The sequence below is a fragment of the Tetrao urogallus genome (assembly GCF_951394365.1).
Source record: "Tetrao urogallus genome assembly, chromosome: 3".
NCBI lineage: Eukaryota > Metazoa > Chordata > Aves > Galliformes > Phasianidae > Tetrao > Tetrao urogallus.
The window spans coordinates 67,705,563-67,849,741 of record NC_136815.1 but is presented as its reverse complement, the minus strand read 5'-3'; the positions used below and the strand labels follow the sequence as shown (position 1 = coordinate 67,849,741).

General features: G+C 39.9%; 3 protein-coding genes across 3 annotated transcripts; 1 reads left to right on the top strand and 2 right to left on the bottom strand.

Moving 5' to 3' along the window:
• Positions 1-34,870: 34,870 nt before the first annotated feature.
• TENT4A (terminal nucleotidyltransferase 4A) lies at positions 34,871-87,568 on the bottom strand (the record flags this gene model as incomplete). Its single annotated transcript, XM_079533728.1, has 12 exons — positions 34,871-35,047; positions 47,438-47,596; positions 55,593-55,765; positions 56,051-56,151; positions 61,155-61,281; positions 68,002-68,215; positions 69,168-69,296; positions 70,146-70,253; positions 71,776-71,896; positions 72,769-72,815; positions 74,202-74,325; positions 86,742-87,568. The coding sequence occupies 12 exons, from the start codon at positions 87,566-87,568 to the stop codon at positions 34,871-34,873; spliced, it is 2,307 nt and encodes a 768-aa protein (XP_079389854.1).
• A 25,279-nt stretch (positions 87,569-112,847) lies between these two features.
• SRD5A1 (steroid 5 alpha-reductase 1) lies at positions 112,848-127,596 on the bottom strand (the record flags this gene model as incomplete). The annotated part of the gene is given in 9 exon segments (XM_079533096.1): positions 112,848-112,914; positions 115,214-115,364; positions 116,892-116,993; positions 124,793-124,959; positions 126,867-127,240; positions 127,244-127,354; positions 127,356-127,400; positions 127,403-127,476; positions 127,479-127,596. Coding segments are annotated over 9 exon segments (1,209 nt in total), but the record flags the coding sequence as incomplete, so codon positions are not given.
• Positions 127,565-143,686, top strand: NSUN2 (NOP2/Sun RNA methyltransferase 2; the record flags this gene model as incomplete). Its single annotated transcript, XM_079533095.1, has 19 exons — positions 127,565-127,687; positions 127,759-127,916; positions 127,987-128,091; positions 128,194-128,299; positions 129,246-129,317; positions 129,712-129,796; positions 130,562-130,754; positions 131,057-131,131; positions 132,255-132,385; positions 134,732-134,805; positions 136,736-136,866; positions 137,473-137,569; positions 138,511-138,683; positions 139,196-139,288; positions 139,711-139,846; positions 140,985-141,065; positions 141,294-141,432; positions 142,414-142,453; positions 143,281-143,686. The coding sequence occupies exons 1-19, from the start codon at positions 127,604-127,606 to the stop codon at positions 143,684-143,686; spliced, it is 2,379 nt and encodes a 792-aa protein (XP_079389221.1). The 5' UTR covers positions 127,565-127,603.
• Positions 143,687-144,179: the final 493 nt, after the last annotated feature.

The window sequence follows — 144,179 nt, the reverse complement described above, 5'->3', positions numbered from 1 at the left end:
GCTGTGACAGATATGCTTCCCAAGTCCTTCCACCTGGATCAGAAGAACTGAGAATGGTGCTGCCTGAGAACATATTGCCAGCACTCTTGACCCAGGGTCATCTTTGACCAGCTCCTGTCCTCTGATAGTGTGATTGGTGCCCATATGCTTTAGCAACATGGGATTATAGGTTCTTCCTAATCTTCCAAAAAGATTAAGAAACTGTAAAATTTGAAAAGACAGAGAGGTCATCTTGCTTTTCTAGCAAATATTTGCTAAACCATGGCAAAATCCACAGCATTTGCAAAGATATCTATTAAAACACCAGTTTCTTTCACTTTATGAACACAGTAAAACATACTGCTTTAACATAGGTCTGTACTGAAAGTAGTCTCCTACTTGTTTCCATGGAAACCACAACAGTTACAAGGAGAACAATAGCACTATTTGATAGAGCAAAACCTCAGCTACAAAGTGTTATTTCCAATGTAGTTGTCACCATTAGCTATAGCTATGCATTTTCACCAGGAATGAACAAAAGCCTGCATACCACGCTCATAAAAATCTGCATCAGTGGTGGTGACCCACTGTCACTGTCATCACTGCTGAAATGCACCACCTCACCGTGCTCACATCCACTGTTTGGCCTCCATAACCATTCAGCAAGCATCAATAAATGTCTAGTGGGTGCAATTATTTCTGCTTTAATTCAGTTGCACTCCTTTGGTTCATCCACACTTCCAAGCCAAATGCCACTTTGTCAGACTTACCCTCTGCTGCCATCTGTTACATGTCAACAAAATGGAATGGAATACTGATGGGAAGGTTCAGTTTCTGCTCCCATACTACATCCACCTGTGAGGTCATGGGAAAAAATGAAATAGGAAGCATTATTTTCGGAGTAGCCCTTATACTTAGAAGTATTATTTCAGCTCTAAGAGGAGACAGTCTTGCAGTTTGGGTCAGGGGCATGGTTGAGAAGCAAGATGTCAAAAGAGGATGTGCAATTCAGGAACACCAGCCACTTCATACCAGTTTCCACACATGCTTACTAAGATACGTAATCAAATATTTCTGTTTACCTCAGCCCTTGATAAAGGTGGTGCATGTTATGTATCTCATCAACACACAGCCCAGTAGAGATACACAGATCATAGCACTTTGCCTGTTATAGGCCTACACAAAGCACCTCTGCTGTGTTACTGGCAGAAAAGGACAAATTTTCTCCCTTTTATCTAATAACTAAGGCACTGACATCTAGATTTAGGCCTGTCTCATTCAGCCCCACTGTGACTTTCTAATGACTCCTGAGTGCTTTCTGAGATCATCCTGATGAAATACATTTTTCCCGAATGCCTTCTTACTCTGTTCATAAGTCATTCTCTCTTCCTAAAGTCTACATGCCCTAGCTCTCGCTCTTTTTGTGAAATGGACATTCTTAATAGTTACCACAACTTCCCATACATTCCTCTATTCATTTTTTATTAATTCATTTTTCATTTTCCAGCTGCTTTAGCAGTGCTTTATAATGCTATTACTTATGATCCTCTCCTTTACAGATATTTTAATTAATATTTTAGACTTAGAAGAATATAGTTGATGGGAACAAGTGAAAGATTTCCAGTCTTCCTCTGGCCAACAGCAAAACTGCAGACATAACATGATTTGTGCCTTGGATTCAAGCTAGAGCAGATTGCTTGCTGAACTTCATTTTAATAGGTTATATGGAACTTCAGAACTATAAGGATTTGTAATGGGATCAACTCATAATAAAATGAATTTGAACAAAAATCCCAAAATTGTAACAATAGCTTTTCTACTACTGTGACTACATCACAAAATACATGTTAACTGGGTGCTCATGAAAGATTACAAAATAAGCTATCAGAAAGGCCACTTCCTCCAGGTGGAAGAAGTACATTGCCAGGAATCAGTACACCTTTTCACTATTCCAGTGCAGATTTTGACAAACTATTCAGAGCAAGAAAGTGAAGTAACATCCATTTACAGATACATTGAATCCATTGCCCTTTTACTAAATTGTGTTCACTAAAAAGCAGATACATAACTGCAGCAATGCCCCCTCACTCTTGATCTTAACTGCATTTAATATTGCAGCTGGCAGGTGAAAAATACGAACCTCATTTTTCATTTGAAAAATTGTATTTTTCAGTCAGAAGTTATTTTCATCATTCTGGAGCGACATAGATTATGTCAGCCAGAAAATTTAAGAGAGAATGAAACACTTTGCTCTGCTGGACGTAACAGTCCAAAATGCACCTAAATTTTAGAAATGTTTTTGCCACAGTAATTGCAAAGATTATTTTAATCAGAAATGGTCTCACTAAACAAATGTGGTCTGGAGGTGTGTTAATTATGCAAACTAAAAATCACAGCTACTCAGAAAACGACTAGTCTTTTTAAAGATCTATTTGTATTAGTTCTATACTAGCACTGAATTGATATTAAAATTATGAAATCAAAACACAGCACACAAACTTTCGGTTGGCTCCACTTCTTTTTTTGCCATACTTTAAAGCATTTGCTGAGCCAAAAATAGGATTTAAGTGTTTCAGTATCCAGGATGTTAAGCTGCTGACTTGGGAGAAGGAATGGAAAAACAGAAGTATGGTTTTAAATTATCAGATAGCACTGCATAAGAAGAGCACTCCAATGAGGTATGGTATAAATTCAGTTGCAGTGTCAATTATGTGAAGTCCTCAGAATGACTGGTGGTGACATTGGTGGAATCTGAAAACAAGCAAGAGGTTGGATTTCAATTTAATTCAAAATTTAATTTCCCTCTGTACACATTCATTCTCTGTTCTGGTATGTAACTTGGGAATGCCTCACTTTTCTTCTCCAAAATTAGCACCTGACTTCCTCATGAATCAGCATTAGCTGTCAATGCTGCATGCAAACTCTGCTGATCCTGTAGAAGTATACTGTCAGCTACAGAAGGAAGAAAACATCCCTAACAACCAGCAGAGAGAAGAAAAGTCCACCTTACTGCACCTGCTATTTTGCTTCAGCTTCAAGAAATGGGAGAAGCTGTTATCTTCCCATCATATATTATATGTACTTTTATATAAGATATCTAGTAGAAAAAGATGACAAAGGGACATACTGGAGAGATTTCATTGGCTCTGGAGTCAGAGAAACCTGGCCACCAACAATTATCTCCTCCCCCAGTCAGTATAACTTTTCAGTGCATCACTTGGTAAACATGTTACAGCTTCTGTTTGAAGACTTCCATCATCCTCCAGGGAGGATGTAGAGTTATCACCCGTTTGAAGTAGCTATGAAGCAAATTCCCTCTCTGAATAGAAGCCAAGTGGCAACACGGCTTGCAAACCAAGATGCCTAAAGCTTAGGAAAGACAGCAAGAAAGCAGTGCAAAAGGAAAGAGGCGATTGGGGCAGAGGTGAAAGGACAAAGACAGTCACAACTGATGGATGTGCAACAGTTTTCCAAACAAAATGGCTGTGGTAAGTAGAGCTTTGTGGTGGTGGATGGATTACTGAAGCATGCCTGGGCTGCTGGTCTAAAACAGAAAATGGATTCTGAAATAGTTGGGGGGGTTATGACTCTTTTTTATCAGCTGCATATAACCTCAGAAATGACTGCTCAAGGTAAAGATTTTTTTAAAGCAGCCTTTAAAAAAGCTTTTACAGCTGTATAATAATGCTACTACTAATAAAGAACATTTTAGCAGGACACTCAAAACCAAGATGTAGAGATATTTTATAGCACACAATGCTTTTTGCTACACTGATATATTCTCACCATTTATAAAGAGTTATAACTCTTCCACAGAACTACCACAGCCACAGAGCCTGCGGAAGTAAAACCTTTAAAATCTATGGGGGAATAAATTAAAATTTACAGTTGAAGTTTTAAATTTAATTTAAATGAAAGAATCTGCATCTTTCCTCAAAGAGAGGCCACAGTCTGCATGAAAAGAAAGATTCCAGAAAGGTCATAAGCTTTCATAGATTAAATTTTAATTGTAGCTAAAACCATGAGAAAGGAGATACCTGCATGCTACTCAATAGACCATAGTCACAAAAGAATCAAAGGTACCTCTGAAAGTGAATCTAGATAAGGACAGACTACAAAATTCAAAATTATTACTACAAAACGGACAGGAAGGAAGAAGCAGGTGCTAGTGTTACTGTGTGACTCACTCCAAATATTTTACAGCTGCATAGAAACCTTCCCATACCAGGATATCCAATGATCGAGTTGAAGTGATGAAAAAAGAAAGACGATGTCCTGTGGTTTCTACCCCTCAGTACTCAGCAACACCAGTGCCAGAATTTTCCCACGGAACAGTCATAGACTTCACAAATGACAAGATCCTTGGAACTCATTCAAGCAGGAGGTGAGCCTAAAGGAAAAACTGTGCCTACAGTAGGAATAACATTAGTGAAAACATGTTCAGAATAGCACTGCTGGGGAGTACACATGGCAGTGTATTTTGCAAGAGGATAATCTATTTTGGTGATATGTGCACCATCCTATGAACCCTCACAACAGATCTTCAGCCTTCATCTCTCCAGACACAGGCCTGCTCTGCAATCCTGTCATAAGGAGATCAAGCTTAAAACAGATTACAATTTTTGCACTTTTTATGAATCTAGGATTCTAGTCAAATCTGGGGAGGGCTTTAACTAGGGGCTGCTGCCAAAGAAAATGCGCTTTTTGGCAAATATCACTGGTTTATCTTGGTTTACATCTACATGCGTTGGCTTGCTGGGAACTTTATGGTTGCATGATCCAACCAGCAGTAGTAACAATGAGATCATTTCTGCAAAGCATAGGAAGCTGATCTGTGTACCTGTAAATTGCATACACGCTGACATGGTTGAAATAAAGACCAACTTTGCTTTGGAAAGGCAATTTAAGTATCAGCAGCAGCCCTGCCAGATCACGATCAATTAAAATCAACAATGTGGCAGAAGTAAATTGTTAGTGGAACTCAGCCTTACAAATGAATCATGCAGTCCAAGTTAGCAATAACCTCCTGGGTTTTCAAGTCATTCCACTGACATACAGGACAGCCCGTACCCTCTGTGCATGCAAGAGGAACATTACTTATACTTTAACTGCATACAGGTCATACCACTTTCAAAATAGGAGCTGGAAATTTTTAAGCCAAGCGCTGAAAACGTCACTCAAGACACAGAAAAAAAAAAAAGTAGTATTTGGATACATTTCTATCTCTATGTTGGTAACACTTGAAAACGATGAATAAAAAAAGGAGTAAGACTGACCTGTCCACAGAGATGGCCCGTGCCAGTATTTCAAATGCAAAAGAAGAGGAAGAACTAGACAGCCATCTGGCTGAGAAAAAGAGAAGGAAACTAGTTCAGGCAGCACTCAAATCTGACAGCCCAGAATGGGAAGACTGAATGCCTGGGACCACTTCACCACTCCATTATTTCAAGACAAGCTTTTCTTGGATAGTGCAGATGTAACAATTAAGCTGATGCATAGCAAACTGCGTTTGTTTGATGGGCTCCCTGGCAACAGGCAATAACTGGCTTGCAGGCCCCTATGTCTTGCTGCGTTTGAAGAGAGTATGGTTGGCACTCTAGCTGCATTTGGGACAGAATAGGCCTTTGTATGTGACAGTGCTTAATACCTGGTTGACCAGGAGGTCATAGAACCATTCAACACGCTAGCAAGCAGCCATGTCAGCAACCAGGAAAATGTGTTTCTGGGACAGCTGCCCAAGCTTTGTGTTATTGCATTTGTAGATAATGATGCTTTTAGAGGCAGTTATGCTTAGAAGCCTTTCAACTTCAAACACATGATAAACATTTTGAGGATCTATACATGGATGATGATCGAACCCTAGCAAAACCACTGCAGCTTGATTTTTAATATTGGCTGCTATATAAAAAGATACCTACAGCTCATTCAGAGGATCAGCAGCCATGTCAAAGATCATGTACTCTAACAACCAAAGGGAAGAAGTCACCCACAGCTTTACCCAGTTTGCCTTTGGCCCATCTCTAGATCAATAACTATTAATTCAATATAAGTAGGAAACATGAGAACAGAGAAACACTAAAATCTTCAGCTAAGTCTTCCACAAATTTGATTAAAAAAAAAAAAAAAAAAACATCCACAGTAGGCTCTGATGCAACAATTACCAACACCATTAAGTGAGCATGGTACTCCTGGGGATAGCAGAAAGCAAGCAGTTGGCATTCTCCAACACACTAAGTGATTTGCCAGAATAACAGAAAAGGGATATTCCTAACAATAACTACCCAACTAATGATACAAAACTAGCTGATAATATTTTTAGTCAGTACTCTTCTGTCATAGAGCAGCTCTGCATTGTCTGGAGATGCCTTGTTTTCATCTTGCACTTCTCCTTGATCCTGACAACACACCACTGCTCTGTCATGATTCTTTTGGATATGTAACTGCCTAGATTTATGCTGTAATCAGAACTTATGTTCACTCTTTGTTGCGGTTGAAGTGTTGACTTCAACTGCAGACAGTCATAAGATTTGGGTCCTGACAATGCAAATTTGGTAAGTATTTACTAGTCAGGTTGCCTGACTAGTCACTGAGCAGGGACTGCTCTAGTCTTCTGAACAACTCATGAAATCTGATTGTTTTGTGATAAAGCTAATGGTGTTACAGGGTACCTAAGACTTAAGTAAACATAATGCAGTGTGAAGCAAACTGTGCAAGGATAGGGCCACGTTCCAGCATCACATTTTTGTTGGATGTGCTTCCTTGAGATGGTGGCCACATCCTCACTGACAAAAAAAAAAAAAGAAAAAAAAAAACAACAACAGAGAGATGTACCATAAATGAGAAAACAGTGGTAGCCCTACAACTCCTCTGGCTCTCTCACATGAGTACTGCTGGGTAGCATTATTTTGACCAGGCCCAGCTGAGTCAGGATGTCAGAGTTTCCAGCTTTGGGATGACCAAGATGATATAGTTTTGTTGTTGAAGTGATAACAATTAGTAAAATCATAGTTGCACATCATTTCATCAGGACTTGCTCTGTAACACAGACAAAAGGCATTTCATGGAATTGCTCAGGCTGGAAAAGACTTTAAATATCATCAAGTCCAACTGCAACCTACCTATACTACTCTAACCCTCCTCTAAATCATGTCCCTGAGAACCACATCCAAATCATTTTTGAACACATTCAGGGAAGGTGACTCAAGCCTACTCCAGTGCTTAACAACCCTTTCTGTAAAACAGTTTTTCCTGATATCCAACCTAAACCTCCCCTAGCAAGGAAGGGAGCATTTGTCCTGCTGCCCATGAATACATCCCTGGTAATCAGCAGATTTGCTCCTGGCTAAAAGCTCCCCTCTGTTTTTGTCACAACAGCCCATACAGATGCAACACATAAGCTGTCTCTCCTCAGGTGGCCTCCCTCTTGGTACATAACACAAATACCTGCAGGTGGCCCCCACCAGGTTTCAGTTATTTCCTTGGTAGCATGGACACAGCTGTGGGAAAAGCACCCATGAAATTCAGAAGCTGTTAGCACCCTACTGTTGACTGCATAGCCATCCAAGAAGTTAGGCTCCCACTTCACATTTTCTGCTTCATAATGCATGACAGATTTTAGTATTTTGGCTATGTACATAAATCTGAACACAAAGAGTTGTGTATTTTTCCTTGGATAGATCTCCAGATAGGAGTGTGTTACTTTCTTACATTTGAGGAACATAATCCTTGCACATGTATCACATACCAATGTGGCATTCATACTTCTAAAAACTAAGAAAACTTACTAATAATCCTACTTAGAATAATATGCTGTAATTGATCAAAATGGTAAGGTAAAAGTGTTCCTTTCAGTTTGCACATGCTGAAATAAATAGACAATTTTCATTACAATTTATATAACTTCCATTATGCTTTATACTGTGAGGGTGACATTGCCCTGAAACAGGCAGGCCAGAGATGCTGTGGAGTCTCCTTCTCTGGAGATATTCAAGACCCACCTGGACATTTCACCATGTAACCCACCATAGGGAACCTTCATTGGGACTCCCAACTTCATTGGGAGGATAGACAGACAAAACAATCCCCAGATGTGCCTCCCAACACCTACCACTCTGTGATCCCTCTGGCCTGCTGAATACCAAGAATTTATTAGATATCTGAGGCCACTAACAGGCCATAATCACCCCTAACAGTCTCACCTGGAACATGCTCCTTCCCCCATAGCCCAGAGCCCCCATGTAATCTCACAGCTGGAAGTTCAGTCTTTTGATGAGTTATGCAGTGGACTTGCCTGGTCCAAGCCCTGTTCCTGGGCTGTTGTTGAGCTATTCTAGCTTGATCTTGAACTTGTCTTGTTACCTTGCCTATGCCTGTTGGTCACAGAACAAATTATGCCTGCTTAAAACAACTGTTTTGTGGATTACTAACTTCTTCATGAATAAAAGTCCTCTGGTTAGGTCCATCACAGTTACTTTAAACTCTATGCAAAGCACAGAAGTGAAATAAAAAGTGTTAAGATTCATTACTTAATAAAACAAAGCTCCACCTTTTACCCTGCCTGTATATATGATGGTTATCATCTGCAGGTGAAGTTGTTTAAAAACAGCAAGGCAAAAGAGAGAATGTATTTTTAGCCACTCTGCAATGAAATGGAGCAAGTTTAAGGCTCTGGCAGTGCTATGTTCTCAGGGGGTTTCCATTAAAATCAAATCAAGATAGGATTTCACATACCAGCCTACAGCAGTATCAATACCTTATTTATTAGAGAAAAAAAAAAGAAAAAAAAAAAAAAAAAAAAACTCTAAGTGCAGAAATTGCCATAACTTGCATTTAGTGAATTTAGAGAAGTAGTTTAGGAAAAGATTGTGGGAATACAGGAGCCTGCTAAGACTTTAAATCATATTGAGTACAATAACAGCTAACATGATGTTCAAGGTTTACATGAAACTAAGTTTATTTTTTGTACAGGCCCCTTAGTAGCTAGCAATAAACAAATTCAAGAGTCACTCACATTGTGAGGGGCCACATGCATAATTAATGAATATATGGATGTTATAATTAAGAAATATACAGGAAAGTTAGGCTAAACTAAAAAAGAACGCATGGAAAGCTTACCCTCATCCTCGGCTCACCAAGAAGACTCTAAGAGAAACAATCTCCAAAAGAGATCCTTCCCCAATGGTAGTCAGCTCTTAAATGGGGTCTAGGAGAGGTGGAGCCAGGTTCTACCCCTTCCAGTAGCACAGGGGAATTGTCTTCACCTGTGCTCCCAGGGCTGACACATTGCTTGCCTCAGGTGGTCAATCAGAGGATCAGGCCATGATTCAGCAGTTCCCATACACTGCAATATCCTCACTGACTATTTTTCTTCTCAAATTTTATTTAGAATTCTCATAATACACTCTAAGCCCTTCTGAAGTCTCAGACTTGAGAAACACAAACTGGAATGTGAGCATACAATGCCCAGCATCACAACCTGAAAAATGAATTGTACTACAATGAACCGTACCACAGTGTACATTTTCATCACCAGATTTCATAGCACAGGAGATGGTCATCACCATATTCTCACACCTGTAGCCTACAAAGATTTTCACATTTTTTTTGGCAATCACTCAGTTCCTCTTGCAGGTCAGCAATTTTCTCCTTGGTTGATTTGTGCCACTCCAAGAACTGCTTTTTTCCTCTCAGGCAAGGATCAGTGGGCTTTTACCTTACCCTGATGTGGTGAGGCTGGAGAGCCTGTGTCTAAGAGAGGAGCTGGAAAACATCATGCCTACAGCATAGCTCAGGCAAGGATTAAAGTCCCAAGGTTGAACTCTTGGCCTGTTGACGGAAGGATAGGTGGAGTCCTCAGGTGAGGATGGTGAGGAATGTTAAGACTTATTGGTGCACTCATAGCTCTGACTATCCAAGAAGTCATTTCTTGTAGATGGAAAACACCATCTCCTTTCCAGTTTAGGTAACCTTTTCAGCTAAAACCATTCTATCCATTTTTTCTATTTTGTTTACATCTCTAAGATAGGTATGGTTTAGCAAGTAAGCTACTTAAGATCATCAGATCAGTTCCACCCTAAATACAGACATAGCCTTTCAATGATGCTAGTCAACACAAAAATTACAAAATTAACTTAATTCAATTGAGTTTTGACAACTATTTAGAAGCTGAAAGATACCAGTGAGTGCTTCCCCTTTCTCTGTATTTCAAGCTTTCCTCTTTTTCAGAACTGGTTGTATGTACTTGTTTGTGAAGTCTTTTCAATGAGAATCCAAGTTGGAGATCATTTTCTGCAGTTCAGTCCCAACTGCTTGAAAAGTGAAGTATTAATTTTCCATTCTCTAGAGCTGCACAGACAGCAGCTGGATCATGAAAAAACTACTATTGTTTCTGACTTAATTTTCCAGGCATACATATCACCCACAAGGAAGCTTGGGGCTAAGTGCATTGAGACTAAGTTATTTGTCTTCCTTCAGGGACATATAAACAAATCCACTATGATTTATTACTACCGACAAACTAAATGAAATAGATAGGGAATTTCCATCCATGAGTTACTAAAAATTGCAGAACAATGTACCAAAATGTGAATAATAAAAATGATCTATCAAGATAGACTGTATGATATTGACAATTTCGCTCAGTACAGTTTAAAAACTGTGAATGTTTTCTTTGACTGTTTTTCAGATTATTTTGCAGAGTAAAATCCTCAAAAAGCAACCAAAAATGGTCTTTGACTTCATTATTATCACTTTTTTTTTTTTAAAATTCTGTTCTGCTGAACAATGCCATTCCAAGCACAAAATAAGGTTTACTTTCTCAAAATGGACAGCTAGCAAGATGGCAACTTCTCTCCTAGTTTATCACTATCAGTATACTGTGAGTATTTCCTCTCATGTCTGAGGAAATTTTCCTTCCATGTCTGTTCTTATTTTTCATCTCTGATATTGCCTTCTCCTATATGCAGATGCTTTGAATAATCTTCAAGCCTTGGACTATAATGTCAGTTTAGGTGTCTATCATAACAAAATTGGATGACAAGATAACAAAAATTGGATGTGCTTCACACGATGGCTCATAGAGCTAACTGGGCTTGGCTATCATTGATTTGTTATCTTTAATCCCTTTTATTTCTTTCTCCACCAATGTTATATCTGCTTTCTAAAACCAGACTGCATCTTTCCAAACTATCTGAGCCTGTCCCCAATGCTTAAATTTTAGTCTGACTGCACCCTTGTTATGAATGACAAGAGAAAAGATTTCCAGGGGGCATAACTCAGACATCCAGACTAGGAACAATGGACTGCAGTGAAAAGCCTGAAAATCAAGACACTCTTGCAAAACCTAGGCATTGAACTACAAAATGCCTAATTAAGTTTTCATTTCTTTTCAGATCCTCCTGTACCTGAAACAATGTGGGTTTTTTGCTTAATTTGTAAAGCTCTTGACATTATTAAGGACATCAGATGCTTGAAACGCAAAGTCCTAAATCTCAAAATATATAATTGGCTAGCTGGATTTTGCTGTAGCAATTCTCTTATTCCCCCAGTTAAAGGACAAGAGAGTTCTCTCTCCAGTCTGAAGAGGGAAAGCATCACTTCCATTCATCTCAGTCACGAGTACTAATAAATTCACTTTTAATGACTATATATTGGAAACCAGAGTGGATGCAGCCCTGACTCCCAATGGAGGTGCTGCACAGCACTTACTCATAATGCATTATCTTAACTAACATCCATGCATAGCTGGAGCCCCAGGCACTACAGACACTGCTGTTGATGAGGAAGAGGAGCAGATTGGAGCATCCTGAGGGCTCCAGATAAATAGGCATCCTCTGAGTAAGGTTTTGGTCTGCAAGGGAACTGTTTGTGACAGGCCTTATTTAATTTCAGTTGTACCTCAGATCAGGGCTTTTTTATACAATGTGAGAGTTTTGAGTTTGAGCCTTTTGGGCTGTGAGCTGATATGAGACGTTATACTGAGAGCTAAGGACCTTATGATGAAAATCCCACTCTCTTGGCTAGGTAGAGAGGCTCTCAAAAGAGCTTCTCTAGGTTTTCTGTTTGGGGACAAGAATTTCTTTAGTAGACCGTATGTATCACAGATTCCTCTTTAGAGATGAAGTGTAGTAACATCCAGAATGCAGATAGCTAAAGTGGTCTAGGAGCAGTGCAAACTAAGATGGAACTTGTCAGAATCAACCTGAGATAGTTACCTAATGTCAGGACTATTTAGGCTGTTGTTGCACATACCTCTGAACTAGAAGAGGGACTTTGATAGGATTTCTTTATTCCATGTCAGATGTGCAGTATAAAGATGCACATACACTATATTTTGAATCCTTAGTGAAAGAAGTGAGTGTTTGTGTGGCAAATTAAATGTGGCTGGTGCCACCGTGATGGTCTTAGGATTTTCTACATACTCGCTGCTGGCTTCCCCAAATTATTATTTCCCCATTTGCTCTCTCCATGAGGTTTCTTCAGTTTTGCCACAGGTGTTTGTCACTACAGGAGCCCAGATGATGGAATTCAGCTCCCATGTATTGCAGCTTTTCTTGTTATTTATTTTTAAGGATGATACCTCCTCAGTAATTGAACTCAGCCTTTCTTATTACTTGTCCCTCTTACAAGAAACACTAGAATTTTACCACTTGTTAGCTCCTCATAGTTCACTGCCAGATTTTCTTCCTTATTTCCCCCCTAAGGAAGGTGCAGTTACTGTAGTGACTTGAGGACAGAGTGTTTTAAAGGAACTGACTTCAGTGCTAAGAACTGTCATGCTTGATTCAGGCAACACCTGACATTCCTGCATGCAATAAATCTAGAATTCAAGAGTAGGACACTTAACTCTGGCTTGCCAGAAGAAATGTTCAGGATGCATTATCAGTAAAGCCCTGCATAAACAGCAAAAACCCCAAGTTTTACATGTAGCCAGTTCTATAGCTTTTTGTTATTTATAATGATTTCTTATCAGAATGCATATATAAACAAAAAATCGCAGTATAAAATTAAAATCTCTCATTATCTTGGTAATAAATAAGCACATACATGTAAGCTTAACTCTGATTAACAGCAGTTTTCAGCTTGTTGTGACAAATGGCTTGCCTGTAGTCATAGAAGTTGAAAATTAGTTGTGGGTACATGAATGCCTGGCATGTATGCTGGTGAGCAACAGAAGTGAACGAATGCTTCTTCTCTGTTTTGCTCCTAGTCATATTTCCTCACTGAAGAGTGAAAATGACAGGCTGTGGTCTTTAAATATGGAACATTTTGTTTTAAAATAGAATGATAGTTTTTCATTATCCTGCTATTTTGAATGTTTATTGCTGCACAGTTTTTCATTTCCCTCTGAATTAAAAAGCAATCTCTCAACTGACCATTAAAATCTTATTTTCTTGCCAGCTTATTATATATAATCTCTTCCATCTCTGTCATCATCATAACTAATAGCATACATTTGGAATCCCTAAGGACATTTAAGGAGAAAGTGTCAGAGCAAACACTGTTAAACATCATCCTAGAAATGAACTATAGCTTTTTCATCAGACACAAGGAATAATTTATCCCTTGTGTATAAATAATAAAGACAGATAGGATAAATCAATTTCTGAGCATTTTCTCATTTTGAACAGAACAGTTGGACCACTTCAGCCTAATAAAGTCAAACTTGTCGTCATAACTGATTTGAGAAATGCACACAACAGCAAATGGAACAGCAAAGAAAAAATACTCTGAATTTGAACTCTCCACTTTGAATTCTCCCGAACTGTCAATAAACATGCAATAAGTTCATTTCTGTTTTATATTCACATAAAACTTTAAGTTTAATCTGGGAACAGGTTGCAATTCACTACAGATATTTTTATCAGCATTGCAGTCTTTCTGCAGACAATTCACAGATAAATAACAATCTTGTAATTTCCTTTTCTTATTTCCCTAAATACAACTGCATATTCTCCATATATATATATTGAATTTTAGGAGGAAAAAAAAGTGATCTTTTTGCTTTCTGAGGTCACCTGCATGATGGCAAATACAATTTGGATCTATTTTAGTGTAGCTATCAGGACTGAAGATTTCTCCTTTTGGCCTCTGTAGGGCCAGCATTTCACGAATCATCATTATCTAATCATGATTTATAAGCTGATTATTCTAGATAGAAAAACATATGTTAATAGTTAATACTGATGCATATACAAACTATTATTGGAGTCTCTTTGCTGCACATTTTGTCCTGCTCTGGAATCCTCTTTTAATTTCAGTCTATTGCTGTTTGTTACGCATTAGTGATACCCAGAGGTCTCTTTTGATACCACATTTTTGTTATGCAAGACACTGCATATATGTAGGAAGATATTGTCTCTGCCTCAATATCCACTCCATGGTCTATTCTGCACTGAAAACGTGGAGGTTGGCATGAACAGACTTCTCTAACAGGCCTCACTCCACCCACACACCACACTTCTTTTCTACCTGCTGCTTGGAGCTCATACCTTTGGCATCACCATATGGAAACACTGTTCTGTCGAGCTCTGTGGTAACAGTATTGTTATTCAAAGGAATTATGAGTTGGTCCTTATTACTGTGTGCATGAAGCTAACCCAAGCATTAGCAGTAAGAGAGGAAGGAAAGAGCTTTGTAATTCCAAATTGTGTTTGGCTATGTAGGAGGTGCTGGCTATATGCACTGAAGGGAACAGCAGTTTCAGATGGATATCAGCATGTGTGCAGACAAAAGAAACATATCATTCAGATGGACATCAGCAGAGACAGATCATAAATCTGGAGCTCTTTTTCCTACCCCTTCTCCTCCCTAGTAAACACTAGAAAATTCCCAGTTGCTTTACAGTAACATCTCAGCCTGTGGGCAGGTTAATTAGAGAGTGACAGTAGCTGCATGGAAGTGGAAAAAGGAAACCATTGGGATTAATTTGGGATGAGATGGACACTGCTCACCTCTTCATATATATAGGAAAAGGCTGGAATTGCCACAGCATCTGCTCTCCTGCTTACTACAGGTAATCATTGTGGTATCTCTCTTCTCCCCCCAGGGAAGAGATCACTCACACCAGCATTTTGTAGGCCCCTTGGTCTGGAATTCCTATTCAAGCAGTCCTCCTGGGACATACTAAAGACTCATACAAAATAAAAACAGAAAGCTGGACCTTAGCAGGTGCACCAAAGTCTGTTCGTCCTAGGGCAATATTTTCCATCTCAGGGATACAGAAATTACACCCTGACTGAAGGGCAGCTGGTTGGTTTAGAAGTCTGCTGTACCCTGCAAGGTGATTAGGATTGTTGTGCAGGCTACAATTGCAGTAGTTAAGACTGAGACCTCAGCTATTATTTAAGAGACAAAAGAATTTGTGCTCAAGCATTTCCTTTTTTTGCAGTACCAAAGACTCACTAATTAGGTGCAGAAATAACTAAAATGTCAGCAAAGCTTCAGTTTTTATCTAGAGCAACAAGCAGGGCAAGAACCAGGTGTGAACAAGCAATGAAGAAAAACAGCAGCAAAACAAAAAGAGCAGAAGCTGCACAATGGAAGCTCTACAGCAAATCGTGACTATCCACTTGAAATTGCTGCAAAAAGAACAACCTGCTTTTTATTTTGAACTGAACTCCTACTAGCTGTAGCAGTTCAAGTCTGCAGTTTCTGTTTTGTATAGCAGTGATCAGTCAGTCTCTCTGCATTTTTCCCTGCGGTACTTATGGATTTGTAGACTCCTGTCATATTGTTCCAGTTTGCATCATTGGTGAATGCATTTATGAAATGAAACAACTTATTTTTTTCTTAAAAATGCACATTAATAATGCTTTTTGGACTGAGTACTGAATTACTGTCTTCATGCATATTAGCCATAATATTTCACATCCCTAGATTAAGTTCTTCCATTTTTTTTTTTTTGTAAGAATTAGTAAATTGCTGTCTGACTGATGTTAATTGCCTGTAGGAGTAAATTAGGTATTTATTATTTAGAAGTATACTGTGAGAAGCAGTGAGAAGCAATGAGCAGCAGTATACAAAGTGATCTCCCTTTAGGGATGTGAAAATACAAAATGCAGTATGGTGGGTGGGTATCCTTCAGATTCTCCGTCTACAGGCAGGAATTTCATCACTGGGACCAATTTAGACCTCTTAAATCACTGTAGTATAGCAAGGACCTCGGCACAACTGTTTTGAGCATACTAGTGCAAAAATCTGTTCATATTGGTCTGTGTGACTTGCTAAACATAGACGAGACCAAGATTTCTTAGCTATATCACAATTCTCCAATAAATTGAAAAATAAAAATAATTAAACCAATAGAGTGAAAGATAATTGATTAAGAGATATTCCTAGTCAAGGTATATCCTTTGCTCAGAAGTTAAGCTGAATTAAAATGACAGACAAGTTACAGGAATGACTACTTTCAAAAGTTAGCTTATCCAATAAAGTATCATTGATAAAATGCAGTTGCTCTGAGCAGTCATTAATTGTTCAAAGACTGGCAAAACTGCTTACTTTAAATTATATATGTGCATGTATATAATTCACAAGTTTACTGAACTCTTGCAGTCTAGTTGGATGATTCGAAATGTTTGCCAACAAGCCTCTGTCCTTTGATTCTCTTGCTGTTCTGTTCTGTTTTTGAAGCTTCTCTTCTAGTACAATTTATACTTATACAGGTTGTATGTATGTATGTGCAGAACATTGAGAGAAGAATCTCTCTCTTGAAAAAGACACAATTTCATTTCCCAGAACACCAAAACGAAGGAGTAGAAGTAACAAATATATCAAAAAAGATAAGCAATACATTCTGCTAAACACCTGACATACTTATTTCTGTTGCTTTTATTTCTTTCTAGGCAATAACACAGACATTTGCTCATGCTGTTGTCATTTACTTGAGGTGATAATACTTTTAATATTTGCACAAAGAGATACTGTGAATTGCTTGAGCATTTAAAAATGTTTGCCTTAAAATTCTGTTCCAATATCATTTTTTATATCTGTCTATGTTTCAGAAGACAGAACAATTTCCCTCCCACTTTTTCCTTTCAATAATACATAGGATTCTGGAGGATTTCTTGGGGAATAATTAGTATTTGTTAAAATGCACAAGGTAGGTTTCATAGTTCTGCAAGTGTCCATTTTAAACCTCTGTCACTGTTTCTTTTACAGAATTTGTAAACCAATGCTGTAGATAGTTTTCATGGAAATAGGTCATCCAGAGAAGCTGTGGTGCCCCATCCCTGGAGGCTCTCAAGGCCAGGTAGGATGGGGCTCCGGGCAGCCTGGCAGCATATATATATTTTTTTTAATCCATCACAAAGCTTCATACTTTCTTCTATACAGTTTTCACACCTATAGGATCTGTCAAGAACCACAATATCATCTAAAGATTACTGATTATAATGCAGGAAAACTTAGAAACAGACAGATTCTTGTCAGGTATGACTAAATCTAGCAAACCTAAAACAATAATTTGTTATATCGTCTAAATCCAACTGCCTCAAAGTTCCCAGATTTTGGAGTTTAGAGCTGTCACAATTGCAACAGTGAAGAATGTGACAGAATAACCAGAAGACAGAAACTTTTCTTTGCAAGGAATTACCCATATCCTCACAATTTGTAATTGGGGAAACAAAAAAAAAAAACAAAACAAAAGAAAACAAAACAAAACAAAAAAAAAAAAACAAAAAAAAAGGGTCTCTTGAAGAAAAAGCAATGCATTACAATAAACTGGTTTACCAGTGCAACTCTAATCATGTAGTTGTTCTAAATAAGAGTTTGGAAGCACGTTTTCTCTAACTTGCATTTTGCATTGCAAGTCTACCTTCCTGCAGTGTAGCAACACACTGTATGCAGTGGAAAATGGCTGACAGATGCTGCATAGAAACAGACCAACCAACATTTAAAATAGATCCTTGAGAACATATGAAGATAGAAATACCATATTGCCACAAATACTCAATCAAGAATCTCCTCACATTCAGAAATGTAAAATAAGTTTCAGAAACCTGACCTTCGTTCTCAACATATTAGTGCAAGAGAAGATATATAGCATTGCTAGCAAGATGCTTTAAGTAAGATTTTTCATTTCTCTTTCCATTTCTTTTGAAAGGCTGAAGGAGATTTTGGAAGAACTTTGTTGTCACTACCAATGCTGTGAAGAAGCAGCAAGTAAAGCTTTGCCTTCATCAACATGATCAGTGCATATCACAATACATGAAGTCAGGCAGAATTAGAACTGTTCTGGTTTTATAACCAGAGAGCCAAAGTCATGTTGAATTTTCTTTCTACAGACAGTGCTGGGAATTGTGACGCTTGCTTAGCTATGCCTGCATAAACTGCTGGTGTGATACAGTATTAAAATAAATAAATAAATAAAGTCAAAACGTCAGTAGAGATATTTCTGGTCGATGGCAAATTGCTCTGATGATCATCTTAGTTGTGAATCCAAGTTTTACAACCTGCATTCCAGAAAGAAGATTCTTACAATGTATATGGAGTATGCCTGCCTGAGAGATGACAGAGTGGGAAGCCTGTTCTAAGAGAAATTATGGGGAAACACTTGCTATTTGTTTCCAAGCAGTCCTCCTCTACAAGAGAAAGATTATTCTATGTGTGTATACCTACACACGTAATAGCAGATATGTGAGTTAACATCAGGGAAAAAAATGATGATTATGCATGAGAACAAATGACTATTAATAAGCCATGAATAAATATCCATTTGAAATGAGGATATCTAGGCCATTAAAGCAATCAAGTTCTGAGATTGTCTTCTGAGAAGAGCAGGATCAAAATTCTACTTAGTCAGTTCATGCTTGTTATACATCTGAACAAAATTGGCCACCCAGGGCTTGTTCCTAAGTTCCACTGAACAGTGGCATTCCCCTTTGGACAGCACCTAAAGCATAGTATGTGCGCTTTTTTCCTATCTACAAGTCACTGTAAGCTGAAAATGAAAGGATTTAAACCCACAAGATTGGCCTTTGTGACTCAGGGAATGAAAGAGCCCTACTAAAAAAGAAATTTAAAAATGCAGTCTTCTATTTGTATTAAAAAAAAAAAAAAAAAAAAAAAAAAAAGCTACGCATTTAACTATCACTGTTATTTAACTAATTTAACTATTGTATTATCCGAAGTTTTCATTTTATTTATAGGCATCTGTAGCTATGTTTGTATTAATTGTATCTTAAACAATTACTAGGGATAGTTTTGTATCCCTAGCCAGCCTCATCCCTGCTCTTAATTTATTATTCAGATTTTTATTCAGATCCACAACTAGGTGCAGCAGGCAGTCTCAGGCCTTCCCAGCAGAGCCTCTTGAAGGTTAAGTGTGTAATAACAATAGACTGACATCTTACTGAAATATTCAAAGCCTACTGAAGTGTACCCATGTGTAGCAGAAGCACTAAGTCACAGCCTGAACCACTGATTGAGAACCTGGTGAGAAGGCAGGGCCAACCCAGGGGAGGTCAGCTGTATGCAATGTGCCTGAGTGACCGGAAAGGATGAGCCAGGATCAACGGCTTTCCAAACCTCATGTAAGGGTTGGCAGTGGAGGTGAGAGTATCTTACTGGAGATCCTTGTCTATTGGAGGCCTTCCAAGGTAAGCAGCTCTTCTCCTTTGTTTCTGTGTTCTATGGCTGCTGCATTTGGGCTTGTTCTCATTTGTTGCAGCTAAAGACTTTTCTGTTATTACTGCAATACTGTCCATCACGTTCTAGCATTACACTGTGAGAATAATTCTGTAGATGAAATGAAGGGTAAATGAGCAGAGGCTGAAGAGCACATTTAAGGCAACAGAAGTATAAACATTATAAATAGATATTGTGGTTTTACCTAGCTGCAGCCAAGCACCATGCCATCACTTTCCCACAGTGAGATAGAGGAGAAGATCTGTGGAAAAAAAGGTGAAACTGTGGGTTGAGAAAAGGTCAGTTTAATAGGACTGAAAAAGATAGGGAAGTAGTAATGGTATGGAATGTCCCTTTAGCCAGTTTAGGTCAGCTGTCCTGGTTATGCCCCCTCCTAGCTCCCTGTGTAACTTCCATTCCCCTTCCTACTAGGGCAATAATCAGGAATGTCTTTGATTTAGTATGAGCACTGCTCAGCAATAACTAAACATCTGTCTTATCAACTTTGTTCTCATCCTAAATCTGAAAAAGCATCATACCACATACTAAGAAGAAAACTAACTAGCCCAAAGCAGGACAAAGCTCAGATAAAATTGCTTTAACCTGTTGCACAAAAAGGGCAAAACGACAAGAGAGCACATGTCGTTTAAATGTAATGACACTACTAGCACTATAAAGCTGTGGTCTCAAAAGCAGTGAGGCCAGAAGCTTCCCTCAATAGACAGATATGTGACAGATTCTTCATCCTACACTGAAGAAGAGGTTCAAGTAAAAGCACTTCAAGCTGATAATGCGTTCTAAGCACAGGAAGTGCTACTGAAACACAAGGACTACATTTGCTTCCTAAGGAGCCTGTGTAATGTATAGCATTTCTTGGAGCCATGAACAGCTGTTATTGCATGAAGCCCACCCAACTCTGTGCTGTGGGCAGGGCTGCCCCCCACCAGCTCGGGCTGCTCAGGGCCCCATCCAACCTGGGCTTGAGTGCCTCCAGGACTGGGGAACCACACCTTCTATTGGCAGCTGTGCCAGTGCCTCATTGCCCTCTGAGTAAAGAATTTCCTCCTAACTTTCAAACTTAAGTCTTCTCTCCAGTATGATAGGAGACAGCAGTGTCACCTCTATCTGCATCAGCCCTATCCAGTGGCGCCGGACTCTCCCTGCAGCTCTGGACCTGGGTGGTTGCAGCCTCCTGTGGAGCTATTGATGCACCTGAGCAGAGACCACAGCGCTCCTAGAGCAGCTGCTTTGGTCAGTGCTGGGAGGGACAGTGGGTGAAGCTGCTGTTTTGTATGCTGTCTTATTCTGGAGTAAGCAAAACCGCCCCACATAAAGAATGTGTATCAGCTATAATTCTAGGGAAGAGGCATAAATGATAAATTTATCATCCTAACCTAATAACTAAAAGCAATTTATGAAACAAAAATCTTTCCTGTTGGCATTAGCAGAAGCAATTACCACAGTGTCATTTCTCTCCTTTCATGTTGGTTCTGAATGGGACAGATATTAATTAGTTTTTTGTTTGTCAATTATTGTTCCTCTTAAGAAGAAAATGTGTTTTCCAGCCATTTGATACATCCTCTGTCTATACTGGCTAGTCAAATACGTAACAAACACTTAAAGCTGATATTTCAGTATATTCTCTCAGCAAAGTCAAATTTAAAATATATTTTCCACTTCTAAGGATATCTTATGTCTAGCCTAAACTTCAAAAATACAGTGGACAGTTTCCTGCCCATCCATCCCTCCCCTCCCCCTCCCCCCCAGCTTCTTTTCTCTGAAATTCTTTTGGTGCCTACATATTGTCTAAACAAATAATCTTCCTTATTTGCTGTGTTTCTTTCAGTCTTATCTAACGCTGCAGTAGAGGTCCTATCAATAATAGAGAGCCAGTTGTTCTCTGAACCTGTAATGGCTCTTTTCTTCATAGCATGGCTCAAGGGAAGACAATTCCACCCATAAATGGTGCAAAAGAAATATTTTAATCATATCACAGATGTAACAAGCTGTTTTCAGAAACCATCTGGATTTATATATATAAAAAAATAATCTGTCAACAGTTTTCTATACAAAATAGCCATATCAGGATATAAAAAATAATTTAAAAAAAATCACAGTAATGCAGAGAAATGGGATACAATTGTAGCTACATGTCAGAATGCTTCAGATAGATATAGCAGATTGATATACAAAAAGATATTCTCAAGTAGAAATCCAAGCCTTTCTCCCAGGCTTTTTTGTCATTAAGTGAAGCACGTTTGCAAGTAACATGGGAATTATTTCTGATTATTTAGGCTGATTCTTTCCTTCCCCAGTCTGGGGAGCCTTTTCAACAGTGGATGTAAAAGAGGCTATTTAAGATGTTAGTCTACAAGATACTAAACAGTTGTACTAAAATAATTAATTATAAGAGAATCAAACTTTAACAGCTATTTTATAAAAACATATTAAAAACCTAATGATGAATTCTCTTAATAAATATCAAATCAATAAATATCAAACTAAGTCTCTTGAAAGTGAAACTGAAAACCAGAGCATAAATTCCTTTCTTCATCTTGCACACTGGTCCTGTTCTAACAGGAGGGTTTTCCTCACTTCCCTGTATCTCTTATGGGTATAAGATGGTGTGTAGAAACACCTTCACCCTGCAAATATTGCTAGGTTGTCACAGTAGAGAGAAACAAAACTTGTAACTATATTTATCATTTTAAAAATGAAGCATTTTTGAAGGAAACAGGAGGAATAAAAATGTGACAAAATTCTAGCTTATGCAATCCCCTTTCTAATATTTCATGAACCTATCTCATGAGATCAGACAAATTGGATAGAAAAGCAGAATCATAGGAGAGCTCAAACTGGGAGGGAAATCAGAAGGTCGTCTAACACAATCTCCAGCTCAGAGCAGCGTCAGCTCGATGGTAAAACCACATTACTTCAGGATATATCTGTCCTGACCTTGAGAACTTCAAGTGATGGAAACTATACAGCCTCTTTGGGCACCCTGATCTGTTCAGCTGTCTCAGTGGTTAATAGCTTCTCCTTACATCAAGCAGGAACCTCTCACATTTCAAGTTATACCCATTGGGAAGAGCCTGATTTTTACCTTGATAGCCAGCAACTGCCATGATGTGGTCATACCAGAGGAGATGCACAAGGAGCTCAGATGAAGGGTAGGGGATAGAAACAGTAAAACCAGGAGCATTTATTCTGCTTATCATGAACCAGGATGCTTCTATTGGGTTTTTCCTCAGATATGAAATTCAAACTCATTATGTAAGACCTGTATTTGCACTAAACCTTTGAGCATATTGCTTCTGCATAGTTATGATTAGATCTATTCACTGTCCTCTACTTAAAAGTTAAAAATGAAGCATGAAGCAAACAGACTGACTTGAACAATTTTATTCTGTGCTGTTCAGTTCACTCCAAATCATTAATATGACTTTATCTGAATGATAACTTTTTCAGTTTGAGAATAGAAGTAACTTTTGCAAACTGAGAAGAATAAAAACAAAGTGAAAATAGCTTCAATTGTTGCCTCTGAATGGATATACAGTAGTTATTCCTGGTAAATTACAGTCCTGTGCATGGACACTTTTACTTTCTGGGACTCCCTTTGGTGAGATGTATTTTTTTTTTTTTTTTAAGGCTATCTTCTCCAAGAGTGAACAACTTAATTAGCAGCAAGATTTATGTTTCAAGAATACACAGAATGTACCTTCAGCAACAAAGGAGACAAATATAATCAAAACATTTTGTGCTTCCAAATCTTGATATCTGTTACACTTAAAGAAACCACAGTTCAGTGGGATGCAAGATTGATGAGTGGGTCTGAAGACTATATTTTTACCTGGATTTCCTAAGAAAGTAAGTCTTAGGCAATTTTTTTTATTTTTTTTTTAAACATCTATTCATATGCCTTCTATTACAAGATCTAACTCTTTTCGTCAGCTCTAATCAAGCTTGAAAGAGACAAATATCACAAAGCTGTCTGTGTTACCTGAATATTAGCAGCTTGACGGAGGACAGTGAATCACAACAGCGTACTGAAGGGGAAGATGCAGAATCACAGATTTACAGGGATTGTAAAGGAACCTCTGGAGGTCATCCAGCCCAAACCTCTCCTTCTGAAGTGAGTTCCCTACAGTGGGTTACACAGGCAAGTTTTGAATATCTCTAGTGGGGACTCCACAACCTCTCTAAGTAGGTTGTTTCAAGGCTCTGTTAACCCTCGCAGCGAAGCAGTTCTTCCTCATGTTTGTTTGGAATTTCCTGTGTCCTGGTTTGTGCCCATTGCCCCTTGTTCTGTCTCTGGGCACTGCTGACAAAAGCCTGGCCGCACCCACTCAACTACTGTCCATTACATATTTATAAGCATTGATAAGATCCACTCTCAGCCTTCTCTTCTTCAGGCTGAACAGTCCCAGCTCTCTCATCTAGAGGAGATGCTCCATGTCCCTCCCCATCCTTGTAGCACTCTGCTGCAACTCTCTCTAGAAGTTCCTCTTGAGCTGAGGAGCCCAGAATAGGACATAGTACTCCAGATGTGGCCTCACCAGGGCAGAGAAGAGGGGAAGGATCATCTCCCTTGACCCGTTTTTCTTTCTTAACGCACACCAGGATCCTATTGCCTTGTTGGTCACAAGGGCACACTGCTGGTTCACACCAAGCCCACTGCCCACCAGTACACCCAGCTTCATCTCTGCAGAGCTTCTTTCCAGCAGGTCAGTCCCTAATCTGTACTGATCCATGTAGTTATTCTTCCTCAGGTGTAGGACTCTACATCTGCTGTTGCTGAACCACATGGGGTTCCTCTCTGCCCTACCCTCCAGCCTGTTTGGGTTTGACTGGCCTACGTTTTCCCAGAAGCTCCTTCATATCCTTTTTGAAAATTAGAGTGACACTGGCTATCTTCCATTCTTCAGCACCTCTCGTTCTCTGTGACATTTCATAAATGATAGTGTAGTTTGGCTGTCACTTCTGACAGTTCCCTCAGCACTCCTGGGTGCATCCCATTGGGACCCATGGATTTGTGTGCGCTGATTTTGCATAGACACTCTCTGACCAGATCCTCCTCAACCAAGGGGAAATCTTTTTCCCAGGATCTCTCTCTTATCTCCAGGGTATGGGATTCCCAGAGGGCTGTCTTAGCAGTGAAGACTGAATAATAAAAAAAAAAAAAGTCAGCAATTCTGCCTTATCAGTGTCCTGTATTACCAGAGCACCTAGTGCATTCAGCAATGGGCCTATATTTTCTGTTCTCCCTTTTCCTATTGATATACTTAAAGAAGCCCTTGTTGTTATTGACCTCCCTAGACAGATTTCATTCCAGGTGAGCTCTAGCCTTCCTTGTTGCATCCTGTCATGCCCTGACCATGATACTCTATTCCTCCCACGGGGCCACATTCTCTTTCCACACTCTGTAAATATATATGTATACAATGGGAGAAGAATTCCTTGAGAGCAGGCCTACTGAGAAAGACCTAGCGATCCTGGCTGACGAAAAACTTAACATGAGCCAGCATTGTGTGCTTACAGCCTGGAAGGCTAATGGTATGGTGGGCTTCATCAGAAGAGTGGCCAGCACAGAGAAGGAGGTGATCGTCTCTCTCTTTCTTCTGCCCTTGTGAAGCCCCCTCTGGAGAAATGCATCCATGCCCAGCGTCCTCAGCACAAGGAAAATATGAAGCTTTTGGAGATAGTCAAATGGCTAGAGCAACTTTCCTATGAAGACAAACTGAAGGAGCTTCAGGCTGGAGGAGAGGAAACTGCAGGGAGATCTCATTGCAGTCTTCCACTACTTAAAGGAACATAATAAGCAGTAGGGAAATCAACTTTTTATAGGGGTAGACAATGATAGGACAAGTGGGAATGGTTTTAAACTAAAGGAATGAAAATTTAGACTGGATGTCAGGTGAAGTTTTCATTGAGAGAGTGGTGAAGTGCTCTGTGAACAGGTTGTCCAGAGAGGTTGTGGATGACCTATTTCTGGAGGGTCATCAAGGCCAGATTGGATGGGGCTCTGTGCAGCCTAATCTAGTGCTTGACCTAGTGGTTGACAACCACCTGCAGCAGGGGGAGCAGGATCTGATGATCCTTGAGGTCTCTTCCACCCCAAGCCATTCTATGGCTCCATGATCTGTCTATACTTTGAATAGATGGCTCTGAATCAAAGTATGGAGGTAATGACTGGCAGATATACAGAAGCAACTTCTGTGAAGGGAAAAAAAGATACATGGGTGGATTTACATTGCTGAAAGCTTTTTTTTTTTTTTTTTTTTAAATGTATGTTGTTTTCCTGTTAAGAAATACAATACTAAATCAGACATCAAAAATATTCAGCAGCACTCTAGCAAAAAGTTTTGGAATAACACAAAAGTTTAATGCACACTAGGAACAAATCATAAATTTTACTGATGGAACACTGATACAGTCTAGGAAATGGCTGAAGAGAGAAATAGGCTCTATGAAAGACCTCCTTGAAGAAAATTCAAATGCTTATTTCTGAGGGTACAAGACTATCTGTAAAACCACAGAATTCTCAGAGTATCATTTTAAATAGAAGACATTAAAAGCTCTAGATGCTCTCACTGTTAGTCTAAGTAGGATGCAGTACCCCAGCTACAAGTACAAGATGAGAAGCATACTAGTAACATTATCTCCAGTAACTTCCAAGAACAGGAAAGGAGACAGATGACAAAAATGACCAAGAAAAGTAAAAGTTTGGGGTGGGAGAGAAAATGGGAATAACTGTTCTTGGAACAGGAAAAGAAAACCTGATGAACAGTATAGTTGTGTTTGGAAGATCCTTAATTGAATGTAAGATCCTATTTAGATAGAAGGCCAACTGATACAGTCTGTTCTACTTGTGATCAGCTGTGCTACCATCACCTTAAGACTCCCCAAATACAGCATGGACTGCAGAGAAGAACTGAATTTCATCTTGCAGGGGCCTTTGCTCTGTGTTAGAAGTCCTATTAACTCCTCCCATGAACATTTAATGAACACAAACTCATTTGTCATGAAGACTGCTGATGTTACACTACTGATACAGATTTCTCTCTCTAACTTTTAGAAAATAAATTTAACAGCAAGCTGAACACTGAACCAAAAGCTGCATAACAGAAGAAACATTAGTACCTGTTTATAGAAAGCAGAGAATCCCCAGTCTGCATGGTGCCTGAAGCTATTTCCAAGTTCAGCTTTTGCTTCCATACTGAGTACATTCTATTTTCAGCTGATGCCTTAAGCATGAAGAAATGAAATAGAAGATGATGGCAACTTCTGGGAAGCTAGACAAAAGCTGCCAGTCTCATGTTTCCATTCCCGTGAGCACTTTAGAATAAGAAATAACCTCCTCTGCATGATAAAACAATTAGGAATCGTGCACCTCAGCTGGATTTGCGTAGTTAGGGGACCTAGAGATCCCTCAGAAGGAAACAACATTTTATCATCTGGAAGGATGAAATGTTGTATTAGCAGTGTAACAGCACTTTGCAAATCAGATGCATCATTTCCCACGCACATTTTTCATGGAGAAACCATCACCTTGAAAAGACGACTGAAGGGGGGAATCTGATATACGTTTATAAATCTCTGAAGGGAGGAGGGAGGCAAATGGGTGAGGCCAGGCTCTTGGTGGTGTGTAACAGTAGGTCAAGGAGTAATGGCCTAAATCTTGAATGTAGAAAGTTCCATACAAACATGCAGAAGAGCTTTACAGTAAGGGTGGTGGAGCACAGGAACAGGTTGCCCAGATTGGTTGTGGAGTCTCCTATGGAGATATGCAAGACCAGGGTGTCTACCTACGTGACTTGTTGTAGGGTATCTGCTTTAGCAGGGAGTTTGGTCTTGATCTCTAGAAATCCCTTCCACCCCCTGCGATTCTGTAAACCATTACTTGTTACAAATAAAATGTTTCAAGTACGATTTGATTTCATCCTATAGATTATGTTTAAAGCTACTCTGTACCTCAGGGAAGGTTCCAGCTCTAAGCTAGGAACGGGTAAACGCTTGCTTCACGATGGGCCCCAAGAACGGTGCAAGAGCGCACCCTCTCTGCAGCCGAAGCAAATTGAATTTAGCAAACTGCATTTAACTCATTAACAGCAGGAAATGTTGTCAAGTTCAGTAAGGAGGCAATATAACTAAAAATAATCCCACACTTGAGTCAATTCGAAGCCTTATTGCTGGATGAGCAACATGCAACAATTTCAGCACTGTGGGGACTTCCACTTATAATTTCTCAAAAGTTCTGCAAAATGCACATGAAAACAGTTCTCTCTCTTGCATTTAATACTCAGCTAAAAGGAAATGAGGACAAGCAAATTGTGAAGTAGCTAGTGCAGCAAACTACTTAAGCAGTTCCTAAGGAAAAAAAAAAAAATCAATTCACATTCATTGCAATCCTTTCCATAAAACATCTTTGGAGAAATTCTCATGAGCTCTTCTAACTTCTGCTTTAGAAGGGTCTCAAATTGAAACACATAATAAATTGTGCATTTTGCTCTTGTGATTTAAATAGGATTTCCGCCTTCAAGATTACAGTCCTCATAGCCTCAGATGCTTCCCAATCTGAGGCTTACGCAAGCCAGGAAGATTTTTAGATCCTACAGAAGAGCAATAGTAGAAAGAATATATTTTTGGGATGAACGAACAAATGAATTGTTGGGAGAAGTATTTATCAGCCTTTCCTTTCCTTGAGGTTTGGTTGGCACAATTGCTTTTGCCCTCAGATATTTTGAGCAGCATCATGCACCTCAGTATCTGTATGGGCATTTCTGTGTCCTCCAGAAAACAGCAGTCTTAGCACTCTCAGAAATACATTTAGACTGAGACACAGTCCCACAAACAGTAAAACATTAGAGCTGATACATCTAAGTGAACTCCAGAAAAAAATCCTCTGGCCTGGAAATATGTAGTCTAAGAAAAAATCCTAACCCAAAACGTACTTTAGAGAAAACTGTATCAGACATTTGAAAGGGTCAATAGTAGGAAACTGACAAGGATAAGGGTTCAACAGTCAGAAATGAATCCTTACTTGTTCCAGAAGATGAGAAAAACCTCACAAAATTCTGTTGTATAAACCACAAGAGTATACAATAGCTAAGGGCACGCTCACAACAGATCTTTAAGCATTGAATTTAGAGCTATGGGCAGAATATAAAGGGAAGAAAAAAAAACACTGCCTCCTGCATAAATCCAAGAACATTAGCATTAAAAATATTGTAGAGAAATTGTTAGCTTAACAGAAATCTTTCTCCTCTCTGCAACAGTATTGATCACAGTTGTTTCTGAGTGATGGGTGTGTGCCTGAGGCTGGGCCAGGCCAGAGACAAGAGTTGTGTAGCAGATCTCTCCTTCGCGTGCAAGGACCCTTCCTCCTGGAAAAGAATTTACTCTTTCAAGACATCACAGCCAGTCAGGAACAGCACTGAAGTTTAGATCATCCTATAATAGCAGATTAGTGAACAGAAATGGAAAGCAGAAGACATCAAGGACAAAGTTAGGTCTTGGATGCCAGGCTAGGTCAAAGGATGCCATAGAAGCCCCATCATATTTTATTCACTGACAGGCCTAGGAGTCAGTGAGGAGACAATTAGAGGAGTCTGAGATGTTGCACACCTTTTTCTTCCAAGTATCAAAAAAACACCTGTCAGGAAACAATATGCATTTCTCCACCAAAACTGGAAAAGGAAGGCTGGCTATCAATCATTTCCACATTCCCCAGGACATCCAAGTCAGATCACGTTCTTGTAATCTACAGATCTGAAATGACAGCCAGCTAGCATGCTCTGCATCCCCAGGAAGTCAGTCCTGCATCAAAGCCAAAGATCAGAAGTTTGTCAATACAAGAATCACACAAACAGATGCAAAACACTGGGTGTCATCCCTTGTATTTCATATCATTTTGACATGATACCATAAGTGCCCAGATGAGCTCCGATTAATTTCCAGAAGTAGATCTTCATGTGTCAGTAGATTCAATAAATCTGTTTCCATCTGTAGCTGCTGCCATAACTGAACAGAGAAACAAGACGACTACACTTTCCTTTTTGTCTCTCTAAAGTGAGGAAAGCCACAGGGAATTTAACCAGTAAAACTGTAGACTCGTAATAAGAGTTGCTGATTATACTGGAAACAGTTCATCTGATGTGTCTTTAGTTCACATTTGTCTTATCTATGAGATGGACTGGTGAGTTCTGTCATAACATCAACTAATATTTTCCATGTGTTTCTCTTCTATTATTTCTAACACAAGCCTTCACTGCTTCAAAATAGCCATAAATACTACAGAAAAACCTAATGCTGTATATTGGCCACACCGCACAAATTTGTTACATCAGTGCATGGTAATTCTTACGTTATGATCATTAGCAAACAGTCAAAATAATTTGGCCTCACAATTCATCTGCAACTGACTGCACCAAGTCCAAAAATTCGTACTCAGCGCCATCTATTGATTCCTTCTGGTTAAGCAGAAGGCAACACACTGGCTCATTCACTGCAATACAGGACCATGTTTTGCTGAACAATCTATTTTTAACACCAACATTGTTAGGTGTTACAAAACATTTGATAAATGAATGTTACATTTTGATGCAGGTTCTAACTAATCCTATTCTGTTTTCCCATAGAACCAGTTATAAAGATGAAATACTGTATGAGTCAAGTCATCCAGCTTAGCAATACTCATATCTCAGATACACTAGAGTTTTCCTCCATAGATCATGCTAGCACTACGGATTCCTCTTGGTGGTGGCTTTGCATACTTAGTAGTAGACAAACAGCTTGCCTTGTAATAATTTACATTATACTGGAATGGTTATTTTACATTTCAAGCTAAAATTGCTGAGCTCTTAACATTTTACTTCCTTTTTCTTGTTGCAATTTTCTTTTCTGTGTACATACTCCTGACAAGAATTGTCCTCATTCCCATGTTAAAAAACAAAAGATCTGACCTAGACAGTCATGATCTAGAATTATTCAGGTAAAACATGGAATAAGCACAGCTTCCATGGCTCACCTTTAAAGGGCCTTTTCATGATGCTTTTACCACCCTTCAAGCATGCAGCAGTATTACTGTAATTATGCAACTCCTACACTACAGAATCAAGTCAAACTAGCAGCTTTTCATTCTCAAAAGTCTCCAGGCTTAACCTATCAATAGTAATCTATGGAAGCCGCACTGGGAATGAGACAAACCATGTATTTCACACATGTGCGTTGTGTTAACATTCCAAGTGCAAACTGACAGATCTGAAGCAGCAAAATATCAAGAAAAAAGATCAATTTAGTCAAGGAGCTTTATTGATTTACTTCTTGATCAATGTCTGTGACTGAAAACTATGCATTTCCAGGGATCACTGATTCCAGAATGTGGTACATACTTACCTGTTTTAACTTACTGGACCTAGAATTTCCAGAGGTGTTTTGTAAAGTGCAGGACAAACAAAAAAACCTTATTTTTGTCTGACTTCTGCCCCCATCAAAACACTTCATAAACTGAATACAGATGATGTTACATCAAAAAAAAGTTATCCTTTCTTTTGTAATATTGCAAATTCAGATTAGGAGGAACTGTTCAGGGTGTCCCAGCCTCCTGATCCAGCACTGCTAACTTTTAAGTTACATTAGGTTGTTTGGAGCCTTATCCAAGCCTTATCCTTATCCATGGAGCATCTGCGTTCAGTGCTTGACTGCTTATGATTTCTAACATTCACAACCACACAACCTTCCATTTCTCAGCAACTCTTTGTTAACAAGGAAGCGGGGACAAAATGGTAAGTCAACTGGTTCGACTACTGAAACAAGAGTTGTTGCATGGACTTGCTCTTCATCAGAAGCAGTAGATTTTTTGTAAACCAAACAGATCTGCTGGAATTCCCCTGCTCTCCTCCCCATGTCCCCACAGGAACGTCAGAACAAATCATGCATTTGCAGTTGAAAACTGAACTCTGTTCAACAACATAAAACTGCACGTATAACAGCAGATCAGCCTTAAACTTTGTTCGTTGGTCTCCAAAGAAATTTCCCAAGAGAACAGAGTTGTTTGGATGATCTCTTACATGATTATGAGAAAGGGTACCATCTTTCATCACACGTCAAGACTTGCTTGTCCAGGAGTTTCACCTATTCATCTTGGCACCAAAATTAGCTAGATGGATTCAACACTACTACTGAAGGGGTGAAGGCAGTTCATCAGAACATTCAGCTTTTCCTGTCTGGAAAGCCTCTGGAAAGGAGAAGCAGGAAGAAGGGAATCTTCTTACAAAGATTTTCGCAGGAGGACATCCCCAAGTGGACAATTACAAATGTTTTTAGTGCCAAGAAGTGGTTATTCTGACAGAGTTTACAGGCTTTCAGTTTCAACACAGCTGTTAGCCTCACATAGAAAGTCCCATAACATGTGCCTGTTTCAGGCTTAAAAAATGGCAAGTGAAGCATTTGTTTGGAATGTGGTTTGTAGTGAGGCTGAGTAACTTACTGTTCAACTCTCATAAGCTACCTGAGCAGTAAATGACTTGCTGCACAGTAAAGAATTCACAGCAGGAGAACATGTCACATCAGTGAGTAGGGGGAAAAGTAGATAGAATGAGATTTCCTTTGTGCACGTAATCCTAACGTGAGATGCAGTGGGACAAAGGCCATTAACAAGATCACACCAGAAAAATTTCCAGATCTCAAGCAGAAAGACATTTATATTCACAGTTTGAGAAGGCATATAAGGTAATCCCTGAAGAAAAAATCCCTCCGATCATGATTTCTATGATCTTGCAAACAAAAAAAAACCTGAGATACATCCAATATTTAAGGATGTTAAAATGGATACATTTTGAAAGCAGGTTGAAATTACAGGGAGGAATTTAAAAATCCTATAGAAAACTAAGATTTTCTCAGGGGATTTGTTGTTCTATCCCTTGCTAAGAATATTGTCAGGAACTACCTCTCACTCCTTTGCACTCTCATTATCAAGGAACCAAAACTACAACTATGAAACCAACAGCTGTATTGGTTGTTCCCTTCCTAAATACAAAGAACAGCATGCAGATGGCACCCATCCATTCAACGTCCCAATTCATTCTGAAGATGTCTGGCACACACATTGAAATTGCTCCTCAAATTACCCGTCAAACAATGGGATAAGGTCAAATATTACTTGATTACGTTCCCCATAAAAATATACATAAGAGTGACTGGTCTCCAAAGTTTATTAAAAATCAAAGAATAGAAAACTTTACATAAAAATATGTCAATTTTAGCTTCCACATAGTTGTCCACACAAAAAATTTAAACATGATTTGTTTTTTTTTTTCAAACCTGTAGCACATAACCACAGTGATAGCCAGGCCAATTTATTTGGTTCACCATGACTGAAGTGTTACATGATACCACTTTTAAATGAATTTCACTTTAAAATGGACGCTAGAATAAGACACCAACTAAAGCCTTTGAAGGCTCTTTAATGTAGTTATGCTCAATATTGCTAGTGTGTGAAGACTAAGCAGTACAGGCTCCTGTAACAGCCCTTAGATATTATTTATGAATCAGCTCACAATTTTTTTTTTTTGTTTAAAATTGTGACGAACCTGGAGCATTAAGACAAACTTTTTGCAAACATATGCACTACTCTACTTTGGAATGTTGCCCTCTCTCCCCTCAAAGACCTGTTTGACAGATTCAGTAATAACATGAACTACTTCTGCTTCAAAGGCATACAGCATATTAAAAAGCTTCATGCTTGACACCTCATTTTAACACTCGGATATCAGTTTTAAAACCTTCTCTATCTGTATACAGTATAGTCCTGTTAACAGGATTCTTCAGCTTTCTCTGCTAATGGATTTATATAACTGATCTGTAGTTTTCTGTATAGTTTAAGAACTCTCGCTAAAAAAACAGGAAGTCAGAGGGCATGAGACGTGACCTACTCCCAGGACAACTGTGGTGCTTTAAAAACTCAGGGTTAGGCAGGATGTACATTTTTTCAAAAAGTTAAAGACAGTGTTTGTCATGGCAATACACACTTGCATAGTATACCTGTATGCATCTGTAAATTAAGTGCCAGCCACTCATACTGCGTACAACACTGGGCTGTGCTCTCCTGCAATACATTAAAAGATACTTCTCATAATGCTTAGAGCAGCTGAAGTACTTTTTATATATTTGCTCTTAACAGAACTAATGCATACTGCTATACAGATTCCTTAATGGAATCAACATATTTCCTTTCTCCACATTCCTTAAGCCGGGTACCTCCATTTAATAATGTTGTTTGAACCCAAACATTAACAGGTTACATTACTAAAATGCATCAAAGCATGTAGTTCACCGCTTTTTAATTTCACATCGGGACTTGAACCAACCTTCTCCCCTCCCTCAAAAGTTTTACTTCTGGTACTAAGAATGCTGGATTTGTCGTCTATTAAAAGGAATAAAATTAAAACTCATTGGTCAGAGCAAGAAGACTGTAGAGGCCAGACAATGAGCTAAAAAAACATAGGGTCGAAATGCTTTGGAGCTTAATACCTTCTTAAAACTGTAAGCCAAATCGCTCTTCCACTGTGAATCAAGAAGCCTCAAATATTACCAAATGTCATGTTTGTAACACTGCTCAGACAACCTGCCAAAACTATGAACCCAACTTAGATAATGCAACCTGGGAAAGGATCTGTAAATTAAAAAACCTCTTCCCCTTAAATATAACTTATGTGACAATATGAAATTAAATTAAAATTCCTAGTTATTGCACAAATTATATCTCCAATATTTACAGAGCAAAAAATCCTGAACTTTGAAACAAACAGGACTGCAGCAAATTTATTTTTTTGAATTCCCAACTCGATTTGCTGCAAAGAAAAAAAAAAAAAAAAAAAAAAAAAAAATCGAAGGGGCTGAAGTTTCCTTCACTTCCAAAATAAAAGAAAACAGAACCCACATAGGAACAGATGTAGCCACAGCAAAAAAAGCCACAGCATTTGTAAATGTCCTTGCAGTTCCACTGTCAGAGCTGCTTCGGCACCGTATGAACCATTGTGGGAAGGCAGAAAAACAAAACTTCCACATTTAATAAGGCTTCACAGATAAGCACAACTACTTCTTGAAGATGGACTGAACCACCACACAAAGAAACATGCAAAGAAGTCAGCTGCAGATATTTGGCAACACCAATAAAACGATGTGCTGGACGCTGGTCTCCATCCCCTAAGTCGAGTGGCACTCGCTCAGTTTGTCTGAACAGGGAAGGTCATTTTGCCATCTGCCATTATCTGCTCAGACTAATAGGTAAACTGTCTCTGTGTTTTTTTCTTCTCCATATATTACGATTGTACTGGTGGTGTCCTCTGTTACCAACTGGTTGCCTCATGCCTCCACTGTTGACAGGACTGTAGCTGTTGCCTTGGTTATGAGTTCCTTTCATGGAAAACTTCATCCCAGTGTGCTGTTAAAAAACACAAGACATGCACTCAGTTTAGGCATACAAACAACTGAAACAAAGTACGTATTACCAGTGGTATTTCCTCAACATACAAGTCATTCCCACAGAATACTGCTTGAAGCAACTGATCTTTCCATGCTTGTCTGATTTTAGCTGCACAAATCCAAAGGCACTAACAGCTTGTTTTCTGAAGCAAATGTCCTGCAAATGAAATGGTGTAGATTTAAAAGCATCCTTAAAAACCTTTGATCTGAGTATTAAATATGCTCACCATGCATCACCACTATAAAAACAGACCTTCCACATTAAACATTAATTGTAACAGACATGTCTCTAGAAGATTCTTGGAAAGAATATAACCGAGTGAAATATCCAGCAAGACTTCCAGAAATATAATTATTAAGGAACACAGGAGCATCACTACATGAGCTAATGCAAAGGACTAGCCTGCTCTACTTACAATTTCACTTAACTAAATCAGTAAACTAGCCATGACTTTGGAAGGAGCTGGGCCTAATCTGATAAATCTTATTTGCCTGCTACATACCACGCATCCAGACCAAGGCAAAATAACCATCAGGAGTGTAACATGACACTTTCTTTGGGAGAATCTCTAATAATTTGGAACAGCAGCTGCTGAAAAGGCTTAATAACAACCGAGTTCAGTTTTTTCCCTACCATTTAATACCACCTTGAGTTGTGTTATCATTTCCCTACATGCTGAGACTCTAAAAATACCTGCAGCTTAAACACAAGCAACTTTTTTTTTCCTGAGGAGTGAAAGAAATTATTGTGAGAACACAGACTGCCTTTAAAAAAAAAAAAAGCGTTCTGTCTAACTTAAGTGATTTAGTAGAAATACCACAAAGTTAACATAGGGCAGCTGTTTAGAACATGAAATAACTGCAGATAGCTTATTAATCTGTATTTCCAAATAAGCGTGGTGTCAAAATAAATGTGAGAACAAACTATCATTGAAATTATTTAAGGAATAATGCTATACAAAGCTTTTTGCTATTAAATTATAATTAGGAGAGATGCTGAACATCTCGGCTGAACATGAGCCAACAGTGTGCCCAAGTGGCCAAGAAGGCCAATGGCATCCTGGCTTGCATCAGAAACAGTGTTGCAAGCAGGAGCAGAGAGGTGATTGTTCCCCTATATTCAGCACTGGTGAGGCCGCACCTCGAGTACTGTGTCCAGTTTTGGGCCCCTCACTGCAAGAAAGATATTGAGGCCCTGGAACGTGTTCAAAGGAGGGCAACAAAGCTGGTGAGGGGTCTGGAGCACAGGCCATATGAGGAGAGGCTGAAGGAGCTGGGAATGTTCAGCCTGGAGAAGAGGAGGCTCAGGGGAGACCTCATTGCTCTCTATAACTTCCTGAAGGGAGGTTGTAGTGAGCTGGGGGTCGGCCTCTTCTCTCGTGTCATTAGTGATAGGACCAGGGGGAATGGCTTCAAGCTACGGCAGGGGAGATTCAGGCTGGACATTAGGAAGTATTACTTTTCAGAAAGGGTGGTCAGGGACTGGAATGGACTGCCCAGGGAGGTGGTGGAGTCACCGAGCCTGGGGGTGTTCAAGGAAAGACTGGATGTTGTGTTGAGGGACATGGTTTAGTGGGAGCTATTGGGAATAGGTGAACGGTTGGACTGGATGATCTCTTAGGTCTTTTCAAACCTTGGTGATTCTATGATTCTATGAACATCTACAGAAAGACCTGGGGAAGAACAGTATTGAAAAGAAAAGTTAACTGTACAATAGTAAAAAAAAAAAAAAAAAAAAAACAACACAACCTTTTTTCATATGTAAGGAATGCCCTACAGTGACCTAAACATCCTTGAATATTCAATTTTTAAACTCCCAGGACAGACATGTTAAGTGTTGTCAGAATAGCAATGGCAAAATAACCAAGGACAAAGACAAAAAGAGAATGAAAGAGAAAGAATCCTTCATCTTAAGAGGTGAAACTCAAAACTTGTCTACTGAAGTATGTTGTAAAGCACCTATCAAGAGCTATTCATTAAAATCAACAAAATAAGCTGAAAAAATAAAAACATTCTATTTTGGCAAGTCGCCTTTCAAACAAACACCACCTTTACACATTCTTCTGAGGCAAAGTGTTGAAGTTCAATACATGTATATCTGACTCTCGAATCCATAAGCAAAGCTCTACAGACATGTATCAACTAATTTGCTTAAATAAAGCCAAAACATTTCAAGTGATCGGTCATTCAATAGTCAAAACAATGAGGACAGTTCTATTCCTTAGTTACACTTCACTATGTTAAAAAAAAAAAAAAAAGAGATAACTCTAGTTTTGCTACTGTAAAATCAGAACAAAGCTCTGACCACAGAATCTACTCAAGCCTATTATCTTCAGCTGTAAATACAAAGAACCTGGCAACTTAATCCTTAATTTGAGTGTTCAGAAAAAAATAATGGCACACTAGCAGGCCGTGCTTCACTCAAATCAGGTCAGCCAAACCCCATTGAAAACAGGGTAATTAAGCCTATCTGTATCCTCAAAGTAATTGTACCACTAGTTTGTTCAAGATGTAATCAAATTTTCAAAAGATTGCTACATACTTATTTCACTGCTTATTTATAAGGTAAAGGAAGTTTGCTGATATCTTTTTGAAATTCCCAGAAGACTATTAACTCCATCTAGTCCACACCATTCTTGATGTCCACATGCTCCCCCCCAGTCACTGAGAGATGGCATGTCTACCCAGACAGTGGCTGAAGAGGGATCAGAAAAGCAAAAAAGCAAGCCCTCTAACTGCAATACGCAGACATCTTCAGTTTAAATGTTCTGATAATTTCCCTTACCAAGGAGTAATTTTTTCTACCAACATATGGCTGCTCATTCAACAATTAAGACACAGAAGTGATTGGGGGGGGTGTCTGAATTTGATCTTCCACGAGTAGAAGCTGCTATATGTGTAGAGAAATCTCAGAAACTTGCAACTAAAACAAGATGGGGAAAAACTTTATAACACATACCAGGCTCAAAAAATTCCCAGATGTTTTAACAGAAATTTAAGAAAAGGTTGCTCTCAGCTTTTGTCCCAGACAACAAGTCTGGTAGAAATTCAAATATTGAGTAATGTGCTGAAGAAAACAAACTTTTCATCTTAAATTTGCCACCCAATCAGGAAGACTGAGTGCACAAGGCCCTCTATAAATAGATAAGAGCAGCTTCATACTCACAAAACATGGTCCTCCTGGAGAACCTTCAACCACCCCAGTATCTCTTAGATGGACAACACAGCAGGGCACCAGCAATCAAAGAGGTTCCTGGAATGTGACAATAATTTCTTCCAAGTAGTACAGGAACCCATGAGAAAAGGAGCTATGCTCGACCTTGTCCTCATCAATGAGAAGGGTGAGTAATATGAAGCTCAGTGGCACCCCTGGCTGTAGCAACCACAAAAAAATGCAGAGTTCAAAATCCTTAGGGTGTCAGAGTGTGTGCAGCAAGCTTGCTACTCTGGACTTCAGAAGAGCAGATTTTGAACTCTTCAGGGAACTGCCTGGCAGGGTAGCATGGGAGAAAGCTCAGGGGCACAAGAAAGCTGGTCAGTATTCAAGGACCATCTCCTCCAAGCACAAAGCAGTGCATCCTGAGAAAAAGGAAGACAGGCAAGAATGCCAGGAAGCCTCCATGGATCAACAAGGAGCTCCTGGACTTGCTTATGCTCAAAGAAAGTCAAGAGGGAGTGGAAGCAGGAACGGGTTACCTAGGAAGACTACAAAGAAGTTGTCTGAGCAGCCAGGGATCAGGTTAGGAAAGCTAAAACCCAGAAAGAATTAAATCTAGTCATGAGACATGAAGGGGAACAAGTCGAAATTCCACAGATATATCAGTGATAAAAAGAAGGTCAGGGAGGACATGGCCCTGGAGGCCCTCTCCAGAGAGGAGAAATTCCCCAGAAGGGAAGTGGAGACCTGATCACAAGGGATACGAAGAAGGCTGAAGTTTTCAGTAACTTCTTTGCCTCAGTCTTCATTTGGAAAGAGCTTGAGACACACTGGTCAAGTTGCAGAAAGCAGTGGTAAAAACCTGGAGAAGGTAGATCTGCCCTGCTGTAAGTAAAGATCAGGTTTAAGACAATCTAAAGAACGTAAAGATGCTCAAGTCCATGGGACTCAACAAGATCCATCCACAGGTTCTGAGGGAACTGGCAGATCAAGTTGCCAAGCCACTATTCGTCATATTTGAAAGGTCATGGCAATCTGGTGAAGTTCCCACTGGCTGAAAAAAGGGAAAAAACTCTCATTTTCAAAAAGGCAAAAAAGAGGATCCGGGAACTACAGGCCAGTCAGTCTCACCTCTGTGTCTGGCAAGACCACGGAGCAGATCCTCCTGAAGGCCTTACTAAGGCACATGGAAAATAAAGATGAGGTGACTGGTGGTAACCAACGTGACTTCACCAAGGGCAAGTCATGCCTGACAAACTTGGTGGCCTTTTATGAAGGTGTAGCATTAGTGGATGAAGGGAAGAGCAACTGACAATATCTGCCTGGACTTGTGCAAAGCACTTGACACTGTCCCACATGACTTCCTGGTCACCAAATTGGCAAAAAATGGATTTGATGGATGGACCATTCGCTGGATAAGGAATTGAACTGGATGGCCACGCTCAGAGTTGTGATCAACAGCTCAATGCCCAAGTGGAGACCAGCGTCAAGCAGCGTTCCTCAGAGATCAGTACTGGGACCAGTGTTATTTAACATCTTTGCAGGTGACAAGGACAGTGGGATCGAGTGCACACTCGGCAAGCCTGCAGGTGACATCAAGCTGAGTGGTGCAGCTGACACACTAGAGGGAAGGGATGCCATCCAGAGGGACATGGACAGGCTTGGGAGGTAGGCCCACGCCAACCTCATGATGTTCAACAAGGCCAAGTGCAAGTTCCTGCACTTAGGTCAAGGCAAATCCAGGCACAGACACAGGTAGGGCAGAGAATGGCTTAAGAGAAGCCCTGAGGAGAAGGATTTGCGGCTATCAGTTGACAAAAGTCTCAAAATGAGCTGGCAATGTGCACTTGCAGCCCAGAAGGCCAACTGAATCCTGGGTTACATCAAGAGAAACATGACCAGCAGGTCAAGGGAGGCGATTCTGTCCTTCTCTGCTCTTCTGAGATCCCCATCTGGAGTACTGCATCCAGGTCTGGAGACCCAGACAAGGACACAAAGATGATCAGAGGTTCTGGAATATCTCATCTCTCCTATGAGAACAGACTGAGAAAGCTGCACCTCTTTCTTCAGCCTAAAGAGAAGGCTCTGCGGGGACCTTACAACTGCCATCCAGTAACTGAAGGGGGCTACAGAAAAGCTGGAGTGGAACTTTTTGTCAGGGCATGTAGTGACAGAACAAAAGAAGATGACTTTAAATTGGAAGAGGGTAGATTTAAACTAGATATCAGGAAGAAATTCTTTACTGTGAAGGTAGTGAGTCACTGGAACAGGTTGCCCAAAGAAGTTGTGGATGCCCCTCCCTGGAAGCGGCTTTGAGCACTCTCGACTAGAGGGAGGCGTTTCTGCCTATAGCAGGGGGTTGGAACTATGTGATCTTAAAGGTCCCTTCCAACCCAAACCACACTACGATTCTATGACATATATAAGCAATTTTACCATACAAAACTGCTGACAAAGACAGTCAGTTTTAAGCCAAAAATAAATCACTTCAACATCAAAAATAACATAAACTACATAAGTAACAAAGCTACAGCCCAAACAGTTTCTGAACCTTTGACCATTAGCTCCTCCAAAATAGGGAGAAAAAAGGAAAGCTATGAAAATGAAGTGTCAGAACTGTTAAGTTTAAAAAAAATCCGCCTATACATACAGCACTCGATATGTACATAAGGATCTACAAAGGTAGCCAGTTTAGGAAACCTATTATTACATTATTAATACTACTGGATTAACAGTCACAACTGAATCCATTCTTCAGTTGATAGGAATTGTCATCATTGAAGCTTGTATATTTCAGCCTTATTACAGGTAAAGTATTAGTGTAGTATTTTGCAGAATTTTACTGTACTATTTAGCATTAATACCTTAACAAACAGCCTCAAAATCTTCCCAAGTTCTTTTCAATTTTTCCACCTTATTTCCAAACAAGCAATGGTTCATTAGCCTCATTATTTTTAAGCTAACATGATTATATATAATATTTATATTAGCTACCTGGCCATACTTTGAATCTGTTAAAATTTAGATCTGGTCTATATTTAAGATGCGCTTAAATATTTAAGATGTAGTAAAAGTTCTTATTCAAGTTGTTTAAATCTGGGAAAAACAAGCCTAAAGCACTACAAATATCGAGAGATCCTTCTCCCTTTTGAACCCTTTGTTTGGGCTTACTAGCTGAAGTCAGCTAGTTTTCAACTGACAGCATAATGATAAGTCTGTATTTATGCATTCACAAGCCAAATCTCATTTCTTGTCCAACAAAAGAAAACAGCATTTATACAACAGAAAAAAACTTGTACAGAGTACAGAAAGAGCACAAGTTCCATCACTTCTTACCTGCTAACACTACAGAATCAGAAGACTCAAAGTCATGAGGGAACAGCTGAGTCAAAACAAACGATGAGAAGACAGAACTCATACTGCAACTTTGCTACTATCTTGAGATGGCCATTGTTCTTTTATCCAAACACCTTTTATTAAGTATCTCAGGAGATAAATTTTCTGACTTAACTCTATTTTAGAGCTTAAGACAGATTTCTTATCGAGATTTCTCAGCTTTTACTTGGAGAAAAATTTCAGGACACAGGCCCACCAGCACTCTCCAAACAATGAGTTCACATCAATATGGTCAGTGTGAGAAAACAAGTAGATGAAATGCATATGCATGTATTTAAACCAATCTGAGATAGAGAGGAGCATTCTGACAGTGACATTGGAAGACAAAGTTATGCTAAGCAAACTGATCAGATATTACCTCCACATTTTCTTCACTTGTTTTTTTTTTTTTTTATTATTACTTATGATGAAGTCCTGTTCATCCTGTTTTTAGAAACTGCTCTTTAGAGTTTCAGCCAGCCTTTTCTTCAACTGAAAAAGTACTTTGGAAGCAGACACTTGGAAAATCTTGTTTCCAATGCCACTACATTTTGAGACACTATTAGATGCTAACAGCATCAGAATTGTCACTGGGACAAAGCAACATCTCCCACAATTGTTCTAGGTGAGAGCAAACTCTGAAGAAAAGTATTTTAGCAAGTGAAGCATAAAAGGTTAGATTATGTCATTTTAGCACTAGCATTAAAGTTTCATTTTCCTAGTTGTCTTCTTCCTTCCGAAGTCAGTAGTGAATGCTGCTATGAAATTCTTAATGACCACATTAGCAACTAGGTATCATTCATTTGAATGTCCTCGGTGGAGCTTTTCTTGAACAGAACAGACACTCTGGAAGCTAGTCCAGCAGGACCAGTACTTGCTATCTTGAATCCTTTTGAATCAAATAAGCACTCTTAGGATAAAAAAATGCAACATTAAAAAAATTGGACCTAAAAAACTTGTAGTTTGTTCTGCCTTCATCCGTGACTTCTCAAAGTAGCCACCATCAACTCAAGAAATTGAACAGAACTTAACCCATTTGTAAATACAAGAAAACTGTCCTTCTCCTAGTGGAAAGTCACCAGGTATTTTTTCTCCCTTCCATTCCCCTGGACATGTATACCAGTATTGTTTTTCTACTCACTCCAATGGAGAGCACTGGTTCATAAATTGTTTTGTTCTCCCAAAAGAAATTTCAAACTGCTTTGTCAGCAAAGTAGAATGATTACCAAGGAAAAACACTAATAATACTGAAAAGAACATCAAGAAGATCTTTATAAGGAGCTTAATTAGTCCCTGAACTACCTGGAATTTCTCCAATTAATTATGCAGTGTATAAAAAGAACTGTTAATTGCTCCAATACTTTTTCAAACAAGAAAGTATTAGGAAGATCTAACAGCAGAGAATTTGTCTAGAAGGCTGCTACTGGTTCAAAGTTCTTGCACTGGCACTTCTTGCTTCTACAGCAAGTACCGAAGACCTAGGTATAGCTTCCTGCGAATAACGTAAGGTCTTCAAAGACAACAAGCTGAACTGAGGGAAAAATAATTGCCAGGGTAGATGCTGAAGACAAATGGACAATGGAATGCCTTTCAAACACTTTTCGGATAGAGGAAAATACCTGCTGTTAAGGAGGCCTATCAATTCAAGACTATCAGAATAGAAACCCTTCCAGCTATTAATACGTGCATATTAAACCTTATAAATGAAGACTTGCTAGTTTGAGTAAAGTTAAAGCTAATCCAGTTCATTCATTCTCCAAAATGTTGCAAATGAAAAGCACACATTTACCACATTCTGAGTAGTGTGATTTCAATTCCCACTTGGACTTGGTTGGTTGCAATCTTCATCTAAAAGAAGAGTTTACTCCACAACACAAACTCTCACTAAATTTACTGTAGAAAAACAATTGCTTCTGCAGGTAGCAAGAAATTCTTCCGAGTTAACATGATCCTAAAGTGCAGATCCTTATCTTTCAAAAGCCAGAGATAAACTCCAGTTTTAAACATCTATGTATTGTACAAACTATTGAAGAAAAGCCAAGTAATGCTGCAAAGCACTTTTCTTCAATGATACAAAATTGCAGCTAAGGTCACTCAACATCCACTCAACAAATTGCCTCTTCACAACCTAGTCAACTCCAAATCCTAACTTGTTTTGCACCAATAACTGCAACTCGATTCTGTTTTCACACAATTTTGACAAAGTTAAGCTACAGGACACCTCTTCATTGAAAAGAGTTGCTAAAGGAAAGAACAAAACAGACTAAGATTACACTTTACATGAGTTTAACATGAAACTGGAATTAAGAAAACTGAATGAATCATTCAGGAGATTAAAACAAAAATCATACTTTGAGATACAAGTAGGGACTTGCTGTAGGACCGTGGATTGCAGAGGAAATAGATGGGGAAAGCATGTGATGGAACAATTTCCAAAGATTAAAGGTATTGAGCATCTACAAGGAAATAGTGGAATACCAACAGTATGTAGAGCAACAGTAATCCGATCTAAACAAAAGGAAATGGGTCTTGAAAAACACTTCTGTCAAGTCCTTTAAATATGTGTGTAGCAACTAGGAAGACTTTCCTATCAAGCTATAATATGCCGTAACTCAAGGCTAGTATTACTGAACATGAAAAAACTGTTCAGATAGAACTTCTTATACAGCTGAAAGTTCAAACCAAGCACTGATTTTTTTTTCATTCTATAGTAAGTGGTAGGTGCCATCTCTAGACAAACTCACAAGCTGAATGAAAAATATACCCTTATATACCAGGCTTAAAGTGTTTTGATCAGCACCACAAAGTCCAGCTAGAGGTCAGCAACCAGTGGTCCATTTCTGCAGTTGATGCCAGGCCAATACTAACATCTTAATTAGTGACTTGGATGACAGGATAGTAACCCTCAGAAACTGAAAGGAGAGCTAATAAACACGACAACTGTGCTGCCAAACCTTGTCAAATGAGTGGACAAATGAGTTGATAGGTACTTCATAAACTTCAAATTTAACACTGCCCATAAGAAGGAATAATCTCATACATCGATACGTGTGAGGCATTGACCAGGTGGAAAACAGCTTTAGTGTAACACAACCACAGACAATAGACAAGTTGAACTTGAGTCAGCAACATGCCCTCATATCAAGAAAGGTCAACAACATCCCAAGCTGCATTACATTAAGAAGAGTATCACTACAAGGTAAGAAGTGATCCTTCCCTTCTACTCAGCACTAGAGAGGCCACATCTGGAGGGCTATGTAAAAGTCCAGGCTTCCCGGTACAAGAGATGTAGGCATACTGAAGTGAGTCCAATGAAAGTCTGTGAGAATAAGACACTGAAATGTTTATCATAAATGATAAAGATGTCAGAGCTCTATTGTTACCCCCAAAAGGAGAACTCTGAGGGGTAGGGATCATACTGATGGATCTCAATACCTAATGAGAGGATTTAAAGTAAATGGAGGAAGGCTGTTCTCAGTAAGAGTAGAATGCTTAGTAAAAGAACAAGGAAAAATGGACATAAGTGTGAAAAGTATTTTAAGACTAAATTCAAGACTAAACTTTTATTTAAAAGTGGGGTCAAATACTGGAAGAGTGTTTGCCTGACCAGTCAGTCTAGTGACCTTCTATGATAGTGTAACTGCATCAATGGACAAGAGCCACTGATGTCATTTGAATTTCAGCAAGGCTTTTGACATGGCTAACCCACCCATTCTCCTCAGAACTGGAAAGAAATGGATTTGACAGGTGGACTGTTGAGTGAAGGAGGAACTAGTTAAAAAATCATACTCAAGAGTGGTGATCAATGGCTGGGTGAAGATCAGCAACAAGTGACGTCCCTCAGGGGTCAGTAATGGGACCAATGCTCTTCAATATCTTCATCAGTAGTGCAATCAAGTGCACCTTCAGAAAGTTTGTAGATGATATCAACCTGTTTGTTGCAGTCAACACGCCTGAGGGATGGGATGCTATCCAGACAGACCTAGACAGGCTGAAGCAGTGGGTTCAGGAGAACCTCATGAGGTTCAATAAATCAAGTGCAAAGCCTTGCACCTGGGTAATGGCAGCCCTCACTATCAATACAAGCTAAAGGATGAAAGTACTGAGCACAGCTCTGTCTAAAAGACATTAGGGGTCCTGGTGGATGGCGAGCTAGACATCAATGAGTAATGTGCCCTGATAGCTCAGAAGGCCGACTGCATCCTGGGCTGCATCAAAAGAAGCATAGTCAGCAGGGCAAGGGAGGTGATCCTGACCCCATACTCTGTGATGGTGCGACCTCTTCTGGAGGTACTGCATTCAGGTATGGAGTCCTCAGTACAAGAAAGTCATGGATCTGCAAAAGCACGTCCAGAGCAGGGCCATAAAAGTGATCCAAGGGATGAAACACTTCCTCTCCAAGGACAGGCTGAGAAAGATAAGGCTGTTCAGCCTAGAAAAAAAGGCTTTGGGGAGACCCAATAGCAGTCATTCACTATCTAAAGGAGTACTTAAAGAAAGAAAACTCCTTATCAGAGTCTACTGTGATAGCACATGGGGAAACAGTTTCAAACTGAAAGAGGGGGGGGATTTAGATTGAAGAGGTGAAAGTTGTATTTCTTGTTTTTTGTTTTTTTTTTTTTTTTTTAAATAAATAAGGGCAGTGAAACATAGGAACACACTGGTTGCCCAGAGACGTGGTGGATACTCCATCCCTGGAGAGCTCACTTTATGATTTTTGGGGCAGGGTTCCCTTCTTTTTGTCAGGCTGGATAGAACTCTGAGCAACGTGATCTTAGCTGTAGATGCCCCTGTTCATTGCAGGGAGTTGGACTAGATTACCCTTGAAGGTCCCTTTGAACAGACATAATTCTATGATTCTAACACATTGCCCAGAGAGGAGGTTAGGAGGGGATTCTCATTCTTGGAGTTACTCAGAAAACATGAGCAATTTGCCCTCTGATGAGGACTGGACTAAATGAGTTCAAAGTCCCTTCCAACCAAATACTCAGACTCAGTTTAAACACTTCACAAATCTCAAAGCAGAAACTGAAGCAAACATCCTGTGTCATAATCCCACCCTGGAAGTGTTCAGTGGAGCTGGCCTAGATGATAACTTTCACTATAGCTCATACAGTTTCAATAATCAAGATTGAGGAGCATCTTGCTATAGACAGATGCACCAAGGCTGTAAGGAAAAGCTGAAGATCTTCCTTCTCTTCGTACATTAATAGATGTTAGCTAAAGTAATACTGCAGGCTAATTAGGTAACATACCGTCTGTCTCCCTGCACATTTAACATTTGGGTATATTTCTTGGAAATATGCCCAGATTTTTTCCTCCATCTTTAAAATTATTACAGAAGGTTACAAGTGGAGACAAGTTTGTTCTAGCAATTCAGAAATCAAGGCCACTAAACACACTCAGACAAGGCAGTAGTATTTCTTCACATCCAAACACTAGCTTAACAGATATATCACTTGTGAGAAGTTTCTGCTTTAAGAAAACAAAATTAAACAGCCTAGAGATCTGCAAATATCCCAGCAGTTTGGGTACTGGAATTCTCAAATATAGATCAGTCAGATGTCTGACATTGCCTATCAGGTTATTCCTAGGGGTGAGTGAGCTGTGGAAGAGCTCCAAACATCTCAAACATTTCCCACCCTTTCTTCTTCCTGTGCTTCGCACACGGCAGTTAAGTAGCTTAATGGTTATATGAAAATCAGCACATACTACATCAAGTATATTTCTAGAGGTTTTTAGCACAGCGCAAATGATCTATGATGCTGATTAGATCACTTTCTCATAAAAAGGTAGCTCCATTCAGTTGGCTCATACCTGATTACTGGCGGCCATTATCAAGGTTCTCGTAGGCGCAGATTGGGGTTTACCACTGGGCATAGGCAATGCTGGTGGTAAACTGGCCATAAGTTGAGTCGGTGCTTGCAGACTGAACTGGTAAACATTAGGAGCTGTGCAAGGTGGTGTATCAGAATCCTTTTGGCAGAGAAAAAGGGGAAAAGAAAAGCAACTTTACAGAAAATACAGCATATACAGTCTATGAATGTGAAAATGCATCCAAATATAATCTCTCATGAACACTGTAAAGATTCTTTCAGTGGTAAGAAAAAAGAATATAAACTAGCACTATGTTTATTTCACACATCTAGCAGTTTAGACTAAGTTAAACTGAATCTGCATTACAAAGACAAAGTCAGCAGGTCCATGGTGATAACAAATCAGTTCTGGTCAGCTCATCTAAGGCCAAATAAAGCTCTCTTCTACCTAATTAGAATTAAAAGGTAGAAACTACATCTGGAAAAAAACAGCGCAAGAATAGTGACAGTGAAATGAGGACTACAATTGCAGGTGTCATGATAGAATCAGTCCTCAGAACAGTGTTATGCACTGTACTTAACTGTATGGAAAAGTTACTCAAACTCTTACAGTCTCCTCTCATTCAACCCACTAAAGTTAGAGCTCCACCTACCAAGAAACAAGGAGATGGCCAATCAGACAAGACTAACATATAAGCACTAGTTACCTGCTTCAATACTAGTTAGGAGTTCTCATCACTTTCCATTGGAGGTACACACAGTTCTTCAGAGGAAAGCAAAATGGATGCAAGACAACAGAAATACTGTAATGGAGCTCACTACTATATTTCTTACCCTTCCTTCTTCCAGCCTGACCAACAGCAATTGCACATGCATCATAAGCAGAGTTAACACTGCACATCTGGGGCACTCAAGGGAAGAGGCAAACACGGATCCAGAAGTTTACAAATACTCTTGACACTTCAGATCCATGTCTGAAAGACGAGCTCTGGCCCTCACCAGTATAAGGGCTACAGAGATTACACTGTCAAAAGACAAATACAGGAATAAGCTCCCCCTAATGCTTTTAGCTAATTATGCAGGGATGAAGCTACAGTAACTGCAGTAAGCATCTAGGTAAGTTCACAATCTCTTTATTGGTCCTTTGAATGCCTATTGCCTATCGTAGCCCTTCACAAAAATACCTGAAGAGATGCTTTTGGAAACAGATACAGCTTTATTCTACTGACAACTTCCCATTTTAAAACCTATTCTTTAAATCAATTTCAACTTCCTAAATAAAAACACAGTATTCAAAAGGAAGATTTCTACTATTCATATCTCTGACTAGATAGAAGTGTTCAATTTACCTTGTTGTAGGTAAGGAAAAAGCATGGAGGAGAAACAACAAGCATTACTGAGGAAGCCAGATCAAACTGCAACTTTTGCTTGACTAACAGGATCCCTAGTTTTCTGTCTAGGCAGAAATAGTGAAACAACAAATGTACTGAAATGATCTCATGATGCAAATGCCCCTTCCTAACATCAGGAACCCTTTACTAGCTAGGTCTCACCATAAGAGTTTATTTAAATTCCATTAATAACTCAAGGGTTAGATACAAGTTAAGACGCAAGGTAAAGTTTATAGATATACCCATCCTTCAGCACAGTAGTTCACTCTCCACTAATATCATGTGATTTAATTATATTTACAGGTATCCTTTCCAAAATCTAACTGCATGGAAATAGTGTTTTCTGCTTTGTTTCATGACATTGCTAGACAATTCAACCTTTTCAACTGACAACAGCTACTATTCTAGGAATTCAATTTTCAGTATTTCTTTTAAATACATGGACCAAACAAGTTTTAGAATCTCAGTCAATTTTTGTAATTGTTCCTCTGAGGAAAAAAAATAACTAACCTAGAAGTCAATATTAAGAAATCAAAACCTTTAACAAGGGAATGAAAGTGTCTTGGTAGCATAATATACACAAGTTGTCCCCTATAAACGTACAAGAATGAACTAGAGATCTTGGCAAAGATATTCTTACTATCCCATTCTCCACCCTTCTTCCATCAGTTTCTCACTTTCCTACAACATTCAGGAGTTGGAAGCTGTAAGAACAAGGACTATTTCTATACAAATTGTATTCTTTGAAAGCAAAGAACTGAGCACTGGTGCCTATAGTTGGAACTTTACTGTAAAGATTTTTTCCACGTGCTCCTCTCAATGTATTATTACAACATCAGGAGCAAAGTGATCTAATAGATAACTGCTGCCATTCCTACTCCTTTCACTTCTTCCATTATTGCTCTCTCCATTGTACTTGCATTAGCATTTGCCATTATGAGCCAATTCTGCTGTTTCTGTGGTTTGCCTCAATCTCCTTTTTCTAGTTTTACTCTCTGAATCAACTCACCACAAGTTCAGCTGAGTATGAATGCAGAAAAACCCAAGGAGCAACTAAGCAAAGTCATCCCTAGAAAGAACAACTAGTGGATTTACTGAGAAGTAGTACGAAACCACACTCCTTAGAGAAAAAAGTAACACTAGGAGAAATTCAGGCATTTCAAAGAAGTTCAGCCAAAGCACTGAAGAACTTCACTGTATAACCTTGCTTGAATGGCTTTAGTCCAGCACGCTCAAATCTTGACAAATCCACATACTTTCAAGGTGATGTGAAGTGTGTCAAATCCTCATCCCATTTCACCCCAGCTTGTGCCATTTCCCTTTTTGGTAGGTGGAGCCATAAGTTTAATAGACTATGGTATAATAAAATAGAAGGAGATCAACATTTGCCTATGGAATGTCACAGGGCAGTGAATTTACATCAATCAAAAAAGTTGCACCCTTCCTATTTGCCAATCTATAAACAATACAAAACCTCAAACAAGATGCAACTGATTTTTCTGTCCTTAGTTAAACTGCATTACAAAAACAAAATATGTTTGTCATGCTAAAAGGAAAGGGGGGAAAAGTGTAAGAACATATATAACAGAAGCAAACTGAAAAATATACCTCCAAAACTAGTAGTGGTTTCACAGAAATACAACTGAAGTTAATCTAATTAGAACCTCCCAGTATTAAAAATACAAGCAAAGTGCCCCTTTAGCCTGTGTTATCTTCTTCGATGCCTGCAAAATTACTCCTTATTTTAATCATTATTAAACAAAAGATATTTCCCCAAAGTGTGTCATTTCAAACTTCCTTTATTATTCCTACTACTTTCATTTCATGGGTTTTCAATTGGCCTGAATTGATAAGAGTACCATAACATTTCAAATTTTGCAGGTAAATGTTTTTCAAATTAAGCATTCAATTATAGTACTTATTAATGCAAGTTGAGCATATAAATGTTCAGTTTAGGTTTTCTTCCATCCTAAAATGGCTTTGGCACCTCTTTTTCAGGTGAAGTAATATTAATTTATGGCAAGAATATAATTAGCTGGAGGTGTCAAGAAGTAGCCTAACTCATGAAATTGTGCTTCTTTCTCCTTACCTCACAGACACCACAGCAGTAAAATCAAGTTTTATTTCTTGATTCACAATTCCTCTGCACCTTCTGTTGCTCAGAATATTTTATCAAATGACCTATTTTTCCAAACTCCGCCTCCTGAAGAGTCTACTCTTACATCAAGTGGGTATACATAATAAAAAGCCTGCTCAAGCAACTGAGAGAGAAGAACTGATGAAAGACAAGACAGTATAAAGCAGCACATAAGAATATGGGTTAAGAAAACAAAAGCAAAGCATAGGACTGGAGAGTAAAAAGGGAAAATAATCAGGAAAGAGCAGTAATGGCAAAATTTGTTCCACAGAAAGTGTCAGAAGCCTCCACAGTAAGAACAGGGAGAAGAAAAGTTTTAAGAGATTTGGGGAGGGAAGGTTTCAAGGTAACTGACTGCTTTATTTGGAGACAGATTTAAGCAGTGACTTGAGTCAACCTTTCTTGAGAGACTAAAGACTGAGTTGCTTTTTTTTTTTTTTTTTTTTAAGAGGACCTGTTTCCCCTTATTTGTTCAGGAAGGAGGAAGAACAAGACAGTACAAGCATTCTATCAGAAGATGATCAATTATCCATGCATATTTGAATGGTAATTTCAGTTAAGGCATGAGAACACTCAGACTAGTAAAAAGGTAGAAAAGTAAAAAGATAGAAAAGTAATTTTCTGTGCAACTTTTGTTCTCAGATTGAGAACTGTTGGGCCACAGTCCTCCTGCCCACCCCCCTACACACACTTAACCAAAACTCAATAAAATAAATCAGAGTCACTACACAGATATAACAAGTCTGCAAGAAGAGCTGTTATAGTAACTGTTTTGAAGTGTCAGTGTCTGTCCTAATGCAGATAAGCACATGCCTTATACCTGCAAACTTCATCCCTTTAAAGAAGAAAGCAAAATTAGGACAGATGATGCCATTTTTACCACCTCCAAATTGTGAAGTTCAACAGTTTCTGCCAATAAGCTGAAATTCACAGCCCTTGAGACTAAGAGGAATAAAAGGGAAATGCTGGTAATTAAATACTTTGAGCCCAAGCACTAAAAGCCACAAATACTGCACAGCAAGTAACAGTTCTTAAGTCAGTGTGGATCTTGTATTCAGCAGAATGAAAGCAATAGCGAGGAACAGTCTTGGCAGCCATTTATCTACTACTTTAATAACATTAGTATCTGATCACAATAGTGAATACTTAATATTTGAAGACAGTGAAAAGACGTTCCACAAAACATCAAAGGTACTGGTTGGCGTATCCCCTGACAGTGGCAGAATGGTGGGCAGATCAAGCAGTGACATTCAGACAAAATATTATAAAGGCTGAACAGCAACGATTACAGCTAAAATTCAGGAACAGGCTGAAACACATATTATGTTAAGAGAGTTGAACAGACTACACAGCTTACTTTGTTCACTGGAACTTCCACTACCTCAACAGGGCTGTATGATCTTGAGGATTCAAAAACGTTTATGAAATAATCTTGTCATACAACTCAAAGGAAGCTACCATTAGAGGCATTCTGAGATAATGTGTACAAGATTTCCTACAAACTTCCAAAAAAATTTTGAGATTGTGCAGGACTAGATTTCAGAGGTTATGCATCTACTAGATTTCAAAACCAGCCTTAGAACTTTCCTATGATCAATTACATTAGTTACTGATATGCAGGTACCACTGTCACATTCAATTCTAGACTCTGGCACAAGGGCATCAAAACTACAGAGTATATTTAGCACCAGGTTATACTAGACCAAAATTGGAGTGAAAGAAATATACCATAAGTATTTCTATTTGGCAGAGATCATTGGTTAGGTAAATATTCTCCAGCACTACTAAGATTTTGTGAATTATTTTGCGAATTATTTTGCGAATAAATGGAAGGAAGGTCTCCATAACACTTCAGCAATAAGAAAGAAGACCAGCAGTTGCAAAGCACACATCCAAAACAGAAAATTTAGAAGAGACATTTGGTTATTTAGTTTCTCAGACTGGTATCTGCAGTTAGCCCCAGCCTGCAGAGGGGCAAAGGTGAACATCTGGTTTTAGATTGCTGCATCAGTCACTAAATCAGTAGGAGGGTTCAAATGAGTTTTCCTGATACCAGACATTTATTTTCTATTGCACAACAGTTTGATTCTTGCTCCCACAGAGAAAAAGCTCAGACACTTTGCACTGTCCTTGATAGCAAAGACATTTATAAAGCACTTTCAAAAGGAAGAACTTCGTACAACCAGCAGCATTATTTATTTCAGCATCTGCTGGATCATGTGGGAACATGCAGTAGTTTATAACTTACCTGTGGGCAAGAAAAAAATACACGCTGCTTTTTTAATCAGGGCAGCATATGGCAGGCACTTTAAATAGCTGCACAGTTGAATACTTCATTCAGAAAAAATATACTATATAGATCAGTGATAATTAACAGAAGCCAAGAAATACACATACAATCATGCGTTCTGATGACCACTTTCATTGTACTTGTAGGTTCTTTTCTAGCATGTACTAGAATATTTACATTGCCTACAGAACTGAGCTAACAGAATGGGAATGTTAGTACTCAGAATTTTGCAGTCAAATGTCACTACGAGTTAGAGGCCTCTGTTGACATCTACAGTATGATAAATCCACAAACTGAGCAGCACAGATAGCAAGAGATATCATGAGTCAGATTTTGCTTCTAAGAGGACTGATCTGAAATCCACTAGATCCTAGCAAAGCTTTTCTTTTTTTATGACTGAGATTTCAGTTTGCTAGGACTCATGAAGGACAACAAAACTAGAACTTCATCAGACAGACGTTGTTAGCATTTTGTTAACTATTTTTACTACCTTGGAAAATCCATACAAATTATGATCCTTATATCTGGAAGAGAGCAAACCATCAATCTAGGATCTCCTTGCCTCCTGCACTTTCTTGACAATCTGCATCTTCCTTTCAGTCTTCAGTATCAAACTTCATAAGATTTGAGATGAATACAGAATCATCATTTCACAAGATCAGAGCTGACACTATGTAGACCTCTATCAACATTAACACCATATTCTCTTGTCTTAAACTGGTACTGAATGAAGCTCACTGCATCACATACCTATTTGCAGCATGCACTAAAAGTCTTGGCACAAAGAAGTTCTCACACATGATGGAATTTTCTTTGCTGGAGCCTGAGCATAATACTATACCAGATCAAACCATAGAACCTCCTTAACTTCAGAATACATTTCTCTTTCTGAAAGAAGTACAACTCAGAGTTACTCAACAAGAATATTATCATCCTTGCATATCCAAGTGTGAATAGGATGGACTCAGTTGTCAGAAACTTGTTGTTTCACTGCAAATTAAGGAATGTGCTAGCAGTCTAAAGGACATTGTACAAACAAACAGGGTATAGAAGAGGGATAAGCACATAGGAAAATAAGAAGCCTAATGTCCAAGTAGCATCACCTCTGTTTACTTCTGGAACACACAAGCTAACTGCAAGTCCTTCTTGTTGAGAGCTTTTCCATTTTTCACTTACTAATTTATCTGATAATTAGGCTGTTAAGTTTCATCTTGCAATGTCAGGCAAAACAGAACTAAGGGGAAGTCAATACAGTTCATGCCCCCAGTTGAGAGTGCATGACATTAAGCAAATATTTTCAATTTCTCATAAAACATATCTTAAAGTTCTTATCTTCTTCACTTTCCTACTCAAATCAGTAACACAGCTAGCAACACTGGCAAACACCATGCTGTTCTTTTTCCATTTGCCAGATGGTGCAACTAAAGTATTTACCATATCTACTAGAGGGAGAAAAGACAATACAAAAAATCAGTAGTGTTAAGGAATTACAGGTTACCAGAAGATACAATTAATGCTTTTGTTCTTCACAATGAAATCCACAATTTCTAATTCCATGTTTGTCCAGTTTTTGAAAGCTTTGACTTTTTTCAAAAAGTCAAGAAACAGGTACTTGGACTTGGCACCACCTCATTACTCACAGTTGTACTTAACTGGATATTGCATCTTCTCTCAGTCAGTACTGATACCTAACAAATGTGATTCAATAGATTTCTGAGTATCTCACACAAAGCGAGTTTGTGCTTTATCATCTGCATAGCCCAACTCCACTAATTTAAAACCATACCAAAAGAAAACACCTGACAATTGTTAAGCATCTGGGAACATACCTACATAAACTACTGCTTCATCTTCCATGAAGTTACAATAATGTCTAGCAATCATTTTCAAACTGCACTTTCCAACAAGGAAGCTGACAAGCTTACATGGTAGGGCCTCTCACCATTAGAACATGAATTGACTGTTTGGCTGAAAACAACGCAGTATTATTCATTCTCATGGTAAAATACGATTGTCACATTTAAGGTGCAAGAAAACAGGACTGGAAATTGAGAATGAGATTTTTCTTGATAGGAAGATTTAATTAAGAGATTTTTACTATCCTGTTTAATTAGCTACTGTCAACTTGAAACATACATCTTATTACATCTCACTACTACTACAATGGGTACCAAAGATTTAGGATGGAACAAAGACCTATTTCACTTAACAAAGAAGTAATTATCTGAGCAGGGAAAGTTATTAATTTGCTGCAGTAGCTCAGGTACAGTATCACATGTTTTGAGAAGACTGATAAACTCTGCTTATTAGTTTAGAACATTAAAATAAAAAAGCTTACAATGTCACTGCCAGAGAGTGATGATACAGACGATGCAGATGAGCCAGAGGATAACTGTTGTGTACTAGCCAATGACAAAGTCAAGCGTTGGTTGTAAGATGATTCAGAGTCTCTGTTGTTGTTCTGTTCTCCATTGCATGGAGCTATCTGGTCTCTTATTTTCAACCTATTATCTGTTAACAGAAAACATGAGCATCAATTAAATAACATGAGCACAGAATACAACACATGGATCCTCAAATCTAAGAATTACTTCTGTTTAACAAGCCAACAAACTGAAAAACAAGCTCAGAAAACTAGTTTCGGATCAGAAAGTTAAAAATTCCTTTTTTTTTTTTCCCCCTTAAGTTTCCTTAAGAATACCTGAAATAATTCATTTCAAAGCACAGTTATTTTGAACTGCACCAAATCGAAGAAAAAAATGTTTCAGTTGGTTTCAAAAGATTTGCTATACCTACCAAGTTCAGGTGATAAATTAATTTTGCTCCCCCACTTCTTTTTAATCCAGGCCCTGTAGTCAATCACTTCTTGGGTCACTTTGATGATTCTACCTAATGTGCTAAAAAATATTTAAATTAAGACTATTGGTTACATACATACTTGCAAGCATTTCAAAAACCACTGAAATTACGTTTGGAATCCGTTTAAGATATCCCTAACCAAAGAATCTTTTTGAACCTACATTTCCTTACATCAGCATATAAGTCACTGAAGGATCACACTTTAAATTAGTTTATTACTTATCTCCTACCATGCTAACTTGAAAGCACTGACACAGGTAAGATTTTCACTTCTAAATGGAACTCAACTGAATTCCCAGGAAAGTACATACAAATTGCATTTTGTTTGAAAAAGGCAAGTTAGAGGCTCTTGCATTTCCCCAAACAAAAAGTAGCCCTTCCACTCCATTAGAACATTCATATAACGTGCTGAAGACAATGTTCTAGCTCCTCAAATCATCTTCACACTGAGTAGAGACTCTCCCTAGTATTTGTATTTGCTTATGGGTTTACAAGGCACCTTGAAAGATCCCTACAATTGTAAAGGAAGTATCATGGATTGCGACATAGTAGACACGAGATACAGACCAGCAAAAAATCCCACATAAAATTAGAATTTAAGGAAATTTTTTAAAGGTAACTAGCTGTGAGAACAAGCCCATCTGATCCTTTCATCTTCTTAACTCATGACCAGTTGTCAACAAGTAGAGTAGCTTTTTACTGCATACCTTCCCAGCATTCATACAGGTGAACTGTATGTTATCTTGAACAGTTTTGTCCTAGTTTAATAAATCAATTTTCAACTTCTCCTTCTATTAGGGGCTGGGAGATGAAACACTAACTACACTAATACTTACTATACACGCTCAAGATCCATGAAGGACCAACTGTTGTACAAAAACAGGCTATGAAAAGCTATCCATCCTAGAAAAATGTCAAATTATTTTAATTGCAAAAATCTTCAACAGTTGTAATAAAGCTTTTTTATTAATTTCACACCATAAAAGGTACGCTGCACTGGTATTTTTGAGGTGTATTAATAAGAAGGATATATAGCCTAGAAGTATTTACACTGGCTATATTAGGACATTTCAACTCCTCAGCAAGGAGCAACAGTTCTGCTATGTTAGGCATCGTAATTCTACTGCAAGACCAAGTTCCCCGTTTCCCATTTAGATTCCCAACTTTAAAAAACATGTCAGTGTGTCAAAATTGAAACAAGAATTTTAAGCAAACTTTGGACCATACGACATCACTTAAGTAATAAGTCGAGCAGATGTAGAAGATCCTGATGTACAGAACAAGTGTCATCTCTTATTCTATTATTCTATTATGTTCTATTATTCTATTATTCTATTATTCTTATTCTATTATGTAATATTCTATTACATGAATGCTGTAATGCATGCTGGAAAATGCAACCTTGAATTTTACATACAGAATTGAATGCTTTGACATGATTGTCACCAATATCTTAATGAATTCTTGGGATTCACAGCTCAACAACTAAGTAGAGTACCTTAAAAAGGAACAGCACACTTTCTAGCTGTCACTACATTACAATTATAATGCAAATAAATCTTAAGATCATTCTTAAAATGCTCAGATGGCTGACAAGATTCAATGAGGCAATATCTAAAGCTCCAGCCAGTTTTCCTCAGCACAAAAAACACTACCTGTAAAAGACAGTTAAAGGGTACTGAGCTGCTGAACTATCTCCCTGATAGTAAATGAGCAACAATCTAAAGCAAAAAGGATCTGCTTGAGCACATGGATTAGGAAAAAAAGGAAAGCCTTTGATGAGATAAACACTGTGTAGGGAAAGCTGATATTGCTGATATTTCTTAAGACAGTATGCATTCTAGTGAAGCAAATGGAAGACTGTTTCAGATAGTACTTCTGCAATCTGTGTCAGCAGATCTTGCAGATCAATTTAACATTCCCTTTGACACTCCTGGGGTCAGGGATAGCCCAAACCTAACACACAGACCTACCAGCAGTTAGATCTAGTGGGTTAAAACAGACCAAACAGCTTTCAAGCACAGAGACAGAGAAAACACTTCATGCATCACACAGACTAGCTTTAAGATTCTCATCTGTAAATGACAGCCCCACACATGCAAAACCTTGCCAAAGCTTCCTCCAACTCTCAGCTCTGGTCTTCTGGCATGATAGTATCTTTCCCTCATCTACCCCCACCATTCATTTACCTCCAAGGAGGGACCTGTTAGGAATCCAGAACTCAACAGACTGAACAAAGATTTCACTCTTAGTTATACTGAAGAGATATCATAGCAGAACCAGATATCCATTCCTTATTTTGTATGACCTGATCTGCCTCCCAAATGTGGCTATGGTGCTGTTTAGGGATGCTGCCTGAGCACACACTGATACATCAAACAATATGACAAGTCAGTATTGTAGGCCAGCATTCTGATCTACAGACATGTTATAATTCCCAAGGATAAATTTATGTCATGTATATATACACACACACACAGCCTCCCAGCATAACTTATGACTGTCAAGCAATATAATAACACTCCCTCCATCTTATCCTGAGCAACTTTCTGCTGCTTCTCTTGCTTCTGTTCTGTCCTTCAAGAAACCACAATGAAAACTGGATCAGCTTCTTTAGGAGAGAGCAGTGTTGATGTAGTTTCTTTCAGTCAGACCAGAGAGTTAAACTGACCCAGCTTCTGACTGCAGGCTCATTAGATCTAACCAAAGGCAAGAATCAGTAATACACAGATCAAGAAGAAACTGAGCTGCTAACAGGAAGATAAGACCATGGATAGACCAGGCTAGACAAGGTATAATGTATTTCCTACTAAAGAAACACTTCCTTCCAAGATGACATGAAACTGTTTGATCTAGAAATCTGCAGAACAGTCTATTAACCTCTCATGAAGCATTCTAGAAAGACAACATGTGAGGAAGACCGAGAACAAAGAGTTAAGGTAATTTCTGTAACACTAACTACCTTTAACACTCAAATGATTAGTTTCTTCTCAGCACAAAGACAAAATACAATGAGCAGCCTAGACAAAAGATAGCCTTTACTCCGAGTACACTTCAAATGTTTTATTTGGAAGCTTAAATAAAATGACAGAGTAATTTGGATATGCCCGTCCTGTTCTGGGGGGTCATGTTAGCACAGAATATGGATGAGTAAGGCCTGTGCTGAAAGAGCAAAATCTGACTTATTTTGAAACAGAGAATATCAGAAGCAGCAGTTGACTAGAAAGCTTTAAGTTACCTTAGACTTTTGCTTCTTCGGGTTGGACTAACACTGGACAAAAGGCAATGATCACTAAGAAAGATCTGAAAGCTACTGACATGGTTGTTAACATACAAAACAAGACTATACACAAGATGCACATAGGTTTCCCCTGAAAAGAGTTGATAACAATTCAAACTCACCAGGCTGTTTTCACACTTCAGGGAAAGACAGCCCCAGTTATGGCAACACTGAACAGGTTAGTCTTCATTGAAAGCTGCATTTTTTATGACACCTGACATATTGCTGACTGAATGGTAAGTTACAGGTATGACAAGTTCTGAGACTCATATCATTGGCACAGACAGCCCAAAATAGGAGAACAGGTCAGATGTATTAACATCTGCTGAAACACAGCCACTGGGATTTCTCAAGTTTGGAGCTTCCTACATACAGTATCTTCTTACATACAGTAACAAGTGTGCTTACTGATGACATCTAAGACTTGCATTAAACGTATTTACAAACTTAGTTTTGATGTCTAATATAAACAGAGGCACCCTATAAGAAAATGACTACGACCCTTGAAGAATCTCAAAAGTTGTTAACTAGGGCCTAAGACAAGCAAAACTTCATATATCCCTGGGTCCTTCTACCCATATGTACATAGGAATAAAGCAACACATTATCAGACAGTACACACTCAAGAGATGCACCTTAATCTTAAAACAGCAATCTTAAATGTTAATGTGTAACACTTCCACTCTTCCTACCTATCTCCATCACAGGGCATGAATTGTCTAAGTCTTCAAATGTTGTTCCACAAGAAAACAGATTCACAGGCACTATTAAAACCTGTGAGTATTAAAGCCACAAACAAAAGTTGACTTCTTTATGGTAAACTTAGCATACATGCAGTTGTCTTACCAAATAATAAACTTACTATAGGATAACTATTCCCCTTTGCAATTACATTAATGCTGGAAATTAACACCTTGACTAAATTTTGCAATTTTATCTGTAAGGTTAACATGACTTCCAGTAGCCACTTCTCTCTGCAATTAGCTGGGGAGCTCAGAATACTACCAGAATTCTAGGGAAGTCCCAGAGAAGATACGTCCTCTGATCTATTCCAGTTTGCACTGAAGGTTAGGATTAAACATCACATGCTAGAGCAGATGCATGAAAATATGACATAGCTGTGATACCTTCATTTTTTTCTCCTCATCAAAAAACATACTTGAGCATAATTTGCAAAGTTAAGAGCTGAGAACACACTGAGCTGTACAGTGTTTCTATGAAAGACATCAAAATGTGCTCTAAAAATGACATTTAGGAGTATGTTAGCTTTCAACAGCAGTTCAAATATTACTGCCTAAGTGAACTTATTCTAATAGCTTAATTTCATACAAAGCCTTTTAAAATAGTTTGGGGGCCACATATTAAAGAACAGGGCAAATTTCTACTCTGTCTAGTTTACACAAAATTTTGTTCAAGCCCATTTCTCTGCTGTAATGCAGACAGAAATCAAACCAAATTTCAAGTCAACAGTCTTTCCTTTGCAATACTTCAGATAGAACCTTTGTGAATAGGCTACTCTGGCATTCTTGCACACTAAGAAACCTCACACTGGATTAATTCTGGCTTTTGTCATGCTGTCTTCATTTCAATGCTGCACATGAAGGTATTACACTCTCATAGCACTGGACCAGCCTGAATTTCTAGGCAGATTTCAATACAACTGCAGTTAAACAATAAAGAGCAATATTCCTTTTATTGATTAGACTCAACATTCCTAATTGATTACAGAAACAAACAATATTCAAAAAGTGGACTAATTACCTCTCAGAATCTCTATTTGGATATGATCTTGCAAGTGGTGATACTGCATGGCTAAGAACAATGTAGGCATAATCAAAAACTTGTTTCACTTGCATGGCACCGTAAGAACTTCTGCCAACGTCGTTTCCTGAAATAATGTGACAATCATCAGATCACCTTTTTTAGTATCAGTAACCAGAAAATCATTCATACTTAAAGCTCAGAAGCCTTAAAAATACAACTTTACTTTGTTTAAACTAGTCAGACCAAACTATTCATATCAGGTACAACTAAGTGTGCCCATCTCATTACAGAATGCTAGCTTTAGGAATGACACTCAAAATTATGCATTCAGTACAGCATGTGAAAAATACTGATATATTACAGCCTGAAAGAAACAAAGTATAGCTATGAACAAAGCTTGAAGCTGATCTCTAAGAAAGAACCTACCACACTTACCAGTAAAGTTTTGGCAAGCCAAACTTAGCTTAAAATTTCACTTGTGCAACTGCATTATCTTCACTGAACCAACAGCCAGATATACTTACATTAACTCTATTTAAGCTTCTCAAAACTACAGCTGAATAAGCCAAAGCATATAGGGTGCTTATCTTCTCAGGATAACCAATTTCTCAAAGTCTTTATCATGTAGGATTCCACGAGTCTGTACACAAGCATTGCCTGTGCTCAAGTGTGCACTAGTTCTTGACTGTCTCTTTAAGCACATTCTACTTAGAGCAGAACTCCTTCCAAACCCAGTGCCTCACAAGGAACCACAGAAGTTATGAACATACAGAAAACATACAGCTAAAGCTTCTGTATCAGGGAACACATACAGGCATAGGCCTTCTATTTGACACCCAGGAAGACCTTGTCAGCACTAGCAAGAAACCAGTTGGGGTTTCTGTAGATATTTTTGGTACCAGACACCAAAGGTTCACTGTCACCACTCAATTTAAAGAACACTTGAAAATAATTTCCCTCAAATTGCATGCCCAAAATACAGATTAGATCTTGAGTGAGTAAAAAGCAGCTTACAGTAAAAGGTTCACCCCTTCAGAACGATACTTAAATGTTGTGAGAACACTGGAAATGTACAAACCACTGAAGGTATTTAAGACTGCAAATGAAATCAATGCCCATGAACAACATATAATAAAAAATCCTCTTTGAAAATTGATACAGAAAGAATCAAGTCTATCATTTGGAAAATGAATTCTAATGAGGCTGAATTTGACTCAAGAGGAAACTTTCACTCACTGAAGTATACTGGTTCACTACGACATTACAGATATGCTAAAATTTGCCATGCAGGAAGAGCAGCATCAGCTTTACTACTTGACAACATATTGCAGTACTTCAAGATTCTCCAACAATTATGCCATTTGAACAAGAAAGGGTAATTAAATGAAAACAGATTGGGAATCAGAGCACTTTGGGAACACAGGATGTTTTCAGTAACATATATGATTAATTTAAAACCTGATTACAAAGGACTTCATGTTTACTGAAGTAAATGAGCATCTCACATAACATACTGCTGAAGTTTCCAGCAGTTACTAGACTTAAAATTATGAAAGCCTCTCTAAAAGAAGGTATTTACAACTGGACTCCACCCTGAAGTAGAAGCAGGTCTTGGAAAGCAAACTTGAGAAGAAGCATGTTGTAGTTCAGTGCTTCACTGCTAAGTAGTTAACAGATACTTTCCCGAAGGATTTAGTCCAAGGGTAACTGCATAGAGACCCAAGGTATGCCAGCAGTCAAGATAACAGAACAAAGACATTATACTAGAGAAAATAGATTAATTCAGTACACATTCTCCAGGGACAGAAGCAGCAAAGATACTGTTTTCACTTAATGACATACAAAAGAAAATTAAGCCAGAAAACAATAAAGAAACAAAAATAGTATTTACAAGGGGCTAAACACATGCAATTGCACCTAACACTTCTACCACTAGATTTACATAACAGGAATTGAGTACACAAAGTCAAGAAATTACATTAGCCTAGCCTATTATGCTGTTAAGGCAACTACATGTAATGCATGTTCTGGAAGGAACAAACGAAAACACTACTGCTACTAACAGCAAGTCACTCCTTTTGACAGCAGTTGTCACCTCTGCTGTTCTGCCAGCAAAAGAAACCACAAGCCTTCCCTAATCCACAGCAAACCAGGGCAGTTTTGATTTAAACCACCAAAGTTGCGTATGAGCCTTCACTAAAGCAGATTTGAGAAGAGGCAGGATAACCCATGCCATAGCATGCTTAAGTCCCTGGATTGCCTCACTCCGCACCTGTAATTGGTTCATAAAAATATCTGAATAAGTGGTTTTATTCAATTATACAGTCTGCAAGGCTTGTGACTGGCACTGCAGTTGAAAAGCAGGTATGAAAGCCAAAGCTATGTGACTTACTATGAATAGTACCCAGTTAAGTCTGTATTTTCAGGAATAAATTATCTTCTGATAAATTATTCTTGTTAGCTCATCACATCTTACGTACCTGAGCATCCTTTCATCACAATCTAAACTGAACAGCTAAAGCACAAGCCCAAATGCTTTCATGCAAATTCACAGACTTCAACCTCAGAAACACATTAGTAGGTAACAATGGTGCATAATTTCACATCTAATTCCATCCTCATTCATTTTCATAAAAGAGGGGCTCATCCCTGAAGAAGCATACCTAAGACTTCCATCAGCAACTATCAGTACTATCATTCTGTCAAGCAGCCTTTCATTACCTGAAGCAGTTTCAAAAACATGGCCTGGAAAGGCAAAGGTGCAACCATGAGCTAAAACTGAAGCAGGCCTGGTTTTGTTAAGCTATTACCTACTAATTAGATCTTTTCACAACACTTGACATTAAGAAGTTCTTTCAGCTGCTATCCTCAGTGTATTTACATATTTTTATAAATGCATGTATTTTACACACACATGTATCCACACCTTCTAATGACAAATACCAGATACTGAAAAGTTGTAATGAATACCTCTGGAAAATTACTAAGACTAGAACAGATAACGTCAATAGCTGCCAAGGGTATTTGCTTCTCACACTTGTGGCATATCAAGATGCAGAATAGCAAGTAATATGAAGATAATTTGACCTATAAGTTAAATAGTCCTTTTCCAAGGAAACCATATGAAAATTAACATATGAGCTTCTGCGAGTGACTACAGAATCCAGGAATAGAGAATGAAGAATGCCACCTTTCTCATGAAAAGAATAACAGACATGAAACATCAGGTCTTAGATCACAACTTTCTACGTTTGCTGCCACCATTCTGAGCCAAGATTAAATCAGTCCTATCCTGAGCATCAAAAACATGCCTGATGAAAACTTGATAATCTCCAACAACTTGCTGAATAAATTCCAAGTTTGTTAAAACCACAGACTTTTGTCTGTGACCTAGATTTGTGACCTACAATAAGAGTTTTGCCTTCCAAAACAGGATACTGGAAGGTGAATCCCACACATACAAGCCTCTACTAGGATGATATAATTTACCCTGCTCCAATTTGCTCCCGTGGGTTGCAATTCTCCTCAACAGTTTAGAAATTGATGCAGTAGTGGCTTCAAGAGATTTTACTGAAAATCCTTTCACTGATTAATAATAAGGGAGAGATTTTCATCCCATTATCCTGTCCTAGAATACTACTAAGTCAACGTAAAGAATCCTAAGGCATTAATGAAGATCAGATATCACTTTAAGATGCATCAAAGACTAGATTTGATACCTCAAAGCCAGATTAAGAGACTTCCCACTTCAAGTGTAGATTCCCAACGTCTTTCTTGGAATCTGTGATCTCAAATCACAGAAATTATAAACTTCTTGTGCTCAACGAACTGTCTTGGAGACTCTCAGAGGAAATCCTGCAGCACCCAAGTAAATCTCACCCAAGCTAAAACCACTACATCCAGAACTGATGCCTGCTCCTTCCGGATTAGGAATCAACAACGTCCTAAATAGGAACAACAAAAGTACCAACCTGCTTTGATTACGTTATTTATCTGTTAGTCAAACATTATTTTATACTAAAATGTGACTCAGACATAAAGAAACCAATCCCACTGAATTTAATCCTGTTCCTTCTAAAGTTATGAGTTTCACCTTTCAGCACTGTACTGTACTCATGAGATCTTACTCAATGAGCTATTCTTACATTCTAGGAAATCTTACTCCTTGTTCCAACAGATAAGTTCTGCAGCTTTATGGTAGCTACCAGAAAGTATTTGATCACTAGAGCCCAAAGAGATAATCTATTTCAAGTTGTCAGCTTTAATTTACCTTGTCAAAATACTTTCTCCTGTAAAAGTTACATCATCACAGTCTATAGAACATCACTTAAAATGTAATTCTTACCAGCTATTGAGACCATGCAATTATAGATCTTCCTTCCAAATCAGTTTTTTGGCTACTGCAAGATTTATGCTATAAGAAACAACTGAAAGCCCCTGCTGGACTTATTTTTCCTTCTTCAAGGAGAAAATAGAGAGAAGAACAATTAAAAGGCTTAACTGTAAGTCAAAACTAAAATATTGTTCAGTGTAAGAAATTTCTAAGTCCTCAGTAGGTAGAAAGATCAGATAAAGGTTTCTGATTCCAAAGAAATGTACTCATGCTGCCATTGAAATGGATTCTCAGGCAAATAATACACAGCTACTGAATGAAAGCTGAACATGATAGAAGTTGCACAAAACCATACTTAGGCCTGGCCAAGCACAGAAGTAATGATGGACACAACCTTAGAGCTACATATGTAGAGGTGACCAGACATAACTACCCTAGCATGCAACCTGTCATAAAGTATGAACACTCACTACACTGAGTATTTAGAAAGCAGCTAAACTTCAGTTCCTGAATCATTGCTTTTGAAGCGCTATACATAACAGTCTAAGGACAAGGTGTGACAGCATAAAGGTTAACTGCCACTTACAGTCTAGAAATACTAATGCTGAAGTCCAGGTTAAGCAAAGTTTCATTTCATGAAAAAGTTGGTTTAGAATTCCAGCTATATATGAAAATGTAAGTGGAATCCAAACCGACAGCTTTCAGGAACTTAATAAAAATTAGCTGTCATTACTCTGAACATGAAAAAGTCTTCTAGAAATCTGTTCTAACTTACAACAGATATACAACTAAAACTGACATTTGCTGAAGGTCCACATACAACTCAGAAACCAACTACACATATCAGACTCTCCCCCAACACCATAATCTAGTCATTCCCTTGATACACATTCATGAGTGTACACCCATATTTCTGTGCAGTCTCTACTGTACCATCATGCAGATTAAGTACATTATGAGCTGCATTTATTTCCTATATGGAATAATTTATATTATAAAATGGCCTGGGTTGAAAAGGACCTCAAAGATCATCTAGATTCAACCCCTCTGCCATGGGCAAGGCCACCAATCACTAGACCAGACTGCCCAGAGCCACATCCAGCCTGGCCTTGAATGCCTCCAGGGATGGGGCATCCACAACCTCCTTGGGCAACCTGTTCCAGTGCCTCACCACCCTCTGTGTGAGGAACCTCCTCCTAATATCTAACCAAAACCTCCCCTGTCTCAGTTTAAGACCATTCCACCATGTCCTATTACTATCCATCTTCATAAACAGGAGGGGAATGGCTGTTTACATGCTCCCTTCAAATACAAGAAGGCCACAATAAGGTATCCCTGCAGCCTTCTATTCCCCAAGCCGAACAAGCCCAGTTCCCCCAATCTTTTATCATAAGAGAGCTCCAGACCATCTTAGTGGCTCTCTTCTGGACCCGCTCCAAGAGCTCCATGTCCTTCCTGTACTGGGTTCCCCAAGCTTGGATGCAGTACTGCAGATAGGGCCTCACAAGAGCCAAGTAGAGGGAGACAATCACCTCCTTCTCCCTGCTGACCACCCTTTTTTTTTTTTTTTTTTTTTTGCAGCCCAGCACACAGCTGGCCTTCCAGGCTACAGGTGCACACTGCTGACTCACATCCAGCTTCTTGTCCACCACGACCCCCAACTTCTTCTCCACAGGGCTGCTCTCAAGATCTTTCCCCAGTCTACATAAATACCTGGGATTGCCCCAGCCCAAGTGCAACCTTGCACTTAGCCTTGTTGAACCTTATTAGGTTCATATGGACCCACATCTCCAGCCTATTCAGATCCCTCTGGATGGCTTCCTTTTCCTCCAGTGTATCAACTGCATCACTCAGCTTGGTGTCATTCACAAACTTGCTGAGGGTACACTCGATGCCATCATCTGTATTATTGATAAAGATGCTGAAGAGCACCAGCCCTCAAGACCACGCCTTGGGGGACACCACTCGAGACCAGCCTCCACCCAGACACAGACTCACTGATCACAACCCTTTGGGCTGCAACCAGCAAGTTCTTAATCCACCAAACTGTCCATCTTTCAAATCCATACCTCTCCAATATAGAGAGAAGGATGTGGTTATATGGAGAATAGCACCACAGACTGTGGCTGGAAAACTATACCTTCCTTTCTCTCATAGCAAAAAAAAACATAAATAAACCGTTCTCCCTACTAGTAACTCCTCTTCCAGGATTTCCTAGATCTTTCTGTCATTATTTCCACCACTGCTAGAGAACCTTAAGAACACATTTCTGAACTTCCAGTGCACCATTTATTTGCTTTGTTTGCATACAATCTAGTTTACTCAGGCTAAAAATAGTCACATATTTTGGTTCCTTACCCCTCAGTTCATCTCAGTTGGTGTATCTCACCACCAAGAAGCCTGAACAGCATCTTCTCAACACATTTAATAGATTTTAGAGACTCTAAAGTAAGTTTGAGAGTAAAAGTTGAGCCAGAGCCTCAGAGTACTGCAAGAAGCATACAGTCTTACCAGGCAGCAGAGGATCTTCAATACATAACATGGATGGTCTGTATCCATTTGTCATGACTTTCATGATTTCTTCTTTGGCAATATAGGCACCTCCATTTTTTATTCTAATACCAGTTTTCAAGTAGTTAAAATTCCTTCCATAGAGTTCAAAAAATTCTATCAGAAGCATTCCAAGGTTTTCATCAGCTCTTCTGGCATCAATTCTTGGATGCAGCTGTGACAGAACAGTTACTAATTATTAAAAATCACCATTTGTCAGACTACAACAATGCAACAAAAGCTCTCATTTAAGCTGAGTATAATCTCTACAAAAGTCTGAACTAAGTCACTAATTAATGTACTTAAATTGTTTTTGTGTAACCAAGAGGGGGCAGCACTTCAGCAGCATATGGAAAAAGAATTATTTCTTGCCACCTCTAAAACTTCTCCTAAGCCAATAGTAATGAAGCACAAAGAATCACAAAATCATAAGGTTGGAGAAGACTACTGCATTAAGGTTTATTAACAGTAATAGTTGTTTTTTCTGTTTCTTGTTTTAAAAAAAATCAGGCTTAGCGTTTTCAGAAGCAGAAAAACTATTTGCTCCAACTGAAGTCGCTCTTTAATCCACCTGTTATGTACTTCGTACTCATAGGAATATTACTGCCACAGAAATACATTAATAGTTAATCCTCATTAACAATGTCTAAAATATCTGCCAGTTTTAATGATGTTAATGCTTAACCAATGAACATATAATTAAAACAACTTGACTGTTTAATTTCTTAAACACCAAAATCAACTACTCTCTACATTCAGTACCAGTAGTCTAAGAAGTAGCAGACCAATTGCATCCAAGCAGATTTAACACCAGTAAGACCATTCAGTTACTGGAATAGACATAGGAAAGTGATGTAATCCTCATCACAGGACCTGTTATAGAAAGCAATGCAGTGTCTCTACACTGTTAACAGGTCTCCTGTTGCTATTCCAATTCACAAATCTTAAGAGGTTTTAGATGTAGTCTAACAGAGTTGCCAAAGATTGAACATCTAGAGCTACAGCAGAATAAAACTATGCATTGCTACTGGATTGTAAAGAAACAGCATCTTCACTAAGAAGGCTGAGTGACAGAAACCAAGATATTTTAAAGAACACACAAGCAAATAAATAAGGGACAGACTTACCTGCAGGAAACTAATTGCCATTAAAATTAGGCTATAAGAGCTAATTCCACCAGTAAAAACTTCATTCAAGTCCCTCTGAAGTAGGAACTGTTTTAATACTAAAATCAAGTAAGGCAGCAAGGAATATTTCTGCAAAGCAAAATAGTTCTTATCAAAGATACTGCCAACATTCCAAAACAAAGCAAATACTGAATCTCAAAATAAGATTAATCTAATACAAAAATGTTGTTCAGTAGCGCGCCATTACATGTTTCCTCAGGAAGAACTGAAACATGCACACACACAAAACTTATGCAAATATAAAACACACAAGTATACAAACTCATACTTGATATAGTAGCCTACATAAATTTAACTCCTCCCATCTCCTTCCTAACAGGATTATCTCCAAATTCATCATTGATTACCAGCCTAATTCAGTCAATGCTTTTCATCTAAACAGTACTTTTAATGCACAGTGTAAAAATGAGCTTGATCGTAAGTACTTACATACAGAATAATTGTCACTAGACATTGTCTAACAAGACTGTATTCGTACTCAAGCATCGTTAAAATTTATTGTAAAATTTAAAGTAACCAAAACCTGAACAGCCTTGCTTTAGAAGCACAGCTTAGAACCAGCCTGCAAATCTAGATATAACTGTTGAAGTCCATTCAAAATACATGTTTCTGCACACAAGCATCCAGCATTCAACTATCCAAAAATTATGTAACAATACTCAGCTTCCATCCTTTCTGCTTCTAGCTTACAAAGCTTGAGCCTTAAAAAAAAAAAAAAAATCTGTCTTTCTACCAAAGCAACATTCAGTAAATAACAGTAGAAAATAAATTAAAATACCCATGCTTAATTAGTATTAATGAAAAGAAAACAGCCTTCAACAGTAAGTTTCCAAAAGTCTTAAGCCATACCAAAAAAGGTTATCTAAGCATCTAGTGTATCCTTGATAAGTAGTATAACATTCATTGTACAGCTGATACCTTCATGTATTCCTTGATAAATCGAGCTGCCTTCACACCAGTTTCTACATTAAAACTGATGTCAACTTTCACTTCTGTCTCCTGGTCAGTGAGTTTTATTATTGGTACCTGAGAAGATGAAAATAAGATTTTATGAGTCCCCAGAAATGCAACACTGGTGCTCTTCTCCACCTACTCAACATACATGGATACTATTAGCTCAAATACACACATTCACCAAGACAAGGAAATATGTTATCGAGAAAGGATAGCAATTCTAACTTTCCTGACAGTGAACAATTTTCAGTGAGGTGATTAAAATAATAGCATGTATGACCATGTTAACTTACTATCTCTCACGTACACTCCCATAGCTGTTAGGTATCTGCCTCTGTCTGCAGTACCTGAGGTGTTTTGTAACACAAGTAAATTTACTTAATTTAATGATTAAGGGAGTTATTAATAGGAGATACTGTACTCCCATAGCTTGTAAGAACTGCATTCATCTGACCTAGCAGTGTGCCATTCAGCTTGCTAAACTGACAGAAGAAAAAATAAAGCAGAAAAAATAAAGGGCCGCCCATTGGTTCATCAAACTAAATTGGTTTACTGCAATCAAATGAAATCCAGACTGGATAAAAAGCAAAGCAGGAACAATAGTGCTTCTCCTGGCAGCAGAAAATCATGACAGAATTACTGAATACTCAGTTTGGTCTCACACCACTGCCTTGAGAACAGTATCCCACAAAATGGTACTATAAGCATGTTATCTCAAAGATAACCTAAACTTCAGCTCATACATGTATCTGAAATTGAACTTCTAGCACTTTTCATCTGAAAGAGCAAATTTATAACTCCATTTTATACCAACAGCAGAGCGAATAAAAGACGCCAGTGAAATTAATAAACCTATTATCTTTCACTAAGTGCTACAACTAATACAAAAATCTCACCCTCAGATAAACGAAAGAATACCAGAGCTATTGTTATGTGCTGCTATTACAATAAAGCTGTAGGAACTTTCTGAACCTTGAACAGTCACTACTTCAAAGGCCACAGAAGCAAGCAGCTTACTAAAACACGTTCACGACATTCCACTTTGTCTCCTGGAGAAAACACTTGTTCAGTAACGTAATATTCTCACACTACATTTTTAGCACATTCAGTCTTTGATCCATTAGAGTCACAAGCCAGATGCAAGAAACACTACACATCAAGCTTGGTTAAGCTCAAAACATTTCAATATACCATGGAAAACAAGACTTCAAACAGTTTTTTCAAATTCAGCAACTCTGGTTACCGTTCCCTGGACAAATACAAATCCTCTTAAAATTCTATCAAAAAACATGATATAGTTAACCTATCTTTACACTTTGGGAATGCAAACTTTCAGGAGATATTTATTGACAATATGAGCATAAAATGTGACCTTACAGCAAACAGAATACACAATTACTGTTCTCCATATCATAACCCCTATATACTATTGCTAGGCAAGCGCATTTTAAAATTTTGCCTCAATAGAGCAAAACGTTGTGCTTAAGACATCAGCTGTTTCAAAATGGCTTAATATTAAGATTATTAATCACCAAGTGTCACGTTAAGGAGTCTGAAAACTTTTCTGTTCATTATTCCAAAGACTGTTACTTACCGTAGCTTTATCAAGTACTTTGATGGAATATGGCTCAGCCACATTGTGTTTTCTTAGTGCTTGCTCCAGCAGCTGTAAAGGGGGGCGTTCCCACTTCCCAAAAACAACTAAATCAATATCACTAGACAAAAAGAACACATGAAATGCATTACGTGCAAGACACAATACCCCCTGAAGAAAAGGGTGAAATCGCTCTTCTACATGTTTCAAGTCCTCCAGGATAAGCATTTTTCAACTTCTAACAATCTAGATTTCTAAGTTAGCTTTAGTAACGTTAAGAGACAGGTCAGCGCGCTTTTGGATCCTAGCTTCTTGCTTCCAATCTTCTGATAAGTTCTAGAGACAACTCCTTCCTTTTTTCTTCCTTGCACCCTACCACTGATTTCCACAGCCTCAGTCCAATTCTGTCCCTCATCCATCCATGCTGTTAATAATACCAACAATTGTTATCAGTAATTCTTACAAAAATTAAATTCCCTGTGCTTAATGAAAAAATTATTTTAAGACAACAAAGTCGTTAAGACAGTTGCACAAAATTTCCCATATAACTTCATAACCACCAAAATGTATTGAACCATTAAGTGACAAAAGACACACTCAAAGCATTCTATACTCTCCAAAGGGTTGAGAGAACCCATCTGTGATGACTTCTAATTTTGCAGTTGTTACACTGTGACACTCAGTAACTTTACTTTAAAAACAGTATTTAAATAGCAAGTTCTGAACTGGTCAGTTCTACTGTAACTTAAAAGCAAAATGCCAAAGATTAACCCCAAAGAAAAGGTATTTACCAAAGCACCTCCAAGCACCTAGTACTGACACTGGTATATCAAATATCAAACCTAAGTTGAATAGCTCTTCTCTTGGTCATGTGGGATACTAAACAAATGCTTTACTGACACATTTATACATTCCAGCCTCTGAATTTTTCCCCAGATTTTACCAGTACTCTAAAAGAAATCAAGCTTTAGATAAAAGCTAATCATTACTTACCTAGTTGGAAGATAAAGCCCTGTACTAAAGCTGCCAAATATCTGGACCTGAGAGGGGGAAAAAAAAAAATAAAAATCACTGAAATCACTCATCATGAATGCTCATTTAGCTCTCTTAAGATTTATTAAGAATTTCCTGGACCTGTTACAGATGCAGCCCAGTAAATAAAATGGAGACCTTCTTTTGTATACTGTTATACTTGTAGAAATGCATTTTCTCTTACAGGTGCAAGTTAACAGGAAACTGTATTTTTGAGGTATGAAGTGACTACAAAGCCGGCAAGCCAGAAAACAAAAACTTTTGAGAAGTCCTCCTTCTTATTTATTTCCAGTTCTACAGAAGTATAAGCAGCTATAAGTTTCCCTCTTTCCTGTGCCCTCTTTCCTCATAAGACAGGTTTACTGTTTGTTTCTGGAAGCATTTTCTTAATTTATTAGGTTTAAAAGCAAATACATCTAATTATTCAATTCATAAGGAACACAAACACTCCAAATGTCACCGTAAGGATGACAAATTATGGTAGATTTTGGGGAGGAACGTGGGAAGAAGGGAGGATGATTGAGAGAAGTTCGCAATGCAGATCAGATGCTTTCACCATGCTTCCATCCTAGAGAACTGAAATCCTCCTCCTTTGTTGCAGCACAATTTGCAAGTTTACCCCTTTGAAGTGACCCATGAAAAGGCTGGGCCACTTCCATGCCTGCAATTGTTCCGTGATCTAGAAAAACCTTATTGCTAAGGAAAATTGCAGGTAAAGACAGCACTTACAGTATCGTTAGCTCAATACTGTGCCCACAGTCCTCAGTCTCTCATAGAAGCTTGTGAAATCATAACAGCCTGAAAGGTTTTTATGCCTGTTAATAACATCATCCTTCTAACTAAAAGTAGCAGAATTGTTATCAATACAGTTTGCATTAAGTTCTTTCTGGGCCGTTTCCATTTGGAAGCAGTTTGCTCTTTGGAAAAAGGGTTTAAAAATGAAAGATTTGGTTGGAAGATACCTCTAGAAGTCAAAATTTCCCTACTAAAGCACATCTGAAATAATTCCCTCAATGCCTAACTTGTTACAGATGCAAAAAAGGAATTTTATTTTCAGAACTGCCCTGTTACACAATATTTACAAATATTCATATAGTCAGGATTCCTTGTGGATACATATCATTTTAATATTTAATAAGCTTTAAGAAACACTTCCTAAGGTGGACAGCTCTTCACATCCACAGTTCTGAAAACAAAAAACTCCATTAACCTGATACAAAGGTTTTAAGTTTTCTATACTTTTTAAAATAAATACCATTGCTCTAACAGTATTCCAAGAAAACCACATTAAGCCTCATCTGTTCACTTCTGAAAAACAAAAATCAAAATAATAGCAAGTTAAGTGAATTGAGCTCTATAATATAATAGCAAACCAGCACTTAAGCTATACTCACATCAGCTGTAGGCCAAAGATCTTTGATGACCGTTTCTATTCTTTTCACCACTTCTCTTCTCATAGCTGCTTCTTCTGGACGAGGGGACATGAAGTCATAGAAGTCAATTATTTCTTCATGTAGTCTAAAGGAAAAAGCACCATAATTACAATTATAATTTAAATATTAGAATAAATTTCACTTCTAAAAAAAAGCCACAGGTTTTGATCCATATTGCCATCCAGCCAAAATCTGCAGTAATTTCAAGAAAAGTGTCACAGAAATCAGGTTGTAGAACAGGAAGCTGAACAGCTTGAGGTCTAGGACTGGCGGGGACAGGGAGCTGATGCACTTAATTTTCATAGCAGTACATAACAGTAACCTCAGCAATACCTACACATCAGCTCTCGCTATATTACCCAACTGCTAAAAATGTAAAATAGCACATCAAGAACACAGGTAGACATTTGCTACCCTTCTTACATGCTGAGCAATGAAGTAGAAATTCAATTTCTGATTCCCTCACTGCTTGCTTTAAAAAAAAAAAAAAAGAAATGAAACCTACACAACAATACAAAGATGGACTAACAAACACAGAAACAATGAAAATCTTCAAATACGTGAACTCTTGAGGGGCCTATACTTCTGCTTATGTGGAAATTTCCACAGAAGGCCATAAAAGGGGTATTTGAGTATTCCTTGATACAAAAACATACGCTTGGGCAAATGGGGATTTCTTTGACAATCCAAGCCATTTACAAGCCATTCATTCATACAGGAAATTACTTTTCAACTGAACTTATGAAGAACTGTTATATATAATCTCAAGTGTAAAATACATTAATACCAGCACTACACAGATCTCGTAGTCTTTATATATGTGTTAATTGCTTCAATTTTCCACCTTCCTGATAGAACACTCACTGACAACTGAGAATTAAGATGAATTTAAATTTCAAGATGAATGTAAATGCTTGCTTACAATAAAAAAAGGCACAAAGCTATGCCAAACAAGAAAACAATCTGTTGAAATGGGATATTAGCAACATCTTTAGCAAAAAGTTCACAATTCAGCATACTCAAATCTGAACAATGACTTCAAAACCCCACAAATTCAACCCATCCATTAATAGACTTAGTTTTCCAAATCAAATGTTTATACATCTAATAGAACTCCAGTTTTGTATTTCTATGACCATTTTGTAACTCACTTTACTAGGGAATTCCTGTTCTCTCAGATATCCTCCAATAGATCACACTTGGAAGGCACTGCTCATACTTCTTAAGCATCAGAATTCCTTTCTATACATGATGGGGGATTGTAACAGCAAAGCGTGACGACACTACTTTTAAGGAGTATATATTTAGCATTATCATTTGGCTTTCCTCTTAAACTACTGATCCACAGCTAAACATTTAACTACAGTCAACAACCTACATTTTTCTACCGAATGAACGAACGCATTTCTAAACTTCAGAGCAAAAGAAGAAGTTCAAAGCTAACATACTCATTTTATTTCTAGGAAGGCTGATACTCCCTCCCTCCCCACAGATAAGAGAAAAAGTAATTGAACATATGTAACAGCAGTGACCAACTACATGCTTCCTGTTGTCCTGTTTAAAAGAAATCAGTAGTAGACAGATACAGAGTGAAAGCAATAGAAGACAAAGCAGTTATCCAGTTACCTTGCAGCAATTCTATGCCTCCACTAAGTCTGACACAATTTCAAATGTGCATTAGCTCAGAAGACCTGTGGATTTCTCCATGTCTTTAGTCCATTTATGCTTTTGTCACTTACAATATTCTAACGACAAGTTAAGTATGTATCATGGTAATCAAGTGCTTTACTTTGAAGTAATTTACAGACAACAGTTTATTTGATGCTCTTTTTCTTGAGGAAGAATGTGATTACTCACAGCTCATCCGCAAACAATATTTTGCAGACACTAAATTCACTCATCTCTACCCACAAGCTTTTTTTTTTTTCTCCAAGCTAACAATCCTCACTGGTCTTCTGTCCTTACACAGGAGTAGGTCCAAAGCTTTATCACAGGCAACCTTCTTCATCTCATTTTCAGTTGCACCATGTTTTTGGCAGATGACCAGTTACACACCACTTACTCCATGGCACACTTATTTTACTGTCCATTACATGCTTATTTCATTGTCTATTACTACTAACTGCTATTTCAGGATCTCTGAGCACACAGCTACTCTTCAGAAGTTATTCTGAAGGAGCTTTGAAATCTTTTCTGAACAATTACCACCAATTGTCCACTCACTTGGCTCAAGCTGCCTGAGTTACTTACTTTTCTTCAAATATGTGTCTCAGTATTTACCAGCATTTAATTTTATCTGCAATTCTGTAGCCTAATGAATAATAAACTCCCATTACAACCATCTGCAGTCAGCTTTGGCTTTCCACTTATCTTAGCGCTCTGCTCCTTTCTCATTAATTTCTTCCCTCCAAGTATTTATGAATATATCAAGCAACCAAGTCTTAAGTAATTCCACCGATACTCTTCCTTCATTATTATTATTCAAGTTATAATTTATTCTTTCCTTTGGTTACTTATAAGCAGTTAGTTAGCCTGTAAGTTCAGCAAACATATGACAGGCTGCCCAGAGAGGTTATGGGCACCATACCTGGAGGTGTTCAAGACCAGGTTGGATGGGGCCCTGGGCAGCCTGGTTTAGTATTAAATGCGAAGACTGGCAGCCCTGCCTGCAGCAGGGGTGTTGAAGGTTGATGATCCTTGAGGTCTCTTTCAACCCAAGCCATTTTATGACCCTACAGCTTTTTTTAAGGCTTTCAAAAATAAATCTCAAACACCCTTCAAAAAAAAAATCTAACAGCTCTGTTAGCACTGACCACACAAGTAAGGATTAAGGATGAATCCTTCCAAGAACTAAAGGTAGCTGTCTGACAGATCTTCATTAAAGCTTGCACTAGATCCTTTGTGTTTACTCATGTGAATCAGCTGTGTTACAATATCAGCCAGATTCAACCACTCCCAGACATCGCTGAAAAAAATGTGCTCATAGGAGCCATTTTGTAGTAGAGAAGAATCGGGTTCTCAATCCTCAACACATTGCACTACACTCTGTGTCAGCTTTCAGCAGCAGCCTCTAGTTGTTAGTGAGGTCAGAAAAAACCAGCAAGCACACGTGCACTCTCACAGCAGCACCCCAGTAAGCCTCAGTTCAGATGACCACCAGTCACAATCCTTAACCATATCATGAAACAATCAAAAGAACACTAGCCTGCTTTTCTTCTAGTCATCTACATTTTCTCTTATGCTGCCAAGGCAGCATTTAACGCTTCAGTTTGCATGGGACCTAGCAGTGCGAAGGCTGTGTTCAAGTCCAAATTCCATGCTAGAGTTTTGTGGCAAAGCTCCTCTAGAATTCCTCAGAATATAACATTAGACATGGCTATGGGATAGTTACCACATTGCAGAGGGTTTAAACACTCACTGAAATTTTAAGATGCAATTTCCGAACTAAGAAAGTGAGAACTTCTAGCCTTTCTCTGGCAAAAATAAAAAACAAAAAGCAATGCAATTAGAACATTTAGTTTTTACTATGTGATCTGCCTTCATTTAAGTATTCTTTCATACCTCTAATTCTATGAGCACTAATGAACCTAGCAAGTTTTAATTGCTTTTGATGTGTAAGATTTCCAACTTTTAATGTACTTCACAAATCAACTCTTAAATGTTCTGCCTTACCAGACTTCTCTCCTTCCGATTTGACTCATTTCAACTGTTTCTATTTCTCAGTGAATGTCACCAGCACAGTCTAAATCTGTACAGGTATCAACGCCATCTCAGTGTATGACAACATTTCAACTTAACACAGCATTTTCAAATACTTCAACCTTATGGTCACTTTTCTTTTGGCTTCTTTGTTGAGACGTTTCTCAAAAATTAACACTTTTTTTAAACTTGAGTACTGTCGTGGTTGGTATTTCCTAAAGCTCCCTGCTCAAGATTACAGTAACACCAGTCACACAAAAAGTAGCTCTGCTATACATAGAGTAAGATGCTGCATGCTGCTCAGGCCTATCCTGGAGAAGCTTCTACACTACTCGCAGGAATCGCCCAATCTCTAAAACTGGACAACAGCATGATATTCATACAGTCAATGTATGGATAGACTCCAGATAAATATTTTGCCCATGGAGCCCCTCTGATCTTCATAAGCACTAGTCATCTTAACCAGAAACACAACAGGATCTTAATGATTAATAAGAAAGTTTCAATTTGCAGCACAAGGTACTTGCAAGTAATAAATAATATGTTACAGAGAAATAGTTGCCTTTTGTTGTTTTGGGTTTTTTTTTTTTCTGTTTGTTGGTTTTTTTTTTGTTTTTTGTTTTTTTTGTTTTAAGAAGAGATTTCTTCATCTCCTTCTGGCTTCTCAAAAAGTTTAGGCTCTAATAGCATCCCACCATGCACCTACCACTATCGTTGTCTATGATTCCTACAATATGGCTCTCTTAAAGCTGAGCATATTAACTGACTAGTTAAAAAGGCAATTTCATCATAATTACAAAAATATTGGAATTTATATTGAAATGTAGCAGTACTGCTAGTGGAGGGTGAAAGATTAGAATACAGGGATGCAGAAGAGTGGCTACTTGCACCTACTACACTATCTCCATGACGGTAACATCAAGGAGAAAGCTAATCACTCACCAACGCCATTACTGCTAAGCACAGTAAACATCTGCTGCTTACAGTGCAACATGCAGCAGAGCAGACACCTTGTTTACCAAAAATTTACCCTTTACCATATCAGAAAAGGCAAAGACACACTTTTAATCTTCAGGTGAAAATAAGACCAAGAAGATACATCCTCAGATTTTCATGTCTCTCTTCAAAGGAAGGTTTCTAAGAGATCATTTACCTTACTCACCATTTACTGTATCTGCAAGTATTATACACATAACATGCATTACTTCAAGGAAATGAAACAAAAACCATAAAATGCATCAACAATCTAGAAAGTGAATGAAAAACTACAGATATCATTTCCTCAGGTAAGTATATTCTTTTCATGTCTACACTATTAAGCACACAAATTTATTCTCAGACCTACACATGACTGCGTCATTTACATTTAACTGGTTACTGAAAATATATTCTTTACTTATTTAAATGAGTATTTTTCTAAATGAGAAGTCTAAGGAAACAGTCAAGAATGCTAGTAAAAGAATAGATGCCACAGTTACAGCATGCGTGCATCATCAGCACTGCATAGGAAAGACGGCATTTCAAGACAAGCCGTATTGAAAGAGCACTTGCAAACAAGAAGATAGATTTTGATGAAGTAACAACCCTGAAAAGTGTCTGAAGAATTAGCTGCTTCAAGCTTAAATGATGAAAGCCCCAAAAGCCACTGTGCATATTTCAGTCCTCTGTTGAAGTACTCTACTTTCACAACTATTACTATTGGAACACACAATTGTGTTATAATGAAAATACAGGTGAAATGAAACTAAAGCAACTATACACACACTTCGTTAAAACAGTGTTGCAGGCAAAATAGCTTGATATATACAGAATTGAAAGAATTGTATATTCTGATATGCAGATTTTTTTTCAGTATTATCTAGAATGAAGCTATGTAGAAGAATAGCAGAACTAGAACTAAGACCTAGTAGAGGATATTAACTTACAGTTCATCTCTTCCCACACCACACAACACCCATCAGGTGCCCCCACTTCGGTTTTCCTCACTACCATCAATGCTCAGATAACAGTATTCTATGCTTACAGGTTAGATAAGCTACAAAAACAAAATGCTACATTCACACAGTAATATGAGACCAGCTTGCAGCAATATTCTATGTAATTCAGACAAATACCTCTAGCATTATAATTGCATGGAAGGCACAAACTCAGAATAGCAAAAGAAAATTCAGCTATATAGAACTTCAGAGGGAATGGAGGAAAAGTACATTTGCTCTCATCCATACAATGAAGAGTGCAGTTTAAGATCTACTGTACCTTTTCCACAAGAGATCTTGTTTCCTCTCTAAGCTTTTTTTGCCCCAAATGCTTGGGAGTCAGACCCTGTCCTAATTTTAGATCGAGTTTCTGGAGAATTATAATTTACTCCTTAAGAGCATCTGGCAGTTCAAGCACTCAAGAAACTAAGCTTGCTTTACACTTCAAACCAACTGATTTATGCTGCACGCTTCCAGACTTAGGAGAATATGTCTGCATTTTGTTAGAGAAAAAGAATCAAAACCTAATCTGTTTTTTGAAGCATATCAATTCAATACGACTCAACCAATTTGCTTCTTAATGACTGGATATACCTTGAAAAAGCTACACTGCACCAAGAACAATGTTATACTAAGAACAAGAAAAGAAGCTGATATATTAGTAGCTCCGAGTTGATACATGACAAAATAGATCTGCTATGCAAGCTTCTGAACAGCTGTACGATACTCCTGACAGACTGCTGGTCTTCACCACAACACCAAGCAAATGCCACATTATTTTGTTGCATCAACGAAGGAGCTTACCATATGTTAAACCTTGGAACTGCATCAGCAAGCACACTGTGCCAATAAATCGAACCACTAAACACTGCAAGCCCTGTCTTAATACTGTTCTTTTCCAAACACCCTAACATGGCAAGTGATTAATACCCCACACAAACCAGAAAGGTTGCAACAGCAGAAACATTAGTGATGAGAAACTAATTATGCCCATAGCAGGTATTTATTGCATGGCAATAGCCACTGTAACATTTCAGTGAAGCAATGCAACTTAGCCTTGAGCAGCACACAGAATAATTCAAAACACACCTATGTGTCACAGCACCAACAGCAGCGAATCCTACACTTTGAATACCTCCACGGGTCAACAAAATCTTAATTCATCAGAGAGGTTTCCCTGGTCCCTGATTTTACAGGCAGAACCTGCCCCAAATATACATTTTTAAGCAATTCTTTATTTACCAATTAACATTTGTATTAGGGGAACATGGAGAAGATTTTCCTTTTTTATTTTAAATAATTTGTTTTGACATTCATAATAGCCAAACTAGTAAAAGGTAGAATCAGTGCAGTGCATAAATAGTTACGACTACATCAAGATGTCAACACAGCTTTCTTAAAAGGAAGTAATGACTCAAACAAAACCACTAGGAATTACTCACAAGAATCAGTGAACCACAAAGGAAATCTTATTACCTACTTATAAGCATTTGAAATCCACATCCTGAGGAAAGCTTGCAGAAAGTAAGCTGATGTGAAACTGAAGGGAAGATCTTTATGTAGAGAAACAGTTTTAAAATGGACAATAATTTGCTGAAACCTAGGTTTTGTGTAAAAGGAAAATCACAAGTGAAGTCCCAGAGAGTCCTGTACTATTCAGTACCCCTATCTGCAATCTGGAAAAGAAACAGAGTAAAGCAGAAAAATCTGATACAGAAGATATCTGCAAATAAGCCAGCTGCAGAACTGTAGGACATTACGACTGCACAATGAACTGTTAGTTGGAATTTGAGACAATCTTCTCATACTTCCTGTGTCATGCTTTGTATTTATCCCATCTCTACATAGATGCAATGGAGGATTCAATACAGAGAAACAGATTCTACAAGTAAGAATTCCACAAAAGCATCTGTTCAATGCTCAGTATGCAAAAATAGGAGGTTCAGCGTTGGAAACCAAAGAATAAGGTAGAAAGCATCAAAGTACAGGAAAAATGAAATAATTATTACATGAAGGTCTAGTCTGTCTGAGTTCCAAAGATGCAGCAGAACTGCAGAGGTGGCAGATGTTTGGAGGCAAGAAACAGCTTCAACAGAAGTGATTATAGACTAGAAAGAGGACAATAGTCAGGTGAAAGAAGGAAAGGCAAATTTGGATAAAGTCAGATGCAAAGAGCCCCTGAACTGCCTGGTTAATGCGGACATGACCAGCAGCAACTGCAACTCAAGTGATAGGACAAAAAATGGTTTTTAATCACAACTTCTCTGAGGAATAACGTGACACAGAACACTGTTGATCCCAGAATCTCACACCCATTCAAGATGAATCAAATTCATACATCAAATTCATTACGAATTTAATGCACAGTCTGCAGCAGCCACTGATCACTAAAATAAGCAATTACTCCAGGAAATATCAACACAGCCTCACACTGATATAATCATCTTCTCCCAACATTTGGCACTGGCCTTTAATGGTCTCACCTGGTACAGCTGTTTATCCTTAGGGCAAATTACCATGACTGCCAAAAACCTAGCAAACCTGAAAAGTATAATGAAGCTAACACTAGGATTTAACTGCTCCAAACATTTCTTATTCTCCTTTACACACATGAGCATCTCTTCAGTAAATCCTTCTCACATTATACCACTGCAGTTCAGCCTCTGTCCTGTTTCATCTGCCACTGCTTCCTTTCATTCCACTTCTAAAAACATCAGTCCAACTACACTAGGCATTCATTCACTCTGCAAGGAAAGCTTTTGAGCTTCACCTTAGTCAGCTCAGTTGTCTGCAAAAAGAGCATTGGGCACTCCATTCATGTGACAATCCATTCAGCCTTGAACACTGCTGCATACCAACCTCTAGGCATGAAAACAATAATCCATTCAACCACTTCCTGATGCTTTCTCAAGTGTCTCTCCAGACAGTGCGACCAACTCCTGCCCTTCTCCTTGCACGTTACAGTATATACTGCCTAGTTCTGCTCTAATCCTAAAGCCAGATGAATCAAGAATCTATCACACATTGCCAGCAATGTCTGCCTCTTCTATCAAAACTTTCACTACAGGTACCCATCTAAAGTTATCTGTAACAGACACCAATGATATAACACTAGTGTGGATGAAGCACAAAACACCATGTTGATTATTGGAAGGCATTACAGCAAGACAGCACTGACTTGAGGTGAGAAAAACACTCTTGGGAGTCCCACAAAGCCTTTACCAATGCTGGATACTCCCAAGTGCAAACAGAAAAGGCTTCACAGTTTCTTAGGTTTGTATTTCTTCAGCTCAGCCAAAGCACAAGAGCATACACATTTGCGGAAGAGGCTGTTCACATGGCATTCCTACACGTTCAGCATCCAGCCCTGACAGCAACAAAGAGGCAAGAGTTTAGAAACAGAGTTAGAGCTATGTTACATCCCAAACACAAAGCATTTTTAATAGTCGAGTTGCATAGCATAAAATTCAGTTCAATTTCTCTGCCAAAGTTAGAATTAGCACAGGTGAAAAAACAAAACCTAATATAGGCTTCATATACAGTAAGAACTCCACACTCCAGCAGCTACAGAAATGAATTTCAGCACAAGGCTTTCACTAGGCAGTGTCCTTCATCTGCTGAAACTCTGTGGAAACAAGTGGTCTGGAAAAGCATCATCATAACCTCACTTTGCTCAAAGGAACACTTCCTGGGCATCAGCTACCTCAGCCAAAAAATGCCACCATGTATCCTCCTTCAGCCTCATCAAATGTGGAGGCGTTTATCGTTTATACTCCTGCACTCAGAACATTTGTGTTTCTAACAAGAGACAGTTAAAGACAACTGCTGTGGGGTGAAATGGATGCACTTTTGCAAGACGCCAGATGCTATGCAAAGCTATGAGTGCAGGCCTAGCACCACTTCAATGCATTATAACACACTCAGTACTCGGACCAGCCCTTGATAAGCCACTTTGTTGTTCCTGCACAGCGCTGTATCGAACCAGCTGATATGTCAGGTATTCAGCACTAACCTCATTCAACATCTACAGGCATTTAATTGCTAAATTAATCACTCACTCCACTGACACACCAGAACAAATAAGGCTTTCCTCATCCTTCTCACTATCTTCCAAACATCTGGAAAAAGACAACATAAAGGTCAACCTGGGGCTAGCTAAAGCACAGCTTTCAGATAAAGTCTAATCAAGCATGACTATTCTCACACTGTTTTATGAGACTTAATTTCCTTTACAACTCAAAGTCTGGCATGCTGCTGTCAGAAGGCTGTGAAAGCAACAAACGCGAGTACGCTGGAGAAGAAGGAATGCCATAAGATAAAGCACAATCTTTACAGCATACAGCATTCCTGAATATCACCACACCTACCATCACAGAGACACTGAAGATGGTCCATGGGAAAAAATGGCAATGACATGCACTGCTATAGTTCATGTCCAGCTGTGAATGAGAAACTGAAGATACCACAACACTATTTCAAAGCATGCAGGCACTCCACCAAAAGTACCACTGCATCCTAGAGGAGTGCAAGCAAGGCCTAACATTTCCATGCCTCTTTACTAAAGAGGGTACATAACCCTGAGCTACTGCTTATCACTCATTTTTTTTTCCTACATGACTTAAATTACATTCTACATCAAACTATATACACAGCAAAGTAAGCCCTACATCACTACCAGGTAACATTGATGCACAGTAGGCGCATAAGAGCACCTACGATCAAGCCCTCCTTCCTGCCATTTAGGTCCAAAGCAGCCTGCAACTGAAGATTGTGGGGATCACATTTTTTTGACCAGACATCAGCATACAGCACTTTTGACACACTGAAGACACTCTGCCAGCAAACACACAGCCACAGTTACGGAAGTGATGCTTCAGAGCTAGGCTGACAGCTCCAGGTAATGCTAGACAGCAAGTAACAAACATAAATGTTCCAGAAGAAACCACTGTAAGGATCTGTTCCCACTGCAATATTTTCACAGCGATACCATTATTTGAACAGCCAAATAGTCCACTAGCCTGCCTTTAGGAAAATGAAGCTCAATGGCAGTCAGGCATCACTGCAGAAAACAGACACCTAAAGCATCTCTATTAGTGACAATATTTTTGTGTTATTTCTATCACAGAAGTACTTCATGGAAAAATTTTGACACCGGAACTGCTCTGGAATATATGCTTGTCCAACATTCAGTAAGCTTAAGATTTCTTGCATAAGTCCACAGCCTCAACTTCTGTGCTCTCCTCCAACATTAGTTACCTGCTATTCCATGCAAATCTATGGCACTCATAGTTTTGTGAAGCATTAGAGGTATTAGATTTGACAAACTGATCATGAGGCAATCTGGAACTATGTGATCACATGCCATAGTTACCTATCCTCCCAATCCTCTGCTAGCATCAAGTCTCACTACTGTAACACAGAACCTTGTCAAGACCAGGAAACAACCCAGGTCCCCCTTTCAAAGATACACAGCCAGCAAATGTGCATTAACTCCTCAGCAATTGAGCACCTGTGTTATGCAACTGAACAGATCAAAGGGAGCTTGGCTAAACGATAGAAGACCAAAAGACAAAAAGACAAGGGAAGTGTGCCCTTAGCATAAATTGTGCCAACCCTAATAGCTAGAGAACAGAGAACTTGGATTTGCAAGTTTGCCATAGCTCTGCTCATTGGTTCGCTGACATTAATTTGTCTCACACAGCCAAATTAAGATATTAACTAAGCATTCCACTCTGTATGTCTAGAAATACAAAAAAACTTGGACTATTTTAGAGATACTACTAGAATTTTATACATACAACTTTACTGCCTGCAATGTCATTTTAGGATTAAAAGGAGAAGTCAGATCTTAACCTCTGTCAGGAGACGCTATGGCTTGCAATAACTAAACTTTAAAAGCATCTTTTAATATTTCAGAACATCTATAAAGCACCCAATATCTGACAGCACTACCCAGAAAAGGAGGACACCAACCTTAGGTACAGATCTCACTGAAATTTCTCCAGTACACCCTGTTATCTATTTCTTTCTGCAGTTATGCAGTGCCTTTACTCCCACATGTGTTCAAGAGCTTTGGATTTTCTAAGTTCAAAGAAAATATTTTTGAAATGCCATGAGAAATCTCCTCCAGTCAATCAATGCAGCAAGTACTTTTTTTGTAAGATAACCTTAAATTTAGAAAGCAATGTTATCCTCTGGCTGAGTGAAGTTTGACAGCTGGAAGACATCTCACAGCATGTCCCAGAGGCGCTCTGCTCAAACTCCAGTCCCTTCAATAAAACCATCTGAAAGAACTTCATCTTTCCAACTAGCCAGTTGTATGAGACAGTAGTCGCCACAGAAGAGGACAACCTTTAAAGCGTCCTTGCTGTTCAGGGAGCCAAGCTGACACTGGCTGACTCTAAAGACAGAATATTTCCCTCAAAATATATATCATGTCCATATTGACTTTGACACATTTCAGGCAGAGCTGAGCACTTCCCTCCAGATCTATGTTCTTAACACACTCCTGAGCATCCAGCCTGCTCCAGGAAAGGCATTTAAAAATTTGTGTAACCTTTTCCTTTCAGCTCTTCCAAACTGAAGAAAACCCTTCCAAGATGAGAAGACCTGAAGACCTCTGAAACGCTTCCCCTGCACTTCCACACTTTTGATTTCTGCAGGAGCGCTTCGACACTTCCCTTCTCAGCTCAGCACGACAGGAGGCCCATCCCGCTGCGTCTGCGGGATGTCATCATTCCTTGTCACACACATCGGTGCTCCGAGAGCTCCGTACCCGCACCCCAGCCCACCGCCTCCCCTCCCTCCCCGCCCCCCAGCCACTCACCCCTGCACGCCCGGGCTGTACTTCCTGCTCTTCCAGGGGGTGCCGGGGCTCTGCAGCGCGGGCTGGGGCGGCTGACGCTGCTGGTGCGGGGAGGCGGCGACGGCCACGCCGCGGCTGCCGGAGAGCAGGTAATTCATGCCATAGGTGCTGGCCTTATTCTCTCGTTTCCTGCGGCCCGGGTGGTACTGGTGCTGCTGGGGAGAAGCCGGCGGCGGCGGGTGGGGGTTGCGGGAGAGGTGCGATGCCGGGTGGTGCCCGTGCGCGCCGTTCGCTTTGCCGTTCTCGTGGAAGTTGAAGAACTCCCCGGGCCCGGCACCGCCGCCCGGCAGCCCGGGAGGAGCCAACGCCGCCCGGGGGCCGCAGGAGGAAGAGGAGGAGCCGCCGCCGCCGCCGCACGACCCCGAGGAGGAGAAGCCGGGGCTCTCGGTGCCGGACTCCACCGACGAGCAGGAGGACGAGGAAGACACCGAGGGCGACTTCTGCAGCCGCCGCCCTCCCTCGCCGCCGCCGTTCACCGCCGCCGCGGGGCCGGCGGCGGGCACCAGTCCGGTCAGCAGCGCCGGGGGGGACGGCGAGGGCGACGGCGGCGAGGACGAGGAGCAGCGGCCGCCGCCGGGAGCCCCGAGCCGAGCGCAGCCGTGGCCGCGGGGCGGCGAGGCGACGGCGGCGGCCGAGTCCAGCGCCGGGGAGTTGAGGCAGAGGTAGTGCGGAAAGGCGCCGCCGCCGCCGCGGCCCCCCACGCCCTGCGAGGTCTCCCAGATCTGCATCCAGAGCGCATTCGCGGGGCCTTTTTGCTCGGGCTGGATCCAGGCCACGCGGGGATCCATCCACGCCCGCCCGACTCCGACCCTCACGGCCCGGCCAGAGCGCCGCGCCGCCGCCCGCTCACCGCGCAGCCGCTCGCCTCAGCGCGCCGGGCCCGGAGCGGCGCTACGCGCGGGCCGGGAGCAGCGGCATGCAGCCCGGCGAGGCGAGCACCGTACCGGCCCGGCGCTGCCCGGAGCGCTCCCCGCGCCGATCCAATGTGGCGTCCCCCTCGCCAGAGCCAGAACCGGCGCTGCGCATGCCCCGCCGATTTTAAACCTTCACCGCAGCCGGCCGCCCTGGCAACCGCACATGCGTGCTGCGGGCCCTGGGAGGGGGGCCGGGATCCGCTGGGAAGGTGGGGGGGGAACAGAAGGACGTTGGTGAGACTGCCCCCTGCACGGTGCGCATGCGTGCCGCGATGGGGGGCTTCGGAAGGGTTCGGAAGCCCTCGGGTGGGAGGAGGGGTTCGGCAGCTACTGCGCATGCGCGGAGCTGCCCTCCCGTAGCGGGGGGCGATTGGTCGCCGCGTGGAGCCCTGAATGAGGGGAGGCTCGTTGGAAAGCGTGCTGGGCTGCTGAGGTTCCATGGGGAACGAGAAGAGAGAGTTCTCGGGAGTTCAGCGTGAATGAACTTTGCGGAGTGAGGGAGGGGGTGGACAGGAGGAGGGAGCAGGACTCATTTTTTAGGAGAGAATATTATCTGCTCAAGTGATGCTGTTATCGTGGTGGTTGATACAGCTGCATTCTCTAACTATGCCTTTAAGCTTGAAGGAAACTGACTGGAGGGATGAGAGCCTCACCTTTGTTTTTGGAAGTCAAACAGCCAGTCACTTGGGTCTTAAGAAACAGGTCTGTTTTCAGGAAAAAAACATACAAACTACACTTAGAAGCACACAATAAACTAAATAACCAAAACCAAACCACATGAAAGAAGCATTGATCTTGCCTTGTGTAAAAGCACCTTCACCACGATTCCCACCTAATGAAACCACACTGTTCTTCTGCCTTGATAGATTAACCAGGAGTACAGTTACGCACCATAGACTTCAGCTGCTTTGAGTTCACCTTCCCACAGGATTTTGAATAGTTCTGTGCTTTTAATTTAACTTGGAGATGCACTAACAGGACCCTCAGCTTTTCTTATATGTGTATCATAAGAAAGAAACCACGAAGTATATAGTCTCCTTTTATCCTTGAGTACCTCACATGATTGTCTCCACAATGGCCCAAATTTACTAAGACGGTTCCAGCAATATTTCCCCACACCAGCTCCTGGTTGGGAGTCAGTATAGGTGCTTTGTGGATCCACTCTGAAATACTGAGAAGACCCAGGAGAGACCAGGCCTTAACCCTTATAGTTCTGTGTGGGTAAAAATCACAACTTGAAGCTGACATGTCCATGCTAAAAATCTCCAGTTCCCGCACAGTTTTGGAAGGGCCAGGCTGTTTCCAAAGGTAGCTACAATCTTCCGAGAAGGGTTTGTTTTTCACTTATTTTAACTTTTCATATATTTATTATTTCTGACTCTACAGTCGTGTTTTGTCGATGGCATCAAGCCAGCAAATACTGTGTTAGTGTAATAGTACACATAGAGTGGAAATTTGGAGCACAGCCTACTCAGAGTTTGTAACTTACTCCACATTTTAAGAATATGAAGAAGAAATAAGTCTCCTCTGAGAAATGGGTAAGGGGTAGTTTGCTACTATGCCAGTTTACTCATGTATCTCACTATGATTCTTTGAAGCTTGCAGCAAGTCAGTGAAATACCTCCACAGAAGAGGAGACATTACATGCTTTCCTTTCGAAGTGTTCAACGTGTGGAGCAAAAAGAGCTAATGGCTAATCCTAGTGACACAAGGACAAGGGGAATTATCATTGTCTACTGTCAGGTCTTGCTTTCCTGATTCTAATATATCTATTAAGAAAGATAAATGCATCCTTTTTGTTTCAGATATTTAAAACTATCTTGTATCCATAATGTAATCTTACATATAACAGACAAATCTCAAATAAATACTCTAACGTCTTATTAAGGCAGGAGGAAGAATTGAATGTCTGTCCTGTTATTTGTGTTTCTTCTGATCAAAAAAGGGAGAGCCATCCCATTCTTTCCCCATTTTGGGACACTGATAATGATTTTGGAACTAAATGCAGATGAACTTAATTGAGCTAGCTTTTTAATTAATATAATTAATTATGTTGTTAATATCTAAATTTACAAGGCGATTGCACTCTGAAAAATAATCTCTCTTGGTATTATGGCCCATAATACATATTAGCCTTCCATCTGTGCATAATAATTTGTCACTTTTCAGCCAAAGTAATTGTTCTTGCTAAAATTCTGCTCAGAGAGATTCAATCAAAATCAGAGCTTGGAACAGAACCTGGTTGTGAATCCAGTGCTAAAAATTACAATTGAGGGTCATCTTTTGGATGTTTAGAAGAAGCACAATCACTATAAAAGAATTTATGAAATCTACTAATTTACAAAATATTTGGAAGTCCATGTCAAATAATTAATGAGGAGAGGAGGAAAGGGAAGGTAGAAAGGAAATGAGGGGAGAAAACACACACTAGTTTATTGGGTCAATCAAAAGGTTTTAGAGACTATATGAAAAACAGGTAATCAAGGAAAGGATGTTGCTCATTAAAATCAGGCATTCCCTGTAAACGTAGTGAGAATTTCCTTTACAGGGACTGATTTAAAAAAAAATACTGAGAATATCCTAATCTCAGAATGCAGAATGCCTTGCTTGCTGTGGGTCAGTTCAAATGGTCCATTCAGATTATTAGCACTGTACTAAAATGCCTCATACTAGCATTGCCTGCCTTATGCCAGTAACACAATGTTCTAGATCTGCTTCAGTTTCTTTAAGGTAATATTTAAAGGGAATAGTCAAAGTCATATGATGAATGACTACAAATATAGTTTCATTACTTCAGAGGCCATTTAATTAATCTGTTATAAATTGTTTTAATCTGGCTGCTTTTCGCAGGAAACAAAACCACAGCTTTCTCTTGGATGACACTTAGATTTCAGTTTTAGCTTCAGCCAAATACGTCTTTGATTTGGCAAATGGACAGTGCTGGAGTATTTGGTAACCTTGTGATTGATGACTTTCATGTGCTGATGACCACAATTCCAAGTGTGTGAATAGTTCGTATGATTTGGTAAGTAAAGGCAATTGAGTTGAATACCTCCATGGAACATTCCAGGCAGTATTGCCCAATGCCTGCTATTAATCTGTTTTTAAACACTGAACACTCTGAACTCATTAAAACAGATAAAGGCAGGTAGTGTCTCATACCTCTAATATGCCTCAATTTACACCCCTGGAAATGGTAAAATGCTACTATATCATACCCTTGTGATGCAACCTTAATTCCCTTCTCTGAAGCTGGCAGTTGCCACAGGTATGATTCCAACAGGCCAGCGCAGGGGTTGAGAGGTGACCAACAGGTTCTCCAATAGTTCACACTCTCCAGCACCACTCCAGGATGTTGATCCATATGACCTTAATTCTGGGCATCCACATTCTTGCTGCAAGGCTCTGACACAATGCATCCTTCACGCTCACTAGCTCTACTCCCCTTCTTCTTAGCCTTTGCAGTATGGATGAAGAACAACCAGGAACAACTTTCAACAGTATTTCTGACCAGATGCATCTGCTGAAGAGACGTACAGTAAAGAAAAAGGCCATCCACAGTTTCTAGCTAGATGGGAGCATGAGAAAAAGGCTGTCCTACAAGGAGGTGCATCCTTACCTAACTTGTGACCCTCAGAGTGCTCTAGTCACCAGGAGAAAGTGTTGGGGAGGAGGTAAGGGGGAGATAGTTTCCATAGCTATACTCTATAATCTTGCTGTATGGGAACTGCTGAGTCACGGCCTGAACCTCTGATTAATCACCTGAGGCGAGCCATGAGTCAGCCAGAGGAGCACAGGTGAAGGCAATTCACCTGTGCTGCCGGAAGGGGTGGAGCCAGGCTCCACCCCTCCTAGACCTATTTAAGAGCTGGCTACCAGAGGGGAAGGATCTCTTCTGGAGATCCCCTCTCTTGGTGTCTTCTGGTGAGCTCAGCCGAAGGGTAAGCTCTTCCGCTTATTCTCTTTGTGATCATTGTCTACCTTGCTTGATTCTCTCGATTATATTGTGATTACAACATCTTGATATCTGTCAATTAAACAACTATATTGCAATTATAGCATCTTGATTATACACTTGGCGAGCCAGGCAGGCCAAATATACTGAAATTAACATCATATCTTTTTTATGGAATTTCTATAAATGGGTCAAGAGGGAGAACAATACTCCTCTAGAGAAAATGATTCCAGGGCAGATCCCAGGATTTGAGGGATCGCCCTATTATGAGTTAGCTACTATCATTGAAAAATGGGGTCCCTTACGCGTTATGGGCAATATCTCCCCATATCGCATGGCGGACTATTTTCAAGGACTTGGCAAGGATGTCCTCACTACTAAAGAAAGACAAGTGGCTGCCTCCATGGTGGCATGGCCATTATTAACTGCCTTAAATCATGCGGACCTAAGAAATAATACTTTAGAAACGGAAAATCAGCTTTTGAAAGACCGCGTTGAAAAGCTAGAGCACGAACTTGGCGTTTTAACAGGGAAGAAGCCAATTCTACATCTTCCCGTAGGCCAAATTCGTAGTATTTCAATAAATGATGACCAGACTCCTGAATCAACAGACTTCGTTGATCAGGAGAACAAGAAATCCAAATCAGACCTTGAATGTCCTATTCTGACTGATCCCCTGGAAATCCGTCCTGTTGTAACCCAGAAAACAAAAAAAGTACAGGACAGACCGGCAGGGGTGCCGCCTGATCAATGGCCCCCTGCCCAGACTCATTTACATGTAACGGCACGGCCATACACGGCAACAGAATTAATGGACTTAGTACAACGATTTCGGCAGAAGCCTAGAGAAAGTGTGCCAGCTTGGTTATTGAGACTATGGGATTCTGGGGCAGAAAGCGTCTTGGTGAATGGCCCAGAAATAGCCAAGTTGGCCACCATGACCATCCATCCTGCTCTCAGACAGAGGTTATATGTAGGTAATCAATATCATGATGAAAACCATTCCATACTAGAATGGTTAATGGCAGCCTGCCGTATGGTATGGCCGAATAAATCAGACATACCTTTACATACAGGCATGTGGTCCTCCATGGAGGACCTTCAAAACTATATCTGCGAACTGGGTGTAAGAGAGGCCATCTATGAAGATACATTTGATGGCCCTGATATGGTTAAATTTTCAGCAGGGATGAGAGATTTAATTTTACAGCAAGCTCCCTCCCATCTGTATGGCACCTTAGTCTCCATATTGAATCCCCTTGTAGCATCAGAAGCCGTAGTCCAGCAGGCTGCCCAGTTAGTTGCCGACCTGGGAGAAACAGAACGCCTGCGGACTAGGCGCAATATTCGGTTTCTGGAGGAAGCAGAGGTCCTGCCGGTAAATAAAACCAAAATGCCGGCTACTCGAGCTCCTCCATCGGGACCCATAAGGGTATCCCGAAAACAAATGTTTAATGATTTAATTCGGGCTGGGGTCCAATTTGCTAAGATCGACCGCCAGCCCAACCATGTCTTTCTCCAGCTCTGGAGACAACTAAAGGACAATCAAAAATTCCAGAGCTACCCTAAGAAATCAAGGGTAAGAGCTATAGAGAGGGTTCCAACAACAACATGGAACCTAGAAGATTTTATTATTCCAAACAGAAAAAAGAAGCCACCTCAGGTGTCTCAGGCCACAATGCCTGAGCCATCAGAAGCAAAAGAATTGGCCCTAGCCCAATTCATGGAGTGACAAGGGATGTTAGTCCCCGTAGGGCCTCCAGACGGGACCGGAGGCCCTATGTAGAATTAACGATTTATTGGTCCCGAAAAAATATTCAGAGAGTAATGGCATTGGTAGACACGGGAGCAGAAACATCAATTATCTATGGAGATCCGGGCAAATTTGCTGGTGACAGAGTGATGATTGGTGGTTTTGGGGGACAGACTATTCCTGTCACCCAAACATGGTTAAAATTGGGGGTTGGGCGTCTCCCACCCCGGGAGTACAAGGTGTCTATCGCCCCAGTCCAAGAATACATCCTGGGCATAGATATTCTATGGGGTCTGGCTCTCCAAACAACTGTGGGAGAGTTCAGGCTTCGACAAAGATGTATCAGTATCCGGGCGGTGCAGGCAATATTAAGAGGCCATGCGAAACATGAGCCTGTTTGCCTGCCGAAACCGCGCCGGATTACTAACGTTAGACAGTATAGACTCCCGGGTGGGCAAGATGAAATATCGAGAACGGTGCAGGAATTAGAAAAAGTGGGTATTATAAGACCTGCACACAGCCCGTATAACTCCCCCATATGGCCAGTGCGAAAGTCGGATGGCACATGGAGGATGACAGTAGATTACAGAGAATTAAATAAGGTCACGCCGCCTATTCATGCGGCTGTACCCAATATTGCCTCCCTAATGGACACATTGAGTAGGGAGATAAAAACCTATCATTGTGTCCTAGATCTAGCAAATGCGTTCTTCAGTATTCCAATTGCTGAGGAATCGCAAGATCAGTTTGCGTTTACGTGGGGAGGCAGGCAGTGGACCTTTCAGGTCCTGCCACAGGGGTACGTGCATTCACCAACGTATTGTCACAATCTAGTGGCGCGTGACCTGGCTGATTGGAGAAAACCTGATGGTGTTAACCTGTATCATTATATTGATGATCTCCTGTTGACATCCGACTCACTGGAGGCAGTAGGACAGGCAGCAGATTCATTAACTGCCTATTTACAACAGAGGGGATGGGCTATAAATCCCCAAAAGGTGCAAGGTCCAGGCCTGTCCGTAAAATTCCTGGGGGTGGTTTGGTCAGGAAAGACCAAAGTGCTACCCAGTGCTGTCATAGATAAGGTTCAGGCCTTCCCAGTCCCTACAACATCAAAGCAGCTGCAAGAGTTTCTAGGTATATTGGGTTATTGGTGTTCCTTTATACCTCACCTGGCGCAGCTGCTACGGCCACTATACAGACTCACAAAAAAGGGGCAGCTATGGGACTGGGGGAAAACCGAACAGGATGCTTTCCAACAAGCGAAATTGGCAGTTAAACAAGCTCAGGCATTGGGTATATTCGATCCTACCCTCCCAGCCGAGTTGGACGTTCATGTTACCCAAGACGGCTTCGGTTGGGGCATGTGGCAACGCCAGAGCTCTGTTCGGACCCCCATTGGTTTCTGGTCTCAGGTTTGGCACGGAGCAGAAGAAAGATACAGTATGATTGAAAAACAGTTATTGGCTGCCTATTCGGCATTACAGGCAGTAGAGCCAATAACTCAAACAGCTGCAGTTATAGTCAAGACCACTCTGCCAATTCAGGGGTGGGTGAAAGATCTGACCCACCTTCCTAAGACAGGGGTGGCCCAAGCACAAACAGTGGCACGATGGGTCACCTATCTCAGCCAAAGGAGCAGTCTGTCTTCATCACCCTTGAAAGAAGAACTCCAGAAGATCCTAGGCCCAGTGACGTATCACAGTGATGCACCAAAAGAAATACTGGTCGCTCCACCAGAGAAGAGTCCCGTTCAGGAGGGAAAATATCCTATCCCTGAAGATGCCTGGTACACAGATGGGTCCAGCAAGGGCAACCCGAGCAAGTGGAGAGCAATAGCATATCATCCTTCCACCGAGACAATCTGGTTCGATGAGGGGGATGGTCAGAGCAGCCAATGGGCAGAACTGCGAGCCGTGTGGATGGTTATAACCAAGGAACCTGGTGATGGTATCCTGAACATCTGCACAGATAGTTGGGCTGTGTACCGGGGGCTCACTCTTTGGATTGCACAGTGGGCCACCCAGGAATGGACTATCCATGCCCGACCGATCTGGGGCAAAGACATGTGGTTAGATATATGGAATACGGTCAAACACAGGACTGTACGTGTCTACCATGTTTCTGGTCATCAGCCTCTACAGTCACCGGGAAACGATGAAGCTGACACACTGGCCCGAGTTCGATGGATTGAGAATTCACCATCTGATAACATCGCCCGCTGGTTACATCAGAAGCTACGGCATGCTGGACAAAAGACAATGTGGGCAGCTGCTAAAGCATGGGGACTGCCCATACAACTATCTGATATCATCCAGGCATGCCAGGATTGCGACGCTTGCTCCAAGATGAGACCAAGATCGTTGCCCGAAACAACAGCCCATCTTGCTAGGGGACACAATCCTCTCCAGCGATGGCAGGTCGATTACATCGGGCCCCTTCCTCGTTCCGAAGGGGCAAGATACGCCCTGACCTGTGTCGATACTGCAAGTGGGCTACTGCAGGCCTATCCAGTACCGAAAGCAAACCAGGCATATACCATCAAGGCACTCACTAAACTGATGTCTGCCTACGGGACACCGCAAGTCATCGAGAGCGACCAAGGGACTCATTTTACTGGTGCAACAATACAGCGCTGGGCAGAAGAAAATAACATCGAATGGCGATTCCACCTGCCATATAATCCAACGGGGGCAGGCCTCATCGAACGTTATAATGGTATTCTTAAGGCTGCCCTGAAGACAGACTCCCAGTCCCTGCAGGGGTGGACAAAAAGACTGTATGAAACCCTGCGGGACCTGAATGAAAGACCTCGAGACGGCAGACCCAGTGCCCTGAGAATGTTGCAGATGACATGGGCCACCCCGCTTAGGATCCAAATTACGGGCACTGATCATCAGGTAAGACCCCAGATTGGTAATGAAAATAATCTTCTGCTCCCTGCCCCTGAAAATTTAGAGCCAGGTACCCATAAAATAAAATGGCCCTGGAAGGTGCAGGTAGGACCCAAGTGGTGTGGCCTACTTGCACCTTGGGGGAGACTATTGGAGGTGGGAGGCTCAGTAGTCCCTCCAGTAATAGGTACATGGCCTACTGATATTGTGGTCAACACTCCGATCTTTATTGCTAAAGGGACCCCCATCATGTCCCTGTGGCAGATCAGGACACCTCCTTTGGTGCCTGATATCGTTATGCAGCCGCAGATATCCGGCCAAAAGGTGTGGTATAGGCGGCCAGGACGTGCCCCCGTACAAGCGGAAGTGTTGACCCAAGACAGAAATACGGCCTGTATCTTGCCCTGGAGAGCAGACCTTCCCCTCCTGGTACCTGTAAAACATCTGTATTACTCCCCGTGAGTCTGTGAGCCTTCAGGACCACCGGAAGGAGCAAAACGCCATCAAGTGTTCCAGTGTTGCTGTCAGATCACGTACAACACCCGGTGATGGTCTGCATGGGACTGATGGAACATAGAACGGACCTGCACCTCAGGACCTCATGCCTCCAGTCACATCATCGAGCACTGGCCCATAGAAGAACATGGACATTCACTAATCATCACTTGTCTTGAACTGTACCAACACACGTCACGATAAAATTGTATAAGCGTCGCGATATACCGGATCTCTGTATTAGGGAAAGCTCACCCTTTTGTTAACCTGATCAGTGGTTCACGCCGTGAAGGGGTGGAGTGTATGGGAACTGCTGAGTCACGGCCTGAACCTCTGATTAATCACCTGAGGTGAGCCATGAGTCAGCCAGAGGAGCACAGGTGAAGACAATTCACCTGTGCTGCCGGAAGGGGTGGAGCCAGGCTCCACCCCTCCTAGACCTATTTAAGAGCTGGCTACCAGAGGGGAAGGATCTCTTCTGGAGATCCCCTCTCTTGGTGTCTTCTGGTGAGCTCAGCCGAAGGGTAAGCTCTTCCGCTTATTCTCTTTGTGATCATTGTCTACCTTGCTTGATTCTCTCGATTATATTGTGATTACAACATCTTGATATCTGTCAATTAAACAACTATATTGCAATTATAGCATCTTGATTATACACTTGCCATTTTTCTTCAGTAAATACATTTCTGGACATAAGGAACTGAGCTTGTTTAGCTTGGAGAAGGCTCCAGGGAGACTTCATTGTGGCCTTCCATAGAATCATAGAATCATAGAATCACCAAGGTTGGAAAAGACCTAAGAGATCATCCAGTCCAACCGTTCACCTATTCCCAATAGCTCCCACTAAACCATGTCCCTCAACACAACATCCAGTCTTTCCTTGAACACCCCCAGGCTCGGTGACTCCACCACCTCCCTGGGCAGTCCATTCCAGTTCCTGACCACCCTTTCTGAAAAGTAATACTTCCTAATGTCCAGCCTGAATCTCCCCTGCCGTAGCTTGAAGCCATTCCCTCTGGTCCTATCACTAATGACACGAGAGAAGAGGCCGACCCCCAGCTCACTACAACCTCCCTTCAGGAAGTTATAGAGAGCAATGAGGTCTCCCCTGAGCCTCCTCTTCTCCAGGCTGAACATTCCCAGCTCCTTCAGCCTCTCCTCATATGGCCTGTGTTCCAGACCCCTCACCAGCTTCGTTGCCCTCCTTTGAACACGTTCCAGGGCCTCAATATCTTTCTTGCAGTGAGGGGCCCAAAACTGGACACAGTACTCGAGGTGCGGCCTCACCAGTGCTGAATACAGGGGAACAATCACCTCTCTGCTCCTGCTTGCAACACTGTTTCTGATGCAAGCCAGGATGCCATTGGCCTTCTTGGCCACTTGGGCACACTGTTGGCTCATGTTCAGCCGGGCATCAATCAATACCCCCAGGTCCATTTCCTCTACACAGTCCTCCAGCCACACCGCCCCAAGCCTGTAGCGTCGCCTGGGGTTGTTGTAGCCGAAGTGCAGGACCCGGCATTTGGCCTTGTTGAAACTCATCCCATTGGCTTCAGCCCAGCTCTCCAGCCTGTCCAGATCCCTCTGTAGGGCCTCGCTACCCCCAGGCAGATCCACACTTCCAGCCAATTTGGTGTCATCTGCGAATTTACTGAGGGTGCACTCGATGCCCTCATCGAGGTCATCAATAAAGATATTGAAGAGGACAGGCCCCAGCACCGACCCCTGGGGAACACCACTCACGACCGGTTGCCAGCTGGATTTGACTCCATTCACCACCACTCTCTGAGCCCGGCCCTCCAGCCAGCTCCTCACCCAGCCAAGAGTGTACCCATCCAAGCCTCGGGCTGCCAGCTTCTGCAGGAGAATGCTGTGGGAGACAGTGTCAAAGGCTTTGCTGAAGTCTAGGTAGACCACATCAACAGCCTTTCCCTCATCCACCAGATGGGTCACTAGATCATAGAAGGAGATCAGGTTGGTCAAGCAGGACCTGCCCTTCACGAACCCATGCTGGCTAGGCCTGATCCCCCGCTCATCCCGCACATGCCGCATGATCTCCCTCAAGACAATCTGCTCCATAACCTTCCCTGGCACCGAGGTCAGGCTAACAGGCCTGTAGTTCCCCGGATCCTCCTTACGACCTTTCTTGAAAATGGGAGTCACGTTGGCAAGCCTCCAGTCTTCTGGGACCTCACCAGTCAACAAGGAGTGCTGACAGATGATGGAAAGCGGCTCGGCTATCACCTCCGCCAGTTCCCTCAGCACTCTTCGGTGGATCTCATCTGGCCCCATCGACTTGTGACAGTCCAGTTGGAGCAGTAGGTCTCTGACTGTTTCTTTCAGAATCGCAGGGGGGTTAGTGTGCTCCCCAGCCGAGATTACCAGGTCAGAGAGAGGAGTGTCCTGAGGATAACTGGTCTAACTTTTAAAGACAGACGTAAAGAAGGCATTCAGAACCTACACCTTTCCCTTATCCTCAGTGGTCACATTCCCAGCCTCATCCAGCAAAGAGTGGATATTCTCCTTTGTCCTCCTCTTACTGTTAATGTATTTATAAAAGAGTTTCTTATTCCTTTTCACCCCAGCGGCTAGGTTAAATTCAAACTGGGCTTTTGCCTTTCTGATTTCACTTCTACACATCCTAACAACTTCCTTGTATTCATGCTGAGTGGCCTGTCCCTCTTTCCACAGGCGGTAGATTCTCTTTTTCTCCCGGAGCCTCAAGAATAGCTCCCTATTCATCCACGCCGGTCTTCTTCCCCGCCAGCTCATTTTGCAGCTCAGGGGGACTGCCTGCTCCTGCGCCCTTAAGACTTCCTTCTTGAAGAGCAACCAGCTCTCTTGGACCCCTTTACTCACTAAGACTGAATGCCAGGGGACTCCCCCTATTAGTCCCCTGAACAATTCAAAGTCCGCCCTCCTTCAAAGTCCAAGGTAGCAATTTTACTATTCCCCCTCCAGGCTCCACCATGAATCACGAAGTCTATCATTTCATGGTCACTCTGTCCAAGACAGCCTCCAACCTCCACATCCCCCACCAAACCTTCCCTGTTTGTGAACAGCAGGTCTAGTGGGGCAGTTCCTCTTGTGGGCTCTCCGACCAGCTGTATCAGGAAGTTGTCCTCTACGCATTCCAGAAACCTCCTAGACTGCTTCCTCTGTGCTGTGCTGTACTCCCAGCATATGTCAGGGAAGTTAAAGTCCCCCATGAGGACAAGGGCAGGTGACTGTGCAGCTCGTGCCAGCTGCTTATAGAATACCTCGTCTGTCTCTTCATCCTGATTTGGAGGTCTATAACAGATGCCCACCAGGGTGCCTGTCTTGTCAGCCCTTCCTCTGATCTTTACCCATAGGGATTCAACGTTATCGTCCCCAGTCATAATCTCAGTAGCGTAGAAGCATTCCCTGACATAGAGAGCCACACCACCACCCCGCCTTCCTTGCCTATCTTTCCTGAAGAGTTTGTAGCCATCCATTGCAGAGCTCCAATTGTGGGAGCAATCCCACCACGTTTCCGTTATGGCAACTATGTCATAGTTTGCCTGCTGCACAATGGCTTCCAACTCTTCTTGTTTGTTGCCCATGCTGCGTGCATTAGTGTAGACGCACCTCAGCTGAGCCCCTCGCCTCTCACCTAATCCCAATACTTGAAGGGAGCATATAAACAGGAGGGAGGCTGTTTACATGGGTGGATAGTGATAGAACCAGGGGGAATGGTTTTAAACTGAGACAGGAGAGATTAAGGTTAGATATTAGGAGGAAGTTTTTCACACAGAGGGTGGTGACACATTGGAACAGGTTGCCCAAGGAGAATGCCCCATCCCTGGAGGCATTCAAGGCTGGATGTGGCTCTGGACAGCCTGGTCTGGTGGTTGGCAAACCTGACTGTGGCAGGGGTGTTGAAATTAGATGATCTTTGTGGTCCTTTTCAACCCAGGCTCTTTTATGATTCTATTACATGAGAGAAGATGTACAGTTTTAATTTCTCAGACTGAACTGATCAATGTTTCTGGTCCTTACAAGGCATGAGTTGGGGCATTATTGCATTCTATTCTGTCTCCTAGAAACCCAGCTTTTTACCTTCTTCAGAACAGCTTCTTCTTCCCATTAAAGAATGCTTGGCACAAGTAACCCTGAACAAGCTAAAATCATGTCATCTTTTCCTCCTTAAATCTTCCACTTTGTTCAGTCCTTCCTCTCTTGGCTCAATGTCCTTTTCTGATGAATGCTGAGCTTCAGCCAAATTTAGGGTGTTGAGGCACAGTCAGCAGCGAATTAAGCTGCAGAGGCTGAAACAGCTGTCAGCCATGAGCCGTCTCTTTTTCCTACTCTATCTTCCCCCCATCTTACAAAGGAAGGCAGCCGTGTGTCAGAGAATCTGAACAGATGATAAATCAACTGGTGAACAGCTGCAGCTTCTAGTCAGGCATGTTCATACACAAGAAAACCCTTTTCTAACTGCCTACATTAAATAGCTGGTGGCAAATGGAGAAAGCGTGGGAGGCAGTTCACAAGCAGTTCAATTACGCTTGCAATCAGGGTGGCAGCTTGAGGGAGAGAGGTTGCATGAACAGACAGGTTTGATTCTTGCCTCACCACTGGTGTTTAATGCTGGATGTGTATCAAAACATCTTGATGGAAGTCCGTATTTGAGAGTTTTTACCATACACACATTGTACAGATTTGCAGTATTACAACAGAAATGAGAAAAAATGTGTAACTAATATACCCGCTTTATGTTATCGACTTAATATTACATATTAAAATTAATTAATTGTTAAAGCCATATTAATAAGGCTTTAACAAGGATTACTTTCAAAATACTGCTTTAATGGGAAAATTTATCTCGATTTATTACATAGCAGTTACATACCTAACATGAGCTTTTTTATAGTTTTCTGTGACAAAAATATTTATTTGTTCTGATCTAAGGATGGTGTATCCAATTTTTTCAACTGTTCTTATACTCTGTTTCACCTCTCCTTCTTGTCTAAAGAAAGTTTGGAGGGATACAGATTATACATGGTTTGTTTTTTAAATTGGAAATTAAGAATTCCTGTCTTTTAAGATTTGTCAAAGGTCTTAAGAGAGAATATGCTGCCAACACTTACTGCTAATTGAAGAGAATTAAATCTTGCAGGCTTTCTTTATTTGGGTGTGGAAATTAAATTCTGATGACAAGCACAGAGAGCATTTTAAGAATGATTTTATGCATAGAAAATTCTCTGTGAGAAAGATAATAAACAAATGCAGTTAATGTTAGATACATATAAAGCTCTTGGAAGTATTTTTTCTAAGTGGAATCTGAAGAGTTGTATGAAAGAAGATGGTGTACCTTCATGTCTTGATTAATGGAGAATCCCACAGAGAGTTTCTTTTGTAAGAATAATCTGCCATTACTGAATGACAGAGTGAGAGAACTCCTTAAGGAGACACTATTGAAAGTATATGGCAGCGAATTCTTGGAACTAGTCAGGGTTCCTCTCTTGCTCCTATTGGCATTCTACAAGGACCCAAGATCATCTTTACGCTGTCATTCTCTAGGTTTTCACTTAGAGACAGCTGACAGCTGTGTGGATCCTGGAAAGAGCAAGAGATCCCGCTTCAGACTTTCTGATAGTAAAATAATCTAAAAGTAATGCATTACTGCTAGGAGCAATATTATAGTGAAAATGCTTACATTTAGATGAATTGATGTGCTTTAAAAAAAAAAAAAAAAAAAAAAAGTGGAAGGATGTACCAGACAATCTATAAGAGAACTGATGTAAAATTTGTTTAGTGGGGATGTGTTCTTGAGCCTTCATCTGCCATGCTAACATGGCACCAAAGAGGGCACCAGCTGCTTCCCTACTAACTCCAGAGGAAACAGTTATGTATAGGAGAATCTCTATGGAAATAGTTAACAAAACATTATGTGAAAGATGCAGCTCAGTTTTATTAGCTCTCAAGCTAGATCAAAGCCATATTTGATCATGTAAAGGTTTCAAGAAACTAATTGATTTCATGCGGGCAGCTGCCTATTTTTCATTTGTTAACTCTGCCCACTTACTTCATCTATTTAAATAGAAACTGCACCCTTGTAGTGTGCTTCCCTCTTGCTAAGTACGTCTATGTCCTGCATCTCCACCTTCAAAGCTATAATGTTCAACTGTTCTTGGGTCACAGTTAAATCACTATGACATCTCAGGAAGATTTCCAGAAGAGAAACAGCTTGATGCTAGTATAAAAGTGCTGACATGAGCCATATTAACATTGGCCTATGGATAAGTGAGCAAAGAAGAAGAGAAGATCAAAGGAGAGCAAAAATTTTTTGCAAGGTTTTTAAATGACAATAATGTGGAACAGCTGTAGGATTAGATAGGGGCTGATGAGAATGAGGAGAACAAAGGAGATGGTGTGTGGAGATGGAGGTGTTGGCCAGGTGGCCACGCAGGCTCATCTGTCAGGACACACCTTTACCATTTGCTCTTTGAAGGAGCTGAAGTTAAGGCCAGGGATCAGCAAGACAATACTCAGACACTTCTCCTCCGAACTTTCTAACAGCACTCCAGCTTTCTTGCACCAAATTCTTCTAGCTCAATAGTGGAACTAGGTGGCCCCTTTACAGCTTCCTCTGCCTTACTTGATTCATGGTAAACTGCTTTACCATAATTCTTTTCAGTGCATAGACTGTCTGTGACCAAAGACCATCTAGCAATTTACCAGGGCTTCTCCAGTTTGTCTCCATAGACACAGTCAGTGGAGCAGACATGCCTTTGGGATCCTGAAGGCTGCAGCTGAACAAAATAAACCACAACATCCCAAGGCCTCCTTGTGATGGCAATGCTTGTATTCTGTCTGTATCATCAGTGAGCATCACAGTTACTTGCAATGGCATTCTCTCCTCCACAGCCATATGAGCTAAATTAAGGAGTCTGTTCATAGTATCAGTGTCCAATCTCAGAAAGCACCAGCTCTACAATAAGCGTGTGAATGAATTGGACTGATGAGCACTGGATGAACAGTACCACATCACTCATTTACTGTGACAAGAGCAGAAAAACCATGAGGTAGGAGAAATAAAATGTCAGCTGAGGATTTCTGGTTGTCTGTGTTGGTGGTGCTTAGCCTTAGCAAAGGAACAGCTCCTGTCACTCCATACAGGTCATGGGTCTGAGCAAATAGAAAGTGCCATTCCTGCTGCCATGTGCCACAGTGATGCACCTGTAAATTCATAAAGGGCAGCTTTGCTTTTTTCCGTACTTCTAAAACACCATAGGTTCAAAGCATCCAAAAGGATGTAAGCAGCCCCAGATTCCTACTGAGAAGCCATGGGAAGGCCTCAGAAGCCAGCAATAAGCTCTGATAATGACTGTTGTTCTTCTCTGCTGAGTGAAAGTTCTGCCTGCCCTGCAGCCTTAAGCCTGCCTTTGAACAATTTGGCCTCCAGTACAACTCATAAGAAGAAGCTGCTTATTTGTTTTTCATAGCAGCTGCCAAGGGGATACCCTTTTCTTGCAGAAAATGGTCTGATGTTGGCTGAAGCCATAGAGCAAATAGATCAAACATTCATTCTGCTTACAGAAAGAAAACTTGCTCAGCATTGTTCTTCTTTTGGTGGAGTGGCAAAGTACATGGAGATCCTTCTCAGATCTGGAACCAGCAGGTTCATCTGAAGACAAGATAGGTGTGCTGTGGGCTGGCTTGGAACCTGGAGAGGCAGGCTCTCTTCATCACTGGGGTGTAGCTGTTTCCTCATTCCGAGTTGATTGGTGATACCTATGAAGTGGATCTCAGATGATTTCTCCAAACGTTGTGATAGGGCTTCCTGACAAAAAATTTTATTAGACAGCAGCCAGGATCTAGTCTCTTCATGTAATCAGGTGACAGCCATTAACACACTATAACTCTTCAGCTTTGGAGGATTGTGCATAATTCTCAGAACCCAGCTAAGTCATGACTACCAGTACTGTGGGTTGAGATTTGTGCTGTCTATGAGTCTTGTGTGATGGCAGAAAACACTAATGCATGGACACAAAATGCATGGAATTAATAACTTTTCTGCAGTCTTTGATTCTTACTTGCTCGGTTCATCTAACGTGAGTTAGGAGGAGTTCAATCAAACTGACTACGCAGACAGCTCCACAGAAAGGATTCTGAGCATAAAGCCATTCCACAAAGCTATACTGTCCTTTCCAGCTGCACACATATTCTACTTACTGTTTGAAAAGTGTTTTTTTAACAAGTTTGTTGACACTTTTTTAAAAACACTCCTGTTGATTCCTTCTCTTTTTGATGGTCTAGGTCAAGCTGTCCAGTGGCCATCCTTTCTGATAGTAGTTTTCTCATGGGGTGTTTTATCAAGGACTCAGCCAATTCCCATGCAATATATAGTCATCCTCCTCTAGCTCCTTGTTTGTACAGATAGATCAGTCCCTCACCACCTCTAATAGGGGTTGTCTCTTGGTTGTTCTGATCCTTACCTGTGAGAACAATACACAGTACCAAACTATACTCCATACTACCTGTTGGGATGTCTCAAGAGTGCACTGGAGAAATCCACAGCTGACTTGGCTGTGGAGTGCAGACAACTTCAGAATCATCCCTTGCATTGTTTCTTTTAGGAATGGAGAGAGCAACAATGATGAGGATATGTGTACAACTGCTGTCCTGAGGACGTGGAAGCCACCTTTTTAATCTTTTGCTCTGTATTTCTTACTGCTGCACTCTATTTTCTGCATCTCTGTGGCAAGGGAAATTCTTCCCTGCTCTGAGTGCAGATCTTTCCTGTTGACAACAGTATGATAGTGCATAATGTACACTTAGTCTGTCCCTAAGAGTACAATTGCTTGGTGCTGATGTGGAGATAATCCTTTGTTGCTAGTGGTGGCTCAGGCACAGGGCTATCAGACAGGTACAAGTGCTTTTCTAGGCACTTCAGTGTAGTTTGTATCATCTACAGGATAGGCAACACTGCCTCTGCTTTCCACACAGCTGCTAAGAACAATTTATTGTAGTTTGCACTGTATGATGTTATTATTTGCTGGACCTGATTCAAACTATCATGCTCATTTTGGCCACATGGAACCCAGAAAGAATTATGGACAAAATGTTTGGGTCTCACAGAAATTACCTCTGCAGTTACCCACAAGAGTGAAGAGATGGTCTGTGATGTCTCAGGGCAAATCTCATCAATTGCCCAGGAAAGTGTCACATCACATCTGCTATCACAAAATATTTACAGTATACAGTAGGAAAGATAAAATCCCTTCTAGATAAAGTAGGACTCTGGCTGAGTGCCCAGCCTTGCTGCCAAACAGCTGGCCTTGCTGCTAGAGCAGAAAGTTGAAAAGGGAAGTATGTTTATCTGGAGGAATGTGCATGAAAGTTAACAGAGGTAAGAGACCTTATTCCCAGAGACCAGAATTACCTGGAGACCCCACTAACATCCATTCCAAATTTTTGTTGGAGAGCCCTTAACAAAATGTTTATTTAAAATGAAAGCTCATTCAAAGGCTACCATTCAAAATGACCATGGAAGCACAAATCCTTGTATGCTCACAGGCTGAAAAATACAGCGTTATGGAAATCAGCTTCTATGAACAATGAGAGCTGTGCTATGTGTTTTGTATTTTTTTCCCTTTCCAACCCAAGCCATTCCATGATTGATTACTTCCAATATTGAGAAAGCATTTGGGTGGTTCACATAAGTTTGTTTTTATCAGCTAGCCTCTCTCATTTGCATTTCTGTCTGGATGGGAAGGCCAATTTACTCAGCCTGCACGTGCATGTGCCAGTCAGCATCATAGTTATTTTTAAGCATGACTACTTCACTTCCAATAGGTTGACAGAGAAGTGAAATTCCTTGTGTGAACATCAGGCAATCATTATGTCTGTGAAGATGGCTGTGAAGTGTAGATTTTGTGTTTACATCATTGTTTCAGATCACTAAGAAAAATGTATTTTGCTAAAAGGAAACCAGCGTGGGGCAAAAATATACAATTAGATTTGTCAAGAAACAGAACATTCAAGATGACCAAGCACAGTGAGTGATTTTCCATATCTGCTATCTAACAGCCCCTCTTGTGATTGGTTCATTAGCTTGTCCATAAACTGACTATTTCTTAACAATCAATCCTATATATGAGCAAAACACTAATTTTTTAAATGAAGCTGTTTAGAGAAAATCTGAGCAAAGAATATCCCTGCAGCTGGGGTAGAACTGCAGGCCTCTTTTGTACGCCCAGTTACCAGCTGCTGGGGAGAATATGAATCTATGGTATGGCTATTGTGTTTAATGTCACCTATGTCTAAGCATAGTTAATTGGGAGTTCATAGTATGTCTGTGTGTGCGTGACTTTGAGCAAGGGACATGAACTCTGGTGCTGGTACATAGGTGCCAGCAGTTAGGAAGAGTGGAATCCAAGGGCAGCCACTGGGCAGGTTAAGTGCTTGGGTCCAGCTGCTGCAGGTACACATCTTGTACACAGAAATGTATATAGTGCATATATAATGCATGATTTAGTGGAGAGTTGTTAGAGTTACGGTAGTATGGTTAAGTTGTGGTTGGACTCGATGATATTTAAGGTCTTTTCCAACCTGACTGATTCTATGATTCTGTATTTCCTACTAACAGACCTTCATCCTGAGCAACCAAAATGGGGGAGTAGGATGAGCTGTTGGTTCTGTTTGTGTTTGCAGGTGAGCTGAGTGTGCCTGTTTATGCTGTCTGAGGTGGCCAGCTATGTGTGTATATATGTGTTACAGTTGGCTGTTTGTGCATGTGCTTACCAGGAACATGAGCTCAGTTCTGCTACTGGTTGGACCTGAGGCTGTGGAGCTGTAGCAACCTTACCTCTGCTGGATTACTGAATTTGGCAACCCCTGGCATATAAAAGCCTTTTATGCTCACGCTTCATCATACATTCATAGATGTTGATCTATTGATACTGATGTTGCATGCAGTTATCCTCTATCCCATGCAGGACTGTACATTTCTTCTTCCTGGTCTGCACAAGGTTTCTGTTTCCCAGTCCTCAGGCTTCTCAAGATCTCCCTGACTTGGAGCTCTGCTGTTTGTCATTTCAGCCACTCTCTCATAGGTTGCTTCATCTGCAGATCTGCTGGGAGTTGCACTGTTCTTCACCATTCAGGTCATTATTGAAAATACTGAACAGTGTGGGAACCATCCAGCAGTTGGATACTGAGCTGGCTACTGTCCGGTGGGCCTGGCCACCCAGCTGACAAAATTAACTGCTTTAGTAAATACTCAGCTTCTAAACAGGAACGGTGGGGAAGGTGTTCACCTCCCCAAAGTCAGTGTGGCATAGGAAGCTTATCTGAGTAGTGTTTAAAGCCTCTTTTGTTCCCTGTTCAACTCCAGTGTATGGAGATCAAGGTACCACTTCTGCCAAGCTCCTTGCACTTACTGATGCATTAAGGCAAAAACAGGAACACACAAAGATGTATGTCTTCCTGGGAGCTGATAAAATGCTCTAAATGGCAGAGCCAAGTCAGGAATAGCTTTTGTCTCTGGCTTTCATCATTGTTATTCCTCATTAATACTCAAAATGAAGTTCCACAAAACAGCCTTCCCTTCCAGCCTCTCCAACTCAATCAACCAACTGGGCAGAGCAGGAGCATCACAGACTTTGTTTTCTTCCTTGACATTTCTCATTGCAAAATAAAAAAACTGATAGCATTTAGCAGAATTGAACAACTGACAAAGCCCTCTACTGCTGACATGCTGGGGCTTGTTCTGGGACCTGTTCTTGGACCTGTTCTTGTCTGCCTTGGTAGTCCACACATGGCAGAAACTCTGACCTAGAGAAGAAGACTGTCCTCACAGGTGCTACTGTGACTCGCAGTATTTACTCTAGGCAGTGCTTACTGGGAACTGGGAGCTGTGGTGCAGTAGGTAGCCAGTTAATCCACATCTGTGCACTGCCCTGATAAAGAAACTCACAAGAGTATTTAACTGGATTTCACATTTAACTGAAATTAGATAATGCAGCTTATGTTTCAAGTTAGCACTGTATTAACACAGGCACCACATGCTGGAAGATGACATTATTGCTTGATGGAAAATAAAACACAGTTTGTAATCTGCACTGTTTCTCTCTCTCTTTTTTTTTTTTTTTTTTTTTTTTTTTTTTAAATCTCTTTTGGTATGTATATGAAATAAAAACATTCAGGAAAATTAGCAGGATTAATGCTGTGATACACAGACTTCATATTACCTACAGACTCGGCTGCTCTGCATGCTCCGAAGCCCAGCTATCCTTTTCACACAGAGGGTGGTGACGCACTGGAACAGGTTGCCCAAGGAGGCTGTGGATGCCCCATCCCTGGAGGCATTCAAGGCCAGGCTGGATGTGGCTCAGGGTAGCCTGGTCTGGTGACTGGCGACCCTGCACATAGCAGGGGGTTGAAACTTGATGATCGTTGTGGTCCTTTTCAACCCAGAGCATTCTATGATTATGATACAGGAGCAAGTAAGATTACACTTTGCAAATGTCTTGTCTACATTGAACAAGAAGTGAACATTATTGTGGTGGCAATTCATCTAGTGTGAAGAAGGAAAGAAAGTACAACTACTTCAATTTTAAGGACTTCTGCTAATAATCCTTTTAAAAATAATGAATCAAGATTTAAAATGTCTCCCTTCCAAAATATTGTGCAACAGTTTCAGTTTAAGAAAACTGCTGAATGCAATCAACTTTTGCCCACAAGTGCAATACAATTATTTTATTGCACAATTTTATTTTTAAAAACTTGCATAAACTCTTGTTTCATCAGGAGCAAACAGCTATGAAGAAAAGCGGAGAGCAGCAGGAATTTGGGCTTCCTTTCAGAGCCACCACCATAGCAGTGTAAGTCCTGACTCCACATGGCATCCAGTTCTTGCTCACCTGTAGTAAACTAAATTTTGGTGGTGGGAAGCACTGCTATATGCAACTATAGAACATCTGTTACATACTTTGTTTTATATAAGTTTACCTTTATATAGAAATTTGTCTTGTGATTTCTACATGGTTTGTGTTTTTTTTAATTTTGTTTTGTTTTTCTTTTGAATGTATATGGTTCAGTTCACATAGCAGTTATTTCAATACAACTTTACTACTACCACAGTTCTCAAGATCTTATTTGGGACAATGAACTCACAGGTACAAAAGTCTTGGCCACCCTCCACAAGTTGGAACAAGGACTGCTAACAGTAAAGTAATCAAGCCAGATGCCACAAACTGTTTTTATGAGTAGGGATCTTCTCTGGGAAAGATGCAGGTAATGTGAGTAGAGATGTCTGTTAGAGATTATGATAGCTATTTACTACCTCACAGAGAGCATACACGTTTCCTCCTGGAAACAGCAAACCAGAATTCGTTTTTACACTGTTTTCTTTCAAGAAAGACCTCTCAATATTGTATTTTCCCACAAATAGACAAATTCAGGCAAAGATCCTGAAATGGGAGGAGAGTACAAATGAAGTATTACGAACAAAAAAGGAGCAGCATTCAAATAAAAGGTCTAGAATTTGCCCAGAATGATTGTATAATTTTCACCAGTTGTGGTCACCTTGCTGTACTGTATGGTATGTGAGAACAAACTGTCTCAACTACAGTTCTGTACTTTAGTTGTGGCAGGTTGCAGCAGTGTAAGTAGAACATTAAAAAAGCAGAAGATAGTTCTTTGTTTACATTTTGATTTTAATATTCCAGTTAACTAGAACACCAGTAATCTCCTCGGAGGACCATGTGTCTCAGATCTCTACTCTGCTACAGGCAAACCACAAAAGCTAAACTTTTAATCAGTATAAGTATTTAGCAGCATAGAATCAGAGCAAAATTGATGCATCTGTAGAAATTTCCTGTGAACTACAATAGAAGACTACCACCTATAAATAGTTACACATCTTTTGAATCTTCACCTTTTCATTAGAGGGAGTAAACAAGGAGGGATTACAGATTAAGTTGCTGTAGCCAAGTCATTTTTTATTGGCTGTTTGTTACTGTTTGTAAAAAAGCATTAGTGCTTTTTTAACTAAACCCAAAAATACAAATATTACTTCACTGTAAACCACGCAAGTACTTAAACACTTAGATTACATGTTGATGCATTTTGCTCTTCTAAAAGGGATACTGATAGCTGGAATTTTTGGATACCCATATTTAAGAACCACCACAAGGATGCAATAGGGCTTACAAATACCTGGATATATAAGACAGTCTCTACAATTCTCTTCAGACTACACTTCAAGTGCTCAAAACAGCAAGGATCACTTGTGATATTACATGATCAAAAAAACAAAAAAACAAAAAAACAAAAAAACAAAAAAAGGAAAAGGTGTAAACGTTTTTTAAAAAACAGATTAAACAATTTGAGAATCAAGCCGTGCACAACAGATACTGGCTTCAAAGGAATGGGTATTCCTAGATTCTCCCTCAGCTGAGCTTCCTGGATGTTGGGAGAGAGCATTATTGGTCATATTCACTATGAGGAGCAGCTGACAGTCTGATGGCTTCACTGCTGGGCAAATTATCATTGCAACATGAATGACAGTTTTGCTCCCCTCTTTTCTCTGACTATTTCAGGCAATAACAATAGAATGTGCTACACTTCTTTATACCCTTGATAGACCCATAATGATAGCCACGGCTTCAGTGCACTGAATACTGTGCCAAGGAGAGCAGGAAGAAACCACTGTTAAGCAGAAGTTTGGGTAGCAAAGCACTTTTTCACCACCTATTTCCTGGATATATTTAAAATATATATGCATCTAATCTAAAAAAAATTAAGGTAAAAGTTCTTCCCTTTTATTACTTTGGATTTCTCTGGTAGTAGAGTAATTCATGCAAAAAAAAAAATAATAATAATAATAATTTTGAGCTCTGAACAAAGCTTGATGGAATACAGGAAAACTCAGTGTTTAGTGAAATTATATTGCCAATTTGTCCTGATGAAAGATTTTCCAAGTACGTGTGCAGAGAGCTTTTTTTTTTTTCCCCTTAAGGTTTCTGCAGAAACACTGACTTTTCTCCAATTCTAAAAAGTTACTGAATATCACAAATATGCAAAGGACGCAAATATGTGCAAATTCAAGAGTCAGTATGCCTGAGATCCCACCGTGTCTTTGAAATACCACCAGAGTCCTTCTGAATAAAAATATATCAGAGCAAGAACTAATATTGACAAAACAAGAAACAAGCCCTATGATTTTCCATTTTTTTAAAATACAAAATAATTTAGCTCACTATCAATAAGAAAAGGCTTTAAAAAAAGCCTTTAAAAAAAAACAAAACTACATAATAAGCAAAATCTACAGAATATTAAAAAGAATCATTTATCCCTAATAAATAATGCCCTCTAAACTAATATTGAGCAGAAAACACATGTTGAGTATTATTTGAGATGGCTATGAAATTTGAGAGGTAGATGTTTAAAATCAATCAGTTACTTGGGAAAGGCACTGCTATGGCTATCAATGTAAACAGCATTAAGTTTTATCTCTGTTTTGTTCATATCTGCACAGGAGTGCAGAGGAGATGAAGAACATCTCTCATCTCACAGTATCTGTATTCATTTAATGTCTTTGGTCTGCATCTGATCTCCTGAAATGGAGGGCAAAGGGAAGAAAGAACAAGAAAGGCGATCAAATCAATCCCACTGGTGTATGTAGACAAGTAGAAAACTGAACACAGCAGCCAGATTGTACACTGAAGGTGACTGTGTCATAGCACAATCCTCAGATGAGAACACCAGAAAACTATAGGCTGAAACTGAAGCATCAGAAATCCTGTACAACAGTTTCCATGATATGAATTCAGATGTCTTGTCTTATGTACTCACGGTGGTGATGTGCCACTGCAAAAGCACTTCTGTTCCTGTTTACCATGCCCGCTGAGTTTGGGGTCTTCATTACAAGGAAAAGCAGTAACAAACAGCACTGATACAAAGGCTTTGTCACAGTGATGAGAATACATTAGCTGGGTAACACTCATGAAAAGTGTTACTTGTTCCAAGAAGTAACCATTTAAAAATGCTGCTACCATCAGAACCTGATGGTATTTAGGTAATAAACTAATAGACAAATGGAATCACAATTTTTCTATTCTTTGGGTAGTCTTCAAATTTCTCAAGGTACCATCTGAAAAAAAAAAAGAAAAGTCCAAATCTGTTGAGTATTGCATCTTCAAAATACTTTCAAGGAAATTAAGTAACTGCACAACACAATTTAAGTAATATGTATTTTTCAAATCCAAGCCAGAAAATAATGTCTTTAAAACCTACTCTGGATAGAAAACTGCTATTTACCACACTCACCCTAAATCTGATTGTGAGATACAACAAAACAAAGCTACCACTTCCAACAGTGAGAAATCAAACTAGTAGTGCGAGGAGAGCAGCCAGGGAAGAAATGGCCTATTGTAATAAAATGTATATTGTAATGATTCCTATTTGTATTTTAGAAGCAGAGGAAAAAATAATATCCAAGGCAATAAGTCAAATTTTATAATGACTACATAAGCAAGCATGATACTTTACACCTGGTTCTGGATAGAAAAACCCTCCATTCCAGTCAGAGTTCACACAGTCAAACACTGCAATAGCTTTACTAGTTCCCTTCAACAACTATCACTATTTTCACATCCAGACAATTACAAAAAACAAAAAAAAAAACCACAAAAAAACAACTGACCAACCAAACAAGAAAACCACATTACACTAACAGATGCCATTACATCACTATGGCAAACACATTTGCTCCTGTTTAGTACTTATTCTGCTTCTCTAATATAGAAAAAAGTTAAATAATCTAGGCTCCTCAAAGTTGCAAGTGTTCACATTAACAGAAATTAACTGAAAGACTGAAGTTGGAATAAGCAGAGAACAAAACTCTCACAATAATGCACAACTAATTTTGATGTTGTTGCTGGCTTACAGTTTCAACACTGAATAATGCACATTGCCTGTTTGCCTAGTGACACACAAGAGGAAGTTCTGTGACTTCTATAGAAAGCATGCATTGCATGATTACTTGCAGTTGTGTGATATCAACATTACACTATTATATCATACATTACTTTTCAGTAATTTATTCCAAGTTTGTAAAATTGAAACTTGCTTAGATTTGCTATTTTTGCTTTTGCTTTTTCCCCACTTCACTCCTTTTATTAAAAAACAAACAAACAAACAAACAAAAAAAACCATTGCTTCCCTTAATGCAAATTAATACCTTTAACAACCTTTAGGGTTTTTCATAACACTCTAATTACAAAAACATGAAAGAGTTTTACCAAGGCTTAAGATACACAGAAAGAAACCATGGAATTTGAGTCCAAAGAACATAATAGATGAGGAAAGACTGAAGGACCTGATTGGTTCCTTCCTCACCACCTGGGCTGCAGAGGAAGAGGACAGAGGGTTATTTCTGCATACAAGTACTGGAACAGGAGACCTAAGATAATGGAGCGAAAACCACAAAGAAAATGCAATTCCTTGCAGCTGGGATGCAATGGCCTCATGCCGAACTGCAGACTAGAGACTAACTAGTTGGGTACCAGCTCTGCACAAAAGGGGAAAGACATTCTGGTGGACAGGTTGAACATTGAGTTCAGCATGATGGATCCTTGCAGTGACAACAGCTAGCTGCATACTGAAGTGCTTTAACATGTATAGAGCCCCAAGTTAAGGCAAATGCTTATACACAACTATTCAACAGTCAATAAACCGTATCTAGATTACTGCATCCAATTTTAGGCTTTCAGTATGCCCCAAAACTCAGGAAGAGTTCAGCAGATGGTCAGTCATCTAGACAGCTGTGTAGCTGGATCATTCAATACACAAGGAAGGGTTGAATTAACTAGATTTGCTCAAGCTGGAGAAAAGAAGTTTAAGTGGAGCATTTAATTGCAGTCACCCACTATCCACAGAGATATTAGAGAGAAGACAGAGCAATATTCCTCCTGGAGGTGTGCAGAAAATGGTCAAGAGACGGGGATAAAAGTCGCACCACAGAAAATTCCAGCCAGACATAAGGAAAAAGAATTATTCCCTATGTGAATGGCAAAGCTCTCAAACAAGATATTTTTCCTCAGAGGTGCTGGAATCTTTGTCCTCAGGGGGACTCTGAACTCAAACGTATGAAGCCCTGGACAACCTGATATAGCAGTGAGGTTATGAGCAGGTCAGAGTAGGTCTTCACAGGTCCAGAATGAATTACATTCATTTAATGAATAGCCATGACCACCTCATTGTATGCTGTGTGCTTATGCTTAACTACCCTACTGAAATCTTGTCGCGTTTAATACTACTCAGAATATTCTCTCATTCTCCACAGCAGTAACAGCTTTTCGCTAGACTTGTTCTGCAACATCTCTGTGGTATAATTTATGAAATGGAAATGAAGTGTGAAACAGCAGAAATTATAAGACACAAACACTTACTGGTGGTGTTGCTTTGCCCTTGAACCCAAAATGAAAAGCGTACACAGTGCAAATGCAAGGCTTTCAATAGTGCAGCAGGCAAGAGCAAATCCAAACCATTCCAGGATCTCTCCGAAGAAGTTGGCTCCGCTGACATATTCAAACATTCCTCCTGAAGGCAGAAAGGGCAGGATTACTTTAAAAGCACATTTATCAAGGAGATCTTTGATAGTACTTTCACTGCAAGTCTAAGACCACCCATATCATCAGTGTCTCTTCGTATATTTTTTAAAGCAGTAGAAACAGCGTTTTGCAGTTCAGGCTGTCTTATATAGGATTGTTTCAGTCTTCATTCTTACCCAGCTCCATTTATCCTTTAGAAATCACAGGGGAAAAAAAAGCTAATATACTTAGTAACAGAAGTGACTTCATGCCTCCTTAAATCAGTGACAGTGACATCAAGCTGGCACTGACCATGAACTGAACTTTTTATTTTAAATAAACAAAAATTAAAAAGTAATCCCTTTTGAATAGTCTCATAAAATATCCCTATACTTCTTTAGCATACAATACTTCAATAAATTGAAGAAATTATGCATCTCAGGTAAATGATGAAAAATATTATTCAAAATTCAAGTTTCAAACTTGTCCTCTAGTTTAAGATGTGTTGCCCTTTTGTTCTTGCATCCTGTCAGACTTAAAGATCTTAACTACAAGTACTTCAACGCTGACCCTCACAAAACAAAAATTATCAGTTTGTGTTAGGTGTATTTTACAGCCAATTAGGCATAAACAATCAGTACTCACCCGATGGGAGAGTTATAAAATAAGAACTTTCACCCTGATTCCAAAGTTAACATACAAACTGACATCACAGTAAGCACCATGCCAATGGAACCAACCAAACAAATATTTGCAAACTGTAGTAAAGGACATGTTTTGACCTTGCTTTAATTACTTTGCTTTTGTGACAAAACAAAAGCAGAATTCCAGTGCTTAATTTGGATAAGTAATATTAAAAAAAACAACTCCTCTTGATCAAGGAGCAAAGAACATCTTTTTTCCTTCTGAACATTTCACAGCACAGTAGTATTCATTTGCAGTAGATGCAAATCCAAGTGCCCATGTAAAGATAAAACTATCTTCTTGGTGGAAAAAATAATATGAACTCTAAGAAACCATTTCCTAAGGTAGACAAACTGCTTTTACAAGTTTCTTCTCAAATCATAACTTATTACCTCTAAAAAGATAATACCAAGCTTTAGAAGGTCACATTTACAGATTGGAATATCTATTTATGTTTGAAGATTCTTCTTGAGGTCACCTAGTGCAACTCCACCCTGTTCAAGCAGGGTCAACTACAGCTGGAAGCCCAGAAAAATGTCCAGTCAGGTTTTCAGCATCTCCAAAGATGGAAACTGCAGAGTCTCTCTGGGCAATCTACCCTATATTCTTTGACTACCCTCACACTTAGAAATAAATAGAATTGTGCGTTCATATAGGATTTCATGTGTTTCTTCTGTGTCTGTTGCCTTTTTGCCTGTCAGCAGGCACCACTAAAAAGAACCCGGCTTCTTTACCTTCACTGCCTCTCATCAGATATTTACATCTGTTGATAAGATCATCATAAGTATTTTCTTTTTCAGGTTGAACAGCCCCGGAACTCCTCCTGAAAAATGCTATACAGATTATTGATTACCTCTTGGTATCTTGTAACCAGTTTCTCCAGGTTTTCTCAGATTTCTGAGGATATGATCAGAATGAATATTGATTGCCATGCCAATCAGCCACCCCATGAAACCTGAAAAGAAATATTCAGAATATTAGTCTATAGTATACTGAGTGAAAATAATCAGAAAACAAAGTAACAGGTAACATATTAGGCATGTTATCTCAAAGCAGTCATAATATAGTAATGTAAAGCACTCTAAGCGGTTCTAGTGACTCCATGGACGATCCCAGTCTCACATTGAGCTCTCAGGTAAATAAGGCTTGTAGCAATTTCTCTTGAAGGAAACATTATTTTAAGTATAAAGTGTTATTCTTGGGTGATAGACAAAAATAAGCACATATTTATGTGCATGCATGCATACATACACATACGTATTATGTATATCTTCTAACTTCAATATCAAAAACCAAACACATCAAAATTTTAAACAACATGGAAAACTAGTCATTCTCATTTCCAGTAAAACGACACACCTCAGACTTCTTTTTAAATGACAATATGCCAAAGTTCCTGCAGCAGACTGTTTTGTAATTAATAGGAATGAAAAAATACAGTAGATTCTCGTGCAAGACTAACAAAGATAATATCATCATACTCCTAGAAGTTTAGGGTAGGAACTTGGTAAACCTAGTCTTGCTGAGCATTAACAAACTCTGAGCTTGAAATTATTCACCAAATAAAAGGGAAAAAAAGAAAAAAGAAAAAAGAAAAAAGAAAAAAGAAAAAAGAAAAAAGAAAAAAGAAAAAAGAAAAAAGAAAAAAGAAAAAAGAAAAAAGAAAAAAGAAAAAAGAAAAAAGAAAAAGAAACCATGTAGTTAAATATTATGGAAAAATTTCTGCTGTAATTTCTCAAATTCAGTACCAGGTTGTAATAGATTTCTCTGTATTCTAAACCAGAAATTTATTCTAAGATTACTGGAACTAAAGAATGAATGCTAAGACCCAATTTGCATAAAACTGTGGGCAGTTCCAGGCATCACAATATAGGAAGGACATAAGGCTATTAGAGAGCATCCAAAGGAGGGCTACAGAGATGGGGAGGTGTGTGAGGATCAGCTGCAGTCCCTTGCTTTGGTGTTGTTTTTCTTTCGTTTTGTTGGGTTTTTTTTTACAGGCCAGAGAAGAGGAGGCTGAGGGAAGGCCTCATGGAGACCTACAGCTTCCTCAGGTTCTTCACCAGAAAGTGGTTGAGCACTGGAATGAGCTCACCAGGGCACTAGTCACAGCCCCATGCTTCTGGAGTTCAAAAGCTATTTATTAGACAATGCTCTCAGACAAAGGTTTTGGCTTTTAGGTGGTCCCATGTAGAACAAGTTGGACTCCATGGTTGTTGTGTGGTCCTTCCAACTCAGGATATTCTGTGACTTATTGTGAAGGTGAAATAAAGAGCTGAGAGAGGCAAAGGAGCAAAACTCTCTACAAATTTGATAATTCTACAACTTAATACTGTCACATTCAAAGATGCACAGAACAAAGATAACTGATATCAGAGTAGCTTGTTGCTTTAGTTGCGATCTAGCTTCTACAAGACAGGAAAAACAGGAAGAAGCATACTTAGGTTAGCACTTAATTGGGATTTTTTTTCCCCATATTTGACTTGCTGTGAGTGTGTGTTTGGTAATTCTAGCAAAAGGGATAAAGATAGTTGGTATACAGTAAAAAAATGCATTAACCTAATTAGAAGGGTACATTAAACAGCTCTAAGTCATTTGGGAGTTCAACTGTCTGAACAGAAACTAACTGAGGAGTCTGACAGGCTTGTCATTAAGAAAAAGAAAACCATGCACATCATCTTACATTAGTCAAAGCGTATAACTGCAGGAAAAAAGAAAAACTTTTTAATTTATTTTTTAAAGTTGTTAGTGTGTCAATCTTATCAATGTATCTGGTCTGATAAATTAATCCCCACAAACCTCAAAGGCCTCCATGATGGCAAATGCTTGCCTTCACACAGCTGTTGGAATTCATTTTGCAAGATCAAAGACCCATTTGTTTGTGCTTGCTTTAAGCACATGCCATTCATTAAAAGATCCGCCAACATTTTAATTCAATATCAACAATAATTAACCGGCTGTTATCACTGCTGCTACTGGGGAACAGAAGCTGTTAGCAGCTTTCTCAGGAATACACTGTTTCTGTGAAGTTTCATTTGTAACCACAAATTAAGCTGTAAATCTTTTGAAAGCCAGCTTGAAACAAGCATCCCTTAACATCGTCTGAAATACGTGCAAAGTGAGATGTATTCTATCCCAGTTCTAACTTAACAGCAGGCCTATGAAGTCCAGTGAGAACTGTTCCGAGAAGCTATCCATTTATATCTTGTGCACGCTGCTTTGAAGGGAAAGGAAACACGTAACAGTCAGACCAGACCTTTCTATACAGTATCTAAACAAAGTTCTGGGAAAGTTACATTCTGATCATCTTAGCAATCGCATAATGAACTTCAAATTAACCAGAAAGACATTGCCTCTCTTTCAGCCTCAGCTGCAAACAGGCACCAATCAACTTGTCTTTATTGACTAAAATACGGAACCATTCCTCCTGTTACCTTGTGGAGCACAGTTGCTAATCCCTCAGATTCAGAACTTCTGGCCCTGATGCAAGAACACATTTTGAGAAAACCAAGAAAACTCTAGGCTTGATGTACCTTATTTATTGTTATCTTGTGTCACTCAGCAGGATGGCTTACCCACTTAATCCAAGGTTTCATAGAAATAAAAACTGTAGTATAAAGGTTACAGTGCTCTGCATCCTCAGGTTTTGTTGCAATAAAGCACATGATATACCAAAAAAATCCAGGATTGAAATTCACAGTTTTCACCTTGCAGTTTAAATTTCTGGCTATATGTCATCTTTGATAAAAGTATTCCTTGTTGCTAGGAATAGACAAGATTCAAGTTTTTCCACACAGGCCAACTGAATTGAACCCACCTGCAAAAATACTGAATTTTATTTGGATCAAGCACAAGGGCTGCTCTGAAAGAAATTACTTTTTATTACGTTGGTCCATGACATCAGAGAGATGATGGCATAGCAGTAGAGACTGAACTTTCCCCTCAATATCCCATTACATTTTGTTGTCATGCGACAGATGGCAGCAGAGGGACAATCTTACAGAATGGTGTCTGACATGGGAGTGCCTACTGAGCAGAAGTTTGTCAATGTATTCCTCCATGCAGAAAAAATTGCACCCATTGACATTCATCTGCACTTGCTGAATGTTCCTGGAGACCAAACAGTGGATTCATTCACAGTGAGGGATGGGTGGTGCATCTCAGCAAGGGTGACAGGTTACCTCTGCTAGGGTAGATTGTTAAAAGCATGGCATGCAAACTTTTGTTGACTGCTGGCAAAAAAATGCACAACTAATGGTGGTGACTGGGTTGCAAAATAATGTTTCGCAGCTGAGAATCTGTTTGATTATGTAGTATTTTTGTATCTGTTGTATTTCCATGGAAATAAGTAAGAGGCATTACTTTTGGAGCTTCTGAGCCAAATCACTTCACACTCTAGATATAATTTTTGAGTGTAAAGGTAACACGTTAAGTCTTTCAGACTATTCTCTTTCAATACACAGAAATCCAAAGGAATTTGATTGCCAGCTTTCTTTTCCGTTGTTGCCTGCTGCCTGCTTCCATTTTGATTAAGAAGAAAGATTTGACTGCTCTACAGAGAAACTAAAGTTGCTGTGTGAAAGTCCTTTCCATATTTACCTCGGTAAGTTTAAAATACTGCTTGATTGGCTTGTTTCATTCTGCTTACAAGCAGAATGTAGACCTGTAAACACGCACATCTCTTACTCATAGCCCAGAGCAGGAAGTTTTCATTAGTAATCAAGCTATGTAAATGCTATATGTCTTATACCAAAATTTATCATAATCCTTTCAACTATAAATTCAACATAATTACTCAAAGATAGATTAGATGCCAATATAGTAGATCAACACAAGGAATTCACAGATGAATTCAAATATCAAGATTCAAAAGTACAGAGCAACTCAAGTGTTTTTAGGAAAGCATATCATTTGAATGTCTTTTCTTTCAAAAATAAATCTCTATCCAGACAGAGGGTGTTGAACTCTCACTATACCTAAGTATAAAAAAACATTTGCTTCTCTTGCATTAGTGGCTATGTACCAACTTGCTAATGGCCAGAAAAGAAAATGAAAACATACCTTGAAAAATAAGGGATGTTATTTGTACTATTAGATATGTGTATTGTTATTTCTATCTATATGGTAATTTGAATTTTCTTGAATAGCACACAAATTAATTGTACTCAAGTGTAAACTGTATTTCTACTAATACAATCCAATATTAACACAAGAAAAAACCTCTATACTGAAAGTTATAATCAGTTCCATGCTGATCTTCAGTTTTAGAATTTAGAATCCTTTAGTTTTTCTTAAATGCAAGTACAATTCTGAGAATGCTGCCTTTCGGGAGCACTGTACTTCACTGTCCGTATTCTCATGTCCTCATCATGACTGAATCTTGAGACTCCACTCTATAAAATTAAGAGTTGGGCCATGATCTGCATGACTTGGCTTCTGCCCAAGGTAAGTCTTGATAGGTAAACAGGAAGGAGTCAGTGTACATCAGTAGGTTCTCAGATCTACAGGATGTGCCATGAAATACAGATGACCTCTCAAGACACATGACATGGGAATTGGAGTTGGACTTGATGATCCTTATGAGTCCCTTCCAACTCAGGACACTCTATGATTCAAAGGGATTTTTTCATCCATCGGTATTAAACCCGGAAATTAAGGCTTCATGTAATACTAAAACACGTGCATAAGAAGGACAGTTTCCTGTTTACTACGTGTTCATTGCTCTTGTTTTCCCAATCACCTCTGCCCACATAGGATCTATCTTCCAAAAAAATGTACTCCTGCTCTGCAGGCTAATTCAGAGTGACAGCATGGTAAGTGCCTTCTGACTCACCTCCCCATTCCAGGTTTCAAGAATACATAAAGCAAGTTGCTGTATAGACACAACAGCTAGGTCAGCTTCCATGGACCCAGATAATGGCATTACCCATGCTCTTTCCATGGCTACTCTGTGTACAGAGCAGAGTAAGAACGTGTTGCCTGACTGACAGAGTTAGCTGTCAACATGAGAAAGCAATTGAATGGGGATTTAGATAATTAGAACAGCATAAGGTACACCGCAAGAGTTTGATGAAGGTAAAGCAAGGCAAGAAAGGAAGGATCTACTGACTAGAAGTACACGCAACTTTAGTAAGAACTGGTGTGAAAGGGTAACTGTCTGCAGATGACTGATCACACGTGCAGGTGCATAGGACCCTGTTAATAGCATCAACCACTTCAAGGTACCATGAGTACTCCTGCTTTTCACAAGTTCTTTATTGGCATGAGACATATGCATAAGGATCATAGTGTTGCTCCCATATTGCTCTGCATCTCAATGGTTTTATCAAGTCTTGTCCACATTTGAAGCAGAACATTCCAGTTTTCTTTCAAAACAGACTAGTTTGCTGCTCTGAACAAAGCCAACACAGTTCACAGAAATCAGAAATCACAGAAACATGGGAACTGTATTAAAAGCTATGAAACTGCTCCAAATCAATGAACTCTTATAGACCTGCAAAGACACTCAGTAAGGATGCACAAATAGAAAACACATCGTTTCCCTGCAAACTCCCACTACTGTGGTTAATTAGCCTCACCTTTCCTAATTTCTGTCTTCACAGCAAATTTATCTCATTTCAGCTTCGAGTTACAGAACTTAATTGGTCTTGCTGCATACTGACACACTGCCATTTTTGTTCTTCATATAACTTCATATAAGATCTACTGAGGGATAGCACTACAATGAAATGCAAAGTATACAAAAAATATCCACTTTTCCCACATCCTCCCCCTTTTCAGGGGATCTAAAGCAATATTTTTGACTTAAAAGGTGTTCTTACAGTCATTAAAGCAACACATCTTATGACTAGCAGTACAGGAAGTACATATAAAAATATATTCTAAACTAGTACTACTTGCAAACAAAATTCGTACACAGAAATGTTCACAACTGAAGGCAGCTGAACCTAAATATTTCCATTTATTAACTTGTATCTTTCAAAAATCTTTGAAAAAAGAGCATTTAAAAAAGCAAAAACAAAAAGAAAAAACAAAGAAGGAAGATCAAGCAAGGCTTATCACATAGCATTTTAAAAGATCTTGCAGTAAGGAGGCATTAATTTATGGCTCATGACTCATGTTTACAGCACTGCATTGAGATCACCTTTTGATTAAGGTACTGGATTAGGTTACCGGAAGCTGAATTTTTATACTCTGTATTGCATTTGTCTTTACAAGTTTTGATCAGCTGATCTTTCGATTTTTTTTTTTTTTTTTTTGGAACCAAATGTAAGGAGACTGAAGTTTCGAAAGTACTGAGAGTTACAGATACAGCCATCTAGTTGCCTACCTCCCACTGAAGATATTCCCCTGTACCTCACATTCTCCATTTTTAGAGCACATACAGTACTTCTTCCTACTCTTCACAAGATGAAGAAATTTAAATAGATTAATCACAGTCATTACAGCATTTAGCACAGCGATTCTCTGTTGCCATCCACAATAACTCTGCAGTAAAGGCCAAAGTTCCTTATTCTTGCTGTACAAGGCATGAGAAATCTGTGAGAAACACTAACTTGCTCTGATTCTAGAAGAGAAAATATTCTGGCTTATCTTCAGACCATAGAGACCCTTCTTCAGAGACTACCTTGGAAAATGGTTTTATTTTTGACAGTAGGTAAAAGTAGATGCTTAGGAAACAAAAAATATGGCAAGAAATACTTCATGCAAACACAGAATCACCAGGGTGATTCAATCATAGAATGGCCAGGGTTGGAAAGGACCTCAAGGATCATCAAGCTCCAACCCACCTGCCTCAGGCAGGGCCACCAATCTCCACATGTAATACTAGACCAGGCTGCCCAGGGCCCCATCCAACCTGGCCTTGAACACCTCCAGGGATGGGGCATCCACAGCCTCTCTGAGCAGCCTGTTCCAGCACCTCACCACTCTCTCTCTGTAAAGAGCTTCCCCTCAATATCCAGCCCAAATCTTCCCTCTCTCAACATAAAACCATTTCCCCTTGTCCTGCCATTATCTGTCTTTGTAAAGAGTTGACTCCCCTCCTATTTGTAGGCTCCCTTTAGGAACTGGAAGGCTGCAATAAGGTCATCTTACTCTTTTAATTATATGCTTGGCTCCAAGAGTAACTATAACCTAACCTCCCCATAGGGCTGAATGATCAACCCCATCAACTTATCCTTGTGGGGCAGTTTTGCTCTTTGACAAAGTACATCAGTATTATGACAGAGTCTTTTGACATTAAAAGTGGTATGCTGCTATTCATCAACTGCCATAACTCCATTAATTTGTGGGGGGTTTTTTTTGACCATGTACAAACCTTCAATATCTGTGACACCAAGAAAAAAGGAATTTTAGTTTAATCAGTATGTTATGTGGAAAATCTCTGATTTGTTCTAAACCCATGAACTGCAACTTCCACTTAAGGCCTCAATAGTGAAACAATATATTCTTATTCACTTTGGTGTCAAAGAACAAAGTAAGCTCACCTAGTGCTGACACCAGAGAAAAAATTCTCAATTCACAGCTATAAAATAAAATAAAAAAAATAGGATTAGAAAGCTTTCAGCTATACTACAGCAAACAAGATAACTAAGCTTATTTGGAATGCTGTGAAAAAAAGATCTAAAATGTGATTGAAGGTATTATAACTTTAGCTTAAAAAAACAAACGAAAAACAACAACAACAAAAAAACCTGTGAAGATAAAGGGAAATTTCTACTCTTAATGTTCTCATAGGATATTTTAACTTACCTGCAATGAAACAAGGGCGTTTTAACCAGTCTGAAGGGTACTCTGCATAGGTGCTTAAGCTTCGGCCTTGCAGATATCCATTGTATATACAGAAGAGAAGTGCTAGTAGGAAGGTGAAAAATGGTGTTGGTTTTCCTTGCCGGATCAGAAAAGGAAATATGAGTGCCCTATAACAAACAAGGAAAGAAAATCTGTTGCATAAATAAACATAAAGGATGCTTTCAGTGTCCAGACTTGCAATCCATAAACCATATCCTGCTTGCCAATTTCTCAGCAGTCTTTGATCTCAGTTCAGGTGGAAAGTTACACTTGTTTTAGCACCTAAATATTCAATTTGTTGTCTAACAAGCGTTAAGAGACCAGTCCTCCCCCGGCTGCTTACAGCAGAAATTTTGAGAGTTGTATTCAAAGCAATTACTCTGATTGGAGTGGCAAAGACAAACGATGTTCAACACAACATAATGTTCTCCTGCTTTATTCCTCAACCTTAAGTGGCATAATCAAGCATTCTGAAATGAACCCGGTCTTATAAACCCTACATGCAAAGCCTATCAGGATTTTCAGGTGACAACATCAACGTGAAAGGCATTGTGGTAGATGATAATACTTTACCTAACCAAGATATCTCGCAACAAACAGCTCTGTCATCCTTATCTGTATGGAATAAGGCACCATACAGTGAGTAAGATACTAAGAAAATGGACAAGTGCATTACAAACTGCTGAGCTGAAACATCAGAACAAATCAAAACAGTAATTATAGCTAAACCAGACAACACACCAACAAGCGTAGGGGCACACCTGTGTACTTTTACACACTGTAGGCACTTCTGCAGGGAAGCCAGAGCACAGGACAACTGGTGAATCACCTGCTTAGCTTCTCAGGTTATACTATTGCTTCATCATAAAATGTGATAATCTAGCAGGTGTTTTGACAGCTTCTCTATCTATATGGCCTATGAAACCATTCACAGAAGATGGATTGTCAAGTGTGGAATATTCATGGTTTTGAAAGAAAAGAGAATCCCGTTGAAAGTAACTTAATAGAGCTCTCTTTCCTCCTGGCCCTAGAAGTCACTTGAAATATATTAATTGCTTCACTCTGACAGTCTCAGTATGCCCCAAGAAAACTGTTGCAGAAATGACAAATCCACAGCTGTCATTCCATTTGGGCAAGAAATCCCAATGGCTCTTCCTGGAGGATTAAATGAGCAAACAAACTCCAGACAAGAAAAGCAAGTGAATGTTTACGTGCTCTACCCCGTACAGCGAGGCAACTCCTGATCGCGTATTGATTTAATTGGGATCTATAACAATACAGGACTGGGATCACAGAAGTGTGAATGTTCTTCAGGTGTCTGCCAGCTACTTGAGGACTCCTGTCTCAAAGCATCAGTAGAGTCACAGCCATTAAGGCTGGAAAAGCCCACGAAGATCATCCAGTCCAACTGCCAGCCCATCCTCACCATGTCCTCAGTGCCACATCCACACATTCCTTCAACACTTCCAGAGACAGCAACTCCTCCACCCCCCCGGGCAGCCCGTGCCATCGCCTCACTGCTCTGAGAAGAAATTTGCCCTAACAACCAACCTGAACCTCCCCGTTGCAACTTGAAGCCATTCCCTCTCATCCTATCGCCAGTTACTTACAGAAGAAGCAAAAGTTTGAAAGAAAAAGCATAATGAATTCATTAATTTACCTGATTATGCCGAGCCTACCACATTACGACAAACCGAAGCCGACGAGAGCTATGTCTCAGTACGCCACCACTAGCGAAACAGTCCCACTGGCATTATGCAATCAGAAAAACGATATTGCCACACAACATCTGCCTGCTGATTCCAGCTTTCCTATACAGTAACGATACGCCGAGATCCCATTCCACAGCCATTCATGCTTTTACGAAGGGAGGGACGGGAAGCGGAGGCGCAGTCCCGTTCGCAGAGCCACCACGTCAACCCCACGGCACAGCGCAAGCTCTCAGCGCCGGCAAAACTGCCAGCCCAGCACAGCACAGCAGCTGTAAGCAGGACTGTGCCGAAAGCCCTTATCGTATCGCTGCCCCGTTCCATACCGCCGAGATCCGACAGCGCGCGGCACCCCGGAGCGCCGCCCCGACCGCCCGCACCTGTGCACGTAGTGCAGGACGAAGCAGCTCAGCAGGACGGCGTTGGGCAGCCGCCAGGCGGGGATGCAGGTGGCCAGAGCGAGCGGGACGAGGAGCGCGGGCAGCTCCTGCAGCAGCCAGGCGGGCCGGGCAGGCAGCAGCCAGCCGAAGCGCCGCGACGAGTAGCGCCCGTAGGGCATGGGGATGAATCGCAACAGCAGCGCCGAGACAGCGCCCAGCGCCACCAGCCCGTAGGAGAGCAGCTCCAGCAGGCGCTGCTCCCGCGGGCCCGCTGCCCGCTGCCAAAACGCGCAGAACGCGCCGCCGCCTGCCATGTCGCGCTACGCCCGATCGAGCCGAGACGTCCCGAGGCGCCTCCATCCATCGGGCAGACCGCGGCACGCCCACCGACGTCGCGGACCAATCGGCGCAGAGGAGCGGAGCCTCACGCCTCCCGCCTCCCGCCGGCCGTGGGTTGGTGGAGGAGCCGGGGGGCGGGGCAGGCGGCGCGGCGGTTCCCATGAGCGGAAATGGGCCGGCGGTAGCGCAGCCCGGAAGGAGCGGTAGGGACGGGTCGGCGCACGCGCGTTGCTGGCGGGCGCGCGTGGACGTGAGGCGCGTGGTGCGGTCGGTGCCCCGTAGAGTCGCTAAGAGGGACTGGAGCTGCCGCACCGACGGCGGGGGTCGGCAGGCGCCTGCTCGCTATGGGCCGCCGGGCGCGGGATCGCCGGCGGCAGCTGCTGCCGCAGCAACGCCGGCAGCGGAGCGGCGGCGGCGACGACCAAGCGGTGAGAGGCGGGGCGGGAGCGGAATGGGCCGCGGCGGGGCCGGCGTGCTGACGGGGCCGCGCTGGTTGTAGGGCTGGACCGGCGGCTACCCTGAGATCGTGAAGGAGAACGAGCTGTTCGAGCGGTACTACCGGGAGCAGCGCATCGTGCCCGACGGCGAGTGGGATGCCTTCATGGCGGCGCTGCGGGAGCCGCTGCCCGCCACGCTGCGCATCACCGGCTATAAGAGGTGAGCGGGGCCGGGGGAGGGCCGGGACGCGCCGGGAGCGGCCGTTGAGACACCGCGCCGTGCCTTGCAGCCACGCCAGGGAGATCCTGCACTGCCTGAAGGAGAAGTACTTCCGGGAGCTGCAGCACCTGGAGGTCGACGGACAGAAGGTGGAAATGCCGCAGGCGCTGAGCTGGTAAGCCCGCTGTTGGGGTGAGGCACCCATCAGGCCTTCTGCAACCGCTGTGCCAGACTGGTCTGTAGCCTTTTGCCTTTGGTTTCCCCTTCCCTTCTGCAGGTATCCAGAGGAGTTAGCGTGGCACACCAACCTGAGTAGAAAAATCTTGCGTAAGTCACCGCAGCTGGAGAGGTTTCATCAGTTTCTGGTTAGCGAGACAGAGTGTGTAAGTTCAGACCTTGGTACTTCTTTTGCACTCCGGGCAGATCTTTATTTCAGTGCGGTGTCAGAAATTGCAGTGATACCCATCAGAAACTGACTAGCTCAGAAAAAGTGGGGTCTTGTGTTGCTGTTGACAGCAATTCATGCTGTACCTCTGCTACGTCTCTACAGTTATGAATATTTCTCCTGAGCTAGCAACCATGTTGTTGGTTTGGGAATGTGAGAACTCATGCCTCCGAAATACAATTGTCTGAGTGAGAAGGGACCCTAAAATGTCCAAGTCCCTTGCAGTAAACAGGGATACCCACAGCTGGGTCAAATTGCTCAGGGCCCTGTCTAGCCTGACCTTGAATGTCTTCAGGAAAGGGGCTTTGGCCACCTTTCTGGGAACCCAGTACTATTGCCTCACCAAAAAGCTTTTTTTTTTTTAATATCCAATCTAATTCTCCCATCTTCCAGTTTGAAATCATTTCTTTTTGTTCTGTCCCAACAGACCGTGCTAAAAAGTCTGTTCCCTTCTTTTTTTTATGGCTACCCTTTACATACTGAGATCCTTCCCTAGACCCTTTTCCGAGGTGAACACCCCAAGCTTATAACTGCTGCTTGTTAAACAGGCAGGTGTTTGAGTATGCTAAATGCTCTGTGTGTGTATTACAAAAAGTTCCCCTTAGTGATGGGTGTTTCTCACTTTTACTTGGTTGAAGTAAATTTCTGATTTCATCTGAGCAGAAATTAGATCTGTAGAGTTAATGCAGATGGAGTAAATCTGAAGTTCTCAGAAACTTCATCTTGATGAGATACTACTTATGTGCTAAAATTTAACCCTGAGTTTGTAAGCCAAGTTTGTGTTTTTGACTGTTTCATTATTTTCGTTCCCAGAGTTTTAAAAAATCTGTCACAAAAGAAATGCTTTCTCCTGTTAAATGATTTTATTTTTTTCTCCTTTTAAGGGAAACATCAGTCGTCAGGAGGCTGTTAGCATGATCCCACCTCTGCTGCTTAACGTTAACCCTGATCACAAGGTAACTAAAAAACACAATGTGGCATCTTCATAGAATATTGCTTCAGAAGCTGGAAACTACAGTGGCAGCGTTGATGTTCTGTGCTGGCAAAATCAGGCTGCTCAGGGTCCTGTCCAGCCTGCGTGTGAATGCCTTTAGGGATGGGGCACTTGCAGCCTCTCAGGGCAACCTGTGCAAGTGCCTCACCACCCTCCAGGTAAAGAACTTACGTTTGTTTTAGCCACTTGAGTTAAAACTGCATTCCTTGGTGAATTAGTTTTGTGTTTTTTCTTGATGATCAGTGTCCTCAGTGGTTATAATTATTCTGTTTAAACAACAACACAGTAAGTTTTTTCAAGTGTATAGCTTGCTTGTTTTGTTCTGTTGTTGTTTCTTTAACCATTTGGGTTTCCAGATTCTAGATATGTGTGCTGCACCTGGATCTAAGACTGCTCAACTCATTGAAATGTTGCATGCAGACATGAATGTTCCTTTTCCCAGTAAGTTTGGACAAACTGTCAAAAACCTTTGGGGCTTCAAATTTTCATTTTGTTTTCTTGTAGATTACCTTTAATATCCCAGAAAGCAACTGCATTTACCTACCTACTAAATTCCGTAGTTTGTTGATTGTATGAGATTGGAAGGACCTCTGTCTTGTCCTTGAAACTGCTGTGGGCTTCTTCGGCTTGAAGGAGAGAGATGCGTTGGTTATCTTCACAGTCCAGACTGTAGTAGATGTGATCACAGCTTAATTTTTATACATAAGAAGTGTATTTAGCAGGTGGTATCTTATCTGCCTCTGTGTTTTAGTGGCTTCCTGCAAACGCTTGGCTTAAGTTGCTTCAGGCTTAAACTTCCAAATACTCACGTTTAGTTAAATGCTTACAGAAAATACTGTCCATAGAACTGGTGAGCTTGGGGATGGGTTCTTTCTGCATTACACATCTGATGCACAGAGGTTGTCTTCAGTCGCAGTGAAGGCTTTATCTCTGTTCCAGGGGTTTTACTCAGAGAATGAAAAGTGGAAGGAACTTTATCTGTATCTTTTCAGCTGCATTGAAGTTAGAAAATTGGAGTGTCTTGGTCATAATTATTAAACCTCACCATGTTTAATTTACTTTCAGGAGAGTGTCCTCTGTTCATAAGTAGTTTCCTAAATAAAAATATCTGGTAAAAGATTTATGTGAATGTGAAGATGAGCAATAAGCTGTAAATTATTAAATTGTTAAATAGCAAAGCTTCTTTCTACTGCTTTATGTTCACAGAGGGTTTTGTGATTGCTAATGATGTTGACAACAAGCGCTGCTACTTGCTGGTTCATCAGGCTAAAAGATTAAACAGTCCGTGTATCATGGTGGTAAATCACGATGCCTCCAGTATCCCTAATCTACAAATAGATGTGGATGGAAGAAAAGAGATCCTCTTCTATGACAGGATTTTGTGTGATGTGCCCTGCAGGTATCTTCTGTGTACTAGAATTTTTGTGTTACCGAGAGCGTTATCCAGCTTACTAAATTCCAAAAGAGCTGGATCTCTTAAACTGTCTTAGGTAAGGGAATACCAGATCAAGGAGACCTTTTCTCATTCTAAGTGATACTTAAATGTGGTTACCGAACAACAAAGATAGTGTAGAATTGAAAGTACTGCAAAAGGGAATTAGTTACCATGGAGAGGAGTGTTAACTTTTCAACTGTAAGTCCTTTGGGTATGGAAGAAATTTTACCTGCAAGTAATATATACGTGTTCAACTTCATTTCTAGTGGAGATGGAACCATGAGGAAAAACATTGATGTATGGAAGAAGTGGACAACACAAAACAGTTTGCAGCTCCATGGGTAAAAGTGCTTATTGCACATCTGTCTGTCTTTCATTTCTACTCTTCCTTTTCTCCCTTCGATTTAATACTTGTGTGAATTTGTATGTTAATGTATGACAAAGGGTTTTTAGTTTTCATCAAGAGTTCATACGTTATTCTGAGAAAGCTTTAGTATCTCAAATGTGAGGCCAACCTCCAGTGAAATGTGTTAATCTAAATCTCTTGTATTTGTGTGAATATATGACATTCGCATTCACTGGACTAATTTCTACAGAGTAGATAACAAAGTAGGGAACAGATCAGTTGAACGGGATTCATGATGTTTAGGCAGGTGAAATACTGTTAGAAAATAACTGATGTAATCAGAGAAGCTCATAAAACTTAATAGTGATGTTATAAAATCTTTTAAAATCTTAGCTCTTACATGGTTTCAGTTACCTAAGACCAAGTTATGTTAAATGAAGGTGAATACAGGTGCATGGTAAAAAGCATTAATTAAAAGGCAGCTGAAAAACTGAGAATGTTTTATTTGTATTTGTTGCAAGCTGAGAGAGCAGTCGACTAAAGTGATTCAGGTGACCTGTAATGAGGTGTTACTGCTCAGTGACTCATTTGTAATTACAGGGTTTGTTTTAGTTGTAACTATGCAGCAAGGGCCATGAGGTGGTTGTCCAGCTCAGTGATGCTTTTTACTGAAGTAAGGGCCAATATTAGTTAAACTCTGTCTTTAGTACTTGGAACAGTCAGATTATGCTTCATTTTAAATTCTAGGTTTGAGAAGATAAGGGCTTGGGTGGTTATTTTTCTAGTGGTGTATGCTGTATAATAGATTTGATGGAGCACTAGATGGAACCAATAACAGAATGTCATGTTAAAGCCTACCATGCATTAGTGCTAATGTTTGACCTTATTGCTCTTCTAACAGGTGTAATTGTGTGTGCGTTTGCAGTATGGAGATAGCTGACAGTTTAAAACTGATTTTTAGTTGGTGTACTGCTGACAACTGTTGAGCTTGGCATGTGCTGATTTTGCAGTCCATGGAGATTTGTGTGTCTGTAGTGTAACTTCAACTGTGGCAGATTTAATGATAAATGTTTCTGGTTCTTGTATGATACTTCATTAGACCAAGATTGTTCTTTTAGATTGCAACTAAGAATTGCAACTCGTGGTGTTGAACAGCTGGCAGAAGGTGGGAGAATGGTATATTCTACGTGTTCATTGAATCCTATTGAAAATGAAGCTGTGATTGCGTCTCTGCTGGAAAAGAGTCAAGGTGAGATAAAAAGTAACATTTTTCCTACTGTTCAACTGGAGGAAAAAAAAATGTGGATGATAGTACCAGTAATAAGCTTAGTGTAGGTAATGTGCTCCTGGTATGTAAAACAGCAGCATTTTTCTTTTGGTGTTAGATTTCATTGTGTTTGATGTGAGCAGCCTTCCTGAAAGAGAGTAAATCAGCTGCCAATATAAAACCTGCGGAAGTTTTTTAATGATTTAAAAAAAAAAAAAAAAAAAAAAAAAAAAAAGCAGTGGAATTCAGACTGTTACCTGTCTTCTACTGATTCCACTAGTTGGAGTCGTTGACTCACTTTCTTATTTCCTTGGGAAAGCACAATGTGGGGCCTCATTTGTAGCCCATAGGAGTGAAAACTCCAGACTCTCCTTAAGCAGTTTGGTACCTCTAGCATCCTTTCTCTTACATTGTAAAGTGCATTGTAAATGTGCTTGTATCAGTGTCTTTAGGCTCATGGTTTTTGTGCAGTTTTGGCCTACAGATGAGGGCTTGATTTACATTGCTGTTAAGTCTCCATTGTTTGAAGTAGTGAGTGGGGGGGGAAAGTTGGTCTGCACTGTGTCAGTTTGTTGTAATGTTGGCCCACATCTGATCTCAGCTAAAGGATCTTTTTTTTTTTTTTAAGGGCTTTTAACAATGTGCTGTTTTTTTGTTGTTTTGTTTTTTTTTTTTTAAAGAACTTCCTTTTTGGGGGTCCATAACTTGATGTTTGGAGACATCTAACTGGATTTTGCACTAATTTGTTAGCAGTGTATTAAATTGAGCCATGTGCAGTGCAGAAGCAACTGTAGTGTAATTGGAGTTGAAATAGTTCTGGAAATAGACGAGCTTGTTCTGTGTAATGTTTTATTTGTGCTGATCCCTGTACTGTCCTCAAAATATGTATGGAATTTCATTGTCTCTGAAACAGCCGTTTAGTTGAAATACATGGAGCTAATTAGGAATTAGTCCTTTTGAGTAGACATTAAATAGCCATTTTTATTTAAGATAGTTTCCTTGGATCTATTTCCACATGGCTTTTTGAGGGCTGTGTCATACAAGAGTAAAATGTTTAATAATGATGAGACTGTAAAGTAGTAAGGACTGTTTTGGCTATGAACACAAGCCAGTATGGAAATGGATTGAGGGGAATGCAATACATGGAACTAAGGATGTTAACTGTGCTATTGCATTTTGGCACACAGATCTTGTATCTTTTCAGTACAGGTATTTTGAAGGTTATTTAGGTGTCCTAGTGAATAAGTGTGTTACCCTTGTTGCTTTGAGCATTGGACTTTGAAAATTTTCTTAGGTTAGTCCAGAAGGTTTGTTGGTTCTGTCTTATCTGAGTACCTATTACTTTGTAGTATTGCTACTTAGATAGCAAGTTAGCGATTCCTTTCTCCTTAAGGAAAAAGGAAAATGCCCTGTTCCTCTGCCTGGAATTGTAGTACTTCTGACAATTAATTTTAATGCCTGACTGATCTGGTGTCATCTTGAGGCATCAGCTGAAGTCATGCTGTAAGTAGTCAACGTTCAAAGGAAAGACCTAAATGTCAAGTAGAATCAGTTTTCAAATGTCATTCTGGAATGTGCATACCTATATCAATTTTTCACTTATTTCAAAGAGGTGCTTCAGCTGTCACATGGAGCTGCTGTAAGAGTAAATGGTTATTCATCTAGAAGGGATGGTTAAATTGTGTAAAACAAACATGGGGAAGAGTAGTCCTAATATTTAAATAACCATTCAGAATCTCAAGAGACATGTTAAGATAGTTCCTCACTAGTCAATTTTTATGTAATACTTTCTGGACATAGGTTAGCTTAAACTTTTTACTCAGTAGATTAAACAGTGATAATTCTGTGTTGATTGATATTTTTTCCAGTCACGTTGAAATGCATTAAGGTTGTAAGTCCATAAGATCAGAATATACAGTTCATTTTCAAAGGCTTAGTCATCCCAAAAGAGTACTCCTCTGAAAAATACATAACCAGTTTAGTGAATTCAAATACTAAGTAAAAATAAAAGCTGTTCTATGACTGTGCTGCCTGGAACAATGACACTTAATGATATAGATTGTGGAGAACTACTCTATGCAGCTGTTAGAAAAAGCACCATGGGTTCTTGGCTAATTTGCAAACTTCTGTAGTTGGAATGAGCAGCTCCAACCATCTTTCTTGTCAATTTACACTGTAGTGATTTCATTATATTTTGTTCCTCTGAAGTCATGAAAAGTAATGGTCCGAAATCTTTAAGGAAAATTGTTTTTATAAAAGTTAATTAGGATCACAATTTTCAAATTCTGGTTTATATATCTATATATATATTTGTATCTGAGATTTCAGGTGCCTTAGAACTTGCTGATGTCTCTTCTGAGTTGCCAGGTCTGAAGAGGATGCCAGGAATTACAAAATGGAAGGTACTTTTATATGGTATTTCTACAACATTCTTGGTGTGTAGCGGAGTGAAATTCCGAGGGATTAGATTGACCTGAAATAACGTTAGTGACTTGCTGTTTAGAGTTTCAGACTATATGGTATTAAAGAAGAGGGTGACAAAATCTTTCCAATGGTAAGTGCCCCTCTCCTCAGCTGCTCTCATTTTCCCTTAGCTTTCTTCTTGGCTCTATCGCCTCTACTTCAAACGTGTTCCCTTTCTGACTGCATTCAGCTCATGGCCTGTAGATGGCGCCATCATTTCAGCCACTTTTTAACTTTGCCTGCCTTCTCTGCCTTTACTGTCTATAACTGCAGGATATTACTGATGTTTAGCTGGTCCGTTTGAATCATTTGGAAGTAAAAGCTGTTAAACTCTGTATGGAAATAACCTACAAAAATTGCAGTGGTGTGAGTAATCTTAGTATATGAATAGAAATCCTGTATTTTTCTCCGGGCCTTTTGGGTTTCCAGAATTTAAATCAGATGAGTAGGGAGGCACAAATGAGCACAAAGCTTCTTTTGTTTCCTGTTAAGAGTATAATCAAGAAGTAGGCAGCCATCCTGGTGGTAGGATGCTCTGATTAAATTTGACTTATGAATCTGTGCTTTTGCAACACCACTGTTTATATCTTTCTCCAGTGTTTCACTAGTCTCTTGCAACAGTATAATGTGCAGGTTTGTGTTTGCATGCAAGCTAATGAACAGGCTGCACAGAGTAGAGATTTTCTTATGCTCTGCCATTAGAAATTTAGACTAGAAACTGACTGATTTCTCTCCTTTTATTCCATAATTTTAAATGTTATGCTTATAGCTGAAGGATAAATGTAAAATGCACAGTTGTGGCTCTGTAATAGTTACTTTAGTTTGTTTTACTGTGTAAGGCTATAAAATGTGTACACAGAGATTGCAAAGAGTATATTCTGTTCTCAGTGACATTTATTTCTATGACTGCAATTGAAATACAAGTCTCCATAATATGTATTTTAGAAATTAAGCTAGTAAAATTTGTTGGAAGTTGTCTTTTATTTGCTGCTATAATATTATTTCAAGCCTCACTGGCTAGCTTGTTGTTCAGCATATTAGCTTGCTTTGGTACTCTTTTCACTGGGTACAATCTTTTTGTTTCCTGGTGAAACATCTGTTCAGTGGAAGTTCTGTGACTCGGTGATTACATTGAATATTCCTGAGCATGTGTTAGCTGTAAATCTCTGAAAACAGCAAAAGGAAAACAAGGTTCTGTTCAAGTGATGTTCAGTACTCTGTCCTTAGGTTAGATGATGAGTAATCTCCAGTGATTTAGCTCTGAATTTTGAAGAAAATAACCTTTTAACTTCAGATATAATTGACTTCTGCATCTCTTTTATTTGTTGTTGTGCTGTGACAAGATGCTGGCAAAATGTGCAGTAGAAAAGAGCTCAGTATGTTCTTTCCAGCAGTTACCTAACAGAACAGGGCTGTTATTTTTCCTGGTATTTAATGTAATTCTGGACTTGTTTGCGCTTCCAGAAAACACTTCAGCATACCTACCAGTCCTGAAGTCACCATCCCTGTGTCCTATTTTGCTGCCTTAAAACCACGGAAGACCTTTCATTTCACTCTTTGCCCAATGCATCCCTACACATGATCTTTCTTACAGACCTAGTGGCTGCTATGGAAGCAGACATGGAGGGTTCTGAAGCTATTGTTCACTTTGGTCTTCTTGCTTGAACAGTATTCAGAATATCATACTGCAAGAGTTGTGCCTCTAATCTTTCACTTATGTCCTTTAAAAGCTTTGAACCTTCAGTGGTATAAAGAAGTATTGTGTATATGCTGTATCTTAGAGTGGATTTATAGGTGCATTCTAAGTCCTGGATAATATTCAGAAGGTATCCGTGTTCTTTGTAATACCTTGTATTTCCTCATTTAAAGGTCATGCTGAAAGATGGACAGTGGTTTGAAGAGTGGAAAGACGTGCCTTCAAATAGACAAACACAAATACGTCCCACAATGTTTCCAATAAAAGAGGAGGAGAAGCTAAAGGCAATGAATCTAGAGCGCTGGTGAGTTGTGGGGTTTTTTTTTGTTTTCCAGAATGGATTTTATGAGGTTTTGATTTCTTAACTTTATATGGTGGTGGACAAATTGTAATTAGGAGTTCAGATTAGGAATGTGTTGTAGTACAGCTCTGTGCTTGTGCAGGTTTAAATATTATTTGGTTGCTTTGTATGTAATGGTAGTGCACAATAGTTACATTCCAGTGAATGCTGTTTACCAGGAATAAATATTAATACAGCATGTCAGATTCTTTGTAACCAATAGAGATGCATAGTGAAATTACCAGAAAAGTGTGTTAAATATTAACATTTCAACACTGACTTATTTTCAATGAAAGATTTTGCATAGCTATTCTAAAAATAGTGCTTAGATGTGAGTCATTAAAGATCAGATGTGAGTGGTGACATGAATGCGTGGCACTGATGCAAGTTATTTTGTCAGAATGCTCTATTTTAGATCCTGTTTCTACCTTGATAAATTAAATCTGTGCAATGCTAATACGGATATTTAAGCTTACATTGAAAGTAAATATGACATCACTAATGCTTTGTGAGAGCTACAAAAGCTGATGATGTGTACACTGCAATCATGGTTTTGTTGTTTGTTCCTAGCATTAGAATATTGCCACATCACCAGAACACAGGAGGCTTTTTTGTGGCTGTGTTAATAAAAAAATCTCCAATGCCATGGAATAAACGCCAGCCTAAGGTAACTTATTTTAAGGGAGCTGAAATGCAAACTTTCAGTAACATTTCTGGAATTTACTATCTGATATAGGATAAAAAATGATTCATAGCAAAATAGCAAGATCATAGTTAAATACGAAGTTAAGACTTTGAAAGAATTACAGACACTGATTAGATTGGGTAGCTAAAGCTGTTGCTTCCTTTAGTTGTGTGTGGTCTGTCTGCTGACACTGTTTTTTCTACTTATTCTCTTCTAAGTTAATTCTGTTTTCAATACATCTTACTCTATGATGGGTTGCTCAGGAGTGATTCACTAGCAGATCAGTACAGCAGATGTCAGCAGCAGGATTGTATGTAGAACTGTTAGTAGCAGCAGCAGCAGCTTCAGCCATTTGACTTCAGTGTCTTTCTGTCAGTTTTGTTTTTCAACCGTCAGCACTGTAAGTTGACATGAGTCATTTGATCTCAGTTTGTTCTGAGAGAGACTTTGTCTCAATCCCTTTTAGCTGCTTCTGTTTATGTGATTTGCTTCAAGAATTGAGTGAAACTTCTGTCGCAATTAGAAGAAAAGTTTGTTTGTAAGCAAACATCTTCCAAATAGTTGATGCTGTTCTAAATTTAACTCTGTAGCACTGTTACAGGAAATGTACAGTAAGTTATTTTGAGTGCTAGAAAGCAGCAGATCCTAGCTTAAAATGATCTTCTCTGTGAATGTTTGAATGTGATTTTATAAATGGTACAAAAACACCTTTGGTCACAAGTTGTTCAGAGCCATACTTAGTGGTAAATGCAACCTGTGATTGTGTCTGGACTTGAGTAATTAGACTCCCTAAATGGATCTCCTTAAGCACTTCCATAGAAGTGGTTGAAAGAACTAAATGTGTGCAAAGAGCAGGTGTAGATACCTTCTGTTACTCATTAGGTACTATTTTGGCTTTGTTGAAAATGCTGTATTTGAAATAGGTTCATCAGAAATTACCAGAAAAAACAGGAGATACTGAAGTGACAGCAACAAATGCAGATGATGGTTCTGAAGATACTACTGAGAAACCAACACTTGCTGAAGATGAAGAGTCTAAGAAAGTACAAGAACAGCAAAATTCAGACACTGAGCAAAGCAAAAAAGGAGTTTGCGGGTAAGAGGCTGTCTAAATATTTGTCCTGTGACAGCATCGTAATTGCTGAGTTGTTGTATTCAGCTCTTTTGGTTTTTCACTCTTAGAAGTGGATCGGTAAGTATTACTGAATCTTCTCAGTTGTCGTACATTTCCATCTACATCTGCAAATTTAGCGAGTTCGGAGAATAACCTCCTGGTGTATCAGCATTTGAAAAGTCTGATAGTTCGTTCTTCTCTGGTAAGGAAATAACTATTTTCAGAAGTTGACCTTTGGAAGATCTCAAACTGTCTCCACAATTTCTTTCTCACAAATGTCTGCTTTGTGTGGCTTCTGCTCTCAAGGAACTGCTTATGCTTCCTCATTTTACAAAATCAACTGTATGCATTATTGTCTTACTGAAGAACAGTAAAATGCCACTACTAAGTTTGGCATATTATCAGTTTCATAGGAGCGAGTGTTGATTAAATGAGTTGAATATCCCAGTGCTAAATCACTTTTACTAAAATTGACAATGGTATTTGCTTTTTAGACCTCCGCCATCTAAAAAAATGAAGTTGTTTGGTTTTAAAGAAGATCCTTTTGTATTTCTCCCTGAAGATGACCCATTGTTCCTTCCTATCCAGTAAGAAAAAGTAGTTTTGTTTTTTTTTTTTATCTAGTAAGATTCCTAACAAACAGTTTGAGGAATATTAGCAATTTAGTTAATCACACAAGATGGGTCTGGTTGGTCATAGGTAAACTTGTTCCCTGTCTTTGCACTAGATGCCCATCTCCACAGCACTCAAACTCTTCTTAAAAGAGGGTAGCCAACTAAACGCCGTGGATGGTAGTTGGCTATGGAAATGTTCAAGTGCATCTTACAGTCTGTGACACTGAATCACTTCTGATGGCAGGAGTCTCTGAAATGCTGATCTTTGTGTACTGAAGCTAATGTCAACTAACTGAAGGTTTTTGCAGAGATAGGTTAAGCAAAGACACCCATCTGTTTGTTTTGTGTATGTAATTTTGTTGTTCAGTTAATCAAAACAAGTATTACGGCCATAGGAAGTTTTATGCACTGGACCCTTCATTTCCCAAGATGAATTTATTAACTCGAACTCAAGAAGGAAAGAAGAGACAGCTGTACATGGTTTCTAAGGAGCTGAGGAACGTGCTTCTCAACAACAGTGAGAAGATGAAGGTATGGTTCATCTTTGCAACAAAGATCAAAAACATCAGTGATTGCCTCCTTTAACTTCGTTGTGGATTTAACTGTTCATGTAGAGAATTAAGCCTTCAGATAATCCTTGTCTTTGAATGTTTGCCTTTCTTTGCCTCCTTTATTAAGAGATGAAGTACTGTCTCGAGGGAGGTAAATGTAATTCTCCAAGATCAAAATCAATATTATTTTTTGGCATCTCAGAAATGTTCTGTGGTCTTCAGGTACCTTCACAAATAATCAGAAGCTTGTGTTGATGCTGTTGTAGTTATATGAGCCTCTTAATATTAGGAAGCAGTACGAGTTTTTTTGAAAGCTTACCAAAAATAATAATTAAACTCAAGTTATTCATTAGCTGGCCCTGTTATATGGAAGCAGTGTTTGAAAGTAATTTCAAAAACTGAAAAACTGTTAAGCTGAACAGTAATGAGATGAATAACTTTTGTGAATTAGACATTGTGGTGGTTAATAAAAATCCTCCACAAAAATGCATTGCAAATGCTAAAGATTTGTCTTAAAAGTCATTGAATAAAATGTACTGACCTAGATCAGATAGAGCAGATACTGTTCAAGGCCACATACAGTTGAATCCTAAAAATCCCCATGTGTATTCAGTTAACATTTGCTTCAGATCTTCAAGATGGATGCTTATGTTTTTATTCCACATGCAGGAAATGGCTGCATAACTGACAAAATTTTAAGGAACGAAAGTCTACTATTTAGACAGTAAGTCTTTGGGTACCACAGATTTTATGGCATCCTAATTTTAAGCATCTCTTGTTTTCAAAATAGAAAATTCTGATTCAAACACTGATTAAAATGACATCTCAATAGTTGCTGCCCTCATTTTAAGCCTACCTTTTCTTCACTGTGGTGTTTTCAACATGGAAAGGAGTAATAATTGTCTGTCTTGAAAGAGAGCTGTATTTTGCTGGTGGGAATTCCTTTTTCCCTTGAGTGAATTTTCATATGAATTTAAATGAGTATCCAAGTCCAAAGAGCAAATGTGAAATCAACCTTTTTCCTAGTTTTAGTCAAACAATGGAGGAAAAACAAAGTTCAGAGTGATAATTTAGAATTTATACCATTGAATAATGCTTATTGGCTCTGCCTTTTGCAGGTTATCAACACAGGGATAAAAGTCTGGTCTCGCAACAGCGATGGTGAGCAGTTTGGATGTGCCTTCAGATTAGCACAGGAGGTAATTACAGAGCTCTGCATTTTCAAAGGAGATACCTTGGTTTTCTCTTTAGCTTAGAGCACAGCTGGCCCTGAATTTGTCAGATTGAGTAATTTGCATTTTCAGTATGTTTTAAAATTAAAAAAAATATATTTTCTGGTATTGGCTAAAGCAGATGCTGTTTTGAACATTTTTCCTTTGTAAAGTAGAAACTACATTTTGAAATAATTATATCTATCTATTGAACAGGGAATATATACTCTATACCCATTCATTCATGCAAGGATTATAAATGTCTGCATAGAAGATGTTAAAATACTGCTAACCCAGGAAAATCCATTCTTAAGTAAATTTAGCAGTGAAACACAGAGTAAAGTCAAAGACATGGGTAAGTTTGTGATATGTTCCAGTTTGTGATATCTTCTAGTTTGTGATATGACAAAATGATCATCGTTCAGTTTGTTTAAAATGGAAAACGAGAAAAAATTGATGTGTAAACTGTATCTGCTGTAAAACAAAACACACAAAAACCCTCTAAAATTATCCTAAAACTTGTTAATTAGGTAATTAAGCGTTATTGAAGCCCGGTGTGCCACTAGAAATTGTAGTTCTTGCTGGTCACAGCTTTTGAGGTTTATGAACTCCAGGGAGCTGGAGAGTTGCCAGACTAGTGACTTCATGCAGCAGTCCTGTGAAGGAGCACATGAAATAACAGAAGAAAGATTTTAGGTTCTCTAAATCTTTGCTGCTCAGTTGAAATTTTGTCATATACAATTGTTTCTCGTGGTTCTGTGTATCAAATTTAGGTGCACATCTGATTTTCTTATGTGGGGAGTAACGTGTACTTGAACTTTTCTCCTCTGTGCTGAGTGCTTGAAGAAATTGAGACATTTTTCACTTTATCTATTTATATCATTTTACTTTCAAGTGATTGCTGGTTCTTGTACTTTGGGTTTGATGAGACAAAATAGGAGAAAAACACGTTTTCTAAAGTTTGGGCTACCGTATGCTATTTTGCTTTATTTTATCTAAAAATTCCTTGTTACATTTACTGAGTGAATTAATACGCTGTGGTTCTGAATCTTAATTTGTTTGATTTAGGGGCTTTTTTTTTTTTTTTTTTTTTTTGGCAGTTGTTTCTGTAAGTCCTAAGCATATTTTGGTTTGAACAAAAAACAAACCTCAAACCACTGGTAGTATCTATAATTTCTTATTGATGCAGGTAGCTGCTAACCAGCTGTTGAAGTCATGCTGTATGGCTGTCTAGAAACTTGATTTCTTCAAAATTTTTCTGATTTCTGTCATTTGACACTAATCTTGTACTAAGTAACATATCCATTTGTTTTTTTCCTCTCTCCCTGTACTCCAGCGATGGGAAGTATAGTTCTGAAGTATGAGCCAGACCCTGAGTAAGTACATGTGTAGCTTTCCATTTACTTACTTAAACTGCTGTTGGCATAGCAGTTTATTTTGAGTCAGGGGAAAAAACCCAACAGTAGAGATGTAGTGAGGTCAGCAGTAAAGCCAGATAGAATAAGATCTAAGGCTATCTTTGCCTGTGCCCCTTCAAAAACAGTTGCAGAGTTTAGCTTTATGGAGGAGAGCTACTTGTTCTACCACAGATGTTCAGCATCACTGCATGTGATGTTTTTGTTTCTCTTTTAAGAAATAGGAAAAAGATAAACATTTTCTTTGTTCGTTTTTGTTGCCTAAGCAATTTAGGAAGCTCTTTGAGAAATCTTTCTAAATGTGAAGTTCATAACACTGTTGCTTAAATTAGTTTTAGAAACTGTGTCAGAGCCAGAAAATCATTTTACCTGTTGTAGACGTGGATAGTCTTGAAGTTGGTTTGGTTTTGGTTTCTGCTTCTTTGCATGCTGGGACAAGCAGGTATGTGTTTAGATACTGAAGAACAATATACATACGTCTTACAAGAACAGGCTGCCCAGTGAGGTTGTGGATGCCTTGTCCCTGGAGTTGTTCAAGGCCAGGTTGGATGTGGCCCTGGGCAGCCTGCTCTAATATTACATGTGGAGGTTGGCGGCCCTGTCTGTGCCGGGGGGGTTGGAGCTTGATGAGCCCTTGGGGTCCCTTCCAACCCAGGCCATTCTGTGATTCTTCCAGAAATAGCTATAAGCTGTGTTTGCTGCTAATTGTTGTACATTCAAACTATGGCTATAAAATTGTTTTCAAGATTCTTTCTCCTACTTGACCAGCAGTAACTGCTTGTTTGTAGAAAACCTGATGATCTTCAGTGTCCTGTAGTGCTCTGTGGCTGGCAAGGAAAGACATCGCTCCGTGCCTTTGTGCCCAAAAATGAGAGACTTCACTACCTGAGGATGATGGGAGTTGAAGTGTTTAAAGCAAAGAGGAAAGAGGGGGAATCAGAAAGTAAAACAGAGGAGGAAGTTCAGTGCAGACCAGCACAAATGGAGGAAGGAATGGATGTGGAAGATAAAGAACGGGATGCAGTCACAAAAATGGAAGCAGAAGTAGGTGGAGAATCTCACCACAGTCCTATGGAAAGCAATGCTATGGAAATAGAAAATAGAAGTGAGGATTCAGATCGATTTAGTAAAAATACCAACAGTCACATAAGCCAAGAAAGTAAAGATATCAGTACAAATAATGTGAAAGATTAAACTTCTTTCAATGTTACTTCTGTGTGGCTTCCATGAGGCTCACATCCAGACTCTGGCTTTTAGCATGGAAGAATATTTTAAAATTTCAGTTGGGATCTGATGTTCCTATTTTAAAATTTCACCTATTTTATTTTTTAAATGAAAACTATATTAAAAAAAATTCTCTTCAAGCGTGTCTTATTGTTACTACTTTTCAGTTTCACTGGTGGGTGTGTCTGTTGCTGGCAATGGACCATGCACCAGTAAAATCTAAAGCCTGTCTTTGAAATAGAAAAATGGTATGTACAAATAAACTGCCTGTGGCACTGGTCAGAATCTTAGGAAGAATTCCTTCAGAATAAAGCAAAACAACAACTGAAGTTTCATTCAAAGCATGCAAGTTCTAGAAGTAACCTTTTTTCTTTTAAGATTGTTTAGCCCGCTAACTACTCAGCCTGACTGCTACACGTGTGGTATTTTTAATGGGTAAGGGTATCATGGCAAGCATGCATAC